At 41.4% G+C, this 119922-nt stretch overlaps 7 protein-coding genes across 13 annotated transcripts; 5 read left to right on the top strand and 2 right to left on the bottom strand.

Annotated features, from left to right (window-relative positions):
* The first annotated feature begins 12527 nt into the window (after nt 1–12527).
* Nucleotides 12528–27044, top strand: s1pr2 (sphingosine-1-phosphate receptor 2). The gene is made up of 2 exons (XM_070923437.1): nt 12528–12602; nt 25251–27044. The coding sequence occupies exon 2, from the start codon at nt 25384–25386 to the stop codon at nt 26497–26499; it is 1116 nt and encodes a 371-aa protein (XP_070779538.1). The 5' UTR covers nt 12528–12602; nt 25251–25383; the 3' UTR covers nt 26500–27044.
* A 3085-nt stretch (nt 27045–30129) lies between these two features.
* Nucleotides 30130–43295, top strand: dnmt1 (DNA (cytosine-5-)-methyltransferase 1). 2 transcript variants are annotated; one of them, XM_070922420.1, is made up of 34 exons: nt 30130–30228; nt 30721–30757; nt 31512–31619; nt 31715–31955; nt 32084–32156; nt 32252–32336; nt 32432–32472; nt 32553–32607; nt 32702–32785; nt 32974–33083; nt 33212–33330; nt 33457–33549; nt 33636–33787; nt 34233–34420; nt 36309–36492; nt 36616–36713; nt 37018–37165; nt 37264–37379; nt 37456–37657; nt 37737–37870; nt 37965–38144; nt 38219–38443; nt 38538–38730; nt 39066–39156; nt 39256–39390; nt 39526–39808; nt 39940–40081; nt 40586–40752; nt 40885–41062; nt 41204–41399; nt 41492–41655; nt 41873–41989; nt 42817–42910; nt 43011–43295. In XM_070922420.1, the coding sequence occupies exons 1-34, from the start codon at nt 30182–30184 to the stop codon at nt 43046–43048; spliced, it is 4518 nt and encodes a 1505-aa protein (XP_070778521.1). In that variant the 5' UTR covers nt 30130–30181; the 3' UTR covers nt 43049–43295. The 2 variants fall into 2 exon arrangements, with proteins under 2 accessions (XP_070778521.1, XP_070778520.1); XM_070922419.1 differs by having other exon boundaries at nt 39250–39390.
* Nucleotides 43296–44031: 736 nt separating this feature from the next.
* On the bottom strand, nt 44032–47268 carry eif3g (eukaryotic translation initiation factor 3, subunit G). 2 transcript variants are annotated; one of them, XM_070923103.1, is made up of 10 exons: nt 47182–47268; nt 47044–47090; nt 46187–46275; nt 45557–45616; nt 45366–45470; nt 45046–45241; nt 44804–44920; nt 44560–44696; nt 44221–44327; nt 44032–44137 (listed from the first exon to the last, which is right to left on the bottom strand). In XM_070923103.1, exons 1-10 carry the CDS (start codon nt 47202–47204, stop codon nt 44122–44124), a joined length of 897 nt encoding a protein of 298 aa, XP_070779204.1. In that variant the 5' UTR covers nt 47205–47268; the 3' UTR covers nt 44032–44121. The 2 variants fall into 2 exon arrangements, with proteins under 2 accessions (XP_070779204.1, XP_070779205.1); XM_070923104.1 differs by having other exon boundaries at nt 44810–44920.
* Nucleotides 47269–47836: 568 nt separating this feature from the next.
* Nucleotides 47837–54327, bottom strand: LOC139300007 (suppressor of SWI4 1 homolog). Its single transcript, XM_070922971.1, has 13 exons — nt 54241–54327; nt 53762–53932; nt 53443–53544; nt 53277–53327; nt 52921–53091; nt 52632–52708; nt 52283–52390; nt 52044–52167; nt 51880–51958; nt 51558–51687; nt 51313–51470; nt 50811–51224; nt 47837–48871 (listed from the first exon to the last, which is right to left on the bottom strand). Exons 1-13 carry the CDS (start codon nt 54253–54255, stop codon nt 47922–47924), a joined length of 2550 nt encoding a protein of 849 aa, XP_070779072.1. The 5' UTR covers nt 54256–54327; the 3' UTR covers nt 47837–47921.
* A 4541-nt stretch (nt 54328–58868) lies between these two features.
* On the top strand, nt 58869–61862 carry angptl6 (angiopoietin-like 6). Its single transcript, XM_070923170.1, has 6 exons — nt 58869–59339; nt 59440–59577; nt 59671–59857; nt 60719–60912; nt 61317–61587; nt 61678–61862. The coding sequence occupies exons 1-6, from the start codon at nt 58869–58871 to the stop codon at nt 61860–61862; spliced, it is 1446 nt and encodes a 481-aa protein (XP_070779271.1).
* Nucleotides 61863–65061: 3199 nt separating this feature from the next.
* On the top strand, nt 65062–67123 carry LOC139300006 (intercellular adhesion molecule 5). Its single transcript, XM_070922970.1, has 5 exons — nt 65062–65344; nt 65433–65669; nt 65825–66049; nt 66182–66445; nt 66610–67123. The coding sequence occupies exons 1-5, from the start codon at nt 65062–65064 to the stop codon at nt 66801–66803; spliced, it is 1203 nt and encodes a 400-aa protein (XP_070779071.1). The 3' UTR covers nt 66804–67123.
* A 619-nt stretch (nt 67124–67742) lies between these two features.
* Nucleotides 67743–84947, top strand: trip10a (thyroid hormone receptor interactor 10a). Of its 5 annotated transcripts, none has more exons than XM_070922751.1 (15): nt 67743–67931; nt 73957–74072; nt 74634–74690; nt 75171–75318; nt 76038–76100; nt 76577–76681; nt 76787–76915; nt 77463–77609; nt 77742–77930; nt 80556–80720; nt 81691–81800; nt 82044–82176; nt 83027–83107; nt 83181–83337; nt 83446–84947. In XM_070922751.1, exons 1-15 carry the CDS (start codon nt 67908–67910, stop codon nt 83595–83597), a joined length of 1776 nt encoding a protein of 591 aa, XP_070778852.1. In that variant the 5' UTR covers nt 67743–67907; the 3' UTR covers nt 83598–84947. The 5 variants fall into 5 exon arrangements, with proteins under 5 accessions (XP_070778852.1, XP_070778851.1, XP_070778854.1 ...); XM_070922750.1 differs by having other exon boundaries at nt 83027–83115; nt 83204–83337; XM_070922753.1 differs by lacking the exon at nt 80556–80720 and having other exon boundaries at nt 77466–77609; nt 83027–83115; nt 83204–83337.
* Nucleotides 84948–119922: the final 34975 nt, after the last annotated feature.

Here is a 119922-nt window from a genome sequence, read left to right as displayed (position 1 = left end):
GTCAGAGGGTTCAAGTTCCTCCTGTGAGAGCAATCCCATACATCTCTGCGTATTTGATTCAGGAGAGGGGAGAGCGTTGAGGGGCCACGGGGGTGTGGAGTCCCCACGCTTCCTAGTTTCTCACTATCAGACCATGCCACATCATCATTGTCATCCCGTGACCAGAGGCTTTGGCTTAAGCTACTCTGGAAGGAGAACAATCTCAGTGGAAAAGGAGCAAGATCCAGGTGTCTCTACTTCCCCAGCTCCAAAACGGTTGCAACGTGGCAGTGGAACAATGTGGAGGAAGAGATCAGCTTAGAAAAGAAAGAAGCAAAGAGGAAGGGGCCTTTAACAAATGACGAAATCCGGTTGTATATTTAACCATTAATGGACAAAGATGTGGTGTGTATATGACCATTAATAGACAAAGACTGCTCTGTTCCTCCCTCACATCAGGGAATAATCATTAATTTGAAACATCAGGGACAAACTGATTGGTGGCTTTTTCCCTGAAGTGGGTCAATGACCTTGACTGTTTGTCAGTCCCTTCCTGCCAAAGCTCTGTTGCCTCAACAAATGACATCAGTGGGAATATAAACCAATGCTGATTCAACTGGACACACCCACTTGGCTTTATCAAGGCTAGAATGTACATGTTATTTCTTTGTGGTTATGTTGCAAGATTTAAGTATGTTGTACTGTAAAAACAGGCAAGGCCATATAACACTATTCTATTACAGTATAACGTGAATAAATATACAAAAAGAGTTGTGTGTCATGTTTCTGTCAAACTGCTGGATGTTTTGTTCAGAGAGGTTTTTTTTGTGCTACAGAATTGATCCATTTCCATTTCATCCATCAAAACTGTGGCCTGCGAGTACATTGGATCAATGCAGCACCAAGTAAATGTATCCTGGAGCTATTTCATGCAAACACACAGGCTCACCAATGTGCGCTCCCAAAAGCACAAGCATATTATACATCCACACATACAAGCAATATGAGCAAGCACTCAAAGTTGTAAACACACTTTTCAGACTAATGTCTTTCACATCCATACACGCCTCCCACTCCTAACCTCTTCCAGGGATCCAGAAGTGAGTGAGTTGCAACACGTTTGTTACCGGCAGGTCTATCTTTGTGCTGATTCTGCGAAAAAACACTTCAGTTCCAGAGGGTTGCGCCTGGGCTTGGCCACTCCTGGCATGCACGGCACAAAGACACAAGCACTGCCAGACTCCCATAGTGCTTCAACGGAGAAAGTGAAACCCAGAGAATCTCAGAGGAGCCCACAAGACCAGACAAAAATCAAATGGAGGTTGTGTTTGTGCGTGTGTGTGGGGGGTTGATGTGAAATGACTGTTAGCTGGGCAGCAACTCAGCTCAGCTCATCACAGATCTTTGCCAAAGGGAACATTGACGGGTTTGTGCCCAGATGTGTGGGAGGGAGACAGAGCTGAACAGTCATGTCCAATGTTTGTTAATTCATTCCAACTCTTCAGACACGGTCCATTATCCTCAAGAAATCTGCCGTACTTCCAGGCACTTGGCGTCAGTGACTCTATCGCTGATACTCGCACGCTCAATTAATGAGCTTTTTAGACCTTGAAAACGGTATTCACGTGCACGTGTACATACACTTCTACACACCAAGGGTTGTACAGTGAAAAGAAGAGTAACAGAAGGAAGCATTAACATGCATTTTATCTTATCATTCAGGAAAGAGTGGTGCAATTTAAACAGCAACACATGTCTGTGAGGCCCACTATCACCAGGCCATATCACAATCAGCCCTCTCTGCATCAGACGTGCAGTCAATGTGGAGGCTCTGTTTTAAGAGGCTTTTCTCCCCTCCATCTGACTCTGTGCCAATATTCATACTTTAGTAAGACAGAACATTCAGATAGAGACAGCAGTGAGACTGGGAGGACATTCACTGATAAACTCTGAACCCTCACAATGAGAACATTCAGACTTTGTAGCTAGGGACGAGCTGCTCTCACTCAGCACCCAGCAGGTCACAACGGTGCCTCCAGTTAGGGATGCTGTTGTCATGTGCTAGAGATCTACTCATGCTGTTAATTGTGCGGAAAATGTACCTTACTGTCAGATGGGTTAAAAGAAATACTTTTAATCAAAGCTTGTCGAAGAGATAGTGAGATGTGGATTGGACTGGAAAAGAAAAGGTCATCAGTCTCGACATGAGTCAATTTAAAGCTTTGGGTGTGGGTGTGCGTGTGCATGTGCGTGTGCGTGTGCGTGTGTGAGAAAGGGTGAAAGAGAGGAGGAGTGACATAGAAAGCATGTGACAGTGAGAGAAAGTGTGTCTGTGGAGATAAGTGCGGGTCAGTGGAGTCTGGCTGCTCGAGGGTCAAGAAGGTCAGAGCTGATGTAGAGATGTGGAACGTCATGAACCGTTACTGGGTGGGAAAACTGGGGAAAGGAACAGGGAATATTTTCAGGTCTGTTTGGGATAATTGAAGTGCGTCCTTCAGCTGGAGTGCGTGTCGGCAGAGCGTCATGGGGGGGGGGGGGGGGGTTGGTCCTTGAGCAGGTCTGGTTCCCATTAGACCAGAGGCCCGGGGTCGGTTTGTTTGTACAGGCAGAACGTCCCAAAGGAGAACAGAGGCAGCCTGATGTTGCTCCTCCCAACCGGGCCGCCATAGAGGGATCAGCTGCAGTGCTTCACTCTCTCGCCCCTCCTGTCCTCGTCCCCCTTCTGAATCCCTCCTTCCCACCCACCCCTCTAGAACAAAGTCCAAATGGGTCTTCCAAACTGTTTACGGATGTTCTCTGTTTATGTGCTATTCATGAGAGCTGTGCCGAGAGTTCCTGTCAGAGCCCTTGGCCCTACTGTCCTAGAAACCGAGCCATTCATATGTGAACCTAACCCTGTATATTAATCAGCTCGCCTGCGTCTAATGGGCATGCAGAGACAGGTCTATCACTCACATGGGTTGGGCTTCCCTCCAGCAATCCCAAGTTTTTTTGTTGTTTGCCTCTTTAAAAACACAGTTAGGAGATAGAAGTCAGTCAGACTTGACTGGCACCGTTGCTGTGGATTGCGGGCAATAAAAGCCTAACGACACCATGACCACATGCAGAAACACTAACAGGTTAATAAAGCAGGGAGTCTGATTGAAGCAGCATGACTTTGACGCCACTGTGGTGTGACAGACAGGGCCATAAATATCTGAGCGCACAGTGAGTGACTCAAAGTGAGACCTGTTGAGGCTATGGAGACGAAGTTCTCATCTGCCGCTCTAAACGGCATTAAAGCAGTCGGTGGGGGGGTCGGGGAAAGGGAAGGGGATGATGTTTCTCCCTCGGTGCTCTGCAGGGAGCGGCTGGGGAGTGGAACTGTGATTTATGGAAGCCAGAACTTCTCTGCAACTTTTCCTGGAATTCAGGGCTCTTCTGAGGGGGTGGGGGGCGGCTGAGGAAGGGGTTAGGGGGCAAGAGCGATCCGAGGCCAGGATAAGAGTAATATTTTACTGAGGCCGTTAAATAAATTCACCTCCACGAGGAGATGAGCTAGAGAGCTAATGAACATGCTGTTGTTTCCATTTGCAAGTTGCTTTGACTCGAAGCCTCTCCGGGTCCCAGGAGGTTAAAGGGCTGTTTCTCCGAGCTGTGTTATTGGAACTGGTTGAGGTCAGTGGTGCAAATCATTTGGAGACTAGCACTCACCCAAAGTACAAAGTTGAAGAGGAAAGGTGGAACTGAAGGTGTTCTTCAAAACAGTAATGAAAGTCTCACAGTTAGTATACGGGACCCTCCCGCTCTTTTCCACTGAGAGCAGAGTCAGTGAAAAATGAGACAATCATCATTTAAAAAGTGACACCTTGGCTGGCTAAATATTTAGTACCACAAAATGAAAACATATTACAGTATAGTAAGGGGTTATAAATAACTGAAAGTGTTGGTTTACAAAATGATACGCTCATGGACTGAATTAGTATCCCGAAAGTATGACTGATTTTGTGTGTGTGTGGGTGCAACATCAGAGAACAATCTTGGGTCTGGATTAGTGACACCATTCAAATTTACTAAAAACGGTGGGCCTGTTGCAGCTTCACCATGAGGAAGAATGTCTAATTCAATCTGTTTTAGGTTAGTGAGATTACTGCCAGTCATAGAATTCATGTGAGCTGTTAATTAAAGCCACATTTCTTTTTGTTATCCAGCAGCGATATTCGTCAGTTTTATGGAGCATTCTCTGTGGCAGCTGCAGTGTGGCCAAATTCTGCATTTTAGGGTTGAACACTTGAACACGGACACCCAGTCACGCACACACATGCACACACATGCACACCTCTGACCTTGCATTTCCCATCATCCACCTCAACTGCCCGAAGGAATGAGTCTTTATATGTTTTTCACAGCGGATGCTAGCGCTATCAAACCTGCAGTCTGATTAATGATGCAGCAGTCTCTATTCCACCGTGCAGACTTTAACCTCTAATGGCATGACTCACAAATCTCCAAGCAGAACCAGCCCAGCTGGCAAGCAGCAGCATGAGCTAACCGTCATCATCATGTGAAAACCTCACTCACAGATGTGTGTATCCAGGGCCGACAGATCCACTGACGTTAGGGCTTCTCAAAATGTAGTGAGAAATCTAATAGAGGGCGGCGGACTTTAGTCATCACGGACTTCAGCAGGGAAAAAGTGACGGCTGGATGTCTTAAGCAACCGTAGTGATTATTTAGTGATAGGATATTGTATGTGGGATGGGTTGCCAGTTCTTGAGCAAGTCTGTGGAATCTGGAGCTGCTGTTAATTTTTTTTTAAGTATTGTTTATATTGTGTTTCTACAGTGGTGCTTTTAATGTGTAGGAAATGATTCCTTGCAATTTGGTTCCTTCTCTATGGTATCTGGTAACTTTCCTTTAATTGTTGAGGTTATTTCAGATTTGGCTGTGGGTGATAAGTAGTTTTGAACTTGATTGGAGCTCATCATACAATTAGAGAACAGCTAGTATTAACATTACCAATCTCTCTTGGCCAGAATGTCTTTTTCCTTCTCCACCTTTTACCCTGATTGGGAAAGTTACTTCCCTTTTGAAACTAATTAATTTCTTTGTTACTTGCTCTAAGAGGCACTTTCAAATTACCCACTAACCCAGTTTAAACAACTGCTGCTCAAAAACAATGTGACATATCAACACATACAAGAAAATAATACAAAAAACTTAATGAACTCATTTGGATGGTATTGTACAATTTGTGATATACATTTCTTGTTCAAACCTTTACTGAATACAAGGCTTTTAATTTCACAATGCAGTTCTCTGGCATAGGATTACCAAGAGCTAAAAAAAAAAAAAGCACAAGGCTTAAAACATGGAAGAGATGTGAGATGACTCATATTAGAGTGACAGAAGCACTTCCCTGTCAACAATCACATGCATTAGATGAGTCTGTACCAGTTTGTTTTGTAGAGTGATCAAAGCGGCTGGTGAACCATTTTTGTATTAATGTTTCCACAAAGAACCTGCAATACTGAATGATTAATTACTGCGTAGAGCAGTTCTTTCTTTCTTGGTCATCACTGTCATCTTCTATAAGCAGGGGTTGTGGAAAACAGAACAGCTTGATAAAATGTTATTTAACAGAGAAGAAAGGGGAAAAAACAATACTGACAATGATAATTCAGCGGTGACAAAGACCAACGCAGATTTTTTTCTTCATGCTGCCGCAGCTGCATATGCTGAGTTCAAGTCAAACAGAGGTGGGCCGCTTCAGCTTTGTGTGGTGGGACTTTGTCAGCACGGCCTTGGTGGAGTGAGGTCTGAGCGACTGGAGGTGTTCCAGCTGCAGCCAATAATAAACACCGGGGAGGGAAGTGAGATGATGATGGGAAGAATGTGTGCAGTGTGCTGATCAAAGCACCACTTCCCGGGTGGCGTGTGGAGCTTGACCACACAGGGGAGGCAACAGTGTGCAGCCAATAAACCTGGGAGAGGTTTCTGTCCGGTTCAAAGGTGGCTTAAGAATGACTCAATAAAATACGCTATAAAACACAATCTAACAATTATTACATATTACGTTTCTTCATTCTTATTAATGATTTACGTTAACAAACTACCTTATCTACATGTTAGTTGGAAAATCATCTCATAAAGCATAACTTTAATTATAAGTTGGAGAAGGTGAGTTGTGTTCCAGGACTATTGGACTATGTCATCCAGCTCCCTTTTAAGTCCTTATGTTGTCAGTGATTCTGGCAACAAATAAAATGACACATTCGCAAATTTGTCATGGTCATTTGTCATGAAACTGGTCTCCCATTCCATGTCCGTGGGATTGTCTGGGCCACATCCAGGCCAGGTCTGGGTCATGCTCATTATGTGTGTGTGTGTGTGTGTGTGTGTGTGTGTGTGTGTGTGTGTGTGTGTGTGTGTTTGTGTGAGATCAAGTGCTTCAGGCTGTATCAGGAGAGTGTGAGATTTAGACCCCTGCTGCGCCTCCTGCCATCCCTCCTCTCACTCTTTGTCTTTTTTTTTTGGTATACATTTTACCACTTTGACAACATAACTTGACATTTAACTGACGGCTTGGAGAGGAGCGCAGGTCATGAGAGAGGCTGGTACGAACTGCTGGATTAAAGTAATGGCCTGACCCTGATCCTTCTTATCTGATGACCCCCAACATTGACCCCGGCAGTCAAGTGCCAGCTTCCCTTTGGGAAACAGAAGATAAGTTCTGCTCGAGGAGAGAAATGTGCACCTTTTGACGCATGTGTTAGCACAAACATTCTTTTGTAAACACGCTTTTACAAACAAATACTGAGCGCTCTGCCTCGAGCAAAAACACACAAAGATCAGCTCATTGAGCTCAACCTCCCTGTCTCAGCTGTACAACATGTGAGCTTCTCCAGGCAAGATTCCAATAGGTGCACGCTTGACCTGGTTACTGAAAGCTTATTTTACCCTCTATTGACCAACTTCACCTCATTTCCTTCCCTCTTCTGCTTACACACATCCATCCCTTTTCTATTTCCTTTTTCAACTCCTACCATACTGCTCCTTCCTTTTCTTTTCCCCGTAAAATCTTCAGAAACGTTCTGCATGAGCGGATGAAGAAGGACAGGTCTGTTTTTTTTCTGTTGTGCTGAGTGATTGCTGTGCAACATCTGTGCACTAATTCTCTCTCTTACCTCGACAAGCACGTAGCACTCTGAAACTAAACAGCGCTGAAGTCAAAGAATGAGAGCTGATGTTATATTAGACGTGACAGAATAGCAAACAGCATTTTTTGACCATCCCTGTGTCAGTGTAATGCTCTAACCGCACAGCAATGTAAACCTTAGAAAACATCACTGATTCTTGCTAATGAGTTACATTTTAGTTCCTGGTCCGGTCTTGCACTACCACACACACACACACAAACACACACACACACACGCATATGCAAACCTATGACTAATCTTTTGAACTTACTCTCTGGTCAATGAATTAGCAAGAAAAGTCAGGGTTGGGTTTCTTTGCCACTGATGGCTGCCATATGGTTTCAGGTCAAAGCAACAGATTTTTAGTGGTGCCCTTTGTGATGCCTCTGAAGATTAAATGACAGGGATCCCGTCATGTGGCTCTGCTGAACGCTAAACTGAGGTCTTTGTGCTGTTTCTGCACCTCGTAGAAGACACCTCTCTAACCGCCAAATGACTGTATGACCACAGAGATGACAGCAGTTGCATCACTTCTCCTGTGACTGCTCCTGCTACAGTATAAACACACACGCTCTCAGTTATAATGTTAATGGAAAAGACTCTAATAATGGATGTGTGGATTTGAATATGTTTTGCTAAGGGTACTTCAGCAAGGCTCTATAAACACTGCCCTAATCTGCAGGAAGCCACAAAAGTCATGACTCCCCCCCCCCCCCCCAACCATGTGGGCCCCCTCACTTTACTGTCCACTAACACTTTGCTCCTCAGTGGACCAGAGGACAGTGAACACAACAGACACCCAATACTAATACTCAAGCATGGTAACCAGTACACAGACCGGTGCAGAAGTGGACCATGGGAACAGTCTTTTCAGGCCTGACTGTAAAAATAAGGTAACTCTATACTCCTGTGAGAGACGCCTCAGTAGAGGGGTGGAGCGAGGAAAAATGTGAAAGCACATTCAAGAAAATTCTGCAAGGAAATATATAAATATGTTTTGTTGCAGACACACTGGCTAAAATGCAACACAGACAGACACAAACCATGGAAGAAATAAATCACAATGTTTTTTTAAAGATCAAATGATCACAAATACATATCACTGACACATGAGGCCTATATTTCCTTTGTGTGTGTGAGTAGATAAAGTGACCTGAATGTGGACAGTGATTCAGACGTTATCTCTGCACAATGAGCAGATCAAATGTAAAAAGAATTTGAGTTCTTTTGTGCAGGAAAAAAAACAAACTTCTAGATGCTCGAGAGATAAGCGGTAAGATAACACTGCCGGTCTCGGGGGAGTGAATGCAGGGTGGACGGATTTCTTCTAAACCTGTGAACAGCAGAGACATGTGGCACAGCCAGCACTTAAGCCCACTGTTTGGAGTGTAGAGGGAGATAAGCCACGCTGACTCCAGGCAGCACTTGTACTGTTTGGTGTTGAGACAGGAAACCAAACCTTTACTGCCACGAGCACCGTCTGTGTCAATTAACTGTATGCACAGTGGCCTAGATTATACATTTGAATGATTTTAAAAAAGCAATAGAGCTTTTATTTTGTCAGTAATTTTCATTGCAGATCCTGTTTTTGAGATAAAATTAATTTTCATTGTGTGTTGCCCTGCTAATATTCACCTAAAGTGCTGATTTATGTGCAAATAAAAACCATTACATCTGGTGCAAAAATAGTGTTTGGTGTTAATTAGTTTAATCTAAGTGTGAAGAGGATTTATCACCAGCATGCATCTAGTCACGTTGCACCGAATAATGGTGACAACAGCTTCTCAAATGCAAATTGTTTCCCTCTCCTTTGACGAGATCTACAATCCTCTGAGAATCATATCATCCAGATCACATCAGTCTCTCTGATGCACATGACCTAAAGAACATTCACAGCGCTGCAAATACACATCTAACTTTGGTCATGAGCATCTGTACGGAATAGAGGAAGATTTCCACCGAGACAGAGACTTTCTTCTGTCTGGGAGGCTTTTTTATTTGGATGAGGAAGTGGGGGGAGATCTTTCCCTTACAACTCACTTTTCTGTGTATTTTCTGTTTGAAATCGAAACAGTTGGTTATCTTCAGACGTGTTTTGTCTGGATAGATTAGTGTACATAACAAACACACCAGTGACATTCAGAACATGAAATGAGACCGTTGCGGGCCATACAACTTGCCCTTATTTCATACATTACATATTGACAGCTGCATCGGTGGTTCAACTTTATGTACGATAGAAATGTGGATAACCAAGAGATGGAAAGTCCCCCATCTCACACAACACAGAGCCTGAGAACAGTTAGAGTTTACTGTTAATGACATCCCCAGTGTAATCCTGTGGCTAAAAGTAGGAACATAGAATATTTAGCTGCTCTTCCAAGACCACTTTGCCTTTTTTGGGTCTTGAGGTCTTTGAAAAAAGGTCAACAGAGATGAGTAATACAAATAACACAGAGTCTTCACTTTGTATGCCTGATGCACTACCTACTTTCTGCTGCACTCATCTCAGTCTCTGACTTGAAACCTTTACTGTCCCACTTCTGGTAAGTTCAAACCTGGGTCGGGTGACCGCAGTGTGTCAGAATGCTTCTAGTAAAGTAAGCAGTTTTGTAGTCTGTCTGGTTTAAATGTGACAATAATGTCTTTAAGGGAAAAGTTCAACATTTTGGAAAATTTGCTTCTTCTCTTTTTTGCCGAGAGTTAGATGAGAAGATTGATGCCACTGTCATGATTGTATAAATATGACGCTGGTGCCAGCAGCTTCAAGCAACCTCTAAAGCTCGTTATTTAACATGCTATATCTAGTTTATTTAATCCGCACGAAAACCCAAGTGTAAAAGCAAGAATTCACTGTTTAATATGGGGACTATTTCTTGGGTAGGAGCAGTTGCCAGGCAACCAATGAGACACTAATAAATTCGGTACATAATCCCCTGCAAAATAGTGTATTGACGTTTTTACACTTCAGTTATTGTACTGAATAAACAAACAAGATGTAATGTGTTAATTAGTGCGCTTCAGAGGTGTTGGCAGTTAGTGTTTGACAGACCCAGGCTATCTGTTTCCCCCCGTTTTCAGTCTTTGTGCTAAGCTGAGCTAACCGGACATTCGAACACTCGAACATTGCTTCTTGTTGTAGAGGCTAACTACTAAAATGTAATTTTAATGACTGGCAGGAAGACGACATGCAAATCACTAAAAAAGATTATTTCCATTGAAGTTGTGGCAACACAGCAGAAACAATACTATCCCAGAGAGTTTATTTTGAGGTGCGTTGTGGGGCGCACATCCACCAGCACATGAAGTAATCTTCCTCGGGGGGTGGGGGGGTGGGTACAGGAGGTTGCTAATAACAGCTGCCAGATGTGCAGAGTCCCCTGAGCCCATGCACATTCTCACAGACAATGGAATGCTTGTGAGGAGCCCCAACAGGAAGTGAGGTCAGGGCTCTTGACCCCTCCCCTAAAAGCTTAGTGAGAGACACAGCAGTGGAGCAGCTTTAGTGGAGCAGCTCCTCAAAGAGTCCCATCACAAACCCGCTGACAGCGAGAAGTCAGTCCATAAAGCCTGTCTACTAAACACCCATTACACACTGCTCATTCAAGCTGCCAGCACTTTGGCTGACAGTTCAGAAAGTGAACAACAAAAGTCACCGTTAAACCGTTAAAGTTGTCTCCATCCCCTGAGATTGCAGGTTGAAAGATTTTGGCAACTCCAACAGAATTATTGCAACGTTTTTTCACAAGTAGTTCTTCTTTTTTCTTTCTTCTTTAGAGCGAGTACTTTCCACATACCAGCTGCTGCTGCGGGGGCAGCAGGGATGAGTGCGGTGAGAGTGGATTGCACAATCTCGATCCTTTCTCCCCCAGTAAACCATCAGCAGACACGACATGAGTCAAAGTTGTTGAAAGTGTTTGGTACCAGACGCACCAAGACTCATTTGGGGACTGCCGGTGTGTTTCCATTGGGGATGTTTCATTCACCCCCGTAGACTGCAGACTGTACGATGAGCAGTGAGTTGCTTTCCCTGTGTAAAGTGCTCTGATGTCATTCAACCAGGTATCACCTGCTTCCTGGATTTTGGGCTGTGGTCTTTTGAAGAGGAAACATATCTTAACGTTAAGCTGACACACTTTTATCTTGTCTCAAACAAAGTCTCAACCGTTTCTATTTGCATCTTTTCTCTCAGGCAATAACTGAAAAACCAAACATGGATTTGAAACCTTGATGGTGCACCCACAATTCCTGAAGCAAATCCAAATGTCTTCAGCACAGAAGCTGGGGGGCTCCTAGATGTTTTGTAAGATAACTTAATAAATACTGTAACAACATTACGCAGATCCTTTTTCTTATCACAGACACATGACATCATAGCCACTTGGGATGACTGTGGCTTTGAGCGTAATGACTGTGAAGACATTATTACGTCCTCTGGGGTTGGATAGAGGCTCTGTATGTCTGAGCACAACCCTGATGACTAACAACCCTGACTTACCTTCACCTCACCCTCCTTATTACACTTATACCCAGACCTGAGGGATAAATATGAAATGACTCATCAGAAACAACAAATATAATGGTGTAGTTGGGAAAAAAAGTGGGAGCAGGTCAAATGCAAATGTTTATTTGTCATGCTCCTTTAACACAGGAGAATGTATTGATTTCGTTACACTGTCATAGAGCTGTATGCATTTGCAGCTGGCCACTGCTCTCAGGGGAAACTGAGCCAGGATGAGTTGAAAAGTGTGGACTCTGGTTCACGCTGGAATCTGCTAGGAGAGAGGAAGTGAAGAGGTGGAACATCTGGACTTCATTTGTGTGCTCCGGAGTGGGGAAAGGGTCCAGAAATAGGCTTAAAAAGTATTTTCCATATTAATTGCTGTCCACAAACCCGCATCAACGTTATATTTCGACACTGAGACTCGCGACTCTTTATGGGCATATGACGTTTCCATACAATCTGTCTCTCGTGTGTGTGGGTGTGTGTTTGTGTGTGTGTGTGTGTGTGTGACCGCGTATTGTGTGCGCGCCTCCCTGTCGCTTCACAGCCCCGTAGAGCTGTTGTTCCCAGAGAGCAGGAGGACAATCAGACGGACTGTTGGATTAGGGCGACAAAAGAGAAAGTGCGATCTGTATTTTTGAAAAAGTCCTCTTTGGCTTTCACCGCTCCTTTTCTTTTGGAAACGTCTTTCTTTCGGGTGATCGTTGAACGGTTTCCGCGGTGGCGCACAGCCCGATATGGATTTACCAATGACTAGACAGGACACGCCGTCTATTCCTCCACCAAACTTTTGATTGTCATCGCTGCAGCTCGACCCCGGAGCAGAGCAAAGCGCTGAACTTTGACGCATTTGTGGAAAGTGGTGACCACATGTGAGGACATTTGGAGACAAATATTTGTCGGAGCGTCTTTTCGCTGCTCTGAACCAGATCTCTCATGGGGTAAGTAATGGCAACTTCTCAAAATAAGTGTGACAGTCTGCATGTGCTGCAGCAACCTAACAAAAGGACCTGATGTGTCTCTCGCGCTACTGTAACATGCCTGCACTTTAACATTAAATTAGTTCATTTCCTTCGCTCGTGAACTCCACGAGGTTCCCCTCATTACATCAACGGCCAGTAAGCGCGTTAATCATGAAGTGAAAGTCTGCAAAACGCTCAAAATCTCGAAATGTGTCGTTGGCTCGCTCCTACCTATGACAGCAGAATGGCCCACATTAAGCAACACGCCGCTTCTGCGCTTTACTTTCCACCAGCAGAAACACTGCAGCCTGCAGCCGCACTGGATATCTGGACTCCGTGTGACAGCTGCGTTTGTTAAACACAGTGTGTGTTTCAATGAATAACATTGTGTGGTGTTAAATATTAACACGCAGGGATACAGCTGTCGATCATGGGGGGGGGGGGGGGGGGGGGTTAATGCAGTTTGCTGTATTATAGTAATGCAGTCTGTATTGCTGTTGTTGGAGGCTGAGATGAGCGTCCTCACCGGGGCCTTTTCACAAACACACACACACACACACACACACACACACAGTTCCTTGGAGCCGTTGCACAGCCTGCTGTGTCCCCCTCCCGCTCTGACCCCTCCGATGTTGTTGAGGCTTGTTCATCCGTCACTCTAAAGAAGGCATTGTATTGAAAGGATGTATTAATAAGACAAAAGCCTCCATTATCCCCATGTACCGGAGTTAATCTCGTGGGGTTGGAGATGTGCTCCAAAGAGGGAGGCAGCACACAGCTTTAATAAGGTCTTAACAGACGACTGTATATTGTTGTCAGAGATTTAAAAATGAGCCAAATATGAGAGTATCAATTTGAATATTATGTCACAATAACATACATCTGTATTATAGAAATGTGAATTGTAATTGTATATTGGAATTAAATTTAAAGTCGTTTTGAACATTCAGCCTGTGCCATCTTGTGAAGGCCTTGTAGTTAGATTTCCTTATCACCACTATAAGGCCGTTCTGACCAAACAGCATGTTGTTTCCTTGTGTCCCAAAGAGTAAACCCTGCAGAGAGGGATACATAGGTGTCAGCAGTCCAGTCATGAGGCATCCTGTTGTGGGAGAACCCTCAAATCACAATGAGATAAGAAGATAAGGTGGGGGAACTAATGTTTATTGGCCAGATAAAAGCCCCCATCCATCACCCTCTATCCTGTGGTTGGTCTGGTTCAGTCTGCACGGTGCTGTGCTCATTAGCAAGCTGTCTGAAACTGCAAAAGCTTGTGGTGGCATTATCTCAAGCCCCGGCTGAGGTTACAGGGTGAGAAACTCAACTCTCAAATGCACACGGATGCTACAAAGCCTGCTGAATTAAGACTGACAAACATCTTACTGTGATAACATCAGGAGTTGGGGGTGAAGAGGAAGCACGCTCAGCAGCATTAAGAGAGGACTATCAAGTGTTGAAGGCCCTGTCAGCAGGTTCATTGATGCTGGTGTTGTGTGAGAGCAGCTTGGTTTGTTTGGGGCATGCACGGGCGGCTTATGGACTCAGGTGCTTCTCCCAGCATGCCTTGGACTGGCTGAAGACAGGGCATGATACAGCCGGCCGGCCGTCTGCATTTCGCCCATGTGACCACATGGCTCATTGCACCAGAACAACACCCGCCATCCCACCAGGCCTGCCCGCTGCCAGGCTTCTTCACACACTTCGCCGTGCTTGGCCTGGGTGAGAGTAACCCCAGGGTGCTGTGAACAGCGTCAACTTATTGGCCAGACACTTTCGCAGCTCCTGGCACACGCAGCCTTTCATAGACCTGGAGCACACATGGTATTAGTCTTACCAGTCTATGCAGAGGAACTTTAAAATGTTTTATGTTAGAGCGCAGGCAGGCTGGCTCAGTCCAGCAGCCCATGACATCATGGGTTGAGGATCTGTGTGTTGCTGACCCAGCTCCCTCAGTGGCCCCGTTTTCCTCCACAAGATGACTGCTGTAATAGGAGCCTTGTCAATGGGGACTGCCAAGGATAGCGTGAGAAATGAAGACAAATAGATGAGTTGAATAAATAAATAGATGTATAAGAGCATGGATAGATAAATAAATGAATGGTAATTCAGCGGTGGGAACTGGATTTGCGTGATTTTTTTTTAATGGAACAGGTCACTGGGGGGTTGAAGGCGGGGATGGGTGGTGTCGATCCCTGAAAGATGCTCAGGTTTCAGCTCGGGCCTGAGAGCGGCCCGCTGATAGGAAGACTTTTTCCTTAGGGAGACTGACTTCTCTTTTGTTGTCTACACTCACCACTTTATTCAGCCATATCGGAGGAGTAACAACACTGAGGGATCAGAGGATCGACCTGCCGGAGGCGCCCTGGCTTTTATCTGGTTAAAAGAAACCAGTCAGAGGTCAATACATAACTTTCAAAAAACAATGGCAACCTTGGCAGATCATAGGAAACAATGCATGTTTTTGTACATTGCTTTTGTGCTCTTCTGTGATATTGATATTGTTCTGTGGACAGCCATCTGGGTTCTACAGGATCAGAGTTCTAGCTGGTGCTCCCCCTTTGCTTGAAAAACACTTTCCTTGGGTGTGGCAGCTGGAGCAAAATAAACGCCTTCTGTTCGCAAGTAGCCAAAGCGCAAGTCACAACACACAGCTGACAGCATGTAGCTTTCTGATTCACAGCCAAGAGCTGGGAGTGTCTGGGATCAGATAAATTAATATGGCGTCCTCTGCTTTTTACCCTTTTTGTAAACATAATTGAGAATCGGATGTCACTAAAGACTGCGCTTTCTCTTTGTTGGCAGGTAGAGAAGCACACATGCTCACACACTCTTACTTGCTCTATATGTCTGCCTCTTCAAAACAACCTTTCTGACTTGTAAGAACATGCTGTCAGTGCTGTTCTGATTATTATATAAACATTTACATAAGCTGATATTTGGTGGAGAAAAAACTATTTTAGGAAGGTGTTTTAACCAATGAAAGAATCCATTAGCTGTAAGTCTCCTGTTACATTCCTTTTCCACTTGAGGGACTTGGACAAACTATAAGACCCCCCATGACCAGGAGCTGATGCTTGTAGCAGCATGCCAGGATTTCCTGACGCTTTCTGGGGTGAGAATAAGGCTGTTCTTCTTCTGTCACATTTGAAGCTTGCACCATCCCTGCAAATGGTTTTCCGAGCTCTGACTGGCATTTTTCATTGTGCAGCGTTGCTCCACAGGCAGGAACATCACACATCTTTCAGAGACAATGACAAGTAGATTGAATACAAGGTTTCTGGTTACTGCTGTGGCTTTGGAAGGGGCCGACAGCACTTTGCAACCTCTCTTTAGGTTATACAGTGTGATTTATGAAGTGGATGGGAACAACCTCATGCTGTCTGTTCTAGCGGCGGACTTAATCAGTGTGGTCATGTCGTGGTTTCCTGATTTCTGGACATTCTCAGCGTTCACTCTCGAGCGATCTTGGAGCAGGTACACATGAAGATGTTGTAGTTTTGGAGACCTCCTCCTCCTCTTCTCTTCTCTTTCTTCTTCTCTCTTGGAAGCCTTTGTTATCCAGACAGCTTTGTTTGTGCAGCTGGAAAACTCAGCAGGATTACTTCAACACCCCACCTCCCCAGATCCAGAAGTAAAGCTGGAGACAGTTTTCTTGGATTTTGAATTGCCCAATGCAGCCTGTGAGAGCCATTCATTTTGTTTGGAACTGAAAGTTGACTTGGTCTCTCCTCCTAATGAGCTCTTTCAGATTTTCTAATGACTGACAGACTTTAAAAATAAGGCAAAATGGCTGTGATGGCCTGTTTTGTTAGAAAGAGCTATTAAGATTGTTTACCCTGCAAAAGCCTCAGCTTCAGTCTTTCTGGTCTTAAAGACATGATGGAATTAACCTCCAGCCAAACACAAGCCGGGTCATGACAGAGGCCAGACTGCTCCATCGCAACAGACAGATTGGAAGTGGATTCTGTTTACTTTAAACGAATATGACAACTGCTCAGACATGTCCATTTCAGATGAGCCTCGTTGAGGTCAAAGTCAAGTAGCTGTTGTCTCGTACCCTGTGAAAAGCTACACCACAGCAATACTCACTTTCTGACCTGCAAAATATCCCTTGGCAAGTCACTCTGCTGGAGCCTTGCATAAGCCTCGGTAAAGCTGCATAAAAAGCTAAGCTGTTTACTGTGGGGTCTTTTCTTTTTAAAAATCTTTACTCGTGCCAAGAGGTAAAACAGACATAGTGTCCCTCTACAACTCGTTAAATACCCTGGGGTCTCTTTCCATGCACATATTCACTGGCCTTTAGATGCAGGTTGTAACTGCACTGGCCCTGCACAAATAATTTGTACAGTTTAAGATATGTTGTCCTCAAGCCAGAGAGGCTAATTGATGTTGACATTGCAAGAGTTTTTCAAGAAATACATTTGCTCCTCAAAGCAAGAAATTCTTAAATTGTATAAAATACTGAGGAACAACTGTGGACTGTGTGGACACAACAATGTTCCCTCTCCAGGCAACTGTGTTTTTCTCCAACAACAGAGCTGTGTTTAATGGATCTGTGTTTGCCAGATGAGTCTGGAGTTGTTTTCCTATGCTGGACCATGAGGAGAGATGGAGGGCCTCCATCAATTCATCATCTTATCAGTGAGTACTAGGCAGAGGCAATCAGGGTGGCTGTATGCCCCTGTGTGTTAGCCTGTGTAGATGGTATCATTTTCCATTGTGCAGTGCTTTGCTTTGTCGCCAGCGCTGCCCCTCCTCTCCTCCTCTACTCCTCTTTGATTTTTTTTGCATGCTGTGCCGTGACTTTCTGTGAAGATGCTCAGCGCATTGAAAATCACCAATCATAAGTGGAACAAACACGAGTGTCACAGTCACAGCAACCCTCCACGCTACCAACACGCACAGTTGCATGGACATATGTAGTCATGTCTCGTGTTCATTGCACGCAACAAATAATCACAAGCTCTCTCACGGCAACCTCACAGTTTCCCAAAGAAGCAACCGAACATGAGAAGGGGTGGAGTTCAAGGTCTAGCAACAGAGTAGAATAGGAGCAGGCAGCCAGGACAAAAGAGACCTAAAAGAGGGTTCAAAGCCATTCATTAGGGGAGACCTCATTGTAAAGACAAGAACATGGGAAGGTGTGAGAGGGGCAGAGTGGCTGAAACTTGAATCAAGCATTCAGATCTGAGGTTTCTAATGCAAGCCAGCCAGACCTGATCTAACTACCTACTGCATCACAACAGCCAGTGTGCGTGTGTCCTACATTTGTATTAAGCACGCCATGTGGTTAACACTACCTTAACTATGCAGATACAAACCTGACAAAATCATAGCTGAGCGTTTTCCATGTGTGGTTTGCTGCTGTACCATGTAAAGCTTGAATTCTCAGAATAGTTCATTACTTTCAATCACAGATCAGTTTGCACATGCATGCTGTAGAAATACAGAGATGTGTCTTCAAGGATGATACTATGTTTTTTTTTTACTTTTAATTACTAACATATTGAAACAGCACATACGTTTTTGCACTGACACTTACACAGTTCTGAGAAAGTAGTTTCTTGGTGCAGAGCTCCAGCGTTTCCTTAATGGAGAGCTGATTGCACAGTATGTGCTGTAATGAAGTCTTTAATGGGGGACTATAAGAACATGTCTGCCCCAGATGTGTGCTAAATAAATCCCTCTTGATGTGCATTTAATCACCTCTTTGTGGCCTTGTCTTTTGATCTCTGTGGTGAAGTTTGAAATATACGAGGGGAGGAGGGGGTGTTAAGAGTGAGAATGATGTGGCTCTGCAAATCAGGGAGCAGCATGAAAGGGAAATATGCAAAATAGAGCGATATAAAAACATGAATAATTTGGAAGCGAGTGACTTGAGTTGACAGGAATGGTCAGAGGGTGAAGGTATTACAGTAATTGCCTCTCCGGCGCCACCCTTGGAGATCCCCAACCCCCCCAATGGGGCAGACTGGGGGAGGGGGGGTGTCTGCCGGTCATGCGGGTTATGGCTCCTGAGGCTGTATGATGCCCTTCTTTACGCAGCTCTTTGTCTCCAGCTCCTCTCACTGCCACTCTAAGAGCCACAGCAAATGAAGAGCTGCCATAAATAAAGCTTTGCAAAGTTGCAGAGATGAAGTGACTGAGAACAGAAAACAAGAAGAGTCACCATGAAACACGCAGAAAAGAAATGCTTTCTGTTCCTGACTGAACTGTGTCAACAGACTGGACCCCTCAGAAGAGGCTGTACCCAAACTGTCAAATCGTTTGACGAGCGAAAGGGTAATCCCTAATTATATGATGAAACCCCATGTATTGGGGACACTCACTCCCCTAATATCTAGCAGCTTATACGCTGTTTTAATGAAGCATAACTGTGTTAGCATAGTAACAGACAAAGAGAGAGGAAGGTTTTCTTTTGGAGCTAAAATTAAACCACGAACACAGCGTGAAAAAACAAGAGGGAACCGTTTACTCTGTCAGTAAAAAGGAACTGTTTTGTTCTTTGCCTCTCATCTAATGCCATGATGCCGGTATCATGTCACTGATGCAAAGCAATAAATACTTCTTTATTTTTATTTTAGTCACAAAATTTTTTTGTTTGTCTGTAACATCCTTTGGAAAGTCACAGATATTTCTTTGCCATGTTTTTTTCTATCAAACTTGTTCCTCCAATTGAGTTCCTCTCTAAGCAACACACTGTGAAATATTGCAGGCCCCCATCTCATATCTCTTCGTCTGTTCTGCCTCTCGATCGTGCAAGTTGGAGTGCAACACTAAAACAGGCTCTCTTATTTCTCGGTTGCACTTCCCCTTAAAATCCAAATTTTTCATTTGTCTGCTGATTTCATGAGTTGCTGGTGTTTCAAAACAACAGATCCTGGCGACTTCTTTGCCTGTATTTCACTCCTCCATCCTCGAGTACAAGGCCACAGTGTGTGAAATCACTGCCAGAATGTGTCTCTCAGGATTTTACTGCTTTACTCACGACTTCCGGTGTTTAGGAAGTATCAGTAAATAGCTGTAAATATCTCATCAAACAGATAAGAAAGAACAAAAGTGACTGTACGCTCTGCTTGTAGTGGCATTTAATATTGTGAATGTCTATTAGTAGGTTTTGAGGAATTGAAGTGAATGCATTTCTACTTTGGGTTACTTAACTGCTACTTTGTACCACAGTAGGAAGTTGAGGTTTGGTGCATAGTTTCACCTCAAACATATGTTTTTGAATGCTATCTTCACGTCAGCTGTGTATCTTCATCATCACTGTTTTAGGCATGTAACAGCGACTACTCAAGATAAGCTCAGGCAGCTCTGGGTTTATTTTGACAAAATAAGAGTCACTGTGCGACTATTTAGTCTGTGCTGTGACCAAAGTCATTTGAAGGACCAGGGCGCAGCTCAGTCATGTCACAGCAGCAACATGAATCCTCTTCATCCCAGTTACAGTGATGCTGGAAACATTAATGCTTTTTCCTGGTAATTGACTGCGGACAATCAATAGTGTTGCTGTGCTGATGTGAAAAGATTTCCCACACAGAGCCCTGGGGCTCAGTGATGGACAGAGAGACGCTGCAGCCACCTGCCAGCAGACACAGTCCATCCCTGTGTTTTCTGTTGATGCACAGTGTGACTACATGGAGCCGCTCAATGCAAAAAAAAGGCCTGCCTTAAAGGGCCCATGTGTGCAGTGGCTTGTGACGGCTTAGAGGAGCACTGAGCTGTAAGTGTAAAGTCAAGATCGTGTAGGACGTCATTGCTGATAAAGTTTAAGAAACGGAAAAGTGTAGAGAACGACTGGTTGTTCTTTTTATACATGCATCTTTCGGTTGAGTCGTTTCCTTACAATTCAAGCTGTTGTGGTAGCAGAGGCAAAATTTTGTGGTGGTAATAGTTAGTTGTGTTTTCTCCCGTGTGTCTGACATGTCAACACTTGACTGAGGGAAATGTTCTGACTACGTTGCTGTGCTTTGCACATGGAATTTTCCTTCCAGGAGCCACAGCTCAAGTAAACGAATCATAATGGATGTTTTTATTATTATTTTTTTTACATCAGTTGAACACATGTAGGTGGAACACAAGTGTGAAGACTCACAGATGTTTTCTGGTCATTGTGGTTGCAGCACCCACAGGTCAGTTAGAAGATGCTGGACACAAGAAGCAGAAAGGTGTAGACTAATTCAGTTTACAGTATAGTATATATATATATAGTAAAGCACTCTCAGAGCTATACTCTGATGCCTTAGCGGCTGTGACAGTGAACAGGAAAGAACAAATCATAGATGCTTTCTCTGTGTCCATGATGGATTAACTTGTGGTAAGGCGGGTGCCTTGTAGAGGGCGCAGGAAGTCATTAAATCTCCTTAAAATGGAAAATGTACATGATTAACTTTTTCATATTATAGTCCTAACAAAGAGGACCTCTCTGTTATAGGCTCATGCCTTCTGGCTTTTTTAAAAGGAGATTATGTGAAGAAACACATGGTCATGCTGTGAAAAAAGAGGCTGGTTTGGTGCTATGTTGCCACTACAGCGGCTTGTGAGCAGGGAGTGTGAAAAGCAGATGGAGAAAGATGTGTTGCAGGGTGTTTCAGCCCACAAACTGCTCAACAGCAAAACATGCTGAGTGATTCTTCTAGGTAAACAAACAGTAAACACATTTGAATGAAAACAAGACGAGCTGCAAATGTAAACTGTCCAAACACTGCTGTTATCTAGGACAAAATGTTTGTGGAAGATTGTACATGTAAGTGTGTGTACATGGAAACGTGGGCATGCATGTTATGTCAAAGGTTCGGAGCTCTGTTTTTGTTATAAGTGCTTTCCCCCAGAGAAAGTGGAGCCAGGTGTAAGTAGAGTGTGACAGGTAGCAGGTGGTGTAATGGGGCGGCGTTGCCTTGGTTTTTGGAGAGCAGGCGCTCTGCTAATTGGGGCTTATCAGGTGTTTCTGGGAAAAACACCTGAGGCTTTGTGCAGCCGTCAGTCCCATGATGGAGAGGGGAACTCTGTCCCTTGTTAGGATTAGGTGAAAACAAGAGTCAGCTTTCAGCAGCAGCCATCACTCCCTTTTGAATCATCTTTTGGATGTTAGAAAATCCAAACTCTATATGCAGCTGTTTGGAACTATGGTTTCTTGGTCGACTAAAGGATGTTTTCATATGTATGTGGTCGTGAAAAGTTGACATAACTGTGAAAATCCTAAATACTCTGTGTGAGCATGTGTTTATGTGAACATGCACTACAAGAGCAGCTCTGCTTAATTTCTTTCTTTCTGATAGGATATCCTGTGTCAGGTGTTTGTCTCTTGTTTGACTTCCTTTGTCTCTTTGGCACTCGTTTCTTTCATCACCTTGTCTAACCGTGTCTGAGCGTCACTGTGAAATCCAGACAGGATATTATGTTATCCGTCTTTCTGCAAACTCTCTACACCTTCACCTACACCGCAGTACTTTGACATTTGTCATTTGTTCCATCATCTCTGTCCTCCAACATCTACATACTTATGTATATGCATTACTTTGGAACAACTCAGTCAGTGGATTTACATGTTTAAAGTTTCCCTTAAAGGCATTTCACTGTTATTGTGCCTTGTATTTGACAAATAGAATTGATTGAATTGATTGAATACTTGAACACTATTAAAGTTTACTTAGTTCTATTTTTAAAGATGATTAATGCAACCTAAATTTACAAAGCTTATATTTACAGTTAAATATATATATATATATATATATATATATATATATATATATATATATTAAGTTACATTGAAATATGTCTTTAATGCATATGTGTATTAATAGTAAAAGTGTATACAGTTGAATAGATTGGATGTGCGTACAGGTAATACCACACAACATCAGATGCACAAGAAATATATTTAAATATACTTTTGCAATGGTATAACAACATTTCTCTGCCCCTGGTTGCATAATTAAAATTCTAATATATTTTTGAAATTGTACTAAATTATTAATCCATTCATAGAATACTAGGTATACATTTAGTATTCTAGTCACACTAGTAATATTAATATTATTATTTTTTAAATACTGGAACTATATATTGATAAGTATAGTTTTTTGGGGGTTGTGCTGCTGTTGCTATCCCATTGTGTAAGTTAGGAAAGGAGTCATTGGTCGACATGGCATGACAACGTTTTTGACAATGTGTTATGTCTATTGTGGAAGTGTGACAGTGATGTTTGGGTCGAACACAGGGCACAACTTTTACAACAGGTCGGAGGGGGGGGAGGGGCCACATAGCAGGAAGTTGCACTCCTGTCGACCAATCACCGTGGAAACATCTGAATGGCACACGGCAGGTAGAGGGGCGGGACATCGCTGCGACAATGAGACAGCGCTGTAGGCAAACCAGCCCGTCAGGTTTCCTACACACAGTGAAATCCCTTGATGACAGATGCCAAGGACAGGAGGTGACAGGAGAACCTTGAGCTGTCTACACAACACATGAGAGAACTGTACTGGGAAAACCTGGCAGAGCTGAGACAAAAAACAACATCAAGCAAAGCAAAACCAGTGCGCACAGTGGAGACACAGAGCTGGTTTATATCGGCTGCCTTTTCCATTAATAAAATCATTATAGGCTGCAATAATGTAACCTAATGTAATTACGCTGGTGCAGCTGGCACATGTGCTCAGCCTCAAGCCTCTTATTTGTGTCTATTAATGGAGCTGAAAAGGATGGGGGGAGACGGGCGGTTTGATACGGCAGTACAGATAAGAGAGTGCTTAACTGTAAATACATTTCTGCTATGATACAGCTGCAGCAGCCAAATGGAAATGCACTGTCCCATTATTAAGGCTGAAGGGCAATGCTCTCCACACTGAAGGAGACTATTGTTCTTTGTTCCTGCTTAAGGAAACAGTGTGCTGGTTATTACTGGCAACCAATAGCGCCTGTGTGTCGAACCTGCATGAATGCAGGGGGAATGCTTTGCTACAGTAGTGTGTCAGTCACAATTAGCTCTGTGTGTGAAGATACATTTCTGTGCACGTGCAGAGTGCGACACGTCACATGGATGAATTTGTGTGTGAGGACGTCACAGTGATGTTTCAGATTCCTGCCTTTGTGTCCAGATGCCGTTCCACATGCATGCTCTCTGTCTGGCTTTGTCTCGCTCCCTCTCCATCTTTCACTCTCTCTGATTTTGAGTGAAAGCCCAGCAGAACAGAGAAGAGGTTCAGCCCCAGTTTCCACTAAAGGTTTCCAGTTAAGAGCTGCTGCAGCCGTCCAGACTAGTTGCAAAAGACAAGCAGTGGAAGCATCAGTGTTCAATTACCTCTGGAGCTGGTCTGCAGCGGGATCCTGTTACTTCTGACAGGTTTAAGACATCAGCTCCACCTCTAATTAGATTTCCAGAGCCTCCAACTTTCCTTTGTTTTCAGCCCTGTAGCTGCAGTCCATTTTATTTTGTTTTGGTTTGTTTATAGGTTTCTCCTTGAAAAGGAGTCATTTGAAGCCACATTAGTGGTTCACAAGGTTTTTGTTAATTGGTTTGGGTGCGTCATTTTAAAACTTTCGTTTTTCTGCATTGGCTTCACACTAATACACTTGTTTATGTATTCTGTCATTGGATAGATCAGACAATAAGAACATATGCCCATAAAGAACCAAAAAGACATAATGTCAATGTGCATTTATATAATTATTCTGACCAGACCTCAGTATAACACACACAATGTGGAAAATCTATAGTGTAATGAATACTCAAAATTGTGTCATATGCAAATGGATTATGATTTGCTTTTGATGCACCTCAGTCAAGTCTTACAAAGCTTTTTCTGTCAGGGAAGCTCCCACCTTTTCCTCTCGGTTATCTATTTGATTTGCTGTTAGTGAACTGATTGGAAGGGGCGGGTCAGGATGAAGAAGTCTGGCTGGTCCACAAGTTATGCTGAAGTTTCAAGAGGTAGCTCACTGGAGTGGAATGGTTCGTTCTCCACTACAATGCCGTGTGTTGACAGCCGAGTGCTCGGACAGGGTTAGTGGAATGTCCCCTTCAGACTGCGAGCGCAGCCCTTTGTCTCAGCACCAGCGCTCTGCCTCACAGAGTATGTCTTCTTCTACCTGAAGATATCTCTGCCTGCACAGGTTCACCATCCAAAAAAAAGGGAAGATCTTTTTTACAATAACGTACAACTCCCTTGTGAACCTCTGGATTATTACTTTCCATTTTAGAGTCCAACAAGCTGCAACTGTTGCCTGTGTGGGCGTTCAGTTTGGGATGTAACAAATGGACATAGTGAGTGCAGTGTGTTCACTCGCTATGTGGCCGTTCATTTATGTCATGGTCTTAAAATGTAAAATGCCAACTCTTTTGAATCTGTTTATGTGTTAGATCCTCAATAGATTGCTGTTCCTCCACTCTTAAACTTTTACAATGGAGTCTTCTTCAAGTGAACTTAAGAAAATGTTTAGTTTCCACTGTACAGACTGAGAACCAGGTTGTTGCCTGGTTACTTTGTCTTGCCAGAGGACTTTGACTTTGGCGTGTGCTTTACTTTGCTAAAAATGTATGTTTGCTTTGTCACTGTTTATTTCATTAGTGCAATAAAATGTCCCATGTCAGTAACCCAGACCTTCTCTTCCTTTCTGTGTCTGCAGGTGACCCACATAGAGCTCCTTAGACGTGACTGTGGGACAGGCAGTCTCCCCCCCAGCCTGGACCCTCTTCCTGTCCTTTTCCTTAAAGGCAATGACTATCAGCTTAGACACTCCGCACAACTCCACTGTGTGAATGAATCTTTGCCGTAAAGCCGCTGTGCTCTGCCAACCTGTCACCATGAAGAGCAAGTATTCCCAGTACTACAATCGAAGTCTGATCCACTCCTACTATGCCTTTGCTAAGAACATGACCACCCAGGAGCTGGATAAACATATTGAAAATAAAAAACAGCTTACCACCCTGCACATTGTCATCGTGGTCCTCTGCACCATCATCATCCTGGAGAATCTGCTGGTCCTGATTGCTGTCTGCCGCAACAAGAAGTTCCACTCTGCCATGTTTTTCTTCATCGGCAACCTGGCATTCTCTGACCTGCTGGCTGGCTCGGCCTACATAGCCAACATTTTTCTATCAGGGTCAAGGACCTTTGAGCTGGTGCCTGTGCAGTGGTTCATCCGGGAGGGCACGGCGTTTATCGCTCTGGCAGCTTCAGTTTTCAGCTTGCTGGCGATAGCTATAGAGCGCTATACTGCTATCACCAAGGTCAAGGTGTACGGCTCCACCAAAACGTGCCGCATGTTCCTTTTAATAGGAGCTTGTTGGGTTACCTCCATCCTGCTCGGAGGGCTTCCCATCATCGGCTGGAACTGCATCAACAACCTCCCTGAATGCTCAGCCGTTTTGCCACTCTACTCAAAGATATACATCCTCTTTGTTGTCACCATTTTCAGCCTCATACTACTCTCTATTGTCATCCTCTATGTGAGGATCTATTTGATTGTACGCTCCAGCCACCAGGAAGCGACCAACTCACCAGCCTATGCCCTTTTGAAAACTGTCACTATAGTGCTGGGTGTCTTCATCATGTGCTGGCTGCCTGCTTTTACCATCCTCCTCCTAGATTCATCCTGCAGGATACAATTCTGCCCTATCCTCTCCAAAGCAGACATCTTTTTTGGCTTTGCCACTCTGAACTCAGCGCTTAACCCAGTGATCTACACGCTACGCAGCAAAGACATGAGAAAGGAGTTTCTGCGTGTGTTGTGCTGCTGGGGGGTGCTGCAAAGCGGGCGGCCCTCAGACCGTTGTCTGGTCCCTCTTAAGAGCTCCAGCTCTCTGGAACACTGCACCAACAAACATGAACACCAGACCACACCCATCATGCAAGATTGTACCACCTGTGTCTGATATGGTGCAAACAAAATTAGAGAGCTTGTGTGCATGCGTGTGTGAGTGAGAGAAAGCATGTGTGTATGTGAGATCAGGTAGAGAGGCTGTGATAAGACGGAGAGATGTTAGAAAAGAAGTGAGCGTAGCCTGACATGCCTGGCAAGGCTGCGACGCAGCTGTCTGTTGAGATGCATTCTAAAATGCAGACTTTTTCTTATTACAATCAAAATTGTGTGAATTCACAATCAGCATTCAATCGATTCACCCATGTAGCACGATGGGTAAAAACGCAATGTTTCAAGAGGGAACCAATTTTGTGGGTGAGAACTTTCAGAAATGTGAAAATAGCTTTTTCGTGGGTACTCTCATTGATTAATGTGGAGTCGCAAACCATTTTCATGTATATGCCTGTCATCTTGTTTTTCTCTCTAAACATGTAAACCTGTATTAAAAGCCAAAAATAGAAACAAACATACATAATATCATAGTTATGGTGAGTTGTTTTGGGCCTTTCAAGAACTGCAACAGTGCAAAGCTGTAGATTACTTCAGAGATTGTTGTCCTTCGACCACATTACTCTCCTTTACTGATATATGTACACATTAGACTCACAGAATCATCACTCATTCTTTACAGAGCTAGGGGAAGTGATCATACTCAGCACTGCACTCCACAGAAGCCAAATTACCACGAGTGCTCCCTAAACAAAACCAGGGCTATATATTCCCTATATATCCTTGCTTAAACCATCTGATTAACTACAACAAACTTACATAATCTGCATACATTTAATGCATGAATTTCTAATTTATTTGTAAGCGCTGATATATTCCAGCTCCAGCTTCCATCACTAACACCCCTTCCCTCATTTGTCCTCATAATCTGTCCCTCTTGCTTTTACTGTTGTCTTTTGTATCTTAACAGTTTCCGTAGAGGAAGGCCTAATCAGAAAGTACATTTCCTTTAGTGAGTTGGCACTGATGAATCTTACTCAATGACAGCTGTCCAGCAGCTTTGACTGATGGGACTGATGCCCTGACAGTGTTGTAGCAACATAGCAGCAATGTGCTGTCTCTGTTTGTGCCTTCCTCTTGGGGAATTAGGCTGAATGTATGTATGAAGTGTTTGGGGCAGCCGCTCCATTGTTGACAGTATTATTGATCATCATTTTGAATTACCAAGTCATTGACGAGCAGAGAGTGGGATGAACAGGTTAAGTCACTCTCACTGTGAAGTCTTAAATAGCACCATGAACAAGAATTTATTGTGAACATCCTGGTTTAATTTGCTAGCCATATGCCGTGTGCAACTAAAGATGTAAACACATCTCAGCTTTCCAAAGACCCCTCACAAAATAGGAGAAGATCCGGTTTCAAACGCACGGGGGGGGGGGTCCTGCCCTCCTGGGAGGTCAGCTTCATCCACATTCTCTGACATCCTACAACACACAACTTCCTTCAGTCATAGGAAGTCCTGTTTTTCATTGTCCGGTTCCTGTTGTTCAGGGTTAGACTAACCTTATTCCTGTAGACACGCTTTTAAAAGTCTTGTCTCCCTCAGTGTTTTAATATTGACTTGTACATTTAGATGACCAAGTAGAAATGGTGAAAAGCACTTTGGCAGCTTCAGTGATGTTTGCTTTCCCCCAATTTTTTTTCAGATGGAGAGGTGTTTTAATCTGTGTACCTATCACTTCATTGTATTGCCTGATTTTTTTATGATAAATACATGAATAACTATGTATGTTTGTAAGTATGTATGTATGTATGTATCTTTGTACAGTATGTATGATTTGTTATATGAAATGTCTCGTGTGCAATAGCCTTGTGTGTCTAGTAGCACGCTGCCTGTGTTAAATCGGTACAATCTGAAACACTAATGTAGGTACATAAACATTTTGTTAATTGCATTCCCTTTTTATAAAATAAATGAAATACTGAAAGAATCCATTTTGTGTGTTTGAGTTTAATTCTGAGCTGTAAACAAATGTAATCGCAGCTGTGGCTTTTCTGCAGGTCCTGAGATGCCTTCCTATTGTACCTACATCTGAGAAGTATTCGAAATGCAGCATTTAATCCAAACATGCTCTGACAAGGTCAGAAAAACACTAGCTTCAACATGAAAGCCCGAAATTGTGCATGCAAATGCTGCTTGGCCATTAATCATGGCTCTCTTGCCTAATAAAATTGTTCAATTGCTTGAAGGCTATAATGGGAAGCTGGGCAGAGGGCAGGGAGGGTGAGAATGGGGTGTGGTGAAGAAGAATGTGTATTTGTAAGATAGTTTGTCTGAGAGAAGCATAAAGAAAGGTCCCCGGAGAGGTTTTCGGGTAAGGGGGAGACTTGGGGTGAAGGGAGAGGCTGACTTATAGTGGCCTTGGGAGAGTTAGGCCTGTTTCCTGTCAGACGTCCAGGATTCCTGGGTGGGAACATTGGCTGAATCAGCCCCAGGAGGCTGCACTGCTGGGAAGTCTGCCAAGTCTTTCCAGTGCCCTGCAGGATATGACATCAGACTCAGAAACCTGTAGGTGAAGTTGTATACACAAAAACATTTAAGTCAGCACACAAGACTGATGTTGGTTTGTCCCTGCAAAATAAAACAGTTTGGAATACTTAACAATCTATACCAAAAAACTAAGCATGGACAAAAAACAACACACTTCTCCATTCTTCATTCTTCTTCATTAGATTATGTAAATATAGTACACACACACTAAACTGCCTTGGTAACGAAAATTGATAACTGCTCAATAAATATAGGTCTATGATTGAACGTATGTAAGTAAACTGACTGTAAATGTGGTCAGGTTAAATTTGCATGGACACTATGAAAGTGAGAAGATTCACCGCCATGATTTGACAATCTGAAAAAACCACAGACTCCTATTTTCAATGACATAGTGCCACCTTGTGGTAAAATAGGCATATTGCTATCCCTATTTGAAGGATGTTTTCTCTATTTTCAATATAACAAGTCTACCAAATAAAATCATAGAAGTCTCTCAAATATGTATCTATATCTACATATACTAGGAAGAGACAAAGAGACACCCAGTCAGGATCGTAATCATAACGTAAAACATACATTAACACAGGAAAGTGAGTCATCTACAGTTATTACCCTGCACTAACACAACTACTGTATTATTCACTACATGCACAATGTCATCTACTCAATGTGTTCATTCAGAAGTACAGATACATACCATCTCAATTGAAGAAATGTATTGCTAATATTGCTCATTAGTAAACAACGTTCAGATTGCTTCCGCTTGGTCAGTTGTCTACAACATCTGGCAAACAGTAGGGGTAGAACCAGTTAGTTGTTCATTTCAAGAAAATTATATTTTTTAGAATACAACCACATACCATCATAATTGTGTTTTCTATACCATGTATTGTACGAAAATGTGTTTCGCATTTAAACGATGCACTTAGCAGGGAAATATTACGTTCCACATAGAAAGTGTTTTACCCATACATCACTGTAGTGGTACAGTCCACAACACCCGGGTTTCCGCGCGAAAAGACGGCCCGCGCGCCCGAATTGCTTATAGCTTCCATTGCAAGAAACAGCGCACGACAGACAGTCGCTGTGGAGCCGCGCTGCAGTTGCCAACGGCGGGTTTAAGCATTGTTTTAACGGATTTTAAAGCGATTTTTTATCTCCTTTGTCTTATACGTTTAGCTAGCTGTTTACCATGCCATCCAGGACTTCCCTGTCTCTGCCAGAGGATGTCAGGAAAAGGTACGGTAACGTTAGTAACGTGAATGCTAATAACGTCCTGATTATGTAGCTAGCATGCATGCAGCTGGTTGTCTTAGTTCAAAAGCCACAACAATAACAGTAAAACCCGTGTAACTAGCTGCTCTGGACCTGCCCCGGACTTTTCGTGGTTGTCGTGAGCGGGTCCTCCACTTTACCTTTTGCTTGTACTAGCAGCTGCAGTTAGCGTTAGCTTGTTGCCACTTAACAGCCAGGGTTGATGCCACATACAGCGTTAACGTTAGCCTCCTGTTAAGGTTAGCCAGTTAGCATCTTTAGCCTGTCAATTGATGGAGTAGCGTGTGGGATTTGGCGCCACTCAGGAAGTTTTGCTTCGTATGATTTTGCTAGCTTGCTGTCACGCTGGTTTTATTGCTACAACCTTGGCATGAGAAATGCTCATGGATGATTTGCGCTCTGTCGCACATTAGTTAAGTTACCGTAGCGTTGTTTTGACATGTTCGTTGTTCACAGGCTGCAGGTGCTGGATGGAGATGGATCTTCAGACGAGGTGGGTTCCGTATCTACTGAACTTACTGCAGCTGAAAGACTGCACATGAAAGCCTGCAAGTAATCTCTCGAAGTGTTACTCCAGCTGCTCACTAATTGTTGTTGCTAATGACTGTTCAGTTTGGGGTTCCAAAGACTAAGTTCACATACTGTCACCATAAAGGGAAACTCCACCCTCTATTGGATTCCACCTATCTAAAATCTGTACTACTGTCTAGTTCAGTTATAATGTATGAATTTGAATGAGTCACTCCAAACCCTTCAAATCAAAGAGATGAACTGTACTGATGATGCCATTTTGAAACAGGTCCCGCTCTATGGACGCCCTGCATGTTATATAATTAATTTGGATTTAATATCTCACACTATCACAAAGTGTCATGAAGATATCATTAGTTCGACTTTTGTTGCTGTATTCAATGATGACAATAAAGATGCAACTTGAGATGGAGCTCTAAATTTGAATATGGCAGTAATTATAAATTAAAATTGTATTGTCAAGGATTTATTAGGTGAACAAGTACCAAGTGACCTTTCTTAACTGTTTTCCCGCTGCAAGTAGACTCTCTGATTCAGTTATGTGATGCGTTTTAAGGCAGTAGTGTCCTTCAACATTTGAAGAAAAACACATTGTATGGTAGTAATTTTAAATATGCATCATGTACTTACTGTACTTTCTGATTTGTTTTTGATTGAGTGCCCGAGGTAAACTTGGCTTTTCTGAATACATCTTTTTTCTTGAAATGCCATTCCAGGATCATGTGAAAGAGAAGCTCAGGTTGGTGCAGGACTTCCTGCATGTCGACGCTCAGGATCAGCTGACCAGCCTGGAGGAGAAGATGAAAAGTTCAGAGATCTCAATGGTTAGTGACTCTTTAAAACATCCCTACTGCTCCTGGAATTTTACTGCTCATTATTTCACCTGTGACGTGTGATGTATGCCGTATACTTTCCTCAGGAGGTCTACATCTCTAAAGTAAAGGCCTTGCTGGGAAATGAGCTTCATCTTGAAAATGGCTCACATGTTGATGGCGTGGAGCAGAATGGAAAGACGAATGGCTTCTCAAATGGTTCCCACAAAGAGGACAGTGAAGATGTAACCATGGACGTACCGGAGGAGGAGGAAGAGGCTGTCAAGTCACCAACTGCTCCCAAAGGGAAGGGTGGACGTAGGAGCAAGGCAAATTCTGACACCAAAAGTAAGTTTGAGACTTCTTATTGATATTTAGCATGTAACGGCTGCCTTCCAAGATGGAGACAATCAGAAATGAAATGGTTCTAAACAATGGTATAGGAAAAACATAAATCTTGTTTTTCTTCTTTGTAGAGTCTCCAGCCAGCAGCAGGGTTACAAGAAATGCTGGGAAACAGCCAACCATTTTGTCAATGTTTTCTAAAGTGTGCGTATGAGTTTTATCTTGTACATGAAAAATGTGACAAAGTCTAAAGGCACAAGTGTCTGTATTCTGTTTTTAAAAATAAATCTGTATTGCAGTCAAAAGCGCAAGTCTGAAGACTTGAATGGAGAAGCTGCTAATGGACAAAGTGAACTGAAGAAAGAGGAAGATGATGTTGAGGAGGTGAAGCATTTTATGTACCAGTGATGTTGAAACATTAAGGGTTTGTACAATTCTCAATATCTGGTATGTAACACTGCCCATCAAATCTGTTGTAGTCTCGGGAGGAGAAGCGTCTCAAAGTGGACTCGGAAGAAAAGTAAGTCTTTTGCCCTCTGAACATTAATGATGGTGATGGAGCTCACACAAGTGAATGTACTAATACTTTTCTTTATGCAGTGCTGCTCCAGAAGAATCAAAGAGTGAGATTATTAAACCGGTTTCTGCTGCAAAGGTAATGAATTGGGTCATTCAGCTCAGTGTCATATTTGTAAACATTATTGCTCAGTACTCACACAATCTGTATAATCTTTCTTTTTTTGTTTAAGACACCACCCCCTAAATGTCCAGACTGCAGACAATACTTGGATGACTCAGATCTCAAGTTCTTTCAAGGGGATCCTGATAATGCGGTAAGTGTGTCTGTGTTATTGTGTCTTCTTTGTAAAACCAGAGTATATTTTGAGTGAATTACACTTTGCATGCACTTTTCCCCCCAATAACTACGTTTGTCACGTGAAACCCTTTAATTGTTTTCAGTATTGTATGTTGACTCAGAAGAATGTGAAACCTGAAACAATTCTGCTCTTTTCATCTTCAGCTGGATGAGCCAGAAATGTTAACAGATGAGCGCCTCTCCCTGTTTGACTCAAATGAGGATGGATTTGAGAGCTATGAGGATCTGCCACAGCACAAGATTACAAACTTCAGGTAAGTGATTCTCCGTCAATCTTCAGTGTTTTAGGTGACACATGTCAGTTTATATTGTAGTGTTACAAGCTTTGGATTGCAGCACCTGAGGTTTTATCAGTTATAGTATTAACTCCTATGTCTTGCAGTGTGTATGACAAGCGTGGCCACCTTTGTCCATTCGACTCTGGACTTATTGAGAAGAACGTGGAGCTCTACTTCAGCTGTGTTGTCAAACCCATCTATGATGACAACCCTTGCTTGGATGGTGTGTAAACCCACATTTTAAAAATGGAAGCTTAATGTTGCTTGTACACATTTTTTTCCCTTTTGGCTGCTACAACCAAGCAGATGTTTACCTGTGTTTGTGTGTTTTATTTATTTTTCCTTTCAGGTGGTGTTCCTGCCAAGAAGCTTGGACCCATCAATGCCTGGTGGATCACTGGTTTTGATGGTGGTGAAAAAGCTTTAATTGGTTTCACTACAGGTAGCAACATTAAGTTTTCTGCTCCAAATTTTAATTTATTTTACCTTGTATGATGTACTAATGGTTTGTCTGTCTTCATTATCCAGCTTTTGCTGATTATATTCTGATGCAGCCAAGTGAGGAGTACGGACCCATCTTTGCACTGATGCAGGAGAAGATCTATATGAGCAAGATTGTGGTGGAGTTCCTCCAGAAGAATCGTGACGCTACTTATGAGGATCTTCTCAACAAGATTGAGGTGGGGACATGTGTGAATGCAACAAATTGTCATCTTTTGTTAGTTGAGCAGTTTCCTGCCAAGTTCATATTTGACATGGTTCCATTTTTCAAGGAGACATCAGTGTTCATTGCTACAGAAGACATATCACATTGATGGCAATGGTATGTCTCAGAAATTAAATCAATTGGTGGTTTACAAAGTCTACCATTTAAACAAATTGTTAAATCCATTTCTAAAGTAAATGTAAAATAATTGCTGGTTAGAGCCTCTGGAATGAGAGAGAGAAAGAAAATTTGCAGTTTGAAGAGGCTTTTCTACATAGTGATGGTGGTGGTTTGTGAGCGAAACATGGTGGTGACCTTGGTGCAGGTCTTTGGCATGAGTGGAATGAAATGTACTGTAGCTCTTGTCACCGTGACACAATGTCAATACACTGAACAACTTCTCTTTCTCCTGCCCTCAGACAACTGTGCCTCCTGCAGGGCTAAACTTCAACTGCTTCACTGAAGACACACTGCTGCGGCATGCTCAGTTTGTGGTGGAGCAGGTGGAGAGCTACGATGAGGCCGGCGACTCTGATGAGCAGCCCATCATTGTTACTCCGTGCATGAGAGACCTGATCAAGCTTGCAGGAGTCACTCTAGGGAAGAGGTATGGCTGAAAGATGATTATGATTTGGTTCCTTATAGTGAAACGGTGTCAGATCCCTAAAGTACTGACTTTGATTCCTGAGCCTTTAAGGGGATAGTACGCAGGTTTACACTCCATGTAAACATAACATCAGCTCACTTCACTAGTTAACAATTAAAAAGGGAAAGGGGTCATTTTGTGGGGTCAGAATATGTTCAGGTCATGCAATCTGCAAATATTGCTCTACCATTCATACATACACAAGTAAGCTTTCTGCAGCCACTGTAGGTCAAAGTGAAATCAAACATGAACAGCGTACATGCTACATGTTTAACTTAATAAAAACTCCCCATTCTCAGCTTCAGCCAGTTTTTCTAACAGCAGCTACTTTGCAACACATGCTTCAGGATTTTGAAGTTATCCATTTTATTTTTTTGCTTATGTTCCTGTATTTTTGCTCCTCGCTCCTTGTTCTCCCTAATGTCTAACATTCCTTTGACATTTCCTAACGCAGCATGCTGCTGTACTGGTAGGTAGGCCTTGTTGTGACTGCATCCTTAGCTTGTATGGTGGTGTGTTAGTGTGAAGCATTTAGAAGCTATATGGACAAAAAGAGCATTATACCAGTACATGCTGGAAGTTTATTTCTAAGTTTTATTTTTAATTTTTTGGCTTGACATTGTGGTTTATTTTAGTTTATCTGGCATATTTGAATTCTGGTCATATAACACATGTGTGTGTGTGTGTGGGGACTAGTGTCCATAAGTTATCTTGACTTGGTCACAACAGATACCAATTAAATATAAAAGTGTCTGGTAGGATTTTAAAAAAAGTTCTTCTATTGAAGTGAAAAAACGGACTCACCCCGTAAGTAATTTGATTTAACAGTCATGAAATTTTGTTATTCAAATATGCAAAACTGCTTTCCTTTTTTTGTTCTATATTGCATTCAGGCAAACTCTTTTCCGGTACTTGTGACATGTATACATTAATAAACAGAATATAAAGTCCAGCTGGCTGGAGTGACCCCAAAAGGTAATTGGTAGATAAGGGAACTAGTTTTTCAGTTTAAACTTGATCTTCACGCAGAAGTCTTTTCTCAAAGGAAAATCAGTCGAAGCCTTGAACTTCAACAGTGTCTCTCTCACTGCACTTAATCCATGCTACAGTAAACCCTGGGCTGACGGTTGTTTCAAACTTGCAAATTTGAACGTGGGATATCCCCACTGCTAAGATCACTGGTGTGAACCATCAGGGATGGAACAAAAAATATGCTTTTTTTTTTTTCCATTATCTAGTAAAAACTCAGTAACTCATGAAGACAATGCTGTAAGGGTAGCCCTATTTGGGCTACTGACTCTCTGATTTGTTGACCCTTAATGTGTTGAGGCTGGGATTAATTACTAATTGATTGGATTGGAAGTTAAGTTACACTTTGGCTTTCTGTAGGCTAGGGTCTTCCTCAGTGTCTTTTAGTAAGACAAACTCTATTTAGAACAGTCAGGTTAGTTTAGCCTGTGATGAAAATATTTTATCTTTGTAAAACTGACTGGAAGAATCTTCTTAAGAGAAAGTATAAAGCAAAGCTTATTTAAAACTGACAGGACAAAACATGTTGGTTGCCAGATGCGATTAAAGCACATTCTCTAAACCTTTAGACGTAACTTGGTACAGGCCAGAATGTTTTGGAAGAATCTTATTGGCCAGTTGCATCTAACGGGAACTCTGCATTGTACATCTTCACTGTGTCTGTTTGGTTTTGTTTGCTTGTTTCTTATGTTGCATGGCCTGATGCTGTGGTGTGTTGACGGCCAGGGGCTTCATAATGCCATCGCTCCACATATCATCAGGTATTTGTGCCAAGCCGAATGGACTTCTCCTCTTAACAAAAATTGTATTCTATTGACAGGAGAGCTGCTAGAAGACAGGCCATTCGTCACCCAACAAAGATAGAGAAGGACAGTAAGGGACCGACTAAAGCAACCACTACCAAGCTGGTGTACCAGATCTTTGATACCTTCTTCTCGGATCAGATAGAGCAGAGTGATAAAGAGGCTGCTGCGGCCAAAAGACAGCGCTGTGGTGTCTGTGAGGTGAGTGGTTATGAAAGTGAAGCCCCGTTGTTAAAACACCAATTCAACATTAATGTGTATTTGATTTGCGTCCTCCAATTCTTAACAGTTGAAATCCATGAACTTCTTTTTGTCTGTCTTCAGGTTTGCCAATCTCCTGATTGTGGGAAGTGTACAGCTTGCAAGGACATGATCAAATTTGGAGGAAGTGGAAAAAGCAAGCAGGCTTGTAAGCAGAGAAGGTGAGCAAGTCTCGGAGCAGTTCAGTCCAATGTAGAAGAAAAGACAAATATTTAATGTCACAAACACTTATATATGCATGTGCGTAGAGGGCATACTTTTTTACTTTTGTTAATACTTGAGTTTGACATTTGTTCTGCACTTTTCTTTGTGGTTCATTTGTGTACTGTTGCTGTGACATGCACATTTCCCCCACTGGACAAATATACTTTATCTAAACTTTCAAAAGAACCTTCATCTGCTGTGACATGGTCATGGTACATTTTATGTCTATAATCCTTAATTCCTCTTTTGCCAACTGTTTAGATGCCCAAACCTTGCAGTAAAGGAGGCTGAAGATGATGAGAACGTTGAAGAAGAAGATGTTCCAGTGGAGAAGTCCAAAAAGTTGTCTCATGCTAAGAGGAAGAAGCAGACCCAGTGCAAACTGACATGGATCGGAGAGCCTGTTGAGGTTTATATATTTTCTTCCTTGGTTGTTAAAATGAAGTTTTCCTGTCATGCATGAGAACCCAATGCTGTTAAAGTATATTTGTCTTCAACTCCATTCAGACTGAAGGGAAGAAGCAGTACTACCGGAAGGTCTGTGTGAATGATGAAGTGTTGGAGGTGGGCGACTGTGTCTCAGTTTCATCAGAGGATCCAACCACTCCTCTGTATCTGGCAAGGTGTGACATTTTTAGACTCTTTGATAACATTTTGTCAAGGTGACTAGTATAAATCTAATGATGTATTCCTTCTCAGGATCACATCACTGTGGGAGGATGGCAATGGAAAGATGTTCCATGCCCACTGGTTCCTTCGGGGAACTCAAACAGTGCTGGGAGAGTCTTCTGATCCGCTGGAGCTGGTCATTGTGGATGAGTGTGAAGGCATGCTTCTCAATTATGTGCAAGGCAAAGTTAACGTCACGTATAAGGCCCCATCTAACAACTGGTTTATGGAGGTAAGTTAACTCGACAGCAGGTTAATTTGCATTTTGTTATACATTTTTCTTGATCCCCGTGGTTACGTTTGTATTTTAGGGTGGCATTGATGTTGACATCAAGGTCATTGAGGATGATGGGAAGAGTTTCTTCTACCAGTTCTGGTATGACACAGAGTTTGCCCGCTTTGTGACTCCTCCCAAGACCACTCCATCAGAAGACTGCAAGTTCAAGTAAGCACCATCCACGTGTTTGTACTGCTTATGTTGTTTTTCTTTTCTTTTCTTTTTTTTAACCTTGTTGTCTATGTTCCCCTTTTGCTTACAGGTTTTGTGGCAGCTGTGCTAGGACTAAAGAGAGGGAGGAACAGGAAATGCCTCGTGTGTTTGAACCCCTGGTGGACAAAGACAACGACTCAAAGACTCTATATGCTCTGTCCTGCTTTAAGGGGGAGCAGTTCAGGGTGGGAGATGGTGTCTACCTGCCTCCTGATGCTTTTAATTTCAGGTGAGTGAAGTGATTCCAATTTTGTAATTTACTCAACTTGCCTCAACTCACTGCCTTTTGTTCCTGGCTCGCAGTATGAAGCCAGCTAGTCCAGTGAAGCGCTCCCATAGGAAAGAGGACGTGGATGAGGATGTGTATCCAGAATATTACAGGAAGTCCTCAGACTACATCAAAGGGTCAAACCTGGACGCTCCAGAACCCTTCCGCATTGGGCGCATCAAAGAGATCTTCTGTCACAGGCGTAGCAACGGGAAACCCGACAGCTCAGATGTCAAACTGCGACTCTACAAGTTCTACAGGTAAAAGACGTTACAATTACATTGGTTGTCATTCAGAGTTTAATCTGTAACAAATGATTGTTCTGAATTAACTGGCTTTTATCTCATTTGTAAGGCCTGAGAACACTCACAAAGGTGTCAAAGCCAGTTACCACACCGACATCAATCAGCTATACTGGAGTGACGAAGAAGTGACTGTCAGCATGACGGAGGTGCTCGGCCGCTGTAAAGTAGAATATGGAGAAGACCTGAATGAATCCGTCCAGGACTATTCCAGTGGAGGACCTGACCGCTTCTATTTCCTGGAGGTACAGTAGTCAATACTTTGTATCTGCAGTAATTTTAGATTAGGTTATTGATCAGCTAACATGGCATATCTTTAAACAGCTGGCATGTTGCTATGGTGTAAGACAGCTGCACACCGTTGAACCCTGCATAGAGAGGAAAATAAAGCCATGAAACACCATCAACACTGCAGGGATTCACTGTAAATGCTGGACAAAAGTGTCAATTGATTAACACCTTTTTTCACAAGTTTTCTTATTAGACAAAGAGCTAAATTGGAAAGACGTTGAAAATTTGTAAACATAATGCCGATACTTCAATGTAGTTTACATGTTTGCTATGCATATTCCTCTCACAGGCCTATAATGCAAAATCAAAAAGCTTTGAAGACCCTCCAAATCATGCTCGCTCTGCTGTTCAGAAAGGCAAAGGAAAGGGCAAAGGGAAAGGTGAAAATGCAGACATAAACAAATCTTTTCTTAATCTGAAATTGGTTTTAGGCTCACTGAAAACCTAATCCAATGATTTATTTTCTCTACAAGGTAAAGGCAAAGGAAAGGCGTCAGCTGCACAAGAACTGCAGGACTCTCAGAATGAACCACAGACACTCAAAGTGCCCAAATATCGCACACTGGATGTGTTCTCTGGCTGTGGTGGACTTTCTGAAGGCTTCCACCAGGCTGGTAAGTCCTTGTTTCATGCCACTAATGAAATATGTTCTCATATCCACAAATGTTGACATGCGTAGAAGTATGGCAAACTGCAGTTTTACTTTACACTGCGTTGTTGAAAACATGGCTGCTGGCTGCCTTTTTTAGGTATCTCTGAGACTCTGTGGGCCATAGAGATGTGGGAGCCTGCAGCACAGGCCTTCAGGCTCAACAACCCTGGCACCACTGTGTTCACGGAGGACTGCAACACCCTGCTGAAGTTGGTCATGTCTGGAGAGAAGATGAACTCTCTTGGCCAGAAGCTGCCTCAGAAGGGTGATGTGGAGATGCTGTGTGGAGGACCTCCTTGCCAAGGGTTCAGTGGGATGAATCGCTTCAACTCTCGCACTTATTCCGCATTCAAGAACTCTCTCGTGGTCTCCTATCTCAGGTCAGTGTTTGTAAGAACAGATTCTCATCTTGACCTGTAGTGATTTATTGTAAACGGGATGTTGCAAGTTTGATGCAGTATAGACCACATGGTTCAAGTGCACATTTAAAATGTGTTTTCCTCTCTTGCAGTTACTGTGACTACTACAGACCCAAGTTCTTCCTGCTTGAGAATGTGAGGAACTTCGTCTCATTCAAAAGCTCCATGGTTCTCAAGCTGACTCTACGCTGTCTTGTGCGCATGGGCTACCAGTGTACGTTTGGTGTCCTTCAGGTGGGTCTGACTATACTGACTATTGTCTTTCCAGTCTGGACAATATCTATTCCAAATTGTGCTTCTGGCTAGGGATCTGGGGGAACAGCATTAACCCATGCAGGTGTGAAACTCTCCTGGTAAAGCTCCTCTTCAGCTTATAATAGTGCCTGGCAACCTTATTTTTAAATTAATGTTACACAAGCTGTTGAATTACAGTTCTCCCCGAATTTCTTCAAATTTGAGGATGCCAGCTGTCTTCAAGTACTTCATTACCATGCGATGCACATGCCTATTTTTATCTAGATCATTTTACCCCTTACAACAAAGAAATGTCCCTCTGCAACCCCTTGTCAGAGGTTGTTTTCTTTATGAGCAGTTTAACCAATGACTTTTTTTTCTTTTCTTTTTTTCCTCTCCCACATTATTTAAGGAAAAATACAGTTGTACATGCCAGTATTTTTATGATCACTGAGGTCACCTTTACTAGACCACTAACATGCTCCATGCTGCCCTCCTCATCAGGCTGGTCAGTACGGTGTTGCCCAGACCCGCCGCAGGGCAATCATCCTGGCTGCTGCTCCTGGAGAGGAGCTGCCCCGTTATCCTGAGCCTCTGCACGTGTTTGCTCCCAGAGCCTGCTCTCTGAGCGTGGTGGTGGACGAAAAGAAATACGTCAGTAATGTCACACGGTAATGTGAACATCCTCTACTGTACCATTTATTGATCTGTATTTCTAGATCACAAACCTGTACAGCTCCTCGAATTGATCATTACAATGCCTCAGTGTGACTACTCTGGACTAAATGTTCTGTCTTCAACAGCGGTAATGGAGGAATCTACAGAACCATCACCGTCAGAGACACTATGTCTGACCTGCCAGAGATTCGCAATGGTGCAGCTGCGTTGGAGATTTCCTACAACGGAGAGCCTCAGTCTTGGTTCCAGAGGCAGATCAGAGGCACACAGTACCAGCCAATCCTCAGAGATCATATCTGCAAGGTGAGCTGCCTCGCACTTGCACTTGTCTTAACATTAACATGATGTAGCTGTACTGTGTGAATGTAGGATTGTAATGTGATCACTTCTTTTCTAATTCATGGTAAAAGCTGAGTTTGTAAAGTATGATCTTTGTGTCCTCAGGACATGAGCGCTCTGGTTGAAGGTCGTATGCGTCACATCCCCTTGGCACCAGGCTCCGACTGGAGGGATCTGCCCAACATCGAGGTTCGGCTGAGAGATGGCACTATGACCAAGAAACTGCGTTACACACATTCTGATAAAAAGAACGGACGCAGCAGTACTGGTGCTCTCAGAGGTGTTTGCACTTGTGCAGGAGGTATGTAGGTCTAGCTTTCTACTTGAATAATGGACATTACAGAGCTTACACTTGCCGCGTGGAGGCATCTCTGATTATGTTTGTCGTTTTAGGGAAGCCATGCGACCCTGCAGACAGGCAGTTTAACACCCTGATCCCCTGGTGTCTGCCTCACACTGGGAACCGTCACAATCACTGGGCCGGACTCTACGGCAGATTGGAGTGGGACGGCTTCTTCAGCACAACTGTCACCAACCCTGAACCCATGGGCAAGCAGGTACATCAACTCTAGCTGGCACAAAAATGTTTAGAGCCCATTTTTAGTACCATACTGTGAAACACCCCTCCTTTTTTTTATGTCATTTGTATAGAATAACTAATTGAACACTGAGGGACTTCATTGGTTATAAAGATTTAGTGAAATTTCTAATGTCAAATCAATTGACTTCTGGTTTGGTTAGAAATCGATCTTAATCTGAGTATTTCAATTTCAGGGCCGTGTTCTGCATCCTGAGCAGCACCGAGTGGTCAGTGTGAGGGAATGTGCACGCTCTCAGGGATTCCCCGACACTTACCGCTTCTTTGGAAACATCTTGGACAAACACAGACAGGTAAAATCCTGGTTTCATTTAAAGCTTGCTTGAAATGCGAGAAGTGTGACACTTTTTTCTTTTCTTTTTTGGTTCCCTATTACACTGACAGCGAGGTTTCAGGGTGCCTCGCTCTTTTGTTGGCTGTTTAAAGGATCATCAAATATTTTGCTGAAATTGAGAGGGTGTTGGCGTCTGTCCAGTTTTTCCTTAAAGTGGCAATAATCTTTCTTTTATAACAAAAATTTATCAAATGACTATGTAATGTGAAAGAAGTCACTCAGAGATGATCCCACGAACAATTATCACCTGACTCTGCAGTTCCCTCTATTTCTAAGAAGCTTTATAACATTTTTCAGCTCATTGTTTTTTTGGCCATAATTTCTCTGTTTCAGTTCACTCTCGCCACTTTCATAGCATTGTTTCTGGCTGCAAAAGGCAGCCATTATCAGTGAAAGCCAGTGTCACTACCTGCCCAGCACCATACAGCAGAGAGAAGTGAGAGAAGTTGGCGACTAGCTGTTGATCGTAGTGAAGCATTTAACCAGCCACATATTTTCCTCAAGGAGTTAGTGGAGACCAAAAACAGACTTAAAGTGAATATTGAACTTTCATTCATGAAGTGGCTAAAAAAACATGACTCCAAAGAAATGCTGATGTTTGTTGTTTTGATGTTTCTGCTTTCCTCAAGTGGCCAAAAATCTATTACTGCAGGTGTAAATACTATGCATTAATACTGAAAATGCAAGCAATTCCAACATGGCTTCTCTATGAAATTCAAAGGACATCAAAGTTAAAATGACACTATTGTCACAGATCATGTCATTGCTTCTTCCTGTTTCTGCCAGGTCGGAAATGCTGTGCCTCCTCCACTCTCCAGGGCCATAGGCCTGGAGATTAAGAAGTGTGTCATGGAGAGAATTAAGGAAGAAAAAGCATCAGGTGACTCATTTGTCTGAATTATACTTTTCCTGATTGACATTCAACTCTTGAATATGCAGAAATCCTGATACAAATGTTTTTGTTTTTTCCCCCTCCACAGAGAACATCAAACAAGAGAAGATGGAGGTCTCTGATTAGTCCCTGGTTCCCTTCCCAACAAGAATCTGTTCCACAAATCCTGATGCTTGTGTGTCGGGCAATCCTTTCTTTTAAATAAGCTGGCTTTCAACCGTGTCACTAAGTGGCCCCCATGGACATTCTGTGCAGTGCCATTCCATGTTTTATGTTTTAAATGTGCTTTTAATCATGTTGTTGGGATATGTTCATCCAATGTGGGAAAATTGTATGTAGTTTTTATATGTGTAATGTTTCAAATAAAGCTCTTATGAAATGGATCATTTGTGTGTTTTGTTTTTTTTAATTAACACAGCAGGAAGTGAGCTTGGTAAAGCCAGTAATGGTATTTAACGGTCAAGAAAAATAATTTCAGCCATGTTCACCTAGAACCTCATGTCCAGATTTTTTTTAGCCACTTTTGATTTGGGGAACTGCTACATAACCTAGGAATGACATACATGTTCAACAAGAGACTTTGCTGTCTACCAATGTAGCTACTTAATATCTCCGCTTGTATTATTACTTGTGGGAAATGTTGCTAATAATGGATTTACACTTTTGCATCTGTGATTTCTCATTAGTCACAGGTTTAGCCAAAAAGGTCTGAAACAAATGTAATCAGTATGATACCAATTACTCTGAACTCACCCAAAGCTTTAGAAGATATTTGCATCCTGGAAACATGAGAAATGCAAAAAGGTTTAATCTCTGGTACTGTGTGCGGTTGAGTACAAAGAAAATACACAGGTGAATAAGGTGCATTAGCGCTCATGAAAACTAGCACACCCCTGTCTTTCTCCAAGTATGGCTTCAGTGATAAGAATTTAATGTGACCTTCCTATATTTACTGTATATGAAGTGCTCTATTGCCATCTGTTCAAGATGTTACAAGTCTAGTGTCAAGTCAATGACTGTAGATTAAAAAATATATAACTGAAGGTTCAGTCAGAATAAAAGTTGCCTGGAAATGTAAAAGCTATGCAAAGAGGACAACAACAAGCATATTGAAACATTGATTCTTTTTATTTAGGTAACAGCCATATTTTACCACAATAAAATCTGGCATCATCCTTGCATAAATTCTGATGGATTCCTCAGTTGTTTGATGGTCTGCAAAGAGAGTTAAAGCATGTTATTTATTCTTGCTGCCAACCGCATTTAACACTTAATTGACAAAACTGACTGTCACTTACTTGGCCCATTCAACATTGAGAATAAGGTGATCATATCCAAATCCTGACACTCCTGCGATGGCTCTGGCTGCATCCTCCCGACGGTGGAAACTAATAAATGCAAATCCCTGCAGGAAACAAAATAAGCAGTTGATGGATGAGACAACTGGACCATGCTGTGCTTCTGGCCATTGTCCAGTCAATATACCACGTACACTGTGTTGCACTTACAATTACAAATGAAGTCTATAATATATAAACTGCTTTAATAATTCCTCCCTACTTGGTTTCCTTCACATTTTTTAATGCCTCAAACATTGAAACGGTGCATTTTTTTGTATTCTCAAGATGAGCACTGACCTTTGACTGTCCAGTGTTCTTGTCCTTGGCCAGATAGATCCTCGAGATGGAGCCAAATGGTCTGAAGAGCTCCTGCAGGTCGGTCTCACGGGTGTCCTCAGACAGATTGGTCACACGAATAGTGGCATTGTCATCAGCTGTCAGGTGAAAACAGGAACTGTTTATACTGAGCAATGCTCTTGCAGTTGTACAATGACTCAAGTAAAGAATGGGTGAATAGAGATAAAAAAAAAAATCTACTTACACCCACCTCGGCGATTCGGCTGCATGGACTCCCCTCTACGCGTCCCTCCATCTCTCAGGCTCGGGGGCACATACTTCCCAGTCTTGCTCTGGGCAGGCTGTACAGGCTCTGGTTCCGCTGGTGAAAGAAAAGGAAAACAGGCCACATTAGTCATAACTAATTAGTCATAATAAGCCAACCACCAAGTCTAACAGTTGATCACAAAAAAACAAATCAAAATAATATGAATAGTCTGATGGTACCAGAGCCAGCAGGCTTATCCTTGTCTCCAGTGGAAAGCCCAAGCTGTTCAGCCAGCTCCTTCTGCATGGGCCCCAGAGTGTCCTTGTACGGACAGCGGGTGGTCCAATGGTCGCCTTTGCAAATACGACAAGACACAATCTTCTGTCCTTTCAGTTTGTTCATGGGATCCTCATCCTGGTCTTGGGCATTCAAGTCCTGCAAGAGGTAAGATGGAGGTATTCAGTAACAAGCTAAACCAAGTAAATTACAAACCAATACCACAGTGCTACACATCAGGGAGCAGCAGCACAAACTGTTAAAGCTAACAATGGATGCTCACCTCTTTGCTGGAAATGAAAGTCATGAAAACATCGTCACTGACTGTGGTGGTGGCAACATTAGGACCTGGTGCGTCAAACTCAGAGTTGCCAAATTTCTTCCAGTTCTGAAATGAGAAAACAATATAACACATGACACCTGACTTTACGCATCGTGAATGCAGCTTCAACTAGATTCTATTTAAAAGCAGACCTTTCTCCTGGCAACAGCCTTTGAGGCTTTTCTTGTCTCGATCTTGAAGGTCCGCACAATCTAGAGGACAAAAAGAGGAGGCACTTTTACTTCACAGGAGCAAAATGTTTTACTTACTGTTGTCAAAATGCCAAAACATTTATGGCACTTACAAACTACTGTGGTACTAATTAATATGTAGAAATGCCATTAAGCACACGGTTGATTTAAAGCTCAAGTGAGTGCTGAAGCTGAGAGAGTTGTTTGTAAGTGATGGTTATGGTTATGGTTATCAACTAAAATATATTTCAAGAGTGGCAGAGAACCTGTGATATACAGACCAATGAATGGACGAAATGATAAAGGTTTGTAGTCTAAGATATCTTGAAGAACGTATATCAACAAAGAAAAAAGAAAAATCTGCATGCCGTTTAATGAAATTTACTACTAGAGTCCTGATGTTTGAAATGCATCCATACCACAATGTTGGTCTCGTAGCACAGGTAGATTTACACTCAAATGCAAGATAATGTCTAACCCTTATAAGAGCACCCACAGGAGCAACACCCATGAAATGCAGCAGTATACAAACCAGCACAGTGAACAATATTAACAGATGCAACATATATAGATTAATAAAACTCAAATTACCTTGAACTTCTTTCCATCGTCATCTATTTTGTATTCGGTGATAGTTTTTATATTTCCTTTGATGGTTTCCTTTGGCGATGGTAGTGTTCCTGACAAAAGAATATGAAGTCAAGTTAGGCTTCATGAAACAAAGAAAGCATTTTTCCTGCCCTCTTCTTGGAGGCTGTTGATTGTGTTGGTCCGATATAAACTGAACAAAAAGCCTCAGAGAATGTTTGTTAAAAAATGTTAATAGCGACTAAGATAGCACTTAATAAGCCTTTACAACTAAGAGCAATTTTCATGTTTAAATACTAATAAAGAAAGTAGATATACATTAATTTGGCCATCAACACTTTACTATTCTATGCTGTCAACACTGTCAATGGAGCAGACCCACAATTTCTCATCTCATGACCACATCTCCAGTTTGAGTTGGTCCAGGACACCCAAATGAAAATGTGCACATTTAGAAGGACACGCGACTTTTACTTAGCCATATTAGCCATATATTACGTTTAAGTCTAACTAAAGCCAGTACGATTGATAGATAACTTGCTAATGCTAAACTTGCTAACTTTTAGCTATCTTAACGTTGTGGTGAATGACACTGGCTACGTCACTATACACAGGCCACAGCATATCTCGAGAACATATTTCATCCAGAAACCGTCAATTCATGTCAGTCACTCAACATATGACTTGCGGCCTTAAGAAGACTATATATCCAAAAACTCACAGCTAAGTATATTTTCTAGCTCGCGCATTACGCCCGACAACCACGTGGAAGTAGAAGCCGCCTAGCTGGCCTCCTCCTCCGGGCACCAGCCTACGAGTGATGTGCTAGCATTAGCTAACTACGTTAACTAGCTCTTTACCTTCATCGCCTTCTTCCTCGACTTGGTCTGCCCAGCTGGGCTTTGAACTGGAAGGGAGAAATTGATGGGCAATATTAGATCGATGAAATATCTGAAATACATGCAGACATGTTTAAATGTTTATATAATAACACTCACTCGTCGTATTCAATCGACGGCATCCTCTTAGCTAGCTTAGCTTCAGGAAAGCAAAGAGGGCGAGCTGAGCCGAACCGCCACTACGCACACTTCCGGGACTTTAACTTCGCAATAAAAGTACCACGTTTGTTTAACTGTTGGTTTCAAAATAAGAGTGATTCTGTTTTTATCATTGTTTTCAAACTAAGTTTTACTGGTGGGAGGGTGAAAATAACGTGTAATCATATATGAAAATTTCGCTTTATATTATGATGAAAATGTCCGACAATGTAGAGCTTCAATGTTTCACATTCACATATTCTGTGATTAGGAGGTCACAAGCCAACATGGCTTCATTTATAATGTGGGAAAGCACTTCCTCAGGGAGAACTGGCTTGAATCTCTTAACAGATTTTCAGGCGAAGTGATGCCACTTTTATTACTTTTATAAGATATAATTATGTTTGTGACAAAATCCTCATTGTTAAATTATTCTCAGCAGTGAAGCAAAACTGGAAGCTGAAACCAGACTGGTAGTTAATCAAAAGGGTGATAATCAAAGGCATTTAAAAATCAAATTAGGCACATTACAGCAACAAAGAAATCTTTATTACAAATGGTTATTTTTCAAAGTTAGTAGAACAATAACATTCAGCAATAACAAAAAACAGTCAAGTTAAGTCAAGTCAAGAAATTAGAGCAAGCTCTCCCATATATTTGCTCAAGTTTTACAGCATGAAATAATGATGCAAGGAGCAGCTCTACCTCCTCACCACTCCCCGGTTGTCCTCCTCTCGGCTCTTCCCACAGCAAGCTACTCTTATACTGTCAAACACAGCCATGTAAAGGATTGGATGGATACACATGTTCAGAGTTGCCAGTCCCTTGGACACTTGGTACGCCCTGTAGACCCCACAGTAAGAGTTGTTGGGATACCAGATTTTCAGATACAAGTGATAGTTCTGAAATATATGGTAAGGCACAAAGGAAATGGCATACAGCACAACAACTGACGTGACCAACAGGGCTATCTTGCGTTTCTCCAGTGTGGTTATACTGACGTTTTTCCACACCACCTGAATCACTACACAGTAAGAAGTTAAAGTAACCAGGAAGGGAACAAAACACCCAAACACAGCAAGAAACATTCTGTACGTCAAGTGAGGCTTTTCATCCCCCAGATTCTCTTCACAGAAGGACACACACTGAGTGTTGTTATTGTGCGCATTACGGCAAATGGAGGCAAACTTCCACACAGGGCAGGAAATGACTACTACAACGATCCAGATGATGACACTGATGGCCTTGGCGTGGGCAGGCTCTACGTGGGATCGGGTGAAGAAGGGCCACACGAGGGCCACGCATCGGTTCACACTTATCGCCATGATGAAGAAGATGCTCACATAGAGGTTGCAGGTGAAAAGAAACCTCTCGATTTTACACACAGCGTCACCAAACATCCAGTGTTTCTCCAGTGAGTAGTAGACAATCAGCAAAGGCAGCGTCAGGACGTACAGCAGGTCGCTGATTGCCAGGTTACACGACAGGACAACACCAGTGTGCCAGTTCTTTCTCTCTCTGACCACCAGGAGCCACAGGGCGAACAGGTTTCCTGCCAGAGCCACGGTGAACTCAACCCCGTACACCGAGGGCAGCAGGGCTATTTGAAACTTCTCACAGGCGGAGAAATCCTGCTTCATCTTGCTTTCAGCTGAAGGTTATTTTGTTATTGAGCTGCTGTCACAGTTTGTGCTGTGCAATGTCTGTAAAGTGAAGTATGTTAATTCATAAAATTCCATTATGTCACATTCATATTTCATATTCATATTAAGTACAGTTCATATTTGATTTCTTAAGTATGGGAAGTTACGAAACCCATTCAGAGAGAGCATTGTTTTTTTTTTAGATAATCAACACAGAATACAATGTTAAATGTTTAAATTTTAAAAACAGACTACATTTAATAAGAGACATGATTAAAATGTTAACTTCCACTTACCGAGAGGCAATTTGCTGTGCGTCTGTACTGTGAAGTAGCTTATCACTCGAGCTCATTTCCTATGTGGTATATAAAGAAAGTATGAGAGCCCCCCCAACTATCATAATTATCTTTAGCTGACAAACGTGAGTGAGACGGGGAGGATTTATACAAACTGTCACTTCCTCTAACATTCAGCCAACATTTCGCAATTTGAAGAAGCAAAACTCTGTTGACTCCAATGCAGTGCCTTTGCAAAGCAAATGGGTGACAAAGAGCCACAGTTTCTTGTTAGTCATAGAAATGCAGCTCATCAGACCGAACTGTCTCACACTTTAGAGCAGTGAAAGCCTCTTTATCTCTAAAACAAAGTGTCAGAAACAGCTGGTGATGCTGTGGTTTCCTGATGTTCTACTCCATATTTACACAAGGACCTTGAGTATGATGGTTATTAAAATACAAACCTTCAAACATTAAATTTTAAACAGATATCTTGTTTCACTGTTCCTCATATTTTTAGATTTATGCAAATTGGACAGCGAGACAGAGAAACCACATACAAGATATTTTTATTTGTTGCTCACTTCCTTTGAACTTCCGGCTTTGTGCCATTTCCCCTCCAAACTCATGTCTTTCTAATGTTTGCGTCTCTGCCCATGATGTTGCTGAAGCAAATATGAGACAGGTTTTTACTCAAAATGTATTCAAAATCCATAATTTTTGTTACAGGCTATAATTTTAGATTAGACCTGCCATTGTAGATGTTCTTTAGGTGACCACTCACTCTGCATCATATTTAAATAAGATCAGAGAAAATGCTTTATATTACCTGACATTTCATTTCCCTACAACTTTCTAAACTGTACTTTATCAGCATTTTAGTATCTAAGAAAATACAGAAACCAGGTGTCTCTCTGTATTAATTATATTCAATACTGTCACACAATCAACCTTGAGATATTTCTTATCGCTACTTACGACTCAGCCCTCCCATGAAGACGCCGGTGGAGAACCTCTCGGGAGCATCAGCAAGTGAAAATGAAAAGGCTTGGGTGTGGTTAAATCAGTGTTTTGGGCTGAGGAGGCTCCTAAATATCATACCTGTCAGGCACATTCTTTAAATTCCAAGGACAAGTGCCTGAAGTCTTCTTTTCTGATCAGCTTATGAAAGGACATGTTGACATCCCATTAATGTATCGCTCAAATGGATTTTAAATACAGATTTGGGTTTGACAAGAAGTTTCCATTAAAAGAACAAACAAATTATCTCTGAACTTCAGAAAACCACACAGCTTATTTGTTGTTAAATTACATATAAACGTCTTTCAGAAAATAAAGTTGTTCTGGGAATAAAGGAAAAAAAAACTGAAATTTTCTCATGAATCCCAAGAAACTGGCTGCCCGACTCCCTGACAAGAATAAAACCGTCCACTGAGTAGGCAAATTCATTCATTTACTGAAAAAGTACATTTTCAACAACAATTCATACAGTGTGAAAAGATAGCACTTTTATTCTCTGCTGTCCATCTGCTGATTTTCAGCAACAAAAAGTCTCACAAGCAACTGTCAGTCTCTGCTGGCGTATTGATGGCAAATGGATGCTTGCTGCCATCTGGTGCTCCAGCGTAATAACACATTCAACGTCCAGGTCCAGAGAGAGGAGGCCGAGTTCAGCCTTTTCCCTTCCTCTGTTTGAAGCCTTGCTTTGCACCGGCACTCTTCCTCTTGAAGCCCGGCTTTCCTTTCTGGCCTTTAGGTTTGAATGATTTGTCTTTATTTTTCTTTCCACCAAATGTTTTGTTCCCCTCAAATTTCTTCCTCCCCCCGAATGTCTTCTCCCTGTCACCAGCTTTCTTTGCTCCGAATGTCTTTCCCCCAGACTTCATTTTCTTTCCAAACGGCTTCTCCCCGTCCCTCTTCCATTCCTTTCCTGGTTTGTCTCTGTGCGGTCGTCCTGGACCGTTTCTCCTTAGTGATTTAGATTCTCTGTCTTTCATTGGTGGTTTACCAGGGGACATCTTCCTCTTCTTGGCAGGTCCATGAGTCTTCTCTGAGCCATGCCTCCTCTTGGTACTAGGGAACATGTCTGCATTAAAAAAAAAGGCATTGGTAAATAAACACATTCAAACAAAGACCCAAGAGCCAATTGTTTGAAGCGCACTAGTTATATGCACCTTCATCTGGCTCCTCTCCTACAGCCTGTCTGTAGTACTCTGCCTCATCATCAGACTCGACAGCAGCCGTCTGATCGTCCTGCATCCCAGGATCCTCCACCTCACTGTCCTCTTCAGCCTCAGCATGTTTCCTCTTAATGCCTTCCAGGCTCTTTTTCCTGTTAAGAGTGAACAGTTTTACACTTCAGTCAAATGAGTCAAATGGTTATAGCAGAAGGGTCAAATTATCTACAAGGTGAAATTACTTGTTATCTTCTTTTTTCTCTTTCTTCTGAGTGACATTCAGCTCCTGCTTTTTCCGACGACCCTCTTTCTCTTTCAGCTGGGCCTCCTTCCTGTTCAGGATCTCCTGGATTTCCTCCTCCGTCTTGGAGACTGGCAAACATAATACAAAACAATTTCGCGTTAAAAGACAACCTGCACCAGGTCTACTTAAAAAATTGTCATCTTTAGATGTATCAGTAAGCGTTTACTTTTAGAGAGAAATCATAGAATTCATACAGATTTTTGTCATCAAGTACACCTGAATAAAACAAAGATGAATGAATAAGGCAGACGTGCACTCACTAATGGAGTGGTAAAGGACGTTCCCCTCTCCCATGCCTTCTTGTATCTTCATCAGCTGCAGAGTCATGCGAGGACCAATCTGAGGACAACAACGATTCAATTCAGGTGACATCCAAGCATCATTTTCACCGTTTTCAAAAGCTGTACTCCCTCAGCAGACTCACCTCGGTCAGACGGACAGCACTCTGCTGGGACGCCATGTTGCCTCGGCCAGAGTAGACCTGTGGCAGTTCAGTTATGTTGTGCTCCCCGTCTTGTTCTGCTTCACTTTCTGAAAGGTTCGCCCCCCTGAGAGTCGCACAGAATAGTTCAGGTATTACAGCACATCATCTGCAGACTGCCTACAAACTAAGTGCCCTTTGAGTTCAGGACTACAAGAAGTGTACCTTAACAAGAACCTTACTTCATCAGAAGCTCACTGATATCCTCAAACTTGCTCATGTTGGGGAACTTTTCCTGCATCAGCTTCTTGACTCCACGGCTCATTCCCACAGGGACGACCTTCAGGCTGCTGCAGGTTGGGAACACGATCATGTGGTCAGTGTGACATTTAAAAAAATCAATAAATAAAAGACATTGGGTCATTGTGTGGAGGCTCATCAGTGCGTTTACTTTGAACATACATCACTGAACAATCAAGTCACAATCTGTCATCATCTGAGCGCAACCATCACTCCACAAGACACTGTCTTATACCTACACTGAGAAAACTACGACTAACTTTGTGTTTATGACAAAATATGTTTACTTACTAATGGCGAAGTTCAATCTCCTGGGACACTGGGTTGTAATTCAGCAGCACACACCTCTTGATATTGTTGAGGCTTACCTGGAAAACAACAATAACCTTATTATTTTGCTAGAAATGAGTGTTAAACTTCTACATTGCCGAATGACTCAAAGATTCAGAAATCAGAAAGCGTTTACTTTTGACAAATCCTCAAAGGTACTCTCAGAAGACTATACTTTCATCATGCCAACAAGGCTTTAAATCTTGAGTCAAAGTGTCATTAATGCAACAGTTTTGCTGGAGAAACGTACCTTGTGCACATTAATGGAAGGAAACATGTGTTGGAACATGGTGGCCATGAGTTTGACATGCATGCCGTCAGATCCAAAGTTATTGAGGATGAGTAGCGGGTGATGTGTGAACTGCTGCTCGTGCATCCTGTGCTTCTTCAGAGACGAAACCACGTCTTTGATAAGAGAGTACTGAAAAAAAGGTAAGAGTCCTTACAGTGGGAAAATATTAAAAGTTAAAATGATTTTGGCAGTTTGGGCACATCAGTGCGTTTACTTTGAAAACATCACCAGCAGTCAAATATTAAAATGTTCATCATCTGAGCCCATCTCTCTTTTGTACTTGTTGTGTTTTAAGTATGAATTCATATATTTACCTTGAGCACTCTGAAATGAAGCATGGGGCCTTTAGGAAGTCGAGCAAGTCTCTGAAAGCACAAGAAATGTGTTGTTGGATGGATGGTGGTACAAATGTAACATGGCAAAACTGCAAAGTCCTCCAGTACCAAAGAAGTGTTTGCTTATGATGTGATCGGATCTTACCATGTTGATGCTGCTGGGAGTCTTGGTGAAGATCATGAAGTGTGTCACTCCCAGAGGTCCCGCAATAGCCACAAAGTCCTTCAGCACATTCTTTTTCCTGATCTGGTACAAATAAAAAGCAACAGCAGGTCAGACACAGTGAGTGTGAAACAGCAGACAGATGCTTTCACATTAAAGCATCGCAGGAAAACCTCAAAACTTAAAATAAAGCCTATACATCTCTACTCTCCTTAAATAAATCAACGTAGCCTCCTACAGGTCTGTACAGAAACATCTATGCTGAAGACGGCGGGTCCAGCTTTTAGTTTCACAGACAGACCTTCAGAGACTCTGCAGTGTAAGGCTCCATGACCCTCCGCATGTCCAGGATGAGCTGACCCACGTTTTTCCCAATCTGACCCCGATGAAACACGAAGGAGTGGGGGATAGCTCCGTACGTCTCCTCGGCCACATGGTTGGCATTTGCTCGGGATTTCTTCTGGTTCTTGGTCTGAAAGCACGAGATTCAAATAATAATTATCGTGGAATAAAAAGGTTAAAATTACGCTCGACAGATTCCCGAATGACGATTAAAGCTCAAAGTTAACTAAAACGGCTAAAACGCCAGCTAACGTTATTTCAATACTAACATGACCACACATTGACCACCAACTGTAGTTAAACTAAAGGATTCTTATTTAATATAGATCGCAAAAGAAGAATTATACAGCCTATTGAATAACTTCTCTGAATTTTACGCTCACATCAGGCTAACGCTCTTCAATTGAGGCTAACATGCTGGCACAGGCCGTCACTTACCTTTGATTTCCCCATTTTTCAGCGAGGTGTAGAGAAGATGAATTCAGTCAACAAGGTCACATTAACTGTTGCTACACTATATTTATGCTGTCAAGAAAAATCATCAATCATCATGCCCGTAAAACTCAATCTATAACCTTGAACGATTCAACTTCGGCGTCAACGCGACGTCCACATGGTTCTCCCACTGTGTGTCGCACTCTAATGTGTCCGTGTGGCCCACATGTCCGGTCGTTCCGAGCATAAGTGGTCCGCGTGTACAGGAGCTAATAATAATAACTCACTCACTCATCAGTGTAATGTACAGTTGATAATTATAACCATTATAACCTATGCCATCTACTCATATTTAAAAAGCCACATTTAAATACCGTTTACTTTTCCTATTGCCTTGATATAAGCAAATAAATAAGATTGCAGACGCTCCTCTTACAAGTTGGACGTCGCAGCCATGGCGAATTAGTAGACTAACTGCGTAACTCAACTTTAACTGCGTAATTCAACTCATTATTACGAAGAATGATAACAGCATTAATTAACATATTTAACGATGTGCTGCAAACAGTCCTGCAATTAATACTACTGAAATTAGACTAGAAAGTAAGAAGACTACGCTACTAAAACAACTATACTAAAAGTAGGTGAACGTTTTGTCCACCTCACAGACACATATCAGTGGACACTTCTAAACATTGCTGAAGCTTCTTGGTCTTTTATTTTGAAAGTTTTACCGGTAGTATTAGAATGTTATTGTGTCTGTCTTGACGAGACCCTTGAGGGACCACTATTCTGACTGCATCGGTAGGCTACTTTTTGGGAAACTGGCGTCTTCACTTCATTTGTTCTGAATGTGTTTTGTTTTATCTGCTGACGGAATAAAGTAAAAAAAACAAAAACGAAAACAACTTTTCGATAGCCCTGTTAGCCGTTGCTAGCTAGGCAGTGCTTGTGGAAAAAACTCGCTAGCTCAAGAGTCTCCTGTGTTCACTGCCCTCCAGTGGCCACATTTAGGAACTGCAACACTGTAAAACCACATTACTGTACAGTAACCATGTTCACCGTTCTGTAGTCACGGTTAAGCCAATAACTTTCTTCAGTGAGAGTATGAAAGATAATTGATTGTTAATGTACTCGGTACGTGGATTAATAATTGTTAATTCCCCCAACATTCACAATTAGCGTTACATCGATTTGGTCAAATATCTATGCATTTAGAATGTTTGTGTCCGTCGCCCTCTGATGGTCACAGCGAGGAACTGCAACAACAGCGTCAATGCAGACATAGCATAGTAACACTTCCGGTAAATACATTCAAAAGAAAGTGACCAACATGAAGCAATCAGATTCAAAATCTTAAATGATCATGAAGCAATCGTGTCCGTTGCTAATGCGCTTTATCTATGCTTTTGTTCTTTCTTGGAGTAACCCTACTCTGTTTTAATAGCTGTATTTTCCAGCCGAAAAACGGACCCTCCGTAAAGCTGTAGTTTTAACTGTCACCACCAGATTACGATGAACATTATCATTTGATGATCACTTCTGCTCAGTTGTGATTGCTTCAATTTGATCACTTTGTCTGTCATATGACGAATTTATTGTTGCAGTTCCTCACTGTGACCACTAGAGGACAGCATACACAGATGATTTTAATTACAGGGTGTAACTAGCGTTGAGGAAGGCACAAGTGTGTTAAAATGTGTTAAATCCACACTTACAAACAGCAAAGACGGCACCTCTATACTATACCTTTTTGGCAAAATATAAATGCATTTTTTTATTTGTTGTTATTTTTTGTGGTCCTTTATTTATTAGTTTATTTGTCTTCCAATGGCCTTCATAAAACCGAATCAATATGTTCATTTTAAGTCAACATAGCTAAAAAAGTACATTTCTTAGGCAATGCCACATTGTTACAAGTGTACTAAAAACATTATTCTACAAGATAAACATTAAACTCTATGAAGTGCGGCAGCTTCAATGGCTGTCTGTAAAAACTTTATTCAAGAGTTGCAGCAGAGAGCAGGGCCTGTAGAGAATAAGAGGAATTGAAATCACAAGGAAACACTGTCAGTTGCTAACATAATTTTAGGTGTGGTATTTTCCACCCGAACATTGAAAGATCTTTGGCGTGTCTGTCAAGACACCTAACTCCACAATACAGTGACCAAGTGGTATCACTCATCATCACACACCAAAATCATTGAACTGTGTGAGTCTGTGAAGTTAGAGGGCTATGAAACTAATGGGTTCAGATTGACATTTTAAATATTTGTGCTCTGCAGATTTAAACACCACTGGCCACAGAACAGTTGTGACAGCATCTTAAAGTTCAAAAGTAACCTGATGCTGGAGTTGTGTTTTCTTAATTTTTTCTTTTGCTGTCTGATTGCACCTTAAACCTGCTGTGTTTTGATGTCACAGATTGGGTGTGACCATCAGTGCAACTAGGGTTTTTTTTATAGCTGTTATCACATACAGCAGGAAGCCACTGCAGTCTATTCTGTGGGTTCAAAGTTGCAAACACAGTTCTGGATCTCTACATATGTTACTCCAACAAATGACTCCAACAAATGAAAGATGAAACAGGAATTGCAGAATTGTGCAGAGGCCAGGTGTCATACTTTAATTAGGCTGCACTGAAGCTGCTGCATGTTGATGCAGACATTTGAATTTCAACTACGTACGCCCAGTGGTGGACAATACAAGCACAGTTTTGAGCTACATGTACTTTACTTGAGTATTTCCATTGTGTGAAGCTTTGTACTTTTACTTCACTACATTTCGGTGGCAAATATTGTACTTTTTACCCCATTACAATGATTTGACTGCAACAGTTACTAGTTGCTTTGCAAACTAAGATTTTACATATAAAACATGTGATCAACTTACAAAATGTGATGCATTGTGATGGATTAAAATACTAAAAACAAGCAGTATAGAAAAATAATTGAAATTAGCATCACCTCAACCAGCTGGGACATACAAATGTTGCTTACATGTTGATTTATCAGTAATAATATTCCAATATTATGATATAATAAAACTCTGAAAGGATCCATAATGCCCAAAGAGATACTTTAAGTAGGTTTTATTTTATTTATAGTATTGATACATTTACTTAAGTAAAGAATGAGTACTTCTTCCGCCACTGCCTATGCCAAACCTCAGTCAGATAAAAGATAAAACCATATAAATGTGTTGTGTTGTGGCAGAATATTAGTGTCTATAGATCTGAGGCTGATGTGCTATTGTTTGGGATGTGTCTATTTCCAGGAAACCCTGCTGTCTATTTACATTTGTTGCGTCTCTCACAGATTGGAGCAAACCCACAGCAGCAGGGAGAACATGCCAACTGCACACCAGAAGACGAAGGCCATGAATCATGGTGCATTGATGAGGTGAAAGTGTAGTTGAAACGATTAGTCGTTTAATCAGAAAATCAATCAGAAACTATTTTGATAATTGATACTTATTTTAGTCATTTTCTTTAGCAAAAAGGACAAATAATTGTTGTTTCTAGCTTCTCAAATGTGAGAAGTTGGTGCTTTTCTTTGTGTCACATGTATATATATGATGATTTTTGGACTATTGGACAAAACAAGACATTTGAAGTTGTCACCTTGGGCTCTGTATGTTTTCATTTATCAGCAGATGAATTGATAATGAAAATAATCACTTGAATACCACACTAGTTCAGCTTCTTACTGGACAGAGTCTGTGGCAGGATAGCAGGTTGATGGCAGAGGGAGGAGACATCCCGGGATTACTGTTCTGAGCAGCTAAATAACAAGTAGTGGGAGGCGGCGTCATTTGGATAGTTTGTAATTAGTTGTCTCCTTCTTGAGACAGAACCTCCCGGGGGGTGAAGAGGTAGTCTAGCTGCTGACAGAACTTCCTTAATCTTCACTTGGACATTTACGGAGGATCCAAAGACGACTTTGAATTTGGAAGAAGCGGCTCGTTTATGTGACTCCTCATTATCTTTGAACATGTGATTTTACAGCTGCTACACACCGGAGCAGAACAACGACGACCTAAACACTTTTCAGCTGCTACGGTGAGTTCTGAGCTGTGAATGTCAGAATAATCCACTTTAATGTAGACTGAAATGTACTTTCACTGTTTGTGGCATCCAACATTGCACTTGGCCAATTAAGTTGTTGTTTAATTCAGAAAGTGTTTGAAGTGCAGACATATAATATTGGTATCAGTGATGTGTTTTGATGGGAAAGTTATACAGGAGATTTTTGTGTCAGATGTCAATATTGACCTTCTTGGATTCATGTGTTTATGGTGTTGACCGTGGTTGCTGTGGTTGGATGTGGAGCTAACTCTTCTGTTGACCGAGAGACGGAGGTGTGTTGATTCTGGCTGGTTGATGTTGACTGTTGTCCCTTCAGTGTTTACCTGCTAATAAATTCCAGCCACTTTCGCTTCGCAAGGGCACATCTGGTGAACAGTCAAGACCCACAACACACAGTTTCCTTGAACACAGAGTTCACGTCTTTGTGTCAAAGTGTCAGACGAGTTTCTGAATGATTCATCACATCTGAGGATCACGTCTGTGGTTATTCTAATCCTGTCCTCTCCTCCGCTCCCAGGGTGTCCTCAGAAGTTTAACAGATTTCATGGAGAAGACACTGACAATAGGTCTGACTCTTTTCTTAACGCTCTGTGTGGACATACCAGAAGCTGGAGGACGGAAGGAGGGGGCTCATGGCGACAACACCCAGAAACGTTCCTCACAGTCTTCAGATACAAAAGGAGGCCGTTGCTCATACACCTTCATTGTTCCACAGCAAAAACTGACAGGCGCGCTGTGTTTGAACATGCAGTCTGCCACTAACAACCACTCGGAGGTGGCAGCGCTGCGGGCGGAGCTCAGAAGGCAGCAGGAACAGCTGGAGAAGCTCCGGGGCCAGCTGGAGCAGGAGGGGTCCCTTGCCATGGAGGTAAGAGCCTTGCGCAAAGAGAGTAACAGCATGAATTCTCGCATTGCCCAGCTCTATGCCCAGCTGCTACATGAAGTCATACACAAGAAAGACCAGGCTTTGGAGCAGCAAAGGGTGGAGAACCTCCTGCTGAATGCTACGACACAGGTGAGCAGAGAACTGCAGCCCTTGTTGATGTTTGTTTCATGTCACAGCAAAGCTCCATAACGTAACCTGAGCATTATCAAACTGTGCTGGAACATCTCAGGCACTGCAGGTGTCCAGTAACTACAGGGAGCTGGAGAAGAAGTACGGAGCCCTCACCTCCATGATGAGCTCCCAGAACCAGTTTATTGCTCGTCTGGAGAAGCAATGCCAGTGCAGGGACTCTGCCCAGTCCTCTCTGGTAGGGAACAAACTGCGGTCATGTTGCAAATTTGTACAGCGTCCTTACACAGGAACTGAGAATGGTGTGTTGTTTTTGTGTTGGTCTGGACAGGTGACAACTGAACCACCAAACCAAAGGCACTCTAATGTGCATCCTAATTACAGCTCTGAAGCCAACGAAATGACCAATGATGTTCAAAGGGACCAAAGTGCTCCTCCAGTTCATTCCCTCCCCACCACTACAGCCAACACCCCTACAGACCCTCCTTTCATTAGCTTCCCTGTCACAAAGACCCCAGGTAATGTAAAGCATGTCTCACAGCAGGAGTACTTGATTGAATGTGTGTGTATAAGCGAATCCATCTTCTGTCCCTCAGAGTTATTTAGCTGCTTAGATAAGCAGAAGCTGAAGGAGTCGGTGACCTGCTGGTCGGAGCCTATCTCTCTGGGAATGCCTAAACAATGTCAATCACAGCTACCAGCTCTTACAAGAACGGAGACTTTATAATGAAGACACATTTGTGAGCGCACACATGAACCACAGCGTTTGTTGGAGCTTTAAACCACACTGCTCCTGTGTACTTGCACAACTGGAATGTTTGAAATTACAAGTCCTTCCCGTCGACAGAAGCAAAGTGACTCCACAATTTGCGTGACTCACCACTTCCTAAAACGTGTGATGAAAGACTGCATTGCCACATCTTGTCCGTGCGAATATGGCTGAGGATGGTCCACAAATGACCACTAGGCGTTATCACTTTGTGTGGGAGATTTTCCTCCATGTATACATTTTCTCTGTACCAGACTCCTATGTTCATCTTATCACTGTGACATGACACTCAACATGTGTTGGCTGGAGTTGCTTTGTATCTGTGGTCTTCCAAAACCCTGCAAAAGCAATGCATTTGACACAAAATAAATCCTCAGAAGCCAGAAACTCAATTTCAACGGTTTACTGTGAAAAAAATGACAGCAGTAACTATTAACATTACAACAATGACTATTTAATACAACATTTTCCAGAACACATATTCATATCTTACAGTAAAGGATTTCAAAATGATATATATATTAAAATATTACAACTATATCTGTATAATGCGTTTCTTATCATGGCTCCTACAACCCTCACTTGATTGCATATACTTCTCCCATCTCAGGGCCGTGGCGGGACTGCCAGCATGTGCTCGAATCAGGCGAGACCACCAGTGGGATCTACCTGCTCCGCCCACAGAGTGCCAACCGCCTCCTGCAGGCCTGGTGTGAGCAGAGTCTGGCTCAGGGAGGGTGGACCGTCATCCAGAGGAGACAGGATGGGTCGGTCAACTTCTTCAGGACTTGGGAGCAGTATAAGGTGATTCCACACACCTGCAAGTCTGCAAAACACACTGGGGCCCGTTTTTTGTTGTTCCAAGACTTAAGGGACATGAATGTACCAAATTTCTTGGCAATCCATCTAATATTTGTTGAGATGTTTCACTAAAAGCCAGATACCTAGAGGAAGAGTCAGCAGGATTCATCCTCTGGGGACCATAAAAGTCTGTACCAGGTTTTGTGCCAATCCATCCAGTAGATGTTGAAATATTTTGCAGGTGAAAACTTTAACCAAAATTCATCCTCCAGGGAACATGAATGTCATGGCAATCCATCTAATAGTTGTTTCAGCGGTGGATGCCGCTAGCATGGCTAAAAATAGAGGAATTCATGCATGTGAACAACACAAAATGAACACTGATTTGCTGTGTTTGTGTTTTGCAGCAAGGCTTTGGGAACCTGGATGGGGAGTACTGGCTCGGCCTGGAACACCTCTACTGGTTGACTAAACAGGCCCAATATAAGCTACGGGTGGCTCTGGAGGACTGGCAGGGCCGGCAGGTGTTTGCTGAGTATGATAGCTTCCACCTGGAACCAGAGAGTGACTGGTACCGACTGCGGTTAGGACAATACCACGGCAATGCAGGGGACTCCCTCTCGTGGCACAACAACAAGGCCTTCACCACTCTGGATCGAGACAAGGACAGCTATACAGGTCTGCTCGCCCCCTGGTCCTGTTTGTCAGCTCTCTGCTGGTATTTCGATTTTTTCTGTTAATAAACCAGTTCTCCTGTTGTGTCACCAGGTAACTGCGCTCATTACCAAAAAGGAGGCTGGTGGTACCACATGTGTGCCCACTCCAATCTGAACGGTGTGTGGTATCGAGGTGGACACTATCGCAGCCGCTACCAGGATGGGGTCTACTGGGCAGAGTTCCACGGAGGGTCCTACTCTCTCAAACGAGTTTCCATGATGATCAAACCCACATAAAATAGTTGCATTATGGACAACGTGATGATGATCAGATGTAGACATATGTAGAGGGCCTTGAAGAATATGTTTCAGTGTTAACCCTGTACAGTATTTACATGTTGATTAGAGGCCAGTCAATGTCTGTCCTCTGTGCTGCAATTTCCTGCCACATTTTTATGTTTTGCAATTTGCAATGTGCTTTTCAATAAAATTATGCCAAATTAGCTCCTGGTTTGCTGACGGTTTTCAATACTTTAGAAAACGTTGACACACAATGAATGATTACACAAAATATGGGAGGAGATAAGTATATCATCTACGGTTGCTCCACTAAGAACACACATGTGGTTGTGGTGTCATATTTCCGTTTTAGAGGCAGTTTCCTGTTCACTGGGGCGTTGAATTTCCCCTTGTATACTTTCTTTTTTTCTCCCTGAGCTCGTGTAACTGTCAGCAGCAGGTCATCATCATCAGGGCCAGGATTCATCATTATCCAGATACTGAAGCTGGACATCAGCTGGACGATCCTGAAAAACACCTCATCTATTACATCCACCTCCCTCTTCCCTGCTCCCGCCTGCTGGTCTAGCATGCTGCCTCTCAGGATGTTGGGCCTTCTCATGCTGATGTTTTTACTGTGTGGTGAGTGCTAATGATGCTCTACAATAACTCTGTGTGGGTCTTAAATGTTATGCACTATTTTATGCTGTGGCTTGGGACAAAATATTAAAGTACTGGGGAAGTTTCTTGCTTGCTTATAGTTTCAATAGCTCCACGTGTTACCAGTGATGGTAACTACAAAAACAAAATGGAAAATGTATACTAGATTCATCTTAGTGAGGTGCTGTTAGGAATAATAAAGACAAGGGAAGACAAGAAAGATTGAAATTGTCATCTATGAAGCCTTTGACTTTTTAACGGAAAAAAATGAAACGGATAAAAAAAAAGTGTGACATCTTTAAATGTAAATAAAACTATGAGATTTTAAGTGGGAGAGGTAGGTGTTATAATATTTGTGGTAAAAACTTCCGCTATACTATCTGTGACCGTTGACTTGTGTAAACCGCGCAAACTGCATGGAGTGTGTTTGTGCCAAGAGTGGATGTGGTGGCTGGAGTCCATTTTAAAATAAAAAGTTTGAGAACAATTTAGCAGATCAACTATAGTCTTCACAGCACAGATGTAAACAGATGTGTAACAAACTGAATTTCTACATATGAAGGATGCTGTATAGTTGTGCTATCCTAAAAGGAGGTGTACATCTCCCACTTATTGAATTACAAATCTGTATCATGAATTTTAGCACGATTATTATATAGGAGGATCACATTTACTTTTTAATGTTTAAAATGAGCATTTTCCAAAGGAGACCAGGTGCAGTTTATCACCCACATGTATAATCTGGCCAGCGCTGATCTTTACTGGAAACATGACAACAGACCATGAGCTAGAATTCAACCCTGCACAGTTCAAAGTTGCATGCATTAGCCATCTGAGCCACCAGAGTGCAGTAAAGTCCAACAACAACATTACCATTTGTCTATCAACAGATGCAGGCAGTTCGTGCCCCTCTGAGCTCAACCCTCTCACCCTGGATCCTCCTGAGGTTATAGGAAAATATGGAGAGTCGGTCACAGTAAACTGCAGCAGCACATTTGAGGATCATGATGGAATGTACTGGAGCCAGACTGGAAATAAGACTGTAAAATCCGACTTTGACGTGGAAGATGAGAAGAGTTTTATCACCGGGAAAATTTCACTGTCAGACTGGAGTGTAACGGCCGAGTGCAAAATAAAACTGAATGCCTCTCATGAATGCAGCAAGGACCTTGAAATCACTGTATACAGTAAGTGTAATCTCAAATGAATATTATGCAATGAAAAAAATATCAAAAACAATAAAGTAACTCCATTATCTAATTTTGTTTTGATAGAGAATCCAGAGATCCTCCTAACTCCAACAAGTTATGCAAACTCTGTGGTGGAAGGGACTCAGTACGAGCTGCAGTGTCAAGTCCACAGAGTTGCTCCCGCTCAAAACCTCACTGTGAGGTGGTTAAAAGACAATCAAAACATCAAGACAGAATCTTTCGCCAACACAACCAAAATAGCAATAAATGTGTCTTCTACTCTGAAAGTCAACATCAGCAGAGAAGACAATGGAGCTCAGTTTAGATGTGAGGCTCAGCTGGACTTTGGGCCACATGGACGACAGCCTCCTGAGATATCCAGGATACACACTGTTTCTGTGCACTGTGAGTAAACACTCTGTATCCAAATAAACAAAAGTTATTTTTCTTTTCAAGTTTCTCAATGTCGCCCACTATCATGTACATTTTTAATAATAAAAACCCTACTTTTGGCTCCTCAGATGCTCCTGAGCTCAAGAACAAAAGTGATATTGGTCTAGTCACAGTGGATGAGGGTAAGGATGTCACCCTGAACTGTGAGGCTGAGGGGAACCCTCCTCCTGAGTTTCATTGGAAACGTAAAGGGATAAATCTCACGGCAAAAATTAATAGTCTCAGAATTACTCGGGCACGCATCAGCACAACCTACATCTGCACAGCTACCAATGCTCTGGGAAACATAACTAAGGAATTCAATATACATGTAATAAAAACTACCACGACAACAGCTCCTGAGGCATCAACACCAAGAGGTATACATCCTTGTGTGCTTTATTTTAGTTTAGATATGGAATATTTGTCTATATATGTCTATTGTGCACCAAAATGAAGCTCTGATTGAATATGCTTGCTTTTGAATGGCAGGTTGCCCCCTATTATTGTCACCTACTGAGCTTGTGGTGAGATATGGAGATCCAGCTTTGGTTCACTGCAGCACAACAGCCACAAATGTGTTGGGAATGGGCTGGGAGGCTGCAGAAGCAGGCGTAGGGTTTCAAAATGTTCTTTCTGTCAATTGGACGGTTGAAGAGTTGAAAGAGTGGACCATAGAACCTCAGTGCTACGTAACTCTGAGAGATATGTACCAGTGTCATGTGATTCCAGCTGTCACTCTTTATAGTGAGTACAACTCTACAGACTGTTTGATACATTATCTTCATCTCAATAATACATTTGTGTGTGCATATTTGTTGTACAATTGTGGTTACAATTTCATGGATATCATTACGTTTGTTCTGTTCTACTAATTATTTCCTTTATTTACAGAGACTCCGGACAAGGTGTCACTCTCTGGACATCATGGTCCGATGGAGGAGGGCACAGAGTACAAGCTGATGTGTGATATCATCGATGTGGCTCCTGTGCAGAAGCTCAAAGTGAAGTGGTACCGAGGCAATGAACTTGTGCTCACAAAAGAGTTTAATGACACCAGTGTGGTCCCACTCAATGTGTCCTCTACCTTGAAAGTCATCCCTGAGAGAGATTACAACGCAGCAGTTTTCAGATGTGAGGCTGAGCTGCACCTTGGACCAAAAGGGCCAGAGCTCGTCCCTAATGTAACCTCACCACCTTACGTTGCTGATGTGCTCTGTGAGATTTCCACTTATTTATTTATTATTGTATTTTTTAACATGCTAATATTCTTTTTTGATTAATTTATGCTGATGTTTAATTGTAGATAAGCCACGGATCCAAGGTTGTCCAGACCGTCACGCTGGTGTGGAGAATGAGTTCAGTATGGACATGTTGCCCTGTCAAGGGGATGGGAACCCACCACCCACTGTTCAGTGGTTCTATCAGGGAGAACCGGTCAATGCATCGGAGCCTCTCACCAGGACTCAGTCAGGAAAGTACATAGCTCAAGTTGGAAATAGACTTGGCAGGAGCAACACTTCTGTCGATATCACAATTGAATGTGAGTGCATCAGACTTGATTGTATATTTCATTACAATATAGACAAACACGTCATTTTTCCATGATTCCCACATGCACTGTACCAAAGTGTTGATATGTTTATATTTCTTTTGCCATTATTTATTCTGAAAAGTATTTTGATACAATGTTCACAGATAGCCCTTCATTTACCTGTAATGATCGCTATGAGGTTGAAGAGGATGGGAAGCTCCAAACTTGTGAACCAAAGGGAAAACCTACGCCCACCATCACCTGGTTTAAAGATGGAAAGAAGATTGCTTCCCCACAGCGCTGGACAAAGCATGATAGTGGAAAATACGTACTTACAGCAAGCAACAAACATGGAACAGTCAACCATATGCTAAATCTTGATGTTTTATGTAAGTTTTATTATTTGGAATTCCAAAAATAGTCTTTGTATGTTGACAGTGAATATAAGTGATTTGGGATTATTAAAACATTTCTAAAGAAATTGCAGGATATTGTTCAAATGTTCACCCTCTTCTCCACAGATGCCCCTGTGTTCAGTGAGGGAAGTTACATGAAGGAGGTGGCCCCAGGAGAAAATGTGACTTTTGACTGCCTTGCTGAGGGCAACCCTCCCCCTTTGATCCGTTGGAATAACACCGCTGCAGTGAATGTGAGGGTGACCGCTGGGGGGCGCCAGACGAGTATCAGCGTCACAGGAGCCACGTCTACCAATGCTGGTGTTTACATCTGTGTTGCCTCGAATAGAGTTGGGAATGTGACAAAATCTGTCATACTGAAGATGAGAGGTATCATTATTGACTATGTGCAGAACACTTATATATACACAGTTATGTGGTGACTGATGTTGACGCTGCGATACATAGGTTGCAGGAAAAAAAAACAATTTATGGGATCAAGAAGTGAGAATTGCACTTTAAGTTTACGTTGTTTTATCTTGTTTGTCTTTCAGGTAAAACCACTGCAGGCCCCTCCCCACTCATTTGGGGGTTGCTAATTCTATTGGTCGTCATCCTCCTCCTCCTCGTCGCTTTCATTTTACACAGCCACAAGAAAAAACATGGACAATATAGTTTTGAACCTGTCAACGCCAACGATGGTTCAGATATCCCTATGTCTACTCAGTCTAACGGGGTGCGAGCTTAGGATATTTATTTACTTGCTGAATAGGTGAGATTAAATCAGCCTGGGGACTGAAAACTTAATCAGATATGTTATTTGTCTTGCATGGCAAGAAAGGCCTATAAATACTATATTTTCATTTTATTGTAAGTCTGATTTGATCCTATGTTTACACCAGTCAGGACAGATCAATGATCACTGGTACTGATTAGAAGCATTTGTTTGTCAAGAACTGTTACTGACGAAGCAGGTGAATTATAACATTTATTTTTTATTTGTGGGGTTTTAAAGTGTAACCTAGCTTTTATCTTTTATCATTCTTAATAAATAAACACAACAGCCTGTGTCAAATGTGTTGTGCCTCTATTTGGAAACCCTTACGTATATACTTTAAAATGATCATCTTTATAGTTTCACATTAGTTTTTTGCTTTCACAATGTAGCATTATTGGACAGCTACATAATAAAACTGGAACAGAAGAGGACAGAGGTGACAGACATGATTAATTAGGAATTGCATTGTAACTAATTTCAGATAAACAATTCAGGATTCAAGCCACCTCTTCATTGAGTCACTCATGCCTTGCACAACTCTGTGAATTGGTTAATCTGCCAGCATCAATGTGTTAATATGCATCAGCTTTTAATGCGTGGTGATTGATGATGAACTCTATTGATCCGTGTGGGGAGTTTTAGGATGTCAGGGCAGCACAAAGCCCCCGGAGCTCAGCGGTGCTCAAGGACACTTATAAACCAGGTTAAACGAAAAATAGCAGGTGAAACAGCCCAAAGTGTCAGGATGTAGCACGGTGCTGCGGTGGGTCAGGACACTGCCCCTTTAAGGTTTAGGATTTGGGAGTGACGCGGATATAGTTTATCCCTCTTTCCTTCGCTATGAAAAATATTTGGACAAACTAGACTAACGACTGCCAGCCCTGCTTAATAGGCTAATTATGATGCTAGTTTGCATTATTTGTTGACGGAACCAAAACCGGAGTGCGCAGTGGTTACGATTGATTTATCACCTCGGGATTATAATCGGCAGGGCCGCCCTCCGATCCGCTGGGATAACTTTGGAGAAGTTCTTTGTATTCGGGATAGTCAGACAGCTTGGCCAACAAGCTGAACATGGACTGGGGCACAGAGCTTTGGGTGAGTCCATCATCTGGCTCGCTTTGGCGGTAGCAGATAATGTCAGGATGGCAATTGTGCGATTCCTTAGATAGTTTTCGTTGAGAAAGTCGGGCGAAACGTCCCGCTAGTGAGGAGTAGACGTCTGCAGAAGCGGTGAAACGCTGTCTCTGTAGCTGCAGGCTGGTGTTTGCAAGACGGTGCATTCATGAACACAGTTTTCTTTAGCGTTTAGTAGTTGAAACAAAGAGTAGGCTAGCTGAAGCCCACTACCAACGCGTTGCTCTTGTGGCAAGTGAAGCACAGTTGCAGTTAATCTTGGATGCACGTTTGCACATCGATTGGATGTTTGGCTTTTGTTTGGATCTGTTGGTGTTCCTGTGCTGCTCCGCAGAGTTTGTTCAGGAAAGATCTAACGTTATGTAGTGGGATATCTGACGTTACAGTGCACGAGGCAAACAACTGTAAAGTTATTCAGAAAACTAGTTTCCCTAATTTCAAACATAAATCAAAAGCAACTTGACAACAAGTCTGATTTGCCAAGTATTTCTAGATGTCATATGACCTGCATCGCTGAGAATCTTAATGGACACACTCTTAACAATATGAACTGTGAATTTACAATAAAAATTGATGTCAGGCTGAACATTGTATCAGAACACTGTTTATTCTGCATACAAAGGCAGTTAAGTGTGCTGAGGTGGGTTGTACCCAGTGGGATGTTTCACTGTTTACAGTCTGGCACTCCTTGCTTCCATAGAGATGAAATCAGATGCTGTCATTTGCCTTGACAACAAGCTTCATCACTGATGAAGTGCCTCATGTGTCCACCCGAGGAGCATGATTATTTATTCAGCAAACAGTGTGCTGATTTTCCAATAATGTGTAACATTTGTTGGATTGAGAGCTTATATAAATAGATTTGTTAGGACATATTAGGTGGATATAGTAATTAAAATGAACTGCTGTTGATTTTTAGAGATGGGCTGTTTTCTAGGTAATAAACTGAGAGTCACTTCCTGGATACAATGTTAGCAGTAGTGACACTATCCAGAATCTAAACAAACCCTACAGAAAAACCCCTCCATGTGACATGTTACCTTGATGACTGTCACAGTTTATGTGCCAGCACACTGTATCATAGCGATGAAGCCACACGTTTGCAAGCAGTCACACATGCACATTCTCAGGAAACTTGAATATGTAAAATGGAGCATTGCAAAGAAGAGGATAGGGAGGTTGTGACCTCATTACAGAGTCTCCCCCTGGGCCTCTTCCCCCGTCCCTTTTCCATCCTACGTGCTGGTGCAACAGCCTAATTAGTTTTGCCCTACTTTAATTGAGGCAGAGAAACATCCGTACCCCAGTATTAATCAGAGGCTCTATGTCTGGTTAGGAGTCTTTCCTGTTCATCGCATCAAGTTGTTTCACTCGTAGTAGAGGAGACTCTCCAAACAGTTTTCTGTCTTCAGGAAATGTGAAATACAAATGATTTCATTCATGGTTGAAAAAACATTTAATTCTACGTTTTTGTACAGTAGGTGTATTTAGCTATAGCCTTACCTGTCTGGTTAGACAAAGCCCTGCAGGCATAATTGGTTGTGTTAATGTTTGGCCGTAGAGTCATCCCTTGGGCCAAGTCAGCTCTATGGCATCTGTCCCCTGATTGTCGTTAATCCAATGGCTATTTTAAGGCACAAGTTTGCAGAGTGCAAGATCAGTGTCTAGGCATTAACTGTGATAGTGAGTGCTACCAGGCCAAGCCTGAAAACTACAGTGTGGCAGGTCTGGCCGGGCCAGGCCCTTCATTTTCTAGAAGAGAGGTTGACTCAGGGCTGAAACATCCACCCAAGCCTTGTAGGTCAGTGACTTTCAGGGTGACTCCTTTTAGAAGTTATGTGGCTTTCACTTGATGCCAGTCTCTGGTATTACTGGAAGTATTTGAAGATGAAGTGTGAGGACTCGTCAGATGCTTGCTAGGTTTAGATAAGACTTTTAAGACCTCAATTTTGAAGCATGGTGTAGCCTATCAGTCTTTTATTGTGCCCTCTAGCCTAAAACTGTGCCATGAAAATAGGTTATGGCTGTCCTTGTTTGGAAGTTCTATAATTACCAGGGCAGAACTACAATATTTAGCCTACCCATCAAAAAGAGGAGAAAAGATGCTACGGATACTACTAAATGTTCATAAGGAATGGAAGGAGGGCAAGTATTAATGACATAGCCTTGATGAAAGCCATAGTTTTACCAGAAATACAACATTTGCCATTCAATCAAAATCATGACCATTAGAAAGTTGTCAGGAGCGGTTTCATTTACAAACTGTTTGTGATTTATGAAAATCAGTTCAATGCTAACCCAGTCTATAGGGACCTATAAAGATAATTTTGACTGTGGCTTTGGATGGTTATAAATTGCAGTAGTCTGACAGCCACTGGTGTTTGATGAGACAGTGATTATGTCCTTGCAAGTTATTTTGATGGATTTTAAGACAGTTTTAATGAGGCTGGCTTTTTTCTCTAATTGGGCCACTCTTGTTTTGAATCAAGCAGTCACAGTTAATTAACAGAGATTATCAGATGCTACTTTTTCTGCCATTTGTAAAAGAGCAGTTAAGAGATCATCCAAAGCTCATTCTTTTCCAGCAATGCTGCACTCAACCTGAGAAACATGATGAACGTACATAGAGTAAACAGTCAACATACATACAACAATTTAGTCAGAATAAGAAGACATACATGTAAATAAAATACATTACAATACATACATTGTTTTATTTAAATTTTGTATCCATAGGTTGTATTTTATTTGATCTGCAGCATTTCTCAGTTTTATAGTGTGAAGAACTGTGCTTTTGTGTCTCTGCAGCTGTTTCACAAGTTAATGTGCAGGTCAGTTTCTCAATTCATTTTAAACAACTGATGCTGATTCTTTTGGCCAATTTAGTGTTCCCTCATTAAATTACTGTAGGGGTGATGTGTTTGATAAGCGACATATAGAATAATGTGTAGCTTGGCAACATCCTTGTAAAATCAATGTACTCTAATACAGGGGTTCTCAACCTTTTTGACCTCTGGGCCCAATTTTCCCAGTACAAAGTGGCCCGGGGCCCATTTAAATATTAACACTTTCATTTCAATTGATCCGAGTCTTGGTTTGAATAACTAAATCAAGTCCACTTACAGTTTAACAAGCTAAAACCTTGTAAAATAAATGATATGACACTGTGATCATCTCAAAGACATTTCTTTATATCACGTAGGGTTAGGGTTCATGTAAACCTGCACATACAACAACACTGAACAGGCGAGCAATTATAACAAATCAAGTTGCTACAAGAACAAATATAAAGGCTCAAGTCAATATTATTAACAAAATCTGAAATCCAAAAATCCAAAAATATTCTGCCTCGCTACCTCCGTTCACAAAGCCGAACTTAATAAAGTCAGGGTTGTACTTGCGCAAAACCTTCACCTTTGAGGAGGGGGTGGCATCACTTTCATCTTCATTTTTTTGGGCCGCGGCCCCATGGTTGAGAATGACTGCTCTAATAGTTTGATAGTTTTATATAAGAACACAAACGCACAAACAAAAACAATAGATCTTCAATCTATTTTTTGGGCAAATAGGTAGGTTCCATTCACTCGGCTACAGTTGTAATCCTGTTATTTTACTATTGGAACAAGAAGCAATAAGAAAACCAGTAAAGTGTGTTGTTTCTTCCTTGGTGTGAAAACTACAGATTCAACATTGTGTGAAACACAATACAGCATACAAGCTTGGACAAGGTATAGGTCTAATGACTTTAGAGTTATATCGTGCTATGAAAGATATGACTGTTACAATTCTAGAAAAAGGCATCAGGACTGACACTCCCTAAAAGATCTATGATGATTCAACATGACGTCCTAACCAGGTGTGCCAGGTAAACCTCATAAAGGCCATTAAAGGACAGCTGTAATGCAGAGCATTTTATCTTAATACAGACGTGTTAAATTGTCTTGCATATCTTACCTGAGTTTTGTTAAGTTTTGTCAACATTATTAGACATGCATTGTGCAGCTGTGTTGAATACAGAAGTTCAGAGATACTTAAAGTTGAGTGGCAGACTAAGTACTGGTTTGGGGACCTCCCCACTGTCCAACCAACACAGATGCTACACCCACATCAGCTTGCCTAACACTTTTCTCAACTCCCCATCAATCTCCACAGTAGTTAACCTTTTTTGCACACACGCTGATCAGCAGTCCCGAAACTGAATATGCAAATAATAGACTTATCTATGCAAAACGCCTGTATCAAGAGATGATTGTAGTATATAACTTTCCATTTCTGCTATCATAGCCTTTCCATAATATGATGCATACACTCCTGGTAGTCAATTGACAATTCAGATGTTTCAACCTTCCCAGTTTCCCCGATGTAAGGTTTGACCATGAATCTATAACTCTGGGATTAAACTGGGAGTGGATATGGCTACAAGTCAATGGCACTGCACTTCTACATGGCATACCTTGACTCTCCAGTTGTGGTGTTCATGTCCCCCTTTCATATTGCTCATCTAATACATCTTGCCTTGTTACAGTGGGTTGTATAAAAGATCCTGAGAGTTTAACAACAGCACTAGGTCAGGCCTCGACCAACAGGCACCGTATGTTACCGGCTGTGCTTCACACAGTTAATTATTCTGACTTGCTCCTTACCAATTCAGTTGCATTTCAGTTGTATTTTGATTTCTGTTGCCTTCACTGCTTGTTTATTTTATGTGTTTGACTATACTGGGTAAAACGAAATAGTTTTTAGGTGTGTATTATGGTCATTATAGATAATTGTAGCATGTGTCCTCTGTTCTGTTGATGTGATGAGGTTGTGCTGGATGCAGACAACTACTGCTCATGTTTGAATCATTCCTAAATAAATAATTTGTCACTTTTTACACTTTAAGAGGGCAACATTCAAACAAAGTGGTACCCTAAAATTCTGCTATTTAGTTATTTTACTACTATTCTTTGCTACTATTTGTCACTTGAAAGTTGAATACAGAACAATTGATTTCCACATCTAAGAAGAAAATCTGTTGTTAACACAAGCACCTCCGGAAATTGGAAAATCTGTAGTTGTAAGTTGTCTGTATCGACTATCATTACTTCTGTTCCGTAAATAATGATGCTACATTAAACCCCAAACATTGCCTATTGGTTAGATGTTATTGTGGTGATGGATTGCAGGCCTCTGTCTTAACCTTTAACTGAGTTCTGTGATTAGGCTAAATGTTGTCTCATTCATTTGGGTTTTGTCTGTTATTTCACCTGAAGGGCAGGAAGGGCACCAAAGTACATGGGCCAACTTGTCAGGGTTCCCGTTTAAACATGCCCCCTCCTCAATACTAAAGTCAGCAGCAAAGAGAGCTTGGGGGAATTGCTTTGAGTGTAGAGTGAGAGAAGATTGGCTCACATCTCACTCTTAACAGACTTGTCTGAGCTTGAAGGTGTCATAAAGTGCTCCACCAAATAAGGAACAAAAGAGGATAAGGAACACAATATACTTCCCTCATACTGTAAAAAAAAAAAAAAAGGAAAAGTCAGCAAATTCAGTTGTACCTAGGTCTATAAATCTGAAACGAGACATGAAATAGGTCAAAGAACCACATTAATAAGGACTCTGTGAAGCTCATATCACATTACTCTAAAGTTTACCATTCTGACACATTTCACTCCACACAGTACAGCAGGATATGTATCAGAAGAGCACCCCCCCCCCCCCTCCAGTGTCCTTTTGAACAACATGGGTGCCCGATGATTTAAACCTCGGCGGAAATTTAGAGACCATTGTCAAGATTTTGTGCACATGTGGAGAGCATTTGTGGAATCCAACATGCAGCAACAAACGTTGATGTGTCAAGTTTATTACCCCCCCATTCAAGATTAATTTTAGATGACCTCAAACTCAACCAGAGGAATATCCCAGTTATTACCCATGTTCCACATCCTGTGCAGTGTTGCCGTAATATCTTTGCCTTATTTGTCTCTCATGCTCCTTTCTCCAGGACCAATATGACATCATTGAGAAGCATACACAGTCTGGCCTGGAGCTGGTGGAGAAGTATGTGAAATTTGTGAAGGAGAGGACAGAGATCGAGCAAAACTATGCCAAACAACTGAGGTAGGCCTCGCCCTTGTCGTTGTTCTCCTGTGCTGCCTGCCTCAAATGCTTGTGTGCGAGTGTTGCTCAAAGCAGCTTGTGTCAGTGTGTGTTTGTGTGTGGTGCACGTTAAAAGGCTGTTTATGAAATGTTTGTGGGGTCTTATGACTACTTTGGGACAGAATCAAACTTGTCCCTGAAACACTGGCCTCATTCTCAGCTGCAGTGTGCTCACTCTCTCCCTCTTTCTCTCTCTTCGTCCACGGTGCTCCCTCTCCCAGTTGTCTCCCGGTCTGCAGGGCCCACATCTGTTGTAGTGCTGAGCTTTGCTGGAGAGGAGAGGAAGTGGGAGCAGACTGGCACATGATAGACAGGATGTGGTCAGAGGGAGAGTGAAAGAAGGAAGAAAAGCTATTTTAATAAGTTCATAGTGGACTGTTGTTTTAATGCTATTGTATAAAACAGCGGGTGGTTGCATAAGAAAAGTTGAATTTAGTGAGCTTTCTTTAACTGTCATCCATCTTTTCCCTTTGAGAATTTAAGTATTTGTCCATTTGTTTGATGCATCTTCACTGTCCACAGGAACCTTTCTAAGAAATATAACTTAAAACGAAGCAGCAAAGATGAACCAGAATGCAGGTGAGTCACTGTGGGTTTTGTTTCAAAGCCTTTCTTCAAAGAAACTTATAGACTATTGAATTTCTGAGGTTCAGTATTTACTTTTCCTTTTACCGGCAGAACAATGGCAGCTTAAAATTGTGCTTACTGGGTCGATTTGGATTTACACCCTGGCCCTTACACCCTGGCCCTAATAGCTTAAGCACTCACTGAGGGGACTAACAAAGGACAACAGAACTGACATGTAAATAATATCAGGTTTCAAACTATAAGGAATCATTTTGTGTTTAGTGTCATTCATGCTGTAATGTGGGAATGCCGTTAGAGCCATTGAAATGACCCTAGAAGGAAGCAGGAATAAGGAAGTCATGAGGTTCTTATTATGATTTGGCCCACTGCTGACTTCACTTTGAGCCTGAGTATGTGTTATCTTATCAGTGGTCCCATCACTGTGTTCTGATTTCTCCACCCTTTTCCTTTTCTCCTCCTCTTAAATGGTAGGTTGTCCAGCTACCAGTCTTTTTTGGACATCCTGAATGAGATGAATGACTACGCGGGGCAGAGAGAGCTAATTGCTGAGAACATGATGATGAGCATTTGCATCGATCTCACTAAGTACCTGCAAGAGCTCAAGCAGGAACGAAAGACGGTGAGCTTGATGTGGAGCAAGAGCGCATTGATTTAGGCTGGTTGAAGTCCGTCGATGCAGCCACGAGTATCCCAAATAAATTGAATTTGGCATGTTTTCACTGGTAAATTGGTTTGTTTGTTTAAAGCTAAATTCTAGTCTCTAACTGTGTTCAGGCTCCTTAAAAGGCAACTTGTCGAAACAAAAAAATACTTATTATTAGTCAATTATCAGAATAGTTCATCGAGTAATGAACACATGCTAGAGTGTATATACTAGTATGTGCCTGCAGTACCATATTCATCAGCAGCCAGAGAACATGCCAGATGAGATTTTCATATGGAGCACACTGCTGAGAAGGAGTGTAAAGGGTGGGAGGAGAATAGAGGAGAATAGAGGGAGATTTAAAGGAGGAGTGGAGATGTGGCAGGAAGGAAGCCTTACTTACTGTCTCCAGGGGGAGGCATGTTCTGAGCGGTGCTGTGCCATTTCTCTATGAGGAATGCATTGGCTCTGTCCCACTGGATTGCAGAACACAGCAGCCGTGTACAGGCTCTCGGTGCAGACGTCATGTCTCAAACAGACACACTGGTATTTGTTTTCTTGTCTGTTATGTTGTGCGGCTTTTGGAGGTCATTGTTTATTCTGTGTCTGCCCCTACACATGGCTGTCTGTCTCTCCCTGTCATCTGACCCACCTCCCCCTCCTCTCACTCGGTCTATTTTTATGAATGTCTGCAGTATCTCATGGAGGCCAAGAAGGCCCAGCAGAGTTTGGAGAGCACCTACAAGCAGCTCGATAGTGTAAGTCTAAACTAGTTTCTAAAATTCCTTTTTCCTGAAGAGGCGTCTCTCATTCTTGATGATTCTTTCATGATTACATTTTGTATTGCGAAGCAAAGCTAATAGACATACGTTTGTGCTGGGGTCATTATGAAAGATGGAAATATTTTCTATAAGCAAATGGCTGCACGTTCAGTGTGGTTGGTCAGGTGGCTATATTTGTCTATAGTAAAAACAGATGGACAGAGTGGAAAGCACTTCCCCATTTTAGACTCCTATCATCAATCCGAGACCTATTTAGTTATGATTGGAGATGTTATGGCCCCAACGCTCCCAACCTCCCCTATCTGTCTTTTTAGAAATACAGTGAAAAATGCTCTGCTCAAAATAGTAGAACCTCCTCAGATTTCAGTCAGGCAATTGCCTCACTTAGCGGAATGAACTGAACATGGTCTTTCTCTTTTTCTCTCTATCTTTCTTTTCTTTCTGCACATCAGAGTAAAAAGCGCTTTGAGAGGGAATGGAGAGAAGCAGAGCGTGCAGCACAGTACGCAGAGAAGACCGATCAAGACATCAATGCCACAAAGGCGGATGTTGAAAAAGTAACAAAGGGGGGAAATAAATCTACATTTTAAGGACTATTTACTGTGATCAAAAGTAGAATCAGATGCACATGGTTAACTTGTTTGCTGTATTTGTGGTTCTAGGCCAAACAGCAGGCTCATATGAGAGCACACGTTGCGGAGGAGTGTAAGAACGACTATGCTGCTCAGCTTCAGAAGTACAACAAGGAGCAGAACCAGTTCTATTTTAATGACATGCCACTCATTTTCAATGTATGTATGTATGACAACATGACAATATTCCTGCCCTCAATGTTTGTTTGAGGTGTTAACATGTGGTACAGTGACAACTGCTATTAGTTTGCCAAAATAATAACTGCATTTTTTGGTACAAAAAACTTAAAATGATAAATGACTTGTGTGGCGTGTTGCAATATTAAATAACCGTGTTACTAACATTTTAAGATTGAACTTAGATTGTGTTTAGTACTTTTCATTTGACATGCACAATGGAAAATTTGCATGTAGCCAGTTAACGCTGACATTTAGATTCTTACAAAATTCAACATTGTTCTCCAAATCAGGTTTTGTACCAGAAATAAAAATTGCACTTACATTGATTCAAAGTCAGGGATGAACTAGTTTCCCTATTCATATGCTAAAGTTTTCATCTGAGCATTACCAAATATATTTTATAATCATAAATAACTAAACTCTTGCTTTATATTGAGATACATGTTGTATTATGGGCTATGTATTATATATTGTCTCAACACTAATAATGACAGTGTCTGAGCAACTGTTGTTGTGTGTTTACTAGAAGTTGCAGGATCTGGATGAGAGGCGAGTACAGAAGTTGGCGCAAGGCTACATCTTGTTCTCAGACACAGAGAAGCATGTGATGCCAATCATTGGCAAGTGCCTGGAAGGCGTTACTAAAGCTGGCACTAATGTTAATGAGAGGAATGTGAGTTGGTTTCAGTAAATTCTAAATGTATTTTAATATGCAGCTTGGCTTCATGCAGCCCATTTGTTTTAACTGTACATCTGTTTGGAAACAACTCTTAATTGCGCTTATCCATAATTGCATCTAATGTAGGACTCCATGGTTGTAATAGAGCAGAACAAGTCAGGCTTTGAACGTCCTGGAGATGTGGAGTTTGAGGACTACAGTCAGGGCATCAACCGAGCCTCGTCCGACAGTAGCCTGGGAACACCTAAAGGCCCCATGGACCTTCTGGGAAAGAACAGGAGCAAAAACTTTTGGCTTTTCAGCAAGAAGAGTAAGGTAGGACATTCCACGCTAGCAGAGCACATTAGGCTAATTTAGTCTAATGACATACTACAAGAGATGTGTTTTTACATTGTGGAAAATGTGCAATGAACACACTAGCAACCCCTTCCATCAGTGATCAACGACAGCAGATATGAAAATCTGTAGGTGGTCAGTCAGTCAGATTAGAGGGTGACTCCTTGGATGGCAGTGTCATGATGGACCTATGGTTGTGGCTACACACACACACACATGCACACACATACTCCCACGTATACACCACCTTCTCATCACTAAAGCTCAGTATAATCATGCATGAACCTCTTTTATTATATTACACATGAACTCACATACACCCCAACACTTCTAGAACCGGTCCTTTGCATGAGTCTGCCCCTGGCTGTGAGTGAATAAACCTTGCCCCCCCCCCCCCCACACACACACACACACACACACACACACACACACACACACCCTCACCCTCCCTCTCCCTGCAGTGTGGTTTCCAATAGGTCAACTGGCAGTCAGCATTCTGCTGTGCTTGCACGGGGCCCAAACAACATTGAATTTCCCTCTACAGGCATCCACAAACACACTGCTTCCATTATACTGCCCAGAACCTAGCATTATGTCTCTCATCACAATAAAATCTTTGTACCAACAATCGGGATGACACCAGGTTTGCCAGGTCAGAAAAACTGGATCTGGTCCAACCACTCATTCATGCTATAGATGTCAACATTGACGTTTTTGTATTTGGCCTTAAGAATCTATTTGGGTCAAGAGAGCTTCACTACATTTTAAATCCTGGATCTTATCTCAAAGGAGCACTCTTGCTAAGGTATTACAACTGGTGATATGAGTAGCTGACCACTAACCAGCTAACAGCCCCCCTCCTCCTCCTGCCCCCGCACTAAATGATCCCTTCTTTCTTCCTTGCAGTGTTTGCTTGTTCAGCGCCTCTCTTCTCTCTGCATGTCTTACTGGCTGTGCTCTGCGGTGCACTCTTCCTGTTCTGTGTATGTGTGTGGCACACTGCTCTGTGTCACCAGTCATGCTCTCCCAATTAGGCCTGTAGCAGCATGAATAGGAGGCTGGCTATATATTGGCTTGAGTGAGCTTTTGGTTTATATCTGGCCCCTAAACATTCCCATTCTTAACTGCTCTCCTGTATTTAGATTCCCATAACTCTCAAGAAAAGTAGCACCTACCCAGTAGATGTTCACATAATGATAGTGCTGTACTTCCAGCTCTAGTATTTACACAAGGGACCTTGTTGTAGGGCTGTTTTAGACGTTCACTATTGAAGACTAGAAGACATCAGCCTCCTGTGTAATTTAGCTAATAGATTCCAACCCCACCTTTCCACTTAAACATGCAGCTGACACAGAGAGATTTTACTGTAGTTCACTTCAGCCGTGTTTTCAAGCTAACCTCTTTCAAAGAGGTCATGCGGGGAATTCATCAAGTCACAAAGAATCTATATGCACAACTGACGCTGTGGCAGTCAGCCGGCTATTTATAACAACAGCACTGATGTGTGAATTGGTATTTTATCTTTATAGGTCAGACTCAGAGGATAGCATAGAATCCTAATGATTGAGTTGGCTAATTCGGTTTAAGGAAAGTTTTTTGTTTATAACATTATTATTAACATTATTTTCGTAGTGTGGGCCATTATACCTGTCATTATACCAAACATTTCACTGACTACTGTCACTGTAGACACTTGGGAATGCTGCAGCCAAACAAGACAGCTTTACATAGCTTTGTAAACTCTGAGAACTGTTTAATACTTTTTGTGATAAACTAGTCCATTGGAGGATAGCAAACATGAGCTGTCAGTTAAATAGGCCAGTGTTACCCATTTTGGGAGTGAAAATCCAGATGTATGTACTCAACTGTCTATAATATTCATTATTTGCTTTGCCAAAGGTGGGCACTCTGAGCTGTGGTATGACAGGCTGGTCAACGTTGAACCAAAAAGTAGCTCTTCAGTACAGTTAATGTTTACAGTAAGTATTGCCCAACAGTTTGGGCAAGTAAGACAATTGGGATGTGATGTGATGCCCCTATTAAATGAGTTGTAAAGCTGTGTGTTAGCTGTGTCACCATATCTCTACAATGTAATATCTTAACCTATGATGGGTAAAACTATGAAAATAAGAGCCAGGCTGTAAAAAATAACATTTTCTTTGCCAATTTAAGCAATTCAAATTTGGTTTAGTCTGGTTGGCCTTCCCCAGTTCCTCACTGAGGCTCACTCACCCTCCATCCTGGCTTGAGTTTGACTGCAGGTGTTGGGCTGCTGTGGCACTGGTGTGGGAGCTGCCGTTGGTTACTCGCTGTTTCTGTAATTTTTTTGTTATGTGTGTGTGTGTTGTTGAGAGCCAAAGAGACAGGTGTGTGTGCTTTCGTGCTCTTTGGGCTCGTGTGCTGGGTTTGCTCCAGTGTTGTCTTCCTAGCTTTGTGGTGTGCTTTAAGGTGTTGATGGTGTCTTTTTCTTTCCCTTGTCACCTTGTTGTTTTTGTCCTCCCTCTTTTTCTATCATTCCACCCCCCTCTCCCCCATCCTGTACACCACCCTATGCCTGCATACCTCATGCTCGGGTGCTGGTACTTTGGTTTCGCCCCACCCCAGCTCTCTCCCTCCACGCTCCCACCTTTCTCCACACCCCCCGCCCCCTCGCCCGCTAACGGACCCCCTTCCCCCAAGTTTGGCCGGGACCCCCTGTCGTACTGTTTGAAGGAGATCAATAAGACAGTCAAACCCAGAATCTCTTCCTTCCGGACGCTCAGGAGATCGGTGAGTCACCAGAGGAGAAGGTTTGGGTGCCAGGAGATCTACACTCATCAGGGCTCGCACATCATCCTGTGGTCCTGCCTCTGCAAGACTGACTGAATCCCTTAGATGAATAAGACTGTTCACATTTTCAATACTTAAACATGTAGCATAGATCTTACTGCTCACAATGGCTCTTTTGCTATTTTTGATATATATACATGTTATAAACATACAAGAACATCTTTTTATGGTGGAAAGAACCCCTTTTGAGGATATTATGTATTTATCTATACACATACTGTTTCCTTTCCCTCCAGAAGTTTACTCCAGAGAGGATAACGGTAATATGGACAACAAAGCTGGTGTGGGGGTCTCAGATGTGTGACACATAAAAATGGCCACCTTTCCATTACAACAGCTCATGTCATTATAAGGATTTCCCCTTCACATAACTGCTGGAGTTTCTGTGCATCATGTTATGTGGCAAAAGGCATCTTGAGTTTGTATTGAAGAGGTGGCCACCTGGTGGTGGTGGTGGAGGAAGGGAGGAATGCTTGGTAGCACAAACTGAAACCGGAAACTGAGCAATTCATATAAGGCAATTTCAAGGTAGCCTTAATTGTCTCTGCACTGGGTCAACTTTTTCCATCCAAGATTGTATTTCTTGTACTTGTAGTTAAAAGAAATCGCTCAATATAAAGTTATTAGAGTGTGCCACACTGTATTTGTTCGTCCATGGGTGGTGGTTTTGGGTTCAGCTCGCTGTTGTACAAGTGCTGGCTTTACATAAATTTGAAGTCTTAACAAATGTGTAACTAAGAGATTTGAATGTTTTGTGAGTTAAACATTGTCCCTTGAGCTGAACTCTAACCACAGGCTAGGTGTTCCTCCTGAGGTATCTGTTTCTTTTGCCATGGTCACTGTTGTTATAAAACTGTTAAGTGTGAGGCTCAGTTCAGTGTTAACCCGCCCTTCCTGTGAACTCTTGTAGCCCACGGTGACAGAGGACTTCGGCCATCTTCCTCCAGAGCAGCGCAGGAAGAGGTTACAGCAGAGACTAGAGGAAATTTGCAAAGAATTGCAAAAGGAAGTAGATCAGAGGTGCGTGTGTCTGTTTGTGTGCGTATATGTGGGTATCCCTCGTGTATTAATAACTATCTCTGTTAGAACTCTGGTGGGAGTGTGGATATGGTATTCAGGCAGTGCACATCAGTGCGTATACCTCTGTGCTGTCTGTGTGAGTGTTGTTTACTCATCCTGAGCTCAACAGGGAACCGATTTCCACTGACAGTCACTTTCCTCCTTCCTCCCTTGTTCCTCTCTCACTCTCTCTCCTCTCCTCAGTGAGGCCCTGGGGAAGATGAAAGATGTTTATGAGAAAAATCCTCAAATGGGAGATCCTGCTAGTCTGGCATCCCAAATCAGCCAGACATCCCAAAATATAGAACGGCTCAGAGGAGAGCTCAACAAGTATGAGGTAATCCCGACCTCTGTTGGTTATTCATATTATGAGGTCATCATTTACATTATGAGGTGATCCAGTTGTGAATTTTAACATATTATGAGGTCAAAAGGCTCTTAGCATTTTATTCTAAGCTATTACAAAAAAATGATGGTGTCTGTTGTTCATTTGATATATTATGATGTCAGCAGATTCCTTGTTGTTCAGTGTAACATATTATGTCATAAGGGCCTCTTTAATTCAACATTTTAAGAAAAGACAATCCTTTATTAATCCCTCAGAGGGGATATTCAGGTGTTACAGCAGCACAAAGACAGATATAAGTACAGATAAATAGAGAAAGTTAAAATAAAATAGATAAATCATAAGTATATAAATTAAGAATAAGAACAGAATAAAATAGAAACTATACAAGAACAAATAAATTCAAACTTAAAGGTAGTAGTAGTACCCATATGGAACCCAAACCTGGTGTTGTACATGAACTGATGCAAGCAAAGTGACAAAGTGGTATGATTAATAGAGGCAATGAGTAATGAGATAATCAGGCACTTGGCTGTCAGTTTTAACTAATGATTAGGTCATTTAGGATCCAACATACTAAAACTTTTATTTTTGTAGTCTCATTTATCTGTCGTGTGTGTGTGTGTGTGTGTGTGTGTGTGTGTGTGTGTGTGTGTGTGTGTGTGTGTGTGTGTGTGTGTGTGTGTGTGTGTGTGTGTGTGTGTGTGTGTGTGTGTGTGTGTGTGTGTGTGTGTGTGTGTGTGTGTGTGTTTGGGCTGTACAAATGAACATGACTTTATATATCGACCTTGAATGCATCATCTTGCTATAAACAGTATTTAAGGTATATTCTGTTTTGTAGACTTGGCTGGCTGAGGCAGGAGGTCGAGGGGACACGTTGCGCTATAAAGCTCACACGTTCAACAACAACGGAGCTCATGATGTGCACAGGTAACACTAAATTCTACCAATAGACAGCGTGTTTGGCACAATGATGTGTTGTCTGCCCTGCTCAGGAAACATGTGTTTTTCTCTCCAGCCCTGATGGAGCTCACTCCGATGAAAGCACTCCCGATCCCTCCCAGGCCATCTACGCCGAGTTTGATGATGACTTTGAGGATGAGGAACTAACTACTCCTATTGGGAAATGCACAGCCATGTACAACTTCCCTGGTATGTCACAGGCTGTGTTACCTGATTGCCCTACTCCCTATTCTTATAGAACATATTTGTATGATGAGGCAGGGATATTTTCTACCACCTAGTTTGTCTCTCTTTCAGGTGCCAGTGAAGGGACCATCTCCATGCAGGAGGGGGAGGTGCTGGCCGTGGTGGAGGAGGACAAAGGGGATGGCTGGACCCGTGTGCGCAGGAACAATGGGGATGAAGGATACATACCTACATCTTATGTCACCATCTCCATAAACAAATGACAGACATGTGAGGAACAAGAGAAGAAGAAATTATCACTTCACCAAACTGTATGCAGTTCTACTAATGGGACCAATCGTAAAGAAGCCACAGCACAATGGGCGGGACCACTGGTGTATCCAGAAGGGCATCCAGATAAGGTGCTTTGATTTCTTGAGAGGTGCCCCAAATGGGCAGAGGACTGGTGCTAACAGTATATTCCTTGTGGTTTACATTACATTATTGTAATCCCAGTTACCTAAGCCACCTAAACCACAAGGATGTTTTACTTTTTGATATCATGTCACAATAATTTTTGGGTTTTGGTTCAGAAGTGTTGCATGGATCTTAGGCACCATCACGGTAGGAGTGCTTGCCTCGTTCCACAGCCTATAAGGCATTACCTTCTGATTGTGAGAGGAAGAAGTAGAGAAGGAGGAGGATGATGAGTGCCGCTGCCATCTTTACACTGAGTGTTAATACCAGTAATACTTAGGAGGACGTTACCTCACCTGTTTACCTTTTTCAGTTAAAAACTGACCTGCTCTGACCCATGGCAATCCACTCCACTGCTGAACCTACAATATATGACCTGTTGCAGTTCTCACTTGTCTAAAGCGTGCCACTTTCTAGCTTTACCAGCACTTGGGAAGATGTATGGCACCGTCACTTTCGGTTTTCAGCTATTTGTGAGACCAAAGGTGTATCCAGCTCCCCCATCACGGTAAATCACATGCACACAACCATACAAACACTTCAGTGTTCAGACAATCACAGCCATATCATCATCTAAGTTCATTTTCAATCTATAGCAGTAACAAGGACATAGCTGTTGTTTTCTAATAGTTACAACCTGAAAATTGTACTAAGAATAATTTATTACAAATGTGTATGTTCTATAAATAAAAAGTTTGACAGAAGTTGTACTTTGTATTAAGGATGTTCTCATGTTGTTCTTTTCCCCTTGCACACATAGTGGACAGTCTGTAGCCACAAAAGGGAGTAAATAATGCACACTTAAAATGTGCTACATTAAGACTATTGTATTTATGTAATAAATAATATATATTTTAGCTATCACAACACCACTATTGTCTTATTAGCTTTTTAACCATTTAAATAAAGATTGTTACATTGTGAGAGAAAACTAAAAGTCTCTAATTATGTTACGAATACTGACGTACTTCACACCTTCTCAAGTTGATCCACTTCCTGTTTTTCATGTTGTTGTGGAGCCAGCAAGAAACCGTAACTGCTCATGTGCCTTTCTGGTTAAAAGCATTTTGTATATACCATTTTTGCATGTAAGACATTTTGTTTCTTTCTTAATAAATGTAAAACACATTTCAAAGTTAGAATTGGTTATGTCATTTCTGGTCTTGAAAAATAAACATTTGAAACAAACATGGTGTCTGTTGGTCCTGTAAAATGTATACAATTTCTTGTTTGATTTTGTGAATCTGAGGTCTGTAAAGTCATTCAAGTTAGACTTTAAAAGTATTGACATCCATTTTAAGAGTTTTGTCCCCAAGAACAACTCAGTCAATACATGTTTTGCTCCCCAGGACAGTTTAGTCAATGCTGAAAAACATGCATCACTTTTAACTGAAGCAGGAAACCGGGGAACTTGAATTTGTGGTTTCAGTGGGATTAAAAATGGCTCCATATGCTATAAACTGAATGAGGCAGTGGGTGGATGGAAGATTTGATGTTTTTCGGGTCAAACCAGGTTTCTTGTAAATTCTGGTTTCACACTTGCTAATGAAGAATGCATTTCACATTCTAAATCTTTATTTTCCAAATCATCCCTCTGTGACATCAGATATTTGATGGGTTTCTCTCTTATTTCTAGTTTCAGAAATGCTGACTGAGCTGTTGTGCAGAGAAATAACATGAATTCGAAAAGGCTTTTCCTCCATGACTTGGATACAGTTTTAGATGTTGTAAACACCCTGGAAACCACAATGTTTTATCTCTTATCATAAGACAATCCAGCCACGCCCAGCCATTCTTGTAGCACTACAGTTTAAATCATAAGTCATTCACACATTATGTTTATTGGGAAAATTCTCTGTCCTTGTATATGACTGTGAAGGTTTATAGCACCAACCTGAACTTTTCTCACAGCTCAACACATTTCACAGCTGAATTTCAAAATATCACCAGGGTACTGAGTGCTATTTGGCACCATAACAAAATCAATTATTATATTTTGAAAGTCTTTAAAAAATCTCAAAAACATGTGGATGTTGTCTGAGAATCAGTAAGTATACGAAGAGGAAGCTGCACATCTATATCTCTTTAATCAATGAGGTTAATGAATTTAAATTGCATTTTCGTAAGGCTGCCATTGTTTCAGGGGACAAAGGTCATGATGACATTAAGTCCAACAGCTGAGGAGAAAATTCCAGTACCTTTATTTAATAAAAAGAGAAACAGAACTTAGTTCTTTCAGGGATCCCAGAATTCATTGCTAAGCCTGCAACCGTCAACTGATCACAGTACATGCAGCTCATTCTCAGTAGGTGGCACTGTTACATCATATTTTAGGGAAGTGGCATAGACCTGCTGCTACTCTCCTCTCTGCATAATTATGTTTTCAATATAGGCCATGCATTTGCATACCTGATTAAATTGCACTGGCTTCAAAACCATACTGTTTATAATGACTAATTAAATAACCCAAAATTAGCATGTGCCCCACTTTCGTTTTCACCTTACTCACAACAGCAGACAAGCGAAAAGAAAGACAATGAAAGTGAACTTGGTTAAACAAGAGGTTTAAACTGAATTATTCAGTCATATTTCCAATGGAAATTAAAAGAAGGCTCTGCTCAGCTAAGGGAGCATCTAGCAGTGCTTTTGCATTGAATGACTGGTCAGATGACTGAGGAATCGGATCATCATTTGTATGCAAAGCCTTTAGTCTCAAGATGCGTTAAAGGTCAGCTTTTCAATAAGGCTGCTGGACCCAGCCAACATCCTGCGCCTGTCTGCAGCTGGGAGACAGCACTGCATCCTGGCACCTTAGCTCAGCATGGTGTGGACATTAAAAGGGAAATCCACGCTATAGTCGAGAATAAAACAGCTGCTGTAGTACTTGCTGTGGGTTCATACTTCAAGGATGTTGCACTCCTTGCCACACCCCAATCAGCTGCTGTAACATCATGACTGTGGTGTGGACAGAAAAGCAACATGATTTGAAGTTTGAACCCACACAAAGAGGTACAACAGCAGTCTGCTCTTTGTGAATCATTAAAGATTTACCCTTTTAAAACAGACAACAGAGATGGGGAAATTTCAGCTTGGCTGTCACAGTTTACCACAGCCGTTAACAGCATCTATTATCTCTCACCTAATGACAGTGATTAGACTGGAGCTGCTCCACTGGTTTGTAACATACATCCTGCAGAAAGGTCTGGGAAGAGGTTTTGGCAAGAAGATGTAGGTACCATAGTTGAACAAGACAGCATTTATAAGATAACATCTTTCTCACTGTATCTCATATCTTTTCTCCACCTCTTACATGGCATTAAGATGTTTAATATGGCCAGGATGTCACTCTATATAATCTTTGTTTGGCTAATCTATTTGACTAGTGCATTTAGGCAAAATAAAACTTTTTCCTACAGTGTAAGAAATAGATAAAGAATATACATTAACTGCACTTCTGGCTTTATGTGAACTTTTCTTTTTAGTCAAAAAGACTCATAAACTTTCAAACAGTAATGGCTATGCTTGGGTTTTTTTCTATCTATGAAAATGAAAACATTTTATGTAACCTTGTATAAAAAGAGTTACACCACGTACCACTGCAGTCAGATGTTGAGCATGATTTCACTGTAGAAATGTGAGGCTGAAATAGCTCTCTACCATGAGAGCATGTGGTGATTGTGTGTGGTTGCTGGTGGATTAACTGTGCCTTTGACATGTCTCCAGACCTGGTTTAGGTTTGTGTGCGTGCATGTGGTGACATGGTTTCAGGAAATGCCAGTGTTTAGTTTTAGTAGTTTAGGTATTTGTTTTTATTTAGTGGAACCAAAGATCGTTGCAAATGGCTCTCACCTTCCACTTCACTGACCTACTTTCAAGGCTCTTCAAGCGGTCACTATGGCTGATCTACAAATGAGCAACAGCCTGATGATCATTAGCGATCCTTTTAGGTCAGCTCTAATAGTACCAATATTATGGTAACACTGACATAAAAGCTGTACTGTAAACAATCATCTGCTGGCAGGAATCCTGTATCTGTGAGTGAAGTATCATACCCCTTTGCGGGTGCTGCTGTTACAAAATAGGCAATTATTTCCCTGCCTGCTGCACCACAGGTGATTAAAGATTTAAGAACTTGATCTTCCAGCAGTTGCTGCAGGAAAAAAGATAGAGATGGACGGAGACCTTTAAGCTTTCCAGCAGCTCTGTGTGGTCTAATAACTTATGATGTCACTATACCATTAAGCCATTAGAAAAGACAAATCATGATAGTCAATCGCTGAATAATTAACATTTCAGGTTCAGAGTTTGTGTAGCACCTACTCAATTGATTTGTGATATGTTTAATGAAACACATGAATGAACAACCAACTTTTGCAACTGCTTTGTAAAGTCTTTTAATGTAACTTTATTGTAAATGTATAAATAAAAGTCCCTCAGGTTAATCACGAACTCATGTTCATTCCTGCAGCACAGCTTGAGGCCAATTCAAGTCAAGTCTGTTTACTACTTCTGTCTTCTCAAAGCTATTCTGCCAAAGCTTGTTCCTGCCGCATTGGTGGCATTCTGCATACGTGAATCCAAAGAGCCTGTAATAAACTCCACCAATCAAAAGTATTTTAATATCAACCATCAAGCCTGTATTCAGCTCCAATGGAGCCAGCAGTAATGCAACACTGCGTCAGACTCAGCTGTAAGCTTCCCTCTGACATAAATCATTAACATGAGAGTAAATTCTGTATAACCTGTAAATAATGATCAATGTAACATTGAGTCATCCAATTCTCTAACTGAGTCTACACAAAACCCCAAACTGAATTTTCATATCATAGTCAAATTTAACAAATCCCAACAGAGGCGATTAGCTGTCTTTTTAAGCATTAAATTTACATCAGTCTGCCGCAGGCATTTGCAGCAACAATCCTCTTCTTGGTTGATATTTGGCTTCACAGTCAAGGCAGGCAGATGTAAAATTGAAAAATCTCTTAATTTCACTTTTGTCCTTTGTGAAACAGAGAATCGCGAGAAAACAAATGGAAATGTTTTGGGTTGGTTAAGGTTAGAACTGGTCAGGGTAAGGTTAGCATTACCAGTAAAACAATCGTAAGTGCTTTAACTGCTGCTGTAGATTACATTGTAATGTGCTTGATAAAAAAGGAACATTGTGCTGCTGTCCTTGTGAATCTGCCGAAGGCTTATGATACTTTTATTCACAACATTTTGTTTTATAACTTGTTTTCCATGTGTACTGATTATTCTGGGTGAACTAATATCTTCATATTCAAATAAAGGCCCCTCTGTATGCAATCGGCTCATCACAAACCAGGGCTTCTCAGGTTATAGTTGACCTAATGGTGACCTTGAAAACTAGTTCAGATTATCAAAGAAATCACCTTAAAAACCAAAATGATCTCTGATGGTTCATGGTGATGTCCTATATTCTAATGCTATATACATTTTGGCACTTGACTATAATTTTGAGACATACTTGAAAAATTGTGAGCCTATCCTTTAAATGGGATCTCATGATGACAGCACAGATAACAGAAGTCTAACTCTTTCTAACTCTTTAGAAATTAGCTTATGCACAGAACTCAAAACAGACATTATTGTTGGTAGGGTTATATCTTCTCCTTGTGCACTACTTGGTACCTCCTTACTGAGGTACTCGACATCAGAAAATGAAGGCCCTTTAGTCATTGCTGTTTTAATTTCTTAACAATGGAGTCGAGTGTCTCTTCAGATTCAAGAAGCTTTCGCTAAGCCGTATAATTTGCTGTTGTTCTTAATTGAGTTACAGGACATACAAAAGGGGTCATCTCATTTCACATATTTGTATAATGGAGGCGATTCAGTTTAATAGCTCCTCAGTCAAATTGCCAGGTACTTAATGGATGAGTGTGCACAGAGTTCAAATTTTACATGCAAATAGGAGTGATTAACTGAGGAAGGCAATTTGGCTGCCAAGACATTTGAAGACTGGAAGATTTGTACTTATTTCTAAACTAAATGGACCAACAGCAGAAACGTAAAGGGGGCAGATACTTTCAACAGCAGAATTTAGGTCATTTTCAATTTGGTGTTGTTTTCCTAGTTTTTGTCATCACGAAAACTGATTGTTTCAAATTCTGTCTTCAGAGTATTACAATACAACTTTAATAGTCAGTAACACTGTCAGTATAGTGGGACATGCCTAAACAGACTAAATCTGGAACAGCAGGAATTTCTGATCTGTGGGATATTGTACTTACTTTGTACATGCATCCATTGGAATATGTTTTGGTGACAACCAGCGTTGTAGCTTAACATAAAGGAAGGAAACATTTTCATTTATTTCTGGCCTGCATTGATCCATGCCTCCAAACTATGCAGTTCCCCCCAAAGGTTCAACTAATTAAGTGTAATTTGATTTAGGTTTGACATGGTCTGGGTTATGGCTATGGTTACGGTTTGGGTATCCCAATCCCAGTGAAGGAAGTGGGATTTGTATTCAGCATGAGAGGAAGTTCTATCTGGGAAGCTAAATTGAGGGCAAGAGAAGCTAATGAGCTCTTTTCACAGAAAGAAAACGCAGGCTGCTGAAATGTGTTCCCTCCCTCTGTTTTCCCAAAAGTTTGGACTATGGCGAAATGCTATCACAAGCTCAGGGAAATTTTGACAGAGATACAATATTTTGCATGACACCAGCCAGTTCTGTATGTTGTGGGGTTATCACATCTCATGATCTTGTTTCCCTTGTTGCTTTACTTTGGCACTTTTCCTTCCTTTCATGCAGTGAGTGGCAAATGCCAATTTAGAGGACAAACTATGTAGCTATGTAGCATCTGCAACAACACCATGGCTCAGGTTTGGTTAGGTTTAGGTACAAAAACGACTTGGGAAGGTTTAAGGAAAAATAAGTACTTCTTTGTTAAGGTTTGGAAAATATTGTCTTAATGACTACTTCATTAAGATTAGGGCAGTTTTGTCGCCATGGTTACTATAATAATCACGTGGTAAAGGTTACGGAATGATTGTGGTCAAAACTATGTTGACTATCAGCTGGAAATGGAAATGAACAGCTGTGTTAATAATAATAATAATAATAATAATAATAGTAATCTCATCATAATTTTTCTGGCTGCTAGAGGTGATGCTATAATCCCTAAATTATTGAGATGTGACGAGACAAGACATTTGTCTATATTTTTTGGGGTTTCAATCTTAAATTAGTAATGCTCACATTTAATCACAAAACACCTGTTTGCTTATCACTATATTTCAGGGAATTTATGTAAATAATTTACTGTACCTTACTGGCATAGTTTGATCTTAATGTGAAAGGTAGGTAAGCTATTCTACGAGCATGCAGAATAATAATTTCATATCTATTTCTGTCATGAAACATCAGTCCATAATAACTGCATTGCATGTAAAAGAAAATCAACATGATAAAAAAAGAAAATGTATATTCTTTGTCAGTCTGATGCAGTTATTCTGTATGTTGTAATGTTATAATTGTAACAGCTGCTTACCATAGTTGCGGATAGAAAGCAGCAATGCCAAAGGGCAGCCTAGAAAAGGTAAATCAGAGCAACGATGCGCAGTTTATCTTTTCTCTCGTCAGCGTGCTTCCCGCCATTGGGGATGAATGGGCTTCTTTAAATAGCTCTGATTAATTAGAGGTTTTAATTGGACGGGTGTTGGTGGCAGCCACACTCTTTCTCGTCTCAACCAGTCATTAAGGGGAGTGGTGCCCATGTCAAAAGGACACCTGGCACTGCCTGACTCAAGGCCACCAGCCAATGTGCTCAGCCTCTGCTATATCGACACGACAAAAGCCTTAACCACCACTTCATCCTCTTTGTGTAGGTGTCAATGACATGCAACTCTGCTTGCTGTAGGTGCCTGCACCCTGTCTCTCAAACACGAGCTTTGCTTTTCTCCCCTTTTTTGCTCTTTCTACTCTGTTGCATCACCACTCCTTTCCTCTGTAGTGTCAGTGATTAACACTCCCTATATTCTCAACTCCCTTTGGCCTCTGTCATTGTTCCTTGCATTGTTTTGCGTCACCATGAGCCCCGCTTACAGTACCTCCATTCACACAATTTATCAGTGATTTCTTGTTTCCCCCTTTATAATAGTATCATGTCAGTGATGTGCGATTCACAAACAACATGTTTATTTAAATGACTTTCAAGTGAACCTGTTCTAGTGTCTGTTAGCAATGTTGCTGTCTAGCTGCTCCTGCTCATCAGTGATACAAATGAACAAGACACATTCCATCATTCCATCATTGATTTATTTCTGAACATGAACACACAATGTAAAATGTCAATGAATCTTTCACTAATTCAAGTATTTTGGCTGATTCCTACAGTGTGTATGTGCACAGAGATGCTAGATGCTGTTGTAGGAATTCTCAAACAGATTCATATATTTTTCTCAACCGAAGTACAAATACAGAAGTCATATTGTCATTTCACTGACTTCACTGACTTATTTAAAGTAGACATGCTTTTTTCCCATTCTGCAAGGGCCTACTTGGCCTAGTGAGTGACATTGCTTGGCCTTTCCCACCTCCTGCAGCCTGCTTGGTTATGCGTAGTAGCCTCTGATGATTGATGAGTGGGCAAGGGGAGAAGAAATCTATCCCCAGGTTACAGTGCGGTCCTGGTGATGGATGGCCCCTTAGAGGTCTTAGCAGAACTGATGGGTCATGGGCCTCAGAGAGCCCAGTGCTGGGAGTAAGAAGACAGATCAGGGAGGGAAGGACGAGGACGCAGAGACAGAGGTGGGAGTAAGGGAAAAAAGCAAAACATATGACACAATCTGTGTATTTTTGCCTGTGAGTGCAGTAAAATAAACTACTTTTTACGCTTCTCGAGATGAGCTGTACGAGCATCACTGTGAACTTTCTGGTTTATGGTTTGCCGCAGTAGTAACACATGCCAGAAATAGCTGTTTCTTATGCTCAGGTAACTTAATTTCTCAGTTGAGTCTTCCAGGCAAGACTTTCTCTCAAGCTACAAATATTCCACCATTACAAGGATTATTTTAACATAACCCCTGACCAAAGCCCTAACTTTGACCATTTATAACATTGATGATGGAGATGTGAGTGAATGGGTGAATGAGACTTAGCTGTAAAGCGCTTTGGGAACCGTGAAGGTTGAAAAGCGCTATATAAGTGAGATCATCTACCATTTACAATTACTTGAAATATATAACATAAAAATATTACATTAAAAGTTAAATAATAAGAGAATGTCAACATGTCATGGTGGCAACCGAAGATGAATACTACTCAAATGCTGGTCAGCTTCCACTCTCATTCCCCCTCATTGTTTTGCATTCTCTCCAGGTATCCTCACATCATTGAAAATAAAGTCGGTGTTCTTTTTCAGTGCGTGACAGCTTGAATGTCAACATCACCCTAAACAAGGTTTTGTATGGGAGACAGACTGCAGCTCTTGTAATCTGTCGGTGTACCACCTTTCTGGGACACATATTTGATCATCCTCCTGCAGTGAATTAACTGAAAATCAATCAGGATGATGCACATGGAGCGTGGAGAAACTGACAGAAAATAATATAATCTGTGCTTTTATTATCACAGGAGATGCAGGAGACGCTCCTGAGGGCTGGCAATGATTTGGGGAAAATATCATGTCTGACAGGTTTAGCCCTGTGAACACAGACAGCTCATATTAGACTTGACTTCTTGATGTGAACTTTCATAAACAAGCAATGAATACTTCTAAATTGGCCTTGTGCACTTAAAGCTAAAGTGATCATCAACTATTCTCTCAATGCAGCAAATATGGTAATGAATCTCTCAAGAAACTTTGTAATGTTCTTTTCCTCCCTAGGCTATTGAAGAGATTCATGACTATAACAGCACAACAGCAAACTTGGCCAGCTTCTATGCAGCCATAAAAGGTGCGAACAATGGCTTCCTTTATGACCATCCTCTATTTTTTATTCAAAAATGAATAAGCCCATCTCACACCCCTATGCAACACATGCACGCACACAAAAAGAAATAAAAGGAAAACCACCTGTCATTTGCTCTATGTCTGTGCCAGAGGTCCACTCTGAGGCAATATACCACCCAGTAGTATCCAGTGGGGTGGGCTGCAGTAGTGATAAATTGGCATGGATTAAATGTCAACCCCGGAGCAGATTCACCCTCACTGGACCTACGAAGTGAATCTCTTCATAAGAGAACCATTCAGACAAATTAGTGCAGGCTCCATCCTCAGCACATAATCTTTATGCATGGGAAGATAATTTAACAGACAGACACAAGTCAGATATGAAGTTTCATAGACGGACACAAGGTGAGACTGGCTTATGGCATTAGGTCTATCCGTTGAGACCAGCTCTACTGTTAAGGTTTTACATCATCACGTGCTGTTTCAGTGGATACAGAGCATTGAGAAAATATCACTCCCTAATGAGATCTTTAAAATAGACGCATCACTGTGTTTAAAATGGTACTAAACTTGCTGTTTACTAACACAATCCCAGTTGGGAATTTGCCTGTTGCAGTGCAAAGAGACATGACGTCCAGAGAGTATAAGAACAGTCTGCATTCAAGCACAACAGTGTGATAAATACAATTTAGACCACTGCTGTCAGCTCCCAGTTTTCACTTAATCTAGGCCTGCTCTCAGAATTCATTCTGCGGATTCACTGGCTTAGATATTCTTCTTTAGCTAAATGTCTTTCTCACATCATGTCCAACGTAGCCGTCTTTCTCCAGTCTCATAATATTTCAATCATGTCCTCAAACTAGCAGGGGTTGCAGTGCAGTGGTGGCATTCAGAAAATAAAGGACAATTATATAAAGCAATGTTTAGATTACAGGAATTCATTTCGTCTAGGGGTTTGTTTCAAGCAAACCAGAAAGCGGAGTGAGAGCAGGATAGCTCACTAGTATGAGGGTGTGAATTTGTGTGTGCTTGCGTGTGTGTCTGCAGATTTTTGAGAGCACTGTTCCTGCTCATTCGCCCAAGGGCTGAGTGATTTCCCATGCGAAGGACAATTAAACAAAAGTCTCTAGTGAAGGAATCTCATCAAACCCCACAACGTGAGAACCTAAATCGTGCCATGTTTTTATAACCTTAGGCTAGAATTGTAGGTGTCTCTTGAGGAAGACTTGGTTTCCCCTTCCTTTATAAAACTTTTTAATGTTTCTTTGCGCCTTGTCTTCTGTCTGATTGCTTAAAGTGGCTGTGATGTGATTTACAAGCACTCTGGCCCCCTTTCGGCAAGTTCGCATTTGTATTTTAATTTAACAGAGACCTCTGCACCGTGCCGGTTCAACAAGCAACTGCTGAAATTGCTAATTGGCTTCTCTGTTAGTATATACTATGCTCTCCCACCTCTAGTTAGACCCCCAGTCATGCTGCTGTTCCATTATCATGCTCATGCATGATATGCAGGGACGCATGATACATACAGAAAGCACAAGATATGTGGTTGCCCAGAGGCCCAAAGAACCATTACTGCTCTGTTAAAAAAAACTCTGAAACCAGCTTAGCATAAATGTGTGAGCAGTGAGCCATCAATCATTTACCTCCCTACACAGTTCCAACTGCCTCATACATTACAGATTTTTAATATCTTCACCCTCTCTTTTGTGTCCAGCTTAGACTTCATCAAAGGTTGTGGCAGTGACAAAATGTTCTTATGCACATTTGGCTTGCACTTGTGATAAAATAGAAAACAGGGGACACTCACCAGACTTTTATGATAGCTGGAGAGGACAGACCAGCACGTGTCTTGGGATTGCTGGTTGCCTGGCAGGCGACCAGGAAAGAGATGAGGGCTTGGGATGTAGCAAGCTGAACAAAATGGCTGCACTTGTGCTCTCTCTCTCTCTCTCTCTCTCTCTCTCTCTCTCTCCCTCTGTGCTTGGACTCTGATGGACGGCTGCCCAGAACTAAGTTGTTTCTGGGAATGGAGGGTTTGGAGTAAGAGCACAACGCTTGTTCAAAGAAAGGGGGCTGGTGAGGCTATTTTTTTTCTCTCTAATGAACACAAAGAGCAATCATAAAAAAACAAACTGCTTGGCAAGCTGGGTGCTGAAAAAGCCTCAAAACCTAATCATTACTGTTAGAAGGCAGAATGGGAAATCAGTGAGCTGCGTCACACTCTGGTTCGCAGACCTTTGTCGGCTTTCTCTGTCACTACTTGAGATGCCACAGGCACCTGTCAACAGCTACTTAGTTCCTTTGGATGGGCAGCAGATTTATAATACACCTGCCTTCTCAGTACTGCCTACTTGACTTCTATGATGTGAAGTACACGGAGCACTCATTTGGCAGTAAACCAGAAAAGGTACTGCAGTGGCAGAGATGTTCCATTGAGGTGGCTGGTAATTGATGTATGGCTTCAGCCATGTTAGGGCTGTGTAGTGGAGAGGAGGGAAGCAATTTGTGGCTCGGCTAGGGGCCCTCTCAGCAGCTTCAGTAAGCACTCCAATTTCCCTTTCATTCTGCCCAGCGCTTTTGTCTGAGGATAAACGGCAAGCTGTGAATTTCCACGGTTCACATGGGCTCTCTGTTACTCACACACACTCTCGTGGATGGATTGGGCTTTTTGGCCTCTTCAAAGACTGTTGTCAAGGCAGAGTGAATGTGAGCGGATTCCTCACTTCTGATGCTCGAGCAGGACGCACAACGTACACACAGCAGAGGAATAAACGGCTGTGTTTGGGTTTTTAGCGGAGAATTGATTGAGGGGCTGTTTGGGCTGACAGAAGAAGGGAGGAGAATGAGCTGGTTGCATTTTTGGCTTTCAGCTGCATCGTAAAGTGCTCCCATGTGTGCCTCTGCATAAATATTCATCTTCCTCAGTGTTCTGCATCAACAGCTGAAACACTTTCATCTATCTGCATTTGCAGTTTCAGAAAATAGATCACTCCTGGGTTGTGAAGTGCGTAACAGTATTAGATTAACTTTGTTAGGATCAACTCTGAAGTGATTATCATTTGTAGCGTAGTTAAACAGGTTCCACTATTAATTTAAAGAAAATCCAGGGATGTATGCAAGATGGATGACAAGTTTAACTGAAATAATGAATTTCAATTTGATTTACATTTGAGTTAACATTTTCACAGTTTTGGAGGAAGTATTCAGATCCTTTACTTAAGTGAAAGTACTATTCTACTATTATATATTATATCATTAGATTGTCATTACTGATGCATTAACATCCAAGCAGGATTTTACTATTGTAGTTGGTTGAGGCGAAGCTAATTTGAACAATTTCGTGTAGGACTCCATCTAATGATTATTTCTATTATGGATTAATCCGCTAGTAATTTTCTTGAGTAATCGATTTGATTGATTGGATGGTTTGTAGAATTTCAGAAAATAGTGACACTTTCACAATGTTTGTGTCCACACCTCAAAATGATTAAAAATAGATTCAAATTATTGAAATAATCACGTGGCAGTAAATTCCCACATGTGAACCATGAAATGTTTTTGCATTTTTACATGAAAAATTACTTAAATGATCAGGTACACTAGTTTAATTTGTAACAAAGCATCATTCTATAACCCATATGTTTTGTACCCATATGTTTTGTATGCAAACATCTTAATCTGTAAAGTAACAAGTAACTAAAGCTGTCAGATAATTGAAGTGGAGTAGAAGCATATAAGTGAACAGAAGCCAACGATCAGAATCAGAATCAGAATCAAAAATACTTTATTGATCCCCAGGGGGAAATTATTCAAACAAACAGGAGCGATTGTAACAGGTTGCATGCACATGCGCACAAAAACGCGCATACCAGTGCAATGGAATTGAGGAGGATGTCGCTGTTAGCTTTGTTGAACCTCGGCATAGTTGAAGAAGGTTGCATGTACCTTCATCGCTGATTTAATGCACCACCCTGCGAGCACGCCAAATGACCCAAATCAAACACACCCACGATGTTGCGTGACTAACAGGTGCATGCTGGGTCTGACTAAATGCTAAATGCTAAGATGCTCATGGTGGATCCTCCAGGTGACTTCTGCGTTCACTGAGGAAGCGAGGTGTGTGAGGCCTTTCTGCTTTTGTCCACAACAAGTCCCTCGTTCAGCTTAGTGTTAAACAACTTTGAGGGGGGTGTCAGCGGGACAGAGAGACCGAGAGGGCTGGTTAGACCTTGAGCAGAAGGTGGAGGACTTCGCACAAGGTCCCGTTCAGACAGGTGAGTACAGCAACAAACTCTTGACAAACTGTACAGACGAGAGCGAAAGCAACTACTGGGTTGCCTAGCAACGTAGCATTGTGTGTGCGGTAGGTGCTGCAGTCGCTGTGGAGTCCATGTTGATTCTGTAAGAAGCGTCAGGCTGCTTAATGTGTGTGGATTAATAATGCTTGATGCAGCCTCCTGGTGTCCATTGACTTTTTATTTATTGTCGGTTACTTTTGTGTTCTAGTAATTCTAGTAAGGCTACACTGAGAAAGGCGGTTGTTTATTTGTAATTGATAATCAGTTGTATGCACAGGCTGCGAAATGCCATCTATAGAAAATGGTAGTTATTCTTGGGTTTTGACATCAGGGCTCGGTGGCGTGGTGTTGTTCCACTAGTGCATATGTTGACGTTTATTGCAATTTATTTTGTAGCCTAAAGGTGTTGTTTAATGTAATAGTAGTATCACACATATATCATCACAATACTGACTTAACTTTACTGGAGTATAATATTCTACAGTACTTTTTCCATCCCTGCATATTTGCAATAATTTGGTGTAATATAATCTATACATATAAGTATATACAGTAGTTTTCTCTGTGTTTTCTCTATGGCATGCAGGATAGGTTAATGTTTTTGCTGTATCTGATGGTTTATCATAAGCACTTACTGTTGATGGAAAGCCTTGTCTGTGTTTATCCACTATATTCAATTTTCAGTTATTGCAAGGAAATTAAACACGCCTGTCAGTTTGTGTTTCCAATGAGGTCCATCATGTTATGACAAACAGGATGAGACATTTTTCTCTCCCATGCTCTGTATTTATCTCACATACAACCACACACACACACACACACACACACACACACACACACACTCACTCACATATACACACATTCCAGTCTGCTTTCCTTCCTTCCTTACTATTTGTCTTCCTCACTACATACATCATTTTTTCACCGTTTATTCCTTGTGCCTTATGGATGTCAAGAAGGACGAATAATAATAATAATCTCAAACATGCCTAGAACTTGGGTCTCATCAAAGCTTTACTTTCTGCAATTTCTTATATATTTAGTCGACTGCTGTTTTGCATAATTATTTAGTTTTCTGATCCCATGGTTATACTTTTCCCTCCCAGCTGACTGTGGTTTCCGTGGTGATGCGGGTCTTGTCTGTGCTCAAGCATACAAGCTAATGTTGAGTTTAGTCAGAAGGGGGGGCCTGAAGCCCTGGGGGCTGGGACTGCTGTCTAAATGGTCCAGTTGAAATTATGTGAATTATTGTAGTTCATCTGAAAAACCTCTTGACATTAATTAAACAACCCTCTGCTGAAAGTAACTCCTGATTATCACATAAATTAATCCATAAACCCATATGCAAATTCATCTCTTCATGCCTTCAGTTCCTTAACTGCTTTTGCAGATGGTTTAGAGAGCCAGTCGCCCTCCTCTTCATCATTCTTAATGCATGAGTCAGATCATATCAGTTGGTGATCAAAATTCCTGTTTTTTACGCTCTCATCCTTCAAGGGCCACATTTTCTTCTATTATTCTCATCTATTCTCCAGATGGACACACACACACACATACACATTTTCCATAGATTAAATATAACACATGTTTTTTTTTCCTAGGAAGTTATTTTCATACACTGTTATTGTGCCAATCTTCTATTGAATAGGAAATGCACTGACAGGATATGCATTCAAGAAAGACTGCAAAATGCACAATTTCCTGGTTCAAATATACAAAGCCTTTTTCTTTTAAAGGATTTAAGGTTGTTGATATTGTTCAATTTTCAGAACCTGAAATTATGTGGTAAAGTCTAGAAATAACTGAGTAATCATCAAGTTAAATAGTTGTAATAGGCATTAGGCATTAGAAAGACTATGATTCTACATTGTTCTGTTATACATGATTGCTTCTGAAGTTTATTTGAACTCATCACACTGTTTTGTTGTCTTACTTCAGTCAAATTCAATGTAATATAACATAAGAAAGTGATGAGTTAAGATAAAGCATACATTGCTTGATATTAAGTTCAGACTTCAAATCAGTCTGTTCCTTAAAATGCAGAGTCATGCAACGATAATGTAACTTTGATCCAATAAAAGAAGACAAGTCAGTGGTTAAAACTGATGACTTATCTCAAGCAAGTTCCGTGTCTCTGCAGTTCATTTTAACATTACAATTAAATAAACGGAAACCAATGGCTGCCTGGAAGGAAGATACAACATACAGAAAAATCAGAAAAACTGTGATGTGCCTTGAAGAATGGCCAGCAGTAATGTTTTATTAGCAAATGGGCAAAAACATGTACAAATGCTGTGATTCAGTTAACAGAAACTCTGAACAGCAGGTTTTTGGCCAGCGTCCCTCTGATCACAGGCTTTCGACTATAAGACCTAATCTTCTTTTTGTGTTGGTTTTCTCCCATTTTTCACTACGTCTGGAGTCCAAGAGTCACGGAGTTGAATGGAGGTGTTGATGTTAGATTTGCCCACCCACTGTCTTACTGCTCTTAGCCCTCCTTTATTATGGGTCTTCTGAATATGCAGGGACTGTTAAGCAGACTTGTACCTCTTGTAACCACACAGCCCAAGAGCTGCTCAGGGAGTCATAAAGGACCAAGCGGGAGGAGACACTGAATAGTAATGGATGAGAAAGTGCAGCAAAGGGACCTCTGTGCAAGTGTGTGTGTGTGTGTGGACTATTGTGATGTGAATAATAACTCCTTTCGTTCACCAGTGGCCCTGAGTGTCGGAGAAGTTACTGCAAATCCTCATTTTTGCAGACAAAGCACAATGCCAAGGGAGAAGAAATTAGTTTTATTTTAAAGATTTGTCTCATTCAACAGATTACATTCCTCTCCATCTTAGGTGACTGCACCCAGCTCGGTTATCTGGCTGCACTGACAATATGTAGAGACTGTCGCCCAATTTTACAGCCTGACTTATAATGCAGTGTTGTTACAGTGGCAATTTACTCCAGCCCAGAGTTTGTGCTCGGGCTTATTGTGTATATTTCGCCCGGACCAAAGTAGTTCCATATTATATCCATGTTTTTATCCAGTCAACCCTAAACTTTGAAATAGCTTTGCCATGCCTCAGTACAATCTATTATTCTGATAACACTTAATCCCACTAATTTTACTTCATGTTCTCTTCCAAAAGCCACTTATGTGTTGCTAGAAGCTGTTGCTAATTTAGATTCCTGAAGTGCTATTTACAATTTCAAACATGGCAGCAGTTTATATATTTATTTACACGCATGCACAGTCTTGTTCCCCCTGCAGTTATAGTACAATTATGGAAGGAAACTTGAAGCGCATGCATTCCCTGCAGGTCCGAACAATAATTTCTTCTGCTGTTCGAATTTTCTCTGTAGAGAATCTCTCAACCTTCATTTCTTGCAAAAAATAGGAAGAATTCCGTCACATTTCAGCACTGGTCTCTAAATTAATGGCTTTTTTTATGAGAGGCAAGGAGGTCTTTGTGAGACTTGCTATATTTTCTACAGATGGGAACAGGTGGAAACATTTTGGAAGGCAAGGACAAACAAACTCAAGAAAACATTCAGGGGAAACATAACAGGTCAATATGAACACCCACTTTGTTTGAAATTGTGAAAATGAGACTTTGCAGGGCCACATTGTGGTTCATGTGCCTGCTAGTTGCTTTATGAATGAGAACATTTAAAAATCCTCAAAATAACAAATTGCTGTGAAAAGCCCAAACAGCAGCTCAATCACAATGGGGTTGCCAGGCATTCCTGGGGTGTAATTGGGTGGCGCACATGAGTCAGCAATTTAGCTGGCTCTCGCCGTTAACAATTTACAGCAATTCTTTTCTGCTGGCTCTCACTTTCTCCCTCCCCTCTCATCCCTCTCTCCCTTCCTCCCCACTCGTGCACATATATGCACACCTTAAACCTGCTAACAAATGCACACCAACACACACACGCATATGTGTAATTCATGCATACATATTCAAACTCTCCTCGCTCACACTTGCAGCACTCATTAGAATCTGCATATTTTCATTGTTCTTTCTGTCGCCAGCATCCATAATGGCGTGACTCACTTCTGTAGAGAAACAAATAATCACTCCCTTTCCTCCTCATCCTCTAGGACAAACCTCGTTGCAGCAGAGCTTTGCCAGCTCCAGGGAGCCCAAATCCTTTTAGTTGCTTTTTCATCCTATGTTTACCTGATATTTGCACACATCCCGTGTAAAATCCAAAGTGGCTTGGTTGGTGCGTTTTCGACCTGACCACTTGTCACTCACTGTCATTTAAGTGTGACAGGATCAGTGATGCAATCTTGAAGGCTCTCTTGACACAGCCTGAACTGTATTTGGGCTTTGATTAAATCACAGCAGTGTCTTTCTTGGTTGCTTACTTTTGTATAAAACCAGCTGGATTTTACCACAACGTAAAAATAACAGCAGAGTAAATTTACTTAGGCTTTCAGTAGCAGACTGTTGTGTCAGAGTGCATATGGGATGCTGCACCGTTAATCTTTTTAGTCTTGTATTATGAGTATTGGAACAGTATATACATTTATTTTATTTTCTTGCAGAGGCTTTTGGGGGAACATTTTATTCATTGTCCTAGTCTGCTCTCTTGATGTGTTGTAAAGCGAAATGAATCGATACTTGCTCTGCTTCAAAGCAAACATTTATAGAATAATTGAATGAGTGCCCCTCAGACTGAGACAAATGACTCTCATCTATGAGTGATTGGACTTGTTGCTGCCTTGCCCTTCGCTACTTCACATTTCTCCCTCTCTCCTTACTTCTTATTGCCTTCCTCCACGGCAAATTGAAATTCAAATGAGCCTCAGTGGCTCGACAACAAACAATATGTGTCTGCCAAATCATCTTGTAGACACTTTTGAAACAAGCATTATAAAAGTTAAGATGAGATAAAATGAAAGTTTAACATCACATATCCATATTAGTTGCCGGAGGTTTTTGTTTGAACATTCAGGTGTATTTCTGCTTCATTATCTCCCTGTTCCCTGTTGACATCAAAGCTGATGCCGGCACAAATTGCTTCAGTGAGAGTCTGGCAGTCCAGTGCTTTAGAGCTGAAAGAGAAATGGGTACAGAGTCAAATTATAGATATAGATGTCTTGTTTTATTTTTATCAATATACCTTAAAAACCAGATAAGGCTTTTTTGCTGTGCTTCATTGCCAAGGATATCCTCTATGGTTCTCACTTTGCACTTGCAGAGACAGGCCACCTTTTATTTTTATGTTATCCATGTCTGGTTTGATAGCCAAAGTGAGGAACAGTCATGCAGGTGTGAAGAGCCTTTTTATTCAATTCAATTACATCAAGTATCACACAAAAGCATAATTTCAAAGTTCAGTTCCATCTGTTCCATCTTTTCACGTCTACATTTAATTAATTTAAATTAATTAATTAAAGTGTTTTTGTAGTGGTGTGAGATTGCACTTGTTTGTAATTACTGGCAACTCTTTTCTCCTTTTCTTTTTGATCTGATACTTCTTCTTCTTCTTTTTCTTCTTCTGCTGCTCTTATTTCAGTTGCAAAATCTTTCAGATCAATGACAAATTGTAGGACAATTGTGACATTATCATACCAATGTCATATAACATTTCGGAAAAAGATGTGTTTTTATTGGCATGCATCCATGCACAATGTTTGGGCTGACCTGATGTGCATGAAGGAAACAGGACAGCTGGGAGGTTAATTAAATCTATGGAGTCCTGTGAGGCACAGATGCACCGATCACATCTACAGTAACACCTGCTATCTATTTCTCTGTTACTCTGGACTCTGCTTAATATGGATGTGTGTGTTCTTGCATACTTACATAAGAAACACTATATTATATGTACAGAAAGTAGGACAAAACCTATTTAAAGAGGCCATGTTAATCAAAAGCACGCTCTATAATTAGAGATCTTAGTTTCTGTTGGATGGTGTGGTGAGTTTCTGTTATGTGACTGCAGTTTTCAGCACTGTGCGGGAAACATAAATTAAATAATTACTGCTAAAATCGGATGGAAAAGGCTCGTTCAGTTCAACCTTTTTGCTGTCCTTCTGGCACAAAATGTATTCTTAGCTGTTAGGAGTTAGGAAGAAGAAATTCACAGCCACACCCACATTACTAGTCCTAGTCCATATGCTGTCCAGTTTTCTGAGTTATGGAAATAGGATTTAAATTTTAACAGCATGCAATCTGTTAGCAACTCTCCTCCATTAATGATGAATGATGATATTCAGAGATCAAAAACAAGATTGCTTTTTTTCACCTCATTGTGCTTTATGGGATTATTCAAGAAGGTCTTTGTTTTCAATGATGTCTGTCCCAATAATGTCACCCCTTTTTAAATATGTGTGGGAGATAGAGTGGTGATTAAATAGCTAGCTTCACTTTATGAAGTGGCAGCCTTTGGAAAGACCTCCTCCATCTGCAACAAAGATCAGGATGCAGGATGACCTCAATCTCTCACTCATCATGAGAGCTCCCTATTCACATTTCACTTTTCACATCACTCAGATGTTTGCTCGTATTTCCTCTCCCATATGGATGTGATGCACCACCCGCCATATACATAAAGGGCACATATAAAAGTTTGATAGCTCTCAAGCCTCTCGTCATTAACATCCACTCGCACAAACAAGTTGTCACAAGATGAACCAGCGTGTCACTTTAAAATGATGTCAAACACAACTTAATGCAAATTATATCTTAATGACAGCTGCATTCTAATTATACATCACGTTTGCAGACTGCTTAAGTCACGTCAGCAGCTGTAATCCCTATTTCATGCATGGATGTGCACATGCAAGACGTATGCTCAGAACACGTGCTCCTCTGCACTGCCTCCTGCTGTGGGACCTGTCAGCTGCTGTCAGGTACTGCGCATTAGTGCAATGGAAGGTTGTAAAAGAGTGGGGAACCCGCTGTGGTTGTGTATGAGTATTCTCCTACTGGCTGTCTTTCTTCTCTCTTTGTGAAGACCTCAGAATGACAGGTCTTCTGTGAGACTCTTGACTTCTCTTCCTTCTCTGCCCCTTGTTCCCTCTGTCTCTCTATCCTTCCCTCCTGTTGGGCATGAAAGAGCCCCATTTCTTTCTACGTCCCATTTCGGCCCTTTTTTCTCCTTCTCTCAGGCATTGAGAATCAAGTTCAGCCTCAAAGCAGTGACCCACAGAAGGATTGCTGCATTCCCGACAACATTAGAGAGCAAATAAGGCAGTCAGTCAGAGGGACGGCCAAGCAGAGGTGAAGTAGGGTGTTGGGAGTCACATTTATGGGAGAGAAGAAGATGACAAGGAGAGCAGGGAGGGAGGGGGTATGGGGTGAAAGAGAGGTAGATGAGAAAAACCTGTATAGCATGTTTGCTTCCACATGGTTGAGTTGCTGTTGAAGTCTGGTAATAAAGCTCCAGAGATTCTCTTCAGAGTGACGCTGTTAGAGTTTGTTGGCTGTCTCGCATCTTCCTTCTCTCTCTCTCTCTCTCCCTCTCTGTTATTTTCCTCTATCAAGAATTAGGAACACACTGGGCTGAATAATCAGAATCATTTGGTGTCCTACAGACTTCAGAGTAGTGTTATTGGTGAGTCGGAAGAACTGTAGGCCAATGGGAAATGTAACAAAACACAAACTTTGACCCTTGTGTGTTTGCTCCTGTCATCTTTGCCACATTATTTGTGAAAGCATCTCTATAGAAACTGCTGGCCTTGAGCTTCCCTCTGCTCTTTCCCTCACATTGGTGTTAGATGTTGCATAAACATTTGACCAGAAAAATGTCTGTTTGAAATAGACATTAGGATGCATAAAGTGAAACCACAGATCGTTCAAATAAACGTCCTTACAGATTTCTACCACCAGAGGCTGAGTTTTTGTATGATTTGTATGATTGCATTTGGTTCCATGGCCTTTGATTATGAGCCCATATCTTGCCTTTCTCTACTTCTAAACACTCTCATCATTTCATCAGCGGCTCTTCTTTTGCTCAGCTGCTCATCACAACCTCTTCATCCCTTCGCATCTCTGGCTTTGCGTTTTCAGCACTGATGAATTTGCTGCCACAACAAAGGAGTTGTTTACATTCTTTCAGCATCTGGTTTCTTTACGGCAACTCTCATTTCAGCCACCCACTTGTGTTAGCTCCTTGTCTGTGCCATCTGACAAAGTCTCAAAAAAAGCCAACCACAGAATTAGCCTTAGCTGCATGATTTATGAAATGACAAATTACACAGGGGAGCATCCGTTCAGGGTCTGCAGTTTATTTGTATTTTCACTGAAATTCTTCTGTTATGAGAAATAAAGTTGATAACTGTCATTGGAGTATTTACCAGGTGGATTGTTGATGAAGATGTTTTCATAGTTAGTGTACACTACAGCAACAACATTGATTAATTTTGATCCAACTGTGCCTCACAGTTCTTTTCCTAGCCGTTACACAAACACACGGAAACACATATTTAGCTGTGCACCATGAATATAGCCAAAGAAAACACGCACACAGTGGGGTTTCTGTGTACATGAAGACACACACAGAAAATGCTCAAATATGCACACACATATAAATAAAGGGTGAGGCTCATTTTCCATGTCCAAAATAATGACTATGTATCTGTCCAAGAAATACCAACTTTGTCACATCATTTCAATGTCATCCTTAGGAGACATTTAAAAGCTGGACCACATTATTTTCCTCTTCAGTGAAATGTGAGGGCCAGGCAGAGAATGGCCTTGCACTCTCTTTTTGTTGACAATAAATCTACCTTCTTAAATGTGGTCAATTACCGATTTCCACAATAGGTCCATTCGGCAAGATTTGGACCTTTATTGTGAGGTACAATCGAGGATTTCATCAGTTTAATCGTGTTACTCTCACTTTGCATCACTGCTGCTAAAGCTTTGAGCCCTAATAGTAATCCTGTCTGCGGGATCATTAGAGGGATCGAATGAGCACAAAAGATTTGAACTTTGTGTGACCATTTGCCAGCATTAAGAATTCAAGTGAACTTAGTCTAAAATTAGAAGTTGCAAAACAAGGCCACGTCTTGACTATGTTTGGTCTAAGTAGGCAGAGGATGCAAACTTTAAATCTTTTATTTAGTTCCAGGTCCGTGGGTGCCCACAGTCGTCCTAAAGTCTCCAGTCAATTTTAGATTGCTGCTTTGTATACTTCGTCCTTCCGACAGCTCTTCCCATTCATCCTCCACTCTTTCTATCTCTGCATCAGAGGATGGTTCTGCGTCTTTGTCTCTGGTTCTACTGTCGCAGTCGGCTTGGTGTTTGATCCACTGGGTGGCCTGTATGTGTACTGCTCCTACTCTCTTCTGAAAGTCAAGCACACACTGATATGAATAATTAAAGCGCTGGGGAGAGGCTGATTCTTCTCTTTCACAGAACCCGACATCCCGACAGTGTTAGCCTGTTTGTCTGAGCACTAAAGCTTTGCTGAATCTGTTTGTGAATGTGTTCTCTGATGTTCCTCCCCTCGTTCCCTCTCGAGATCAGCTGGTGCTTAATCACTGGTTACAATAACACTGTCAGGAAATTAAGATTTTCTGGGCCACTGCAGTAACCTCCAAAGTTCCCACTCCTGCCGACACCTGATACTCTCCCTCTCTTTTTTTCCCATGCTTTCTCTCACTCATTCCTCTCCCTTTCTCCCTTTCTCCTCCGACGAGATTGCGAAAAGGCCAAGAGGAGCCTGGCTGTGATATGAAATGTTCTGATTGCGGTTTGGACTCCTGTGTCCTTAAGGAAATTGAATTGACCGGCGGTTATGTCTCAATACAGTGAGCTCAGTGACCTCCTCCACCTCACTCTTATCAGCCGAGCCCCAGACTCAGCCTGGTCGTGTCGCCAGGCCAGCTCGTCGTCGCTCACATCTGGCAGTGCGGGCAGCTACAGTGGGGAGCCATTTGAAATGTATGCCTCAGAGGACCGAGATGCTGTATTAGAAATCAGAGTTATCACAGAACATGCACACTCTGGAGACTCGAGAAGAGGTATTGGCTATTTTGTTCCTCCACTTTTCCTCACTAGTGTTCACTCAATTACACTTACAAGTCCACTTCTGTGTCATTGAAATTCCTCTTCTTTCCTGCTCTCCTCTTATCCTCTCACAAACATGACTGCCGACCCTCATCTGCCACCTCTACTGATATTCCACCCTGCTCTTTTTTTTGTCTCCTCTCCTCATCCTGCACTCTCGCTTCACTTTATCCTACTTGCCCAGAGCTCAATTTTTTCGATGTCTGCTCTTTTTCATCTTTTCCCCCATCGCTCTCCTATGCAGGATTGTAAACACAAAGCACATAATTGCTCCCTGTGGCCCCCGTGATTTCCTAGTAATTGCTATAACGATGCTTGCTGGTTTGCTAATGTCCCCCTACTCTAGTCTTTGCCCAAGGTCACTTCAGATACAAATAGAAGAAGGCAAGTAAAACAAAGAATCGAATCTTTCTCACACAGCACCCTGGAAGAAACCTTCATTTCACCTGCTCTCCCCTCCTCTTTGTTGATTTGACTGTTGGAAGTCAGTTGTTTTCATATTGTGGAAAGTTGGTTTGATGGTAGACCATTTTGTGTGTGTCTGTGTGTGCGCATCAGTAGAAACAACAAAATATAACAATACCCTGTCGTTTTCATTTTCTTTTGCAAAGTGTCACTGCCCTACCAGTGGGACTTCTTTTCTTCTTGTGTATGTCAGAGTCCATTCACATACTGTGTTGATGATAACCTGCACTGTGTGTGTGTGTGTGTGTGTGTGTGTGTGTGTGTGTGTGTGTGTGTGTGTGTGTGTGTGTGTGTGTAATTCACGCTGAATTGCAGTCTGCTACACTCACCAGTTCAGTGGTTTGACAGTACTACTCCTCAGAGACTGCAGCATTTTGGCTGCTGTGTGACATCACCTGTTGCTGTTGCTGCAACAACTTGATCATGCCATCCCAGTGTGTAGCTGTGCACGGAGCGCCAGACAGATGAGATTGGGCTCGTGAGGGGAGGGTAGCAAGATGATCCCTCTGGTCCCTCTGTGTCCCACGGTTGCTCTGGTGATGGACGACCCTGTGAATGGCTTGACTGCAGAGCAGGGTGGCCTTCCATAGGGGTGGCTGTGCCATTGTGCACCGTCCCCTCCACCCCCTTGCTGTGATGAATGCAAAATTGATAAAGACTCATTAATATGCGCAGATAAAGGGAAAACCCATTGACTACCTCAGCAGCTCCTGCAGCTTGTTTTGGGGAAATTAATTTAATAACTGGATCAGTAAAGCGCCGTGATCACAGCCGTAGCTCCAATTTGCATATTAATGTAGCATGGTGCATGCTGCCTGCAATGTTTATAGGCGGGTGGGGCTGAGGCGACTGTTTTTAATTACCTTTACTTGCTCTGGAGGTGACAGGGGTGGGGCCCTGTCGCGTTGCAGTGGAGGCAACAAAAGGCAGTATTTCCCTTGCGGAAACTTTCTAATGCTTCTGCATATTTATCAAAAAGGTATGTCCCTGCTCACCCAAAAGACTAGTAGTGGGATTTTTCTTCCTAATGCAAGTTGAAGAAAAATATCACACCAATACAAATCCACCCTCATAGATTTCTTTCTTCAGTGATTTCACTTTGAGGCTTTTGTGCTTTCCCACATAAATGAATACCTAAACTCGTATTAAATGTCAATCCTCAATATGTTTAATGCATGTGTGAGGAATGGTGAAATCATTTTCTGAATGTGTGGGCATGATGAAGATTTATGCAACGTTTAAAACAGAATATATATTCTATAGGCATGAATTATACAAGAGCTTTATAGGAGCAATGTGAACTCGTACATGTCTCAAATTCAGCACACGCTGTAGGTAGAGAGAGAGCGAGAGAGAGACAAAAACAATAAGTGTGAGAGAGAGGGAGAGATGCAGTATTTGAAGCTGCCTCAAAAGATACCTGAGACACCGTAAAAGTAATATTAATTCAAGTTTGGGGGTCACAAAAAGTTATAATTATAATATTATATTTTATAATACCGTAATTTTTATTAACAGTAATACTTCTACTACTACACTGATGATATGAGATAAAAACATAATCAAACTCTTGCCCAAGTCTCTATTTTGAGCTGAACACCAATAATGTTATGCATTTTGCATAAACAAGAGCTACCGAAGTAGATGTAACATATAAGACATTCAGCAGTACTGAAAACATTTCAAAAGAACAGAAATTGATATGCACGAGACAAAATGTATATATTAACTCTGGACACCTGAACACCCACACATTCAATAACATGTCATGCCAGAGGTTCATCTCTATACTCTCTGACTGTAATCTTGAGCCGCAGGGAGCTATTTTTTAATGTATGATGGAAATTAAAAGTGCATATTTTGAAATTTAACATCATTTTATTGTGTATGTATTATTAGACATCTAGAACATCTACTATATGTTTTAGGACGTGAGCTTATAATGTAAGGAAACATACCTTTGCATACATTTCAATGCCACCAACGTTCACTTTCTCTTGAAATAACCCTGATTGCTACATTTATATTGTATTATCAGTTCCTCATTTGTTGTCTTATCTACATTTTTTCATACTGGTGACCATGTTGGCTGATCAAGTTTTTCATTGAGGTCCTTTCCCCATATCTTGAGACGAGACTGGTTACTAGATTTGGTTTGACCTGATGAACATGAAAACATGACCGCTGTGGTCTGTTTGCTGTATCGATGAGAGGTCATTTTTCTAAGCTTTAATTGTGGTCTTTCAAATTCACTGTGCTAGTTTTCCTGTAAATGTATGCGCATGTGGTTCTGTGCTTTGCAGGTTCACATTATCACCTGACAATAATGCATGTAATGTAGTCCAGGATGTGTTATGTTTTATTGTGTGTCTGTGTGTAAATATTGTGTTACTTTGATGTTGAATCAAATGGGCTGATCTGATGTGAAGTCATCTGAAATCATCTGGTGAGGCAGGTGTGAATTAGAAACAGCAGGTTCTGTTGACAAGTTGGTAATACAGTATGTGAATGTGTAGGGCAGCTGTAGTCTACACTGTGTGTACCTCCTTGTGTACGTCTGATGAAGAAGAACAGAAAGTATGCTGAATCGTGACTTATCAGAAATACTGTATAAGTCAGTTTTGATGCAAGATGAAAATATCCACAGTACCAAACCTGTGCAGTCCAGCCACCAGAGCAATGTTCAATTCAAACAGTGTAGGAGTGTCCTTGGAGATTTGGCCCTTTGATCTTGGTGCAATTAGTTCTGTGTTTTAGTCACACAGCACTTCAGGTCTGTAAAATGGGCTCCCTCCTGTTGTCATTCCCATGGCCACTGCCCCGGGTGTTTTCTGACAGAGCTCTTCCTAATTTTGTCGCAGAATAGAGAGAGGACATTGGGAAAGGAAAGAGTTATCTCTTTTTTGAGAGGCCCCTTAATCTCTTTTGATCTTGTGGGGGAGAGAACAGCATCTTGTCTTACTGACATACAGTAGAGAAGGCCTGTGATCTGACAGCCTTCTCACCTAACCTGGATTTCACTTTGTCTGTCACTCTATCTGTCTCCCTCACAACCCCTCACTTCTCTTGCCTGAACTTTATAATTTAGAGTGCAGCATTTGAAATTGCTCATATTACATTGCTGCTCATGATCCGATCTGCATTTATAATGCTGGGAGGCTTCAGTTTCATATACCTACACCCTGTTTGAAAACAAACTTTGAAAAACTCTTTTTATAAACACGTCCATCATTTTCTACTAATTTAAATATTCCCCTTAAACCTACTAACAAGTCAAATCTCTTCTGGATAAAATGTCGGTGTACTTTGTCCAGGATTACAAATACTGCTTAGTACAAAAGCTGGTCTACCAACAGCATTTATTTAAATCTGTTATCTATGTGGGAGTTACTTTGTGGTTGTAGTCCCAGTCTGGGAGGCTTCTCCATTTAAGGAGGTTAAGCAGTGCTTAACCCATCTTAAAAAAGGGAGAAAATATCAAATGATTCCTTTGAAAGTTGTCATTTATAATAGCTTTTGGTCCGTGCTGGTGCCTTTTTAATAAGTTATTTCTTTTATTGATTTGTGCTGTTCAAAAGGAAAGCTGTTAAATCATGTAGACTGATGCTGTGCTTAAAGGGTCTCTCCATGACTACAGCCTACATCTTGCTAGCTTGGTTTTTACAAGATTTTAAAGGTTTTTTTTTTGTTTTACCAATGGATGCACTGCATATCAAGAGAAATGCGTTGATAAGCAAGTTCCCATTTTCTTTGCATCTAGTGTTTAACAGATTACTTTCAAAATTCCACTATCCACATGTAAACTCTGAGGAGTTCATTATAATCACTCCCCAATCTCTGCTGGGCTGAGTGGGATGTACGCTTAGGGAGTGACAAAGTGTGCAGATGGTTGTATTGATGCTACTGTATTCCTGAACTATTGGTAACACATCTGTCATATCTGATATAAGCATTGCAGGTTCAAGTCCTGTGTGTGCTTTCTTGGCTAACGTGAATAGGAGCAGTAAAGAGTATTAACAGTACAGCTACCGCAGCTACATCCATAGCACCATAAATTAAACCACTAATGCAGCCGTAGTCCGAGCAATAACCATATCCACAGCCAGGCAGGGCAACTGCAGCTGTGCTCACAGCCAGGGGCTGTGTACTGTCCGAGCGCGGCCTTTCCAAAGGAATAATGAGCAATAAATGCATAATGTGTCACATCATCTCTCCTTTTTTGAAGTATCTGCAGAGCATTTCCCTAAAATGGCAGTGTATTATAACTGGACTGCACCAACACACAAAATGTTCCTATGGATCAGGAGGAATGCAAACGTTATTGCAAGGGGAATGCAAAATTAGTTCAGAAAACAGTGACCCTTCTGGGGCTTCTTTAAGATTTCCTTTGATGCTGTGAGCAAATTCACTTTTTGTGATCTCATTCAAACAGTTAGAACTTGGCAAATATCGCTGATTCTGTAGAGTTTAGTCTCCTGTCTCAAGATGTATGAACTTGATTGTCCTCATAATCATAACTGGGTTGTAAAATCAGTTGAAGGGGAAATGATAATGCCTCATGTCTCACGCAATCTTTTTCACACAGTATATTTTCCCTGAAATATATGCTTCAAGGGGAATGACAAGATGGCTGTTGTCACACATTACATTAACAATAAATCTCGTACAGTGCAAATTGTCCATCACAGACGATCAACCTCATTTTTGCTAAGCCAAGCAGTTGCTACTCATCACTTTCCTCAGGTCAGTCGGCCTGTACTGCTAGCCTGAATTGGAGGTTTTGGTTGTTCCACATGTTTTCAGAATCAGAATAAAAATCAAAAAGAAATACTTTATTGATCCCCGGGGGGAAATTGTACAGTACTGGTGCTCCAATTCAAGAGTAGAAAGTAGCAAAAATTTAGAACTAAAAGTATGTACAAAATATAAAAATAAGAAATAGAAAATAAAAAATAGGCACATTTACAATATTTAAGTGAAAAATAAAAGTAAAAAATATATACAATATCAATGTATATGTATGTATGTATATATATATATATATATATATATATATATATATATATATATATATATATATATATATATATATATATATATATGTATTGCACTGTTGTGTATGACTATATATGTATTGCACTGAAAATTTAAAGAATAAATATTAATGAGGTAGTATATGTAGAAGCAGGTCCAGATTTTCAGTCTGTTTCTTCTGAGTGTCTGACACTCAGAGGGAGGAGTTGAACAGTTTGATGGCCACAGGTAAGAATGATTTCCTGTGGCGCTCCGTTGTACATTTGGGAGGAATGAGTCTCCCACTGAAGGTGCTCTTTTGCCTGACCAGTACGTCATGGAGAGGATGTGAGACATTGTCCAAGATGACCTGCAGCTTGGACAGCATCCTCCTCTCTGACACCTCCGTCAGAGAGTCCAGCTCCACCCCAACAACGTCACTGGCCTTGCGGATCAGTTTATTGAGTCTGTTGGAGTCCGCCACCCTTGTTTGTGCTTGCATTGATGGGCAGGGAACCTCCAGGAGAGAGAAATTTCTTTAAACATAACTGTGTACTGTATGCAAATGGTGTCATTAACTCTCAAGAAAGTGGTCCTAGCCGAAATGCACTAAGAGAAAGGACAAATCTCTAAGTGGTAGGGATGAAGGAAATGTGATTGATGCCAATTTGAATCTTGCTTGCGCTTTCTGCAAATGAATGGATTTACTTTGCAAAAAGGTATGAGTCATTAGAGCAGGAAGGGCTGAAAGGAGCGTGAGTTGACAGGATTGCAACTGCTCCCTCTTAAAAAGCAGGACAGATCTTATGTTGTAGCATTTTCATCAACACCAACTGACTGACTGTCAAGAGTATTACATCCTCACTTCTATCATTACTGCCTTCAAATGAAAAGGTTCCCTCTCTTAATTGACTAATGTGAAACATTACATAGTACCCCATTGGTCTGACAGGGTGCTAATAATAATAGTAATTCACTTTTCATTTTGGTCCATAACCCCTGCATTGTAAGCTAATTTAACACATCTATCATACATCTACTGTACGCATTTGTCTGCATAGGCCCTGCACTTCCATGAGACTGCCTCAAAACCTTTTTTTAAACCTGTTAAATTTTTGTCTGTCATGAAATTTGGTACAGAGCAAGGCTCGACTGGCCATATAAAAAAAAAAAGAAGTTTGTATTATATATAATAAAACAATTTTGTGTTATTATTGGTTGTTAAAGTTTTGTGGGCAGGACCTGTTTACTGCATCCGAATGATTTTCCTGGTCAACATCAAAAGTCCCCATCACAAATGTATTTCTTTTGGACGTTTTGTGAAAGTGATTTTCACTAGGACTCCCAGAAAACATCTGGCATTGTCTAAACAAATTATCCTTGTTTTTATATTCAGCACTAATTGGCTGAATGAATAAAACACAATACACAAACCTGTTCTTCAATCAATCAATCAAATTTGTTGGATGTGACAAGTGATGCTGCTTTTGCTTTTGGCTGAATTTAGCCACACAGGTGCAACAATAAAAATGTTTATATGGTGAAGTCTGATTAATTGATTGATAAATAAGGATGAGTTATAACAACTCAAATTGTCATTCAAGTCGTTATTCTATAGAAGTCATGTATGTCGATAATTTTTTTTTTTTTCATATAACATCTCAATTGTAGGTGCTGAAAAGAAAAATGTCTTTTTATCAATATTTCTAAAAGCAATTTTCAGTTACTTATTGGACTGTTAATGCTCATATCTGCTTGCGGCTTTATTGTGATGTTTGTATTCAAGTATCCTGACCCCTCTCCTCCACCAGCATCTTTTTTCTCCAGCAGCATTTCACTGTAATTACAGGAGAGGGATCCAGTAGAGCCTGCAGTTCAATGTTTCATGGTAAATCTTTACTGCCTCAGCAAGGTGTGCGATGTCAGGACATCAGGGTTATAAAACTGAATCACCCATGGTTGCAGCCCAGAATGGTTCTACTTTACTGTCCTTCTCAAAACAGTACCTAATGAGATTAGGGATGCGAGTGCTGAATCAATGAAAGCTCAAAACACAATTAAAGAGCCAATTAATGAGCAAGGTTCTCCAAGGAGTTAAGTGGAGTAAAATTACCTCCTCTCTTGCTAACCCGTTATTCCATCTCCACACCCCGGCGCAATCCTTCTTGGGTTCAGACTTGAATATAAAATGTGGGGGGTGGGGGGATAAGGAAACTGAGTGCAAGTTATGTTTAATCATGAGGAAACAAACGTTCAAAGCTTCTGTGTCACCTCAAGGCGCAGAGAGTTGAGGAAAAGTTTGTTTATATTGTGAATCTGGAAGAGCGGAGGTTCCAAGTGACTGAGGGTACAATTAATGGGGAAGCTGATGATGGTATAGTAATATGGTACAGCGAAGGAAACGGTGAATAAGCCGACAATAAACAAGTGCGGGACCATTTGTGAACCTTGCTGTCACAGGATAGAAGTAGTCCTAACTAAGATGTAGATGGAAGGGACAGAAAGCAAAGGTACTATTCATGTATGCTACAGTTAAATGAAAGAGGAGTAACTCAGGACCAGCTGCACACACAGATGATTGTATTTCCATCAAAACAAACCCTTCTTTCTGAGGATGGCTGCATGATTAAAGTGGGAACTGGGTTTGCTTCTTAATCCTTGCTGCCTGTGTATCTGTTCCTGCCTATGAGGCTCACCCTTGTGCACTCTTATCAAACCGGTTCTATCGCTGCCATATCTGCACTCAATCAGTTCAAGTGCATGTGAGAATGCATGCTTATAGCCACTTTAAATAAATGAATGGTGCTCTGTGGTCTGTTGTTCCTTTTAGATTTCTGCTCTGCATTAATGCAGGCTTCTCCCGCTGAGAGATTTCTGTAGGTTAATACATCCTCCAAATAGAAATTCTGGATTGGTTAGTTACTATTCAGGCCACCTTTAATTTTAAAGTTGGTTCTCTTGTTTTCCCCAGGTACCTGCCCAAATCTGCATTAAGGAAACGTTCTGGCAAAGTCACTGCTGACCCCAATGAAAAGTTAACTGAAGACATGGCTGAAGGTAAACTAGTTGCAGTTTTCTTCCACGTTTGACCAAGCATGACAAACAGCAGAGCTCTAAACTTTAAACTCTTTTATAATATGTAATACAGAGCTTTCTTATGTACTACATGTGCTGTTTCACGGTGTGCCAAGAACAGATATTTATTACCTATCAAATATTCTCTGCAATGGTGGGGAGCTAAGTAAAGAACATTATTGATGTCTTGGCAACAATAACTTTTACAAAGTAATCTGCTTTACAGTATTGTGTGTGTGTGTGTGTGATTGTTTGACTGTGCAACTTTTACCAGATGCCAAATTCATTTCATGCATTATTATATTCTGCTTTGCATTAAAGAGTAAATGACACTTTCCACTCTCTCACAAATTTAACGTGTTTATAATGTGGGATGTGAATATTTGTTTTTCTGCACCACTGAGAGCTCTTGATCAAAAATGTGATTTTGTATAGAAATGATCCACCTGCCTTCAAAAGCATCTTTTTGACAGATCCATATACAACTTTCATACTGTTCATCAGTCACTGTCTGGCTGCCAACTTCATCTCATGAGTAAATCTTCATTCACTTTGCTCATTTAGTTCAGTATAGAGATTTGAGTCAGTGCAGTTTGTTCAAGCTCAGTGATCACATCATCATGTAAAACTTTAAGCAGCACATTTAGGTCCAGACTTTCCTACTTCACTTTCTCCAATTCAGTATTGTCCCAATGGGTTTGAACATAAATCAGGTGCAAGGGCTTTGAGTGTTGCATCATATTAAGTTTTACACCAAACTTTTTATTCATCCAATCAGTTGACAGTGCTGATATTACTGACTCATACTAAATAGTTAATTTGTAGTTATTTGATGGTTTATAAACCAAACTACTGAATATGGTCAGTGTGTCCATATATTAAAATGTTGTGCGATATTTCCAATTATTTAGCATTTTAATGGCCTTTCATACATACATACAACCTTATGCCTTCTATGGACAGCAGTTTAATTTAGGTTAAATAAAATGAATTGCTGCTTGAGAAACACCAAACAAGAGCTCTGATGTACAGAGAAGCCTGAAGTCTCTTGTATTGGACAATTTTGCTGATAAATCTCTACTGTGTAAATCTTATCGTGTGAACCAACTTTCAACTTTCACCATTTTCAATCCTCTTTCTCTTTCTCGAGATGATCTTGAGCAAAGAAGACATATAAGTGCTGTTGCTCCACAGCCAGGGTGGTGTAGTGACAAGTCGGCCTTAACTGGAGATGATCTATCCTGACACAGACACGATGATACAATTCTCAAATGGGGCCACCCATAGTGATTTGATGCTGTTCGTCATGCCCCTGATCTTTATCGTTATTATCACTACACTTACTGGCCCTTGGCTCTGAGCATTAGTTGGCACATCAGCACACTCGCTGGTGCTTACAGAGCTAATGTTTGCCTCTCAAGTGCTGGAGGAAATGGTCATACTGCTGGCAGCAAACACTCCCAGTAACAGATTTGTTTTACTTCATATTTTGTCCCCCATACTACTCTGTATTAACATTGCATTTTTTCCATATCTCTCTCAGCAATATATGAATTTGCAAGAAAAATTAATGAAAGTGAAGAGAAATTTGACTGAGTGGGAGAGTGGCAAGAACTTATATATTCATTTTTTATTGTAACTAAATCTGTTTTTTTGTTAGTGCAACAAGTTCAAATGTATAAAAAATGTATATTAATTCTATTTCTGTCATTGTGGAGCCCTTTTATTTGCAAGCCTTTAAATAAGTAGAATATAGACTTGAATGGATAGACATTTCTCAGATGAATGCATCTTTCCAGTCTGCTGACTTTATTTTTCCAGTTTGTTTGATCATACAGATTGCATTATCTGTGTGCAGTCATTATTTCCTTCCCTGAACTCTGTTAAGGAGAAAAGTTTGTTGGCTGGAAAGTGTAGGTCCTCTTTAACTAGTCATGCCTAACATTAAATACCTTTGTGTACCGGTGAAGCTGTCAGTTCCAGACTTTATTAAATGATGATCTGTGAAACGCTTCTTTTTACAATAAGCAACCTTCTGCCCTGTTTTATAATTGCCTGCACATTCAGGATAGGCTTTGCTATTTTTTCTTCTTAGCAGCTGACTGGGAAGTCCAATCCTCTTTTTATTTTTTGTTTGTGGGAGTGCAGAGAGAGGATTCTGTGGTTGATCTGGAGATCAGGAGATCAAGAACAGTCTTCCACTCATCTCAATTGTATATGTTTATGTGTAACTGCAGTTTACTGATTACTATCCCCTTCAGCCATTTATTGGTTTCTTTGGTAACTGATTAAATCTATATCTACATTTAACATTTATTTTCCCTCTACAGTGTAGTTGAAACTGCAGTCTTTCTAGCTGGTACGGATGCTCTGTATTGTTGTGTATTGTATTGTGCTTTAAATGTCAGCTACTATTCTGTATGAACTCATCAGGGTTCTTTTCAGCACAGCACTTTATTGATAGAAAGGTCATCGAGGAGGAAAAGGATCACCATGGTTACGCAGTAAAAAAAAAACCTGGAACCTCCTATTCTTTTCTGTCTTCGGTGTCCACCACAGCCTCTGCAAAGGATGGAAGCACCCTCACAAGCCTTATGAATGAAAGGAGTAAAATGACATCACAGTGGGCTGTTGTGTTGTGTGCCCTCCATACAGCGGAGAACGCCAATGTGGCTTCAGAATTATTTTAAGTAGCAAATAATAAAAAAGGTTTTCAGCTTGAGACTTTCATGTGAGTGGCGTTCCACTGTATGCCTCATGTTTGAACATTTCTCTGCAGAGAGCACCTGAGAGGAGCTCTGCGACTAACAAGATTAAAGCAGATTGGAGTAACAGTAACTGTGAAGTCTCATTTCTCTACGCAAATGTAAATGCTCTCAGAATTCCTTTTACGTTTTGTCTCTCCTTCCCTGTTTGTGCTCCACAACCCTTCGCACCACCACCTGCTCCTTTATTACTAAATGTTTTTCTTTCACTTTCAATTCACCTTGGAAAAATAAAATGGAAGCCGTGGCAGTTAAATTTAACACTGTTTGAGTATATGGAAGCATGCTGTTTTATTACACAGAACCCTACGCCCTGGCTGTTTTTAGATGGAAGGAATTGGATGAAATGTTTTCAAAGACATGGTTTAATGCAGCCCTAAAGATTGCTTTGTCAGTATTCACATGCTGTCACCTCATTATTTTATGATTCGACCAATAGCCACTCGGTATCATGAAGATAGATACGATTTTAATTACTTTGAAATTGTGCCATTTAGCCTATTTTCAAATTTTAAGGAATTTAGATTTCATGATTGAAAACAGCTTCAACTTAATTCTAAAAACATTTTCTATATTC

This window comes from Enoplosus armatus, chromosome 17 (genome assembly GCF_043641665.1).
Source record: "Enoplosus armatus isolate fEnoArm2 chromosome 17, fEnoArm2.hap1, whole genome shotgun sequence".
In the NCBI taxonomy this organism is placed as follows: Eukaryota; Metazoa; Chordata; class Actinopteri; order Centrarchiformes; family Enoplosidae; genus Enoplosus; species Enoplosus armatus.
The sequence above is the reverse complement of the archived record's forward strand: the minus strand, read 5'-3'. Positions and strand labels throughout refer to the sequence as shown.

Coding starts and splice junctions, on each gene's coding strand:
- LOC139300006 (XM_070922970.1), top strand. CDS start 65,062: ATGGAGGAGGGCACAGAGTACAAGCTGATGTGTGATATCATCGATGTG. Junction 65,345..65,432: donor TTACGTTGCTGATGTGCTCT/GTGAGATTTCCA, acceptor GTTTAATTGTAG/ATAAGCCACGGATCCAAGGT. Junction 66,050..66,181: donor GCTAAATCTTGATGTTTTAT/GTAAGTTTTATT, acceptor TCTTCTCCACAG/ATGCCCCTGTGTTCAGTGAG.
- trip10a (XM_070922751.1), top strand. CDS start 67,908: ATGGACTGGGGCACAGAGCTTTGG. Junction 74,073..74,633: donor AACTATGCCAAACAACTGAG/GTAGGCCTCGCC, acceptor CACTGTCCACAG/GAACCTTTCTAAGAAATATA. Junction 82,177..83,026: donor GAGAGCTCAACAAGTATGAG/GTAATCCCGACC, acceptor TCTGTTTTGTAG/ACTTGGCTGGCTGAGGCAGG.
- dnmt1 (XM_070922419.1), top strand. CDS start 30,182: ATGCCATCCAGGACTTCCCTGTCTCTGCCAGAGGATGTCAGGAAAAG. Junction 34,421..36,308: donor GGAGTCACTCTAGGGAAGAG/GTATGGCTGAAA, acceptor TTCTATTGACAG/GAGAGCTGCTAGAAGACAGG. Junction 41,990..42,816: donor TCTTGGACAAACACAGACAG/GTAAAATCCTGG, acceptor TGTTTCTGCCAG/GTCGGAAATGCTGTGCCTCC.
- s1pr2 (XM_070923437.1), top strand. CDS start 25,384: ATGAATCTTTGCCGTAAAGCCGCTGTGCTCTGCCAACCTGTCACCATG.
- LOC139300007 (XM_070922971.1), bottom strand. Junction 53,545..53,761: donor ACACTGCAGAGTCTCTGAAG/GTCTGTCTGTGA, acceptor TATTTGTACCAG/ATCAGGAAAAAGAATGTGCT. Junction 51,959..52,043: donor GTGCTGTCCGTCTGACCGAG/GTGAGTCTGCTG, acceptor TGTTGTCCTCAG/ATTGGTCCTCGCATGACTCT.
- eif3g (XM_070923103.1), bottom strand. CDS start 47,204: ATGCCGTCGATTGAATACGACGA. Junction 46,276..47,043: donor CGAGGAAGAAGGCGATGAAG/GTAAAGAGCTAG, acceptor TTCTTTTGTCAG/GAACACTACCATCGCCAAAG. Junction 45,242..45,365: donor CTTTCATTTCCAGCAAAGAG/GTGAGCATCCAT, acceptor TACCTCTTGCAG/GACTTGAATGCCCAAGACCA.
- angptl6 (XM_070923170.1), top strand. CDS start 58,869: ATGGAGAAGACACTGACAATAGGTCTGACTCTTTTCTTAACGCTCTGT. Junction 59,578..59,670: donor ACTCTGCCCAGTCCTCTCTG/GTAGGGAACAAA, acceptor TGGTCTGGACAG/GTGACAACTGAACCACCAAA. Junction 61,588..61,677: donor AGACAAGGACAGCTATACAG/GTCTGCTCGCCC, acceptor TTGTGTCACCAG/GTAACTGCGCTCATTACCAA.